This window comes from Xenia sp. Carnegie-2017, unplaced genomic scaffold (assembly GCF_021976095.1).
Source record: "Xenia sp. Carnegie-2017 unplaced genomic scaffold, XeniaSp_v1 HiC_scaffold_24, whole genome shotgun sequence".
NCBI lineage: Eukaryota > Metazoa > Cnidaria > Anthozoa > Malacalcyonacea > Xeniidae > Xenia > Xenia sp. Carnegie-2017.
Genome location: NW_025813487.1, coordinates 10,413,029 through 10,557,207, shown reverse-complemented (window position 1 = coordinate 10,557,207; position 144,179 = coordinate 10,413,029). Strand labels below are relative to the sequence as shown.

Here is a 144,179-nt window from a genome sequence, read left to right as displayed (position 1 = left end):
CTAAAAGCATGATGTGGAATGAAGTAATCAGAGAGAACTAGGTGAAAGATGTCATCCAAATAGCAAAAGAAATGAAAGGCAGATGGGCAGGACATGTGGCAAGAATGGAAACAACAGATGTACAAATTGACAACAGAATGGACCCAAGAAACTGCACCAGAGGAAGAGGAAACCAAAAGAGAAGATGGAGAGACGAGATCGAAGAGGAAACTGAAAGACCTGGATGAGGAGAGCTAAAAGACCGATATGAAAGAAGTTGAGGCCATCAAGCGCAGTGGCGTGAACGGCTGATGATGATGATGATGATGATGACGTGTTAAGAAAGCGGAAACGGGCAAGAGCGTAGTAATTAAAATCTGCCAAAAGTCACGTTCTAGATCTTTATTCATCGTTGAAGAAAAGTAACTTCAATATGCCAAATGCAAGAGGAAACATTTTCAGAAAATTGAATCGTTAATCGATATTCTGATCACAACAACGCGATAGAAAGAAAACATACTGTGGTAAATAATAGCTGTTTTCTAATTATAAGATAATTTTCTATCATTTGTTTTTGTGCCACCTCCAGATTTTGGATATATGTTATAGACAATAAGAATATCTACAATATGGCAAAATTAAAAATTCTACCGTGTAGTTTTTATTTATAAGGCTTTGTTTGTTAAAGAACAGAATTTAACTTAAATATGCAATGTCATGCACGTTGCATTGATAAAATCGTTATTTTTTACAACGAAGTCGTCAAAATTTATTAAACAACAACAACATCTTGAATTCTTTTTATTTTCAACAACACTCCCTTCTGTGATAATCCCAAAATGTCAATCACATGAAATGCACGCGCTACGTCACAACAAAACAAAATAAAACAACTGTTCATCACATGCAAGATTATATTACGCGCATTCGTGTCATCCGACTTTGTCGATGATTTTCTACAATTTATTTTGTGCCACCTCCAGATTTTTGATATATTTTAGACAATATAATTATCTATATTCTGCCAAGTTTAAAAAATCTACCGTGTAGTTTTATTTATAAGGCTTGTTTGTTAAAGAACTGGAATTTTAACTTAAATATATAAGATTATATTACGCGTATTCGTGTCATCCGACTTTGTCGATGATTTTCTATCATTTATTTTTTTGTGCCACCTCCAGATTTTGATATATAGACAAATAATATCTATATTCTGGCCAAGTTTAAAAAATTCTACCGTGTAGTTTTTAGCTATAGAGCTGTTTGTCGAATGTGGTGCCAACTTCACATTATTAATACCAGAGTACATTCTCAAGGAATATTATTTCTTTTTATTTTTGTGCCACCTCCAGATTTTGGATATATTATAGACAATATAATATCTACAATATGGCCAAGTTTAAAAATTCTACCGTGTAGTTTTTTATTTATAGGCTTTGTTTGTTAAAGAACCGGAATTCTTATTAAAATATAAGATTATATTACGCGCATTCGTGTCATCCGACTTTGTCGATGATTTTCTATCAATTATTTTTTGTGCCACCTCCAGATTTTGGATATGTTATAGACAATAAGAATATCTACATTCTGGCCAAGTTTAAAAATTCTACCGTGTAGTTTTTATTTATAGGCCTTTGTTTGAAAAATTATGGATATAGGAAGTTAATTTTATAAGATTATATTACGCAAGTATTCGTGTCATCCGACTTTGTCGATGATTTTCTATCATTTATTTTTTGTGCCACCTCCAGATTTTGGATATATTTTAGACAATATAATTATCTATATTCTGGCCAAGTTTAAAAAAATTTCTACCGTGTAGTTTTTTATTTATAAGGCTTTGTTTGTTAAAGAACCGGAATTCTTAACTTAAATATTATATTACATTCGTGTCATCCGACTTTGTCGATGATTTTCTATCATTTATTTTTGTGCCACCTCCAGATTTTGGATATGTTATAGACAATAAGAATATCTATATTATGGCCAAGTTTAAAAAATTCTACCGTGTAGTTTTTATTTATAGGCTGTTTGTCGAATGTGGTGTTAACTTCACAGTTAATACTCAGTGTACACATCTCAATGAATATTATTTCTTTTATTTTTGTGCCACCTCCAGATTTTGATATGTTATAGACAATATAATTATCTACAATATGGCCAAGTTTAAAAAAATTCTACCGTGTAGTTTTTTATTTATAAGGCTTTGTTTGTTAAAGAACCGGAATTTTTAATTAAATATATAAGATTATATTACGCGCATTCGTGTCATCCGACTTTGTCGATGATTTTCTATACATTTATTTTTGTGCCACCTCCAGATTTTGGATATTTTGACAACAAGAATATCTACATTCTGCCAAGTTTAAAAAAATTCTACCGTGTAGTTTTTTATTTATAGGCCTTTGTTTGAAAATTACATGGATATAGGAAGTTAATTATATAAGATTATATTACGCGCATCCGTTCATCCGACTTTGTCGATGATTTTCTACAACTTATTTTTTGTGCCACCTCCAGATTTTTGATATATTTTAGACAATAAGAATATCTACATTATGGCCAAGTTTAAAAAATTCTACCGTGTAGTTTTTTAGCTATAGAGCTGTTTGTCGAATGTGGTGCCAACTTCACAGTTAATACCAGAGTATATTCCTCAAGGAATATTATTTCTTTTTATTTTTGTGCCACTCCAGATTTTGATATATTAGTAGACAATATAATTATCTACTATAATATACAAGTTTAAAAAATTCTACCGTGTAGTTTTTATTTATAAGGCCTTTGTTTGTTAAAGAACCTGAATTCTAATATAAATATATTATATTACGTTTATCCGTGTGTCATCCGACTTTGTCGATGATTTTCTATATTTATTTTTGTGCCACCTCCAGATTTTGATATGTTTTAGACAATAAGAATATCTACATTCTGGCCAAGTTTAAAAAATTCTACCGTGTAGTTTTATTTATAGGCCTTTGTTTGAAAATTACATGGATGCATAAGTTAATTATATAAGATTATATTACGCGCATTCGTGTCATCCGACTTTGTCGATGATTTTCATAACGTATTTTTTTGTGCCACCTCCAGATTTTGGATATATTTTAGACAATATAATTATCTATATATTCTGGCCAAGTTTAAAAATTTCTACCGTGTAGTTTTTTATTTATAAGGCTTTGTTTGTTAAAGAACTGAATTTTAACTAAATATGCAAGATTATATTACGCGCATTCGTGTCATCCGACTTTGTCGATGATTTCTATCATTTATTTTTGTGCCACCTCCAGATTTTGGATATATTTTAGACAATAAGAATATCTACATTATGGCCAAGTTTAAAAATTCTACCGTGTAGTTTTTGAATATAGAGCTGTTTGTCGAATGTGGTGCCAACTATACAGTTACCAGAGTACATTCTCAAGGAATATTATTTCTTTTATTTTTTGTGCCACCTCCAGATTTTGGATATATTATAGACAATATAATATCTACAATATGGCTAAGTTTAAAAAAATTCTACCGTGTAGTTTTTTATTTATAAGGCTTTTGTTTGTTAAAGAACCGGAATTTTAATTAAATATATAAGATTATATTACGCGATTGTGTCATCCGACTTTGTCGATGATTTTCTACATTTATTTTTTGTGCCACCTCCAGATTTTGATATGTTATAGACAATAAGAATATATCTACATTCTGGCCAAGTTTAAAAAAAATTCTACCGTGTTGTTTTTATTTATAGGCCTTGTTTGAAAAATTACATGGATATAGGAAGTTAATTTTATAAGATTATATTACGCGCATTCGTGTCATCCGACTTTGTCGATGATTTTCTACACTTATTTTGTGCCACCTCCAGATTTTGGATATATTTTAGACAATATAATTATCTATATTCTGGCCAAGTTTAAAAATTCTACCGTGTAGTTTTTATTTATAAGGCTTTGTTTGTTAAAGAACCGGAATTCTAAACTTAAATATATAAGATTATATTACGCGCATTCGTGTCATCCGACTTTGTCGATGATTTTCTATCAATTTTTGTGCCACCTCCAGATTTTGGATATACTAGACAATAAGAATATCTATATTCTGGCCAAGTTTAAAAATTCTACCGTGTAGTTTTTATTTTTAGGCCTTTGTTTGAAAATACACTATATAGGAAGTTAATTATATAAGATTATATTACGCGCATTCGTGTCATCCGACTTTGTCGATGATTTTCTTACAATTTATTTTTTGTGCCACCTCAGATTTTGATATATTTTAGACAATATAATTATCTATATTCTGGCCAAGTTTAAAAAAATTTCTACCGTGTAGTTTTTTATTTATAAGGCTTTGTTTGTTAAAGAACCGGAATTCTTAACTTAATTATATAAGATTATATTACGCGCATTCGTGTCATCCGACTTTGTCGATGATTTTCTATCCTATTTTTGTGCCACCTCCAGATTTTGGATATATTTTAGACAATAAGAATATCTACATCTGGCCAAGTTTAAAAAATTCTAATGTGTGTTTTTATTTATAGGCTTTGTTTGAAAAATTACATGGATATAGGAAGTTAATTATATAAGATTATATTACGCGCATTCGTGTCATCCGACTTCCGATGATTTTCATAACTTATTTTTTTGTGCCACCCAGATTTTGGATATATTTTAGACAATATAATTATCTATATTCTGGCCAAGTTTAAAAATTCTACCGTGTAGTTTTTTATTTATAGGCTTTGTTTGTTAAAGAACCGGAATTTTAACTTAAATATAAGATTATATTACGCATTCGTGTCATCCGACTTTGTCGATGATTTTCATCATTTATTTTTTGTGCCACCTCCAGATTTTGATATATTTTAGACAATATAATTATCTATATTTCTGGCCAAGTTTGAAAAAATTCTACCGTGTAGTTTTTAGCTTATAGAGCTGTTTGTCGAATGTGGTGCCAACTTCACAAGTTAATACCAGAGTACATTCTCAAGGAATATTATTTCTTTGCTTTTGTGCCACCTCCAGATTTTGATATATTATAGACAATATAATTATCTACAATATGGCCAAGTTTAAAAAAATTCTACCGTGTAGTTTTTTTTATAAGGCTTTATTGTTAAAATGAACCAATTCTTAATATAAATATATAAGAGATTATATGCATCCGTGTCATCCGACTTTGTCGATGATTTTCTACAATTTATTTTTTTTGTGCCACCTCCAGATTTTGATATGTTATAGAAAATAAGAATATCTACATTTATGGCTAAGTTTAAAAAAAATTCTACCGTGTAGTTTTTATTTATAGGCCTTTGTTTAAAAATTACATGGATATAGGAAGTTAATTATATAAGATTATATTACGCGCATCCGTGTCATCCGACTCTTGTCGATGATTTTCACAATTTATTTTTTGTGCCACCCTAGATTTTGGATATATTTTAGACAATATAATTATCTATATTTGCCAAGTTTAAAAAAATTCTACCGTGTAGTTTTTAAATTATAGGCTAATTAAGAGAAATGGAAAGTACACTGTAATATAAATCTTAGTGTTTTCCAATTTCTTCACTTTTAAACATTTATTGTGATAGTTAAGGACAGTAAAATAGTAATAAACAGTTTAGAATTATTTTTACTGTTGCATTTGATGGTAAACGTGTTTTAAAGACGATTTTTCGATTTATCATCTTTGAATGATAAATTTTAGTTGAATGTGGTGTTGAATGTTGTGATGAATGTTGTGTTGAATGTCAGCCCAATGTAGCCAATTCTACTTGGTAGTGCTAAAAGTTAGATCCATTAACTAAATACATGTATGGTCTTATGAGCCTGCCGAATACTCAAGAATATTTAGCAATCAGAGAGTAAAATTTTTACCCTTACTCTTGAAGCAGTTTTATTTTATGAGTCTTTTTATCACAGGGATACGTCGGTATAAAATTTTCACCACTAAAATGTTTCAAATTCCAAATTGCGAAGTGTTGACTGTGTAAGCTGGTCGATACAACTCATACGTAACGCATCAATTTCATGTTGTTTAAAATCATCATAGAACTCATGCAGATAGATTGGATTCACATAGCCAGAATAACAACCGTCAACTTTTAGCTTCCAGAACAATTCAGTGAATTCACCACAAATGTCAGTCTGCTACGTGAAGATAGTTGCCTTGTTATGCCTCAAGTCTTTTTAAGCCTTGCACTGCATCCTTGAACGCCTTGATTTTATACAGTTCAGCCAACATTTATCTATTCTGCCATAAATCGTTAAGTGTGCTCCAAATTGACTGAAAATAAAATTGTTCAGCATACGCCATTTTGAAAGCATGTCTATAATCACTATCCAACTATCATCCATTGTAACCACTATCAACATCCTAATTTCATTGGTCAAAATATTCACATTTTGATTTACTTTGCCTTTCATTTATGTCATTTCCAGATATGAATGTTTTATTCGTCCAAAAGTTCATAAATCAATAATAAAAAATATTTACTGTAAATTTTATTATAGCAAATGAACGTAACGCCAAGAGTTTGTAAATTACATGCAATTTTTCGTCGTGGTATATTGAATTATCTATTCTCGACCTTATTTAAAACCCAAACATTTTACGAAGATGGTTCGGAAAGTTTTCTGTAATCTCCCACCTGTTTAAAGAAGCAAAGACAAATATCTTTTAACTCAAGATCCAGTGAATGAATTGAAGTTGAACATTTACGCTCTTTTAAGCAGGTGTTTTACCGATTCATAAAGATATTGTATCCGGTTTTTACATAAAGCTTGAACATTAGTTGTTGTATCTCCTACCTACAAAGTTCTTCTTCAATTAAATGGCGACTTTACATTTTTGATACACAATGTGCATCATTGCAGTTGAATCACATTTTTTGCAAAGGCACAGTCAATTTTTTCATTTATAACTGTTCACAGTCCCACCATACAATACAATCAAAGTTAAAATAAGAGGAACCCAAATAATATATCATTTTGAGGGTTCTTACAAATGTAATAATGAAAGCCTGAGATTTTGGACTTTGTTGATTTATCACAGGTGAGTATTTAGTTTATGAAAGGCTGCACTTATCTTATAAATGAACATTCAATATGTATCTAGTTTCAAACATCACCAAAGGACTGTATCTTTCAACAATTTATTGAACACTTTCACAAGTCTTACTAAAATCTATCGTCATCAAATTATTACACAAAAAGTTGTTTTGTGCAAAGTTGACAGCACACTGTTAAACAAGAACTGAGCGGATCTTCTCAGGAAATTTGAGTACATATAGACCTTACCGAACATACAGCTTAAATATCTACATGTAAATCTGTGCTTTCAATAGTTTTAATATACATAGTAAGTCTCCAAGCTTCATGCAATTGAATGGCTTCCACCATTTGTATTTGCAAAGAATTCCTTAACATTTAGGAGAGTAAATTTTGTACTTGACATTCTTAGTATTGGTGATGCAGGAAAAAATGCAAATGTGACCTCATTCTATCAAATACCTATGTACTTTGAAAAACTTCTATTGTATGTAATGAATAATTTTAAATTGAACTTTCATTTAGGTAGATGCACAAAAACAGTATATAGCAATTTGTGGGATCTTTTACTAGGTGATTTTGAACTTTGCTGGGTGTATTATAAACACAAAGCTTTTCTGCAAATATTCTGTATGAACATCATTCCCTGTTGTAAAAGATGTGCTTCTCAACATTGAACTAGTTAAATGATTTTTGTCCAACAATGTTTCTAACATTACATTAAGTTTGTTATATGTTTACAGCTACTAAAGCAATTTTGTTAAAAGGCTTGACTGCATGTGAAACACCTTAGTCATCTATTAAGGAGATGAAACATCTTTTGAACTCAATTTACACTTTTGAGCTGTTTAGTCCAAAACAGTTATTGCAAATATATTCAATATTGCTTAAAATGTAACTTCAGGAATACATACAAGATCTGTAAGTACTAATAACTTGCGGTTTCTCTTGCATAAAAGGAATAAGAACAACTACAATTTTACAATTATAGTTTTTCATAGACGGTTTTTTTTGTTGTGAAATATTCTGTCTAATGCAAAAGTTGTCCATTCATTAACAAAATCTGTGGTAAAGAGATTAACCCACATATCAATGCGTTATAAAAAGTCAATTTAGAAGATTAGAGAAAGCTGTTAAGGCGTGGCAGGATCTGAAAATTTAAAATTTTTTATGAATTTAAACTAGTGTAATGAATATGAATGAATTTGATTGGTTTTGCAATAAATTTAAATTGACGTTAAAGGTTTTGCAGCAATCCCATGGTTGCTGTTTCTTTGTCTACATTACATGTGTGTTTACAATAAAGTGATAAGTGTCTTCGTCTCTACAGTTTGCATCATATCTAGGTAAATTAAACCCAAATTTGACTAGAGATAATGTCTTCCAACATGTTTCATTTTGCTTCCCTTTGAACACCTGCGATAAAACATTCATAAGAAAAACTGTTTTGTTCAGAGTAAAATATTTTATTCCCTGATTGCCTAAAACTGGCCTATATAAGACCATACATGTATGTAGTTAATGGATCTAAATTTTAGCTAACGTTTGCAATATTATTGCCAGTGTTCATTTACTCTGTGAGAGGTCATGTAATTAAATGTACTTGAAAGCCAAGGAGATTTTTGTAGGTAAAAGTCACAAAGACGAAAGCACTGAGGGACTTTAGCTAACCTGCCAGGGCTTTTAAGTGCATTTGATTGCCAAAATGTTTGAAGTCACTGCTTCACAACACTGTTTTATAAATTTGAATCTGCAGCTATTATTACTCTATGAAGATCTATTGATTGTCAAGTGATTTATTTTATCTCCATGTTTTTTTTATATTTTCACCATCAGAGTTGAACATTTGAGTTACCTTGCATGAGTCGTTTTACTTAAAATATGTTCTTTAACAATTTTGCTCATCATTGTTATTGTTTTCCTTTGTTATTGATTTTATTTAGTATTTGGTAATATTGCAACTTAATATTAACTCGTTTCAATCTCCGCTTGCTGAAATCAAGATGGCTTTTAACCTTGAACATTTCAAACATTACAACTCAATAGTTGAAACCAATGAACTATTTAATCAAGGGAACCACATAATCCTTGTTTGTTTGCCATGAAGCATATGAATGGTTTGCTCGTGATACATGAGAAACAGTAAATGGGAGAGTTAAATTGGAAAGATATAAACTGATAAAAATGGTATAAAACATGTTTAAGGTTGTCTTTAGTTAAAAGTGTTAGAAAAAGACAAGGTCATAAGAAGTTAATTGAAACATTGCTTGGTTTGTTTTATGAGAAGAAAACAAAAAGACAAAATTGAAAGCAAAAACCCCGTTTTCGGGCCATGCTTCCCATACCTTCTTATATGCAAGGCAATAGAACGGCGCATGTTAACGTTTCGGTAGGAGATTTCGGCCCCTTCATGCTATCCTACTTGGGAGATGTCGATAGCAAGCTTCCGCCCATCAGACCCGGAGATCAGGGTACGCAGGGAGAGCGCAATCGCCACCCAAGTGTGAGCTCCTAAGCCACTGCATACTATATCGCCTATCTCCTAAACTACTGGTGCTACGGCGATGATCTTTAGCTCATATGAAAGCTCTCGACAAGCTTTTTGAATGAGCTATTTAAAATCGCCGTAACTCCAATATTTTGCAAGATAGGTTCTGCGAATGCGCGAGCGTATTTCTGCGCAGTGCCATCGCCTTAATTAGGGAGCTTTAGCAAAGCCTTACGAGTACGACTAGAGTACGATTTACGTCATTTTAGTGCGAAAACATTGTTGTGACAAGAACAACATGTAGCCGTCATCAATCTGAGTACGATGTTTTAAAAATTCGTAGTCGCGACTACGATGTCTTTTAAGCAAAGAAAGTATATTTCTTCATTCTGTAAGAAATTAGTTTACAGTACTATTTTCGAGCATCCAGGCTTTAATTTAGAATCTTCTCTGAGCGCAGATATACATTAAAAAGGAAAATATGACCTGCAAAACTTTCATGTATTTCTAACGCAAAGTGAAAGGTAAACAAACAATAAAAAAGTGCAAATATATCGTACATAAGTCTTAAAATAGTGAAAATTTTTCAGTCTAAAGAGTCTACATTCTCGCAAAACCAGTATTACCGATTTATTGATATCACTATTGACAAATAGAGCCGTAGCTGCTTCGGCGATTTCCACAATGAAAAGGCTCGTTCTGTTGTTTACAACTAAAGCAAAATTTTGACGAAGTGAAAACGACAACAAACTTCCTCGTGCCATTCTCTTACACGGTCGAACTTCGTACTCGTTGTCGTAGTCGTACTTTGCTAAAGCTCCGTACTACTGGTAACGGCGATGATCTTTAGCTCATCTAAAAGCTCTCGATGAGCTCTTTCGAATAAGCTATTAAAATCGCCGTAAGTGCAATATTTTTGCGAGACAGGTTCTGCACGTGCAGTGCTAACTCCTACATTACGGTGCTGAACTTTAGCTCATCTGATAGCTCTCAACGAGCTTTTTCGAATGAGCTATTCAAAATCACCGTAACTGCAATATTTTGCAAAATATGTTCTGCGCATGCTTGAGCTAGTTTCTGTGCATGCGAAGTGCTATCTCATAAACTAATGGTTATGGCGATGATCTTTAGCTCAACTAAATTCTCTCGACGAGCTCTTTCGAGTGAGCTATTCAAAATCACCGTATCTCCAATATTTTGCGAAATAGATTCTGCGAATGCGCGAGCCTGTTTCTGCGCATGCGCAGTGCTATCTCCTAAATTACTGGTGCTGTGGCGATAATCTTTAGCTTATCTGAAAGCTCTCGACGAGCTCTTTGGAACGAGCTATCAAAAATGCCGTAACTTCAATATTTTGCAAGAAAGGTTCTGCGCATGAGCGTATTTCTGCGCATTCGCAGTGCAATCTCTTAAACTACTGCTTAGGTCAAAATACGCTGGAGCATGCGCAGAATCTATCTCACAAAATATTGGAGTTATGGCGATTTTGAATAACTCATTCGAAACAGCTGGTCGACAGCTTCAGTTGAGCTAAAGATTATCAACATAGAGCCAGTAATTTATGAAATAGCACTGCGCATGCACAGAAATAAGCTCAAGCATGCGCACAATCTATCTTGAAAAAAATATTGGAAGTACGGCAATATTAAATAGCTCATTCTAAAGAGCTCGTTGAGAGCTTTCAGATGAGCGAAAGATCATCGTTGTAGCATCAGTAATTTAAGAGAGTGCACTGCGCATGCGCAGAAATACGCTCGAGCATGTTCAGAATCTATTTCGTATAATATTGGAGTTACGGCGATTTTGAATAGATCCTTCGAAACAGCTCGTCAAGAGCATTTAGATGACCTAAAGATCCTAGCTGTAGCACCAGTAGTTTAAAAGATAGCACTGTGCATGCGCAGAAATAGGCTCGCGCATGAGCAGAATATATCTCGCAAAATATTGGCGTTACCGCGATTTTAAATAGCTCATTCAAAACAGCTCGTCAAGAGGTTTGAGATGAGCTAAAGATCATCGCTGTAGCACCAGCAAATTAAGATTGCACTGCGCATGCGCAGAGATAGAATTGCTCATGCGCTGAATCTATTTAGCAAAATATTGGAGTTAGGGCGATTTTGAATAACTCATTCGAAACAGCTCGTTGAGAGAGTTCAATTTAACTAAAGATCATCGTCGTAGCACAAGTAGTTTAGGTGATAGCACTGCGCATGTGCAGAGATTCGCTCGCGTATGCGCAGAAATTTGCTCGCACAAGCGCAGAATTTATCTACTAAAAGATTGGAATTATGGTGATTTTGATTAGCTCATTTGAAACAGCTCGTCGAGGGCCTTAATTTGAGCTAAAGATCATCGCCGTGGCACCAGTAATTTAGGAGATAAGACTGCGCATGCGCAAATATTCTCTCGAGCATGCACAGAATTTATTCTGCAACATATTGAGTTATGGTGATTTTGAATAACTTGTTCGAAACAGCATGTCTAGAACTTTTAGTTGAGCTAAAGATCATCGCCGTAGCACCAGTAGTTTAGGAGATAACACTGCGCATGCACAGAAAGAGGCTCGCGCATGAGCAGAATCTATCTCCTAAAATATTGGAGTTACAGTGATTTTGAATAGCTCCTTCGAAACAAATTTTCGAGAGCTTTCAGATGAGCTAAAGATTATCGCAATTGAGCCAGTAGTTTATGAGATAGCACTGAAATATGCTCGTGCATGCGCTGAACCTATCTCGCATAATATTGGAGTTACAGTGATTTTGAATAGCTCATTCGAACAAGCTCGTTGAGATCTTTCAGATGAGCTATAGCTCATCGCCGTAGCACCAGTAGTTTAGGAGATAGCACTGCGCATGCGCAGAAATACGCTAGCGAATGAGCAGAATCTATCTCGCAAAATATTGGAATTACGGTGATTTCAAATAGCTACTTCGAAACAGCTCGTCGAGAGTATTAAATGAGGTAAAGATCATCGCCGTAGCACCAGTATTTTGTTTGATATCACTACGCTTGCGCATGCGTAGAACCTATCTTGCAAAATATAGGAATTAGTGCGATTTTGAAGAACTCTTTCAAAATAGCTTGTCGAGAGCTTTTAGGTGAGCTAAAGATCATTGCCGTAGCACCAGTGGTATAGGAGATACGACTGCGCATGCGCAGAATCTATCTCGCGAAATATTGGAATATGGCGATGAGCTTAAGCTCATCTTAAAGATCTTGACAAGCTCTTTCGAATGAGCTAGTCAAAATCGCCATAACTGCAATATTTTGCGAGATAGATTAAGCGAATGCGCGAGCCTGTTTCTGCGCATGCGCAGTTTTATCTCTTAAACTACTGCTTAGGTCGAAATACGCTCGATCATGCGCAGAATCTATCTTGCAAAATATTGGGGTTATGGCGATTTTGAATAACTCATTCAAAACAGCTCGTCGAGAGCTTTCAGTTGAGCTAAAGAGTATCGCCATAGAAGCAATAACTTATAAAATAGCATTGCGCATGTGCAGAAATAGGCTGAAGTATGCGCAGAATCTATCTCGCAATTATTAGAGTTACAGAGATATGAAATAAGTCATTCCAAAGAGGTCGTCGAGAGCTTTCATATGAGTGAAAGATCATCGTTGTAGCACCAGTAATTTAAGAGATTGCTTTGCGCATATGCAGAAATACACTCGAGCATGCCCAGAATCTATCTCGCAAAATATTGGAGTTACGGCGATTTTGAATAACTCATTGGAAACAGCTCGTCGAGAGCTTTCAGATGTGCTAAAGATCATCGCCGTAGCACCAGTAGTTTAGGAGACATTACTGCGCATGCGCAGAAATACCCTCAGGAATGCGCATAACCTATCTCGAAAAATATTGGATTTAAGGTGATTTTGATTAGCTCATTCGAAACAGCTCGTCGAGAGCTTTCAGATGAGCTAAAGATCATCGCCGTAGCACCAGTAGCTGATGAGAAAGAATTGCGCATATGCAGAAATACGCTCGCGCATGCGCAGATCTATCTCGCAAAATATTGGAGTTACGGTGATTTTGAATATCTCATTCAAAAGAGCTTGTTGAGAGCTTTCAGATGAGCTATAGATCATCGCCGTAGCACCAGTAGTTTACGACATAGCCCTGCACATGCGCAGGAATACGCTCGCGCATGCGCAGAGTCAATCTCGCAAAATATTTGAGTTAGGGCGATTTTGAATATCTCATTCCAAAAAGCTCTTCGAGAGCTTTCAGATGTGCTAAAGATCATTTTTTGAAATTAGTTTTGCGCATACGTGAGCTGGTTTCTGCGCATGCGCAATGCTATCTCATAGAATACTGGTGCTATGGCGATGATCTTTAGCTCAACTAAAAGCTCTCGACGAGCTCTTCCGAATGAGCTATTCAAAATCACCGTAACTCCAATATTTTGCGAGATAGATTCAGCGAATGCGCGAGCCTGTTTCTTCGCATGCGCAGTGCTATCTCCTAAGCTACTGGTGCTGTGGCGATAATCTTTAGCTTATCTGAATGCCCTTTGATGAGCTCTTTGAATGAGCTTTAAAAATCGCCATAATTTCAATATTTTGCGAGAAAGTTCTGCCCATGCATGAGCGTATTTCTGCGCATTCGCAGTGCTATCTCTTCAACTACTGCTTAGGTGGAAATACGCTCAAGCATGCGCAGAATCTATCTCACAAAATATTGGAGTTATGGCGATTTTTAATAACTCATTTGAACATATGACGCGCCAAGCATTTCTTTATTGCGTTAAAAGGAATATTCGCTTGTATAAATTACGTCGTGCAAACTTTGATTACATATATTGGCAAATATTTAAAAAAGCTTGCTCTATTTACATTTATTCTCATCCTCGATTTACATTTATTCCATATAGCTGCATTTACATTTATTCCAATGCTGGAGACCATTATTCTGTTGTTGAATTTAAAATATTCTAATCTGATTTTAAAATGTCCTAATTAAATGATAAGGACTTGTAGTACGTATTCCATATATGGATATATATTGCACAATCCATAAGAGCAAATACACGACGCTAAAGCGCAAATACATGACGATAAAGAGCAAATACACGACGTTAGCAACAACAAAAAGTCAAAATGGCTGCTCGAAGGAGTCATTCGATTTCTGAGCGACATCCATCTGTGTACTGTGATAATGAAACTTGTAGTCCTCTTATTGTACGTTGTGGTCGAAATGACTGTGGCGCTGAAAAATGCAATGGAGAGATGTATCATTGTCCTTTGTGTCCTCCTGAAAAATTTTCAAAAGAAATTCCATCAAGAGTAAAAGAACACTTTAAAAGCGTCCACTGGGAAAACAGGATTCATGAATTTGAAGGTAAAATGTGCTTATTTCTGCGTAGGTTTAATACATAACCCACGTCAATGAGCGAAACGCACAAAGAACTTTGGATTAAATCACAAGTATTGATTAAATCATGAAGAATTTAGGTAATTTTAATAAATAATTTGAGAAATTGGGTTTAAACTTATAAAATATTTAGTTTTCTAAACTGCATCATCACAGCTGAAGATAGGTACTCTCAATTATAAATGAAAACCACATGCTTTTAACAGAAACTAACTTTGTGCTGTGCTATTTCCCTAAAATAGAAAAGCATTATTAACCTATCTTATATTTATTGAATATCATTTGATTGTATGCTCATCTAGTTAATATTGTATTTGTCTCACTATATATCCATAATATCCTATCATTTCCATATTCTTTCTTTACTATTTCTTGTTTTTTTTTATGTAAGGTTTTGACATTCTGAGGTGTAAGCTGTCATGTACTTTTGCATCCAAACGACATGGCTCAGATGTCAAGCATTTCAAAGATGTTTCGCACTATCACTGTTTTGGATGTAATTCTGGATTCAAGCGTCGCAATGAAGCAATTCGACATATAAGAAGTGCACATGATTTACAGCTTTCTGTTGTAGAGTTTGGTTCGGGGAAACAACAACAATGTTCTCAAAGTCAACTTTCTCCACATAAAGTAGCCCAACAGCAAGTACCTCAAAACCTACCATTTGAGCAGCAAATGCATCAAACTCAGTTCCCTCAAGTTCAGCAGCATCAGCTGGAGCACCAAGTGACCACTCAGCATCTCACACAGCTGCAAACACAGCAACAACAAGAGCAATTTCTACATATGCGGCTATCTGAGGAAACACACCAACAAAGCAGCACAAACATAGAAATGTCTGAGGTTCAACAATATCAGGAGTTTTCTTACATGCCTGCTCAGTCTCGTTCAATGCGACAACAACCACCCAGAGTTAAATGTCCTTTCCGGACTGTAAACGAGAATTTCATCCAAATTCCCTTTCAAGCCACATAAAGACCAAACATGCTGCTGATAAAAGAAAGAAAATATCTTCAATGAGGTACTTGAATGGAATATGTGTTGACTCGACAAATGGGGTTTATCTTGTGAGGAAACAACTTAGTGGAACAGATCATCCCATTCATTGTCAATTTAAAACCACAAACTCTCCTTCTATTGCATGTAGTGTTGATACATGTCGTCAACTTAGCGAAACTGCTTCAAGAAGTGGTCAAGCAAATTTTCTTTGTGATCATGTGCAGTCTACATATTTTATTGGGACGTCAACTGTTGTTGATCATTTAAGAGAAGATTCTCTTGATTATATAGTGAACACTTTGAAATGGTTGAAATTTGAACGGAGGTCTGAATGTCTGCAGTGGCAGAAACAAGCTAATGACAAGAATACCCCACTTGTTGTTCAGATGCCTGTCACACCTGATTCCTCCAATCGTTTCTTTCATTTTTCTGTGTTTGCAAATGTTAAACGGGATCATTACTGGTCATTTTGCAAACGAGTAATTGTATCATATGACAATGAAACTTCATCATTTCATTGCAAATGCTGCCCATCTCGTCGTTCCTGCATGCATAAATGCATTGTTAAGTGGGCAATTGGACAGTGGCATCCCTCTGTTGTTGGCACCACCCACCAATTGATGATGAAATTGGTGAAGATTTAAGTTTACCAGAACCAGAAGATAATGCTGTTGAAGACGTTCTACTTGAAAATCAAAATCAAATTTCCCTATCTGGCAGCTTTTTTTATCCTCCTTCTGGAGATGTGGCTGCAAAGTTTGTTGAATACCTGTTTGCTGAAAAGAAAATCCCTTCACACCTTCCTTTGACATTAACTGTGGAAAAGGAACAATTTGCTAAAAGGTAACTGTTTATTTAAATCGAACAAAGCAACCTTTTATTATTGCATTGTCTTCACTCCAACGAAAATATTCTCCAACGGTTTAGTTCCTTATTGAAAATGACATTCTTTCCATTAACTAAAACAGCAAAAAGATTTATTGTTTGTATTGACATTGTCTTGTCTCCTAGTTACCTTCCTGTAGAAACCATCTGTTTTTATTGTAAATCACCACTAACTGAGCCACACTGTGTAACAAGAAATGCAAAGTTGGTAACTATGAAAGGGATTATTGAAGGTTTGTCATTAATATGAAACAGCGTGTATATATCATCGATTTAAATCTCGAACTTTAGATAAGACATTGAGTTGAAGATAAACCCAAAATGTACAGTTACACATTTTATGGATTGTTTTGTATAGTTACCAGAGTGCTCAAACCTATAACGGTGAGCTTTGCATAGGGCGAAAGCGTTGAACGTGTCATATGGACTCTCTACGTAGTCTGTGGAAAATGCTCAAACTATGCATGAGCAGAAAGCGTATTATACAATGTATACATATATGTGTGTGTATCTTTTTCTTTGTTCTTCCAGGAATTTCGCTGTTTGCAAAGTTTTGTGTCGAGTGCAAGATACCGTACAGATACCAGGAGTATTCAGCTGGTGTTCACAATTTTAATGACAACTGGCTTTTAAGTTTGGGAATATGTGATATGATCAGAAAACATCTTCAGGTATGTTATTTTTAAAGCATTTAAGAACCACTTGTCACTATTCCTTCCTCTCTTTTCTCTTGATGTAAATTTTTTAACTGGGTGATGGCCTTAACCAAACTGTGCATCATCCATATTGTACCACCCACTCCCCAATTTTTGCATGTTGATAGTTAAGAAAAACAAGGAAGGGATATTAATAACCAGGTATGCATGCTATAAATGAGCATGTATTGTATGAAAATATAGGTTCACAACGCTGTCAGTCGCACTGTTGAGGCAATTGAAAACTGGCTGCAGTTGCGACCATTTCAGTTACCACGTGGTCAAATGATGAACGCGTATCTTCACTTTGAAGCTCTCTCAGATCATGACTATGGGTTTTCTTGTGTTTTGTGTGGACACTTTCCTCCCTGTTAACTCTAGATGTAGACAAGAAAGGAATCTTTGAACTAGCGGGTAAATTTGACTGATAATTTGGCAAACTTTTTATGAGTGGTTTTGTTACATACTTTTACATTGTCATTTTTTAGGTTTGTTGACTTGAATTTTGATTTTGTTAACTTGTATTCATTTGCATTGTAGTTAGTGAACTTCAGTTGCCAGACCCCGAATCCGATGCTCCTGCAGATGAAGTGGACGCTGAAAAGTACTGGCAACAAGTGAACTGTGGGATCTTATACAGAGGAGTATTGAGAGGTACGTACGTGCTACAATGTTTATGTACTCACTGCACGTGAAAGTTTAACGTTTTTTCTTACATAATTTATTTTTGGTTTATTTTGTTTACAAATCCGGTTTATTTTGTTTACAAATCCTTATGATTGATTTGTTTGATGTGCACGTAGCGTATACACCATCTGGTGTGTTTGAATTATGATAATGCTTGTAGTTTTTCAATTGTTTGTAGGTACTGAAAAAACCCTTTAGAAATCAAGCCTTCATATAAGTTTTGGGCCCCATATATTGGCCCAAAATGCAGAAGAGGAAGGAAACTTTTTAATACCGAATACATGAAAGCGTATCATAAACAAAACCTAACATCAGCTGGGGCTACATCTGATGAATGTTCAATTGAAAAGCTCATGGATTTGTTCTGTGAAGGAAAAGTGCGTATTGCTATTAATTATTAGGCTGTGTAGAAACTTTTGGGATGAGTTGGTTTACATAAAAGTCATTCTCTGTGTACTTTTTAGGTACCTGTTATAAGAGAAATGGCCAGAAGTTTAAATGTGAGCGACAAGGGGTCGAAACTTGATATAATTAACCGTATAAAATCTGTTTTGAATATCGAAGAAACGTTTCTTAAACTTTTCTCAAAGATGTGGGGTGGTTCAGGTAAGGTTAACTTGAAATTGTTTCACAAAGACGACGATTTTCGTAAAGCATTATGTATTGTGCTTCTTACCTTTATTCCTACCTACATACGTTTTATACATTAATCTTTTGTGGATATTGGTGTGTTAGCTTACAAAAAATTCATCAAATGGTTTCCTTTTTCGGGCAAAAGGTTCAGGTTCAATTCCTGTCTGATGACGTATGTGAGTTAGATATAACAAAAACATAGTTTTGTACTTTTATGTGTTAAATTTGTTGATATATTGAGTGCACATTGTGTGAGAAGACAGCAAACTTAGCAAATTCATTATTATAATTTCAAATGGATAAATAATTTTATTTTTGGCACAGGCGGTTGGTTGGGAATGACGTGTCCACATGGAGTATGCTATGGTCTGAAATGGCTATTGCGACAAGAAGGACCACGAGATCATGTGGACATGCTTATGAATCTCGCTGCTGTTCCGAATGTTACCATATTGGATATGGCAAACATGATTGTAGCTCATGCAAGGAACAGAGGATACGACGTTTTCATCCATTCCAAGGTCGTGTTGCTGAATATAGCCTGGAAAATATCAGACGAGCTAATAGTGGTGAGCTAGAGATAGACTGGCCTTGGTTTCCAAACGGAGAAAGATGCGACTTGTCAACTGTCGTACAAAGGTCGGATGGTGAGCAGCTTCTGTGTAATCCCTCAACTAGATCTTCTGATCATTACTGCCTGTTTGATCAATTTCACGAGAAAAATTCCACGAACCCAGCCGATTGCTTGCGAAGAGTGTCTTGCGTTAACCAACTTGCCGGGAAGATCAATTCAGAAACTGCTGAACAACTCAACAACAGACGAAACCGTGATAATTACTTCACAACATCTTTGACAGCTCACAATTCCGTCTTCATGGAGCGATTGGCAACTCATTTTAGTAATGAGAAATTAAACCAACGTATCATAAATACTCATCGCAAGCAGGTAAGTGAGTGTTTTATTCTTTATTTTTAATGGAGTCTAAGTGATGTTGCCTTTTCCAGTTGCCGGAATAATCTTTTAAAATGTATGAAATCTTCTGTCTCTTCACAGTTTGGAATGGCTATGAGTTTTAACTCCTTCGGTCAACTTATAAGTAGAAATGAAGATGATGGGACCGAGCAGGCATCACAACCAAAACGCGTCCGTTTGTCGACTGAAAGTCTTTCAACAGCTAACAGACCTGCCACAAGTAGCACTGGAACACTAAATGATGCTTGTGATGAGTTGACACACGTTGCTGAGAAAATGAATCCCTCAGCTACAAGCAGCTACGACCTTGTTATAGACTAGTTGTGACCTCGTCAGTCGTCATCAAAGCTTAAGTGATATTTGACATAAAGGAAGCTCAATTTCTGTTTGGTTGTTCACAGCTTGGCAAAGAACATTGTAACAAGTCGAATTCCAAAGTCGAATTCCATTACAATCTGTAGATCTAATTCCAATATATATACTTATTCATATAGAACTGATGTCCAATGCCTGAACACTAAATTCAAATTTCTTTCAAGCATTTCATCAAATTTTCTCAAATTCTTATATAATTCATAAAACATCTAATTATACCTAATGTGAAAATTTTATGTAAAATAAAGACGTCCTTCGATGTGAACTGATATATCATTATCATTAATATGCCTATTACCATTTTCAAATATACTATATATAGTATACATACGTATAGATAGCCAATGCCTAAATAGAATCTTAAGTTCTTTGAAGCATTTCATCAAATTTTCTCAAATTCTTATATAATTCATAAAACTTCTAATCATACCTAATGTGAAAATTTCATGTAAAATAAAGACGTCCTTCGATGTGAACTGATATCCTTATACTATATTATATACTATATATAGTATATATACATACGTATAGATAGCCAATGCCTAAATAGAATCTTAAGTTCTTTGAAGCATTTCATCAAATATTCTCAAATTCTTATATAATTCATAAAACTTCTAATCATACCTAATGTGAAAATTTTATATAAAATAAAGACGTCCTTCGATGTGAACTGATATCCTTATACTATATTATATACTATATATAGTATACATACGTATAGATAGCCAATGCCTAAATAGAATCTTAAGTTCTTTGAAGCATTTCATCAAATATTCTCAAATTCTTATATAATTCATAAAACTTCTAATCATACCTAGTGTGAAAATTTTATGTAAAATAAAGACGTCCTTCGATGTGAACTGATATCCTTATACTATATTATATACTATATATAGTATACATACGTATAGATAGCCAATGCCTATAGAATCTTAAGTTCTTTGAAGCATTTCATCAAATATTCTCAAATTCTTATATAATTCATAAAACTTCTAATCATACCTAGTGTGAAAATTTTATGTAAAATAAAGACGTCCTTCGATGTGAACTGATATCCTTATACTATATTATATACTATATATAGTATACATACGTATAGATAGCCAATGCCTAAATAGAATCTTAAGTTCTTTGAAGCATTTCATCAAATTTTCTCAAATTCTTATATAATTCATAAAACTTCTAATTATGCCTAATGTGAAAATTTTATGTAAAATAAAGACGTCCTTCGATGTGAACTGATATCCTTATACTATATTATATACTATATATAGTATACATATGTATAGATAGCCAATGCCTAAATAGAATCTTAAGTTCTTTGAAGCATTTCATCAAATTTTCTCAAATTCTTATATAATTCATAAAACTTCTAATCATACCTAATGTGAAAATTTTATGTAAAATAAAGACGTCCTTCGATGTGAACTGATATCCTTATACTATATTATATACTATATATAGTATATATACATACGTATAGATAGCCAATGCCTAAATAGAATCTTAAGTTCTTTGAAGCATTTCATCAAATTTTCTCAAATTCTTATATAATTCATAAAACTTCTAATCATACCTAATGTGAAAATTTTATGTAAAATAAAGACGTCCTTCGATGTGAACTGATATCCTTATACTATATTATATACTATATATAGTATACATACCTATAGATAGCCAATGCCTAAATAGAATCTTAAGTTCTTTGAAGCATTTCATCAAATTTTCTCAAATTCTTATATAATTCATAAAACTTCTAATTATGCCTAATGTGAAAATTTTATGTAAAATAAAGACGTCCTTCGATGTGAACTGATATCCTTATACTATATTATATACTATATATAGTATACATATGTATAGATAGCCAATGCCTATATAGAATCTTAAGTTCTTTGAAGCATTTCATCAAATTTTCTCAAATTCTTATATAATTCATAAAACTTCTAATCATACCTAGTGTGAAAATTTTATGTAAAATAAAGACGTCCTTCGATGCGAAATGATATCTTTATACTATACGTTATACTATATATATAGTGTGTACATAAACAATTTTTTGCGCATTGCTGTAACCTTTTAAAATGAGCACTACAGGAATCGAACCCATATACTAGAAACAGCTAGCAAACCATTATGCTCGTTTAAAGGACAACAACAAACTTTTTCTGTTTTTCCATCAAATTTTATCACGTTATTGATTGTTCTTAGTCTCCTTGATTGATCACAAACGCAAACTACTGCTAAATACAAATGGCTGATATTAATGTTCGAGGCATATAAGAATATTATCACAATTTTAACGCAACCTGGGCACATTCACTTCTTCATTCAGGCCATGCAGTAAAACTTATTTTAAATGACAACTTTTCCCAGAACTGTTTCACCCCGAATGATAGGTCCCAAAGAAATTATGGATTTATCCACACTTGTTTTGAAAGGGATACGTTGCTCTAGTTTGGGTGAGATGTCAGTGAGCACTTGTTGCTGTAGAATCTCAAGTTTTTCTGTTGAATTCTGTTACCTTTTCATGGTGATTGGGAGAATACTGGAAGAGTGCTCCATCAAACACTCAACGATATTAGTAGAACATCTAAAACATTCAGATGCATTAGACGATAAACGTTCAACACAAAGAATAGCACAATTCGTTGCACGTTTGGCTCTGGTTCGTCCAGACCATTTGTTGTTTGTTACAAATCGTTGTAAAATAAGCAAATCAAACATATGATAATTAAATGGATTCAATAGACTCTTGAATGCTTTGCCGAACTACTTAAGAGGCAATATTATTATCCAATAATATAATTAGAAAATAGTTTATGACGTTAATGATAGAAGAACATGGAAATCTACATGTATGTCTTATGTCTAATAGGAAATCTCTATAGAACTGTCCATTGAAAATCTTGTTGTTTTTAATGTTTTCATATTACGTTTAAAGGACTGCTGTAATTGGAGAAAGTTCCTAGCCAATTGGTAGTAATCTATGTTACTTTCTGGTGAATATGTTGGGAGATTGGTGTCATACTTTATGGACATAGTAACGTTTTTACAAAACATTGAAATTTCTGGTGCAATCTTATATCATGTTTGGATCAATTGTTTCCTTTGGACAATTAATGAGTCGTGACATTCTACAATTTTAAAACTGCTGAAAAGTGCTAATTCAACTTACTTTTCAGTTTTCTGCGTTTTTTTGCGATGCTCATTTTCTAACGGCTTATTACGATTCCTGGACTAATCGCAATAAAACGTTAATGAACAAAAAATACAAAATTGAGTCAACTAAATGCAGTAAATTCTTTCTGAACCGTATTGAACATACTTGTAACTTATTTACGGCACTCTAAGGAAACAGTGTGTTTTGTGGTTGAGAAACGCTGATGCATATTGCTCAGGAAAAAGCTAAGGCAACAACAGCCAATGGTTTTGAGGCGAAAACGTAAGAGCACACAGGATTTTACCGTTAAAAGAATCATTAAATTAGTTAGTGCTGCATTCAATGTAGTAATCAGAAATTTTATCTACCACAAATGTCACTAAATCAACGTCAGTTTTGCAAGCAAATCTTCACACTTGGCTTGGACAAATAACTGGAAACAGTGGCGGATCCAGTGTACCTCAAAATAAATTATAGCTCCTCAATTTGATATTCAAATTACATTCAGAAAAACTATTGGTTTTGAATTTCTAAAGAATATAATTTTGCCAATGAATTTGCCTCTAAGATATATTGGATAAATGAACTTAACGTTGCGGTTTAACGATAAAATGGATCTATTAGCTGCTTTCGTTGAAAAGAACAGTTTCTCTCACTTCTTTCCACATATCACGTTGACACGTCATGGAAGTGCCAAATATTTTGTATTACTTTATCTCAAAATTTCTTTTAAATAAGATTCAATATGTACTAGTACGAAACCCTATGTAATGTACTTTTAAAGTTATGGAACAATTATCTTTATAATATTGCCTTATGTTTTCTAACTTGCAGTACATCACATTGTATTTTATCTCAATTTCAAAAGTTGCCCGACTAGACGAACGACGGATGTCACTCCCTGCCATACCCTCCCCTTCCCAAGAAGTTTAAACCGTGTAGGACGATTAGATTACAAAATTGTATCTTTGAGTTGCTATATCATTGAAATTATAAGATAATATCTTCTGAAACAGGCATGCACATGCAGCCAACAACTTCAACAGTTTTTAGAGGACACTAAAAGGTTATGCACCAGAGTTTATGAGTTTTAGAGGTTATGCACCCTCTCCGACAACACAGACATGAGACAATAATGCCTGTCTTATACTTCACATTTTACATGAGTCAAATGCATTCAAAACAAAAGATAATGAGGAATTTCATCTCATTTTCTTTTATCTTTAATGCATTTAACGCATGTAAAATACAACAAAGTCATTAAACAATACATTCAACAATAAAGTCATTAAACAATACATTCATTGAACAATATAGTCATTAAACAATACAGTCATTAAACAATACAGTAATTAAACAATACAGTCATTGAACAATACAGTCATGAAACAATAAAGTCATTAAACAATACAGTCATTAAACAATACAGTCATGAAACAATACAGTCATTAAACAATACAGTCATTAAACAATACAGTCATTAAACAATACAGTCATTAAACAACACAAACATTAAACAATACAGTCATTAAACAATACAGTCATTGAACAATATAGTCATGAAACAATACAGTCATTAAACAATACAGTCATCAAACAATACATTCATTGAACAATATAGTCATGAAACAATACAGTCATTAAACAATACAGTTATTGAACAATACAGTAATTAAACAATACAGTCATGAAACATTACAGTCATTAAACAATACAGTCATTGAACAATACAGTCATTAAACAATACAGTCATGAAACAATACAGTCATTAAACAATACAGTCATTGAACAATACAGTCATTAAACAATACAGTCATTAAACAATACAGTCATTAAACAATAAAGTCATTAAACAATACAGTCATTAAACAATACAGTTATTGAACAATACAGTCATTAAACAATACATTCAACAATAAAGTCATTAAACAATACATTCATTGAACAATATAGTCATTAAACAATACAGTCATTAAACAATACAGTAATTAAACAATACAGTCATTGAACAATACAGTCATGAAACAAGAAAGTCATTAAAACAATACAGTCACAATACAGTCATGAAACAATACAGTCATTAAACAATACAGTCATTAAACAATACAGTCATTAAACAATACAGTCATTAAACAACACAAACATTAAACAATACAGTCATTAAACAATACAGTCATTGAACAATATAGTCATGAAACAATACAGTCATTAAACAATACAGTCATCAAACAATACATTCATTGAACAATATAGTCATGAAACAATACAGTCATTAAACAATACAGTTATTGAACAATACAGTCATTAAAACAATACAGTCATGAAACAATACAGTCATTAAACAATACAGTCATTGAACAATACAGTCATTAAACAATACAGTCATGAAAATTACAGTCATTAAACAATACAGTCATTGAACAATACAGTCATTAAACAATACAGTCATTGAACAAAAGTTATTAAACAATAAAGTCATTGAACAATACAGTCATTAAACAATACAGTCATTAAACAATACAGTTATTGAACAATACAGTCATTAAACAATACAGTCATGAAACAATACAGTCATTAAACAATACAGTCATTGAACAACAATACAGTCATTAAACAATACAGTCATTGAACAATAAAGTCATTAAACAATAAAGTCATTGAACAATACAGTCATTAAACAATACAGTCATTAAACAATACAGTCATTGAACAATAAAGTCATTAAACAATAAAGTCATTGAACAATACAGTCATTAAACAATACAGTCATTAAACAATACAGTCATTAAACAATACAGTCATTAAACAATACAGTCATTAAACAATACAGTCATTAAACAATACAGTCATTAAACAATACAGTCATTAAACAACACAGTCATTAAACAATACAGTCATTAAACAATACAGTCATTGAACAATATAGTCATGAAACAATACAGTCATTAAACAATACAGTCATCAAACAATACATTCATTGAACAATATAGTCATGAAACAATACAGTCATTAAACAATACAGTCATTGAACAATATAGTCATTAAACAATACAATCATGAAACAATACAGTCATTAAACAATACAGTTATTGAACAATACAGTAATTAAACAATACAGTCATGAAACATTACAGTCATTAAACAATACAGTCATTGAACAATACAGTCATTAAACAATACAGTCATTGAACAATAAAGTTATTAAACAATAAAGTCATTGAACAATACAGTCATGAAACATTACATTAAAACAATACAGTCATTGAACAATACAGTCATTAAACAATACAGTCATTGAACAATAAAGTTATTAAACAATAAAGTCGTTGAACAATACAGTCATTAAACAATACAATCATTAAACAATACAGTCATTGAACAAAGTTATTAAACAATAAAGTCATTGAACAATACAGTCATTAAACAATACAGTCATTAAACAATACAGTCATTAAACAATACAGTCATGAAACAATACAGTCATTGAACAATACAGTCATTAAAACAATACAGTCATTAAACAATACAGCCATTAAACAATACAGTCATTAAACAATACAGTCATTAAACAATACAGTCTTTGAAACACAGTCATTGAACAATACAGTCATTAAACAATACAGTCATTAAACAATACAGTCATTAAACAATACAGTCATGAAACAATACAGTCATTAGATAATAATGTCATCAAACAATATAATCATCAAATAATAGGGTCATTAAATAATACAGTCATTAGACAATACAGTCATTTAAAAATGCAGTCATTAGACTATGTAATCATTAGACAATACGATCAAAACAATAAAGTCATAAAAAATCATCAGAAAATGTCATCAGACAATAAAATCATAAAACGATACAATCATCAGAAAATATAGTAATCATACAATAATGTAATGAAACATAATAATCATAAGACAATGAGGTCATCGAACATCACAGTTAACAAACAACATAATCAAGAGACAACCCATACTTCAGAGAACACAGACAGTTATTAGACCACAAATCTAATAGAGACACAAACATACAAACTAGAAAGTTATCTGATTAGAAATACCATAAAACAACAAGGACTAGAAATGTAATTTAAGAAACAAAAGATTTAATCACTTTGGAGCCAAAACATAAACAAAGTTTGTCCATCTACTGCTGCAGCAACTAGTTTGAGTAAATTTCGTGAGTTGATAAGATAAAATACAAAGGATTAATAGTTATAGTACCTTCTTCATTACATCGAGATGGGACTGCTTTTATCAATAGAGTACAATCTTTTTTCCATTAAAGACCAAAGCCTGTCTCACTTGCCGCCTTTAGTGAGGCTGTATTCATAGAAAGTAAAACCCACTGTTGACAACCAACCACGTCGTGTATTTGCTCTTTATCGTCATGTATTTGCGCTTTAGCGTCGTGTATTTGCTCTTATGGATTGTGCAATATATATCCATATATGGAATACGTACTGTATGTACATATGAATTAAATTCATAATACTGCGCGCGCGCGTCGAACCAAAACATCATGGCCGACAAACGACAAAGTCTTGCAGCTGCTTGTGAACAGGCTGCTATTGCTCTCCGTTCAATTCAAAGTATAACCAGCGAAGATGTTCAACGGATTGCTGCAACTACGTCTAATACTTCAGATGCAGAAGCAGAGAATCTAACGTCTATCCGAGCTGAATTGGCGCAAAGGTTTCCAAGCTATCGCCCATCGCCATCGGCATCCGGATCTGGAATTTCTGTTCAAGGCAAACATAGCGATTCAAATAGACAAAACAAGAAAAGAACGTGGACTACTAGAACAACAACCAAAAGAGGAAGACCTAGTACATCTAATATTGTCTATAGAGATTTAGTGATCATTCCCAATCCTGAAACGACAAAGGTCCCCACACATAAGGCTCGTGTAGCACTTGAAAAAAATAGACTTATCGTGTCAGGTTTTCCCTTTGACCGATCTTGGGATGCTGCCACCTTAAAATGCAACATTGAGCTACAACTACCAAAACGTCATGTGCTTTTTGAGTATATGAAGGTAAGGTTGTTTGGAATCCAGCATATCTTGACTCAATAGCCAGGGAGTTGTCCTGTATCCACTTAGTAACTAACTTATTTAAACTTGTTCAAATTTTAAACATCCCTCTTCTTGTTTGTACACAATGGTAGTTTTTTTCTTCAAGTTTGCTAATTTAATAGTCTTAAACCTCGGGTGAAAGTCAGCATTTATTTTAAAACCAATGTTCATTTGATACTAAGCTCTCTGATTTCTGTAATCTTAGCTAGTATGTATAAATTATTGACCTGCATAACTTTTAAAATATGTGAAAATTGTGTTTTATTTAGGAAACCAAAATTAGATTGCTCTTGTACATAATAGCAGATTAACACCCCTTCCTATTATATATGCAAATGTAAGCATTTATCATGCACCCCCACATGCTTTTATTACATACGTATGAAATGGGCAAAACCCTGCATGACCAGTCTGTATCTCCAATGTTGTGAAAGTTTTACACACCAAAATCTTAAAATTTTATTTATGGGATCATGGCTCATTTTGTCAACACCTTGTATGATCCTGCCAAGATCATGATTCATCTTGACAAGACTTAGGAAAGATGTTTCAAGGTCTTGGGTGCTTAAGCTGTGAATGCTAATTGGTGATTGATTCTTATGTTACACAATAATTGTTATCAAAACGTTTATTTCACCCATACTTTTTACAGGCATGTTATGGAGAACTTGTCAAACCCAAGTTTGCTAATGGATGTTCAATAAATGCAGATGCTTTGCTGAAAGTCTCTGGACAAGGTGCTGTGTATGTTCGTTTATTGGAAAAGCATGCTGTGTTTGAGTTAGATTGTAGTTCTTCTGACTCTGATGGTGAAAGCCTTATTCAAACTACAATGAATGTCTGTAAGTTAAAACTCACGCTATTATTTATTTCATTACTATGGTGCTAAAATTTGGGTGCACATATAAAAAATATATTTTCTTTAAAAATTAGATACAAGTCGTGCTAATGACAACAATTATCAGGAGGAATTGTCAACACCAGTCACAACACCAACTATTAAGAGCTCTTCCTCTGAGAATTATCAAACACCATTTGAAGGTAGCATACATATTTAGGTATGCCTAGGTACTACTATATTCTATTTTTGACTATGTTTTTCCCAATTTCAGAATTTTGGTGAGTGATGGTGAGTTTGTTGCATCTGTTGATATTCAGTCTTATACATCACCACAAGTACTTGCTACTCCTGAAGTCATTTCTACATCCAACCTTCCTGTGTCATATGCAGCACAAGAATCGACAGATGCTATACAAGAATCGACAACCATCACACTTCACAGATCCAATCTTAGAAAGGAGTTTATGTTGATATTTCTTGATGAGGGCATCTTGAATAAGTTTGTAGTTGTAAAGATGGTCAATGATCATGGTAATGAAGAGAAAGGTGATGGTGATGGAGTTTTTCGTGATGCTCTTTCCTTTTCTGGCAGGACGCACACATTAGCTTGATGTTAGGAGAAGATGAAAGAGTTCCGTGCATACGACATGATATGAATAGAAGCCTTTGGGAAGCTGTTGCTCGCATTTTTCTCAAAGGATATCTTCAAGCGAATTATTTTCCTGTCTAAATATCTCAAGTATTTATTGTGTCTCTTTTTTTTGGCGAAAATGCTATTTGTAGAGAGATGTATTTGGAATCCTTTAAAAGGTACATCTCAAGGGAAGAGGCTGAAGTTATTGAGAAAGCACTTTCAAGGATTATCCTTGGATGATGATGATTTTAAAGATTTCCTTACAGCCTTTGACTGCTGAAAGGTTGTCAAAGAAGAGAATCTATCTGATATTTTGATTGATTTCATAAAAGCTTGTTCAGAAGCCAAAATATGTTGCAGATTGTTGGGAAACTATCCTTTCAAAGATTAAGATGTTTTTCCAACAGTTGATACTTTGGAAATGCATTTCAAAGTTGAAACCTACATCAGCAAAGATTTTTAGAATGTTTATTGCAAATCCAGAAAGCTCAGCAGAATCAGAAAGTATGTCGCATTTGAAGAGATATGTTAAAGGATTAGATGATTCTTTGTTACGAATTTCTCAGACTTTGTACTGGTTCTGATGTTGTCATTGTTGAAGGTATTAAAGTCACATTTACATCACTCGCTGGAGCAGGGAGAAGGCCTTTTTTCATGCATGTGGCTGTGTAATTGAACTACCTTCAACGTATGAAGACTTCTGATTTTAGGCAGGAATTTACTAACATCTTGAACCAGGTGGATATAGAAATGGACCTGGTATAGACGAGAATGTTTATTAATTCTTTAGACATATTATTTAATGTTAAGGACTAACTCGTATGTATACATACAATGATACAACTACATGCACATATGGAGTTATTGTTCAATTGTTTATTTTGAGCGTAATTTTGTTTTACAACTTAGTTTGCTATATTCATATATCAACCAATATTTGTTTGAAAATTGTTGCCAATGTACTGCCTGTTACCTAGTATTTCTTCAATAAGATTTACCGTTTGTAAATATGCCATAACACCGTCTCCTGATTCAGCATTAATGTTTTCTTTTACAAAGGAAGTGCCATCATTGTTCAAACCAGTATCAATCACAGGAACTGTCACTTGGTAATCTGCATAATCAACATCAAGTTGACCTTCATTGTCAACACCATAAGCTTGCATCTCTGCTTCATTTGAAAAGCTATCAACACCAGTGTAACCTGAATTTAAACTTTTCAGTACACCTTGAGTAAATAACTGAATTGGCGAACGATTGTTCTGATGAGAGTGGGTGGTGTTGCCATTGCTCAACAAACTCTTCAAGTGATTTGTTTATTCTTCTTTAAATATGAAATGAAGTGCAAACATGTGCACTTCGTTTAATGGATCTAAGAGTCCTGAATTCTCCAAATCATTGAAAACAGATGCATAAAAGCACAACACTCCAGCATACACATCTCGTATTCTTTCAACTCTGCAGTTATGAACAGAGCTACCAGTAATGATACTACCCGATTTAAACCTCTTTGTTCCAGCATATAAGTAGCAACTCGAAATTCTCCATGCCATGGTCACTACGAACTCTTGACGGCAGTCCATAAGTTCTCACTCCTTCCTTAATTTTTTTAGGACTGTGTTGCTTCTATTGTTATCTGCACAGTGCACATAAACAAGTAATCGCGAGTAACCATCAATGCAGCAGTGCACAACAAACCGATATCTTATTAACTTATGATTGCCGTCTATGTGCCATAAGGCGTTTGGGCAAGGAACTGAGTATGTTTGTCGATAGATAACTGGTCTCCATCTTAATGTAATACCAATTGGATCTACTCGCCTTAAACTGTCTCGTACTTTTCTTCGTTGGACACGTATGTGTCTACCTCGCAAGGCTCCCATCAGCCTACGCTCACCAATATTTGGAGTTAGTTTTTGTATATCTTTAACGACACTATCTAAATCTTCACTGGATATTTGAGACCATTGTAAGTCATAGTCTACATTTAGACCAAACTCTTCTCGCTTTCTTGTTATAGTTATACTAACACCTAAAATCTTGGCAATGGTTCTCCAATTAAAGTGTAAAGATCTTAAAAATTCCAGTTGTTCTTTACTGACTTCAATTTTAGGACGACCAGGACCATTACCTAACTTTTTTTTTCGGCATGAAAAACCCAAATACGTTGTACTTGGCCGTTGGCGACATAGAATTCCGCATATTTCATCAACATTTTGCATAAGTAAGATTAGACGAGTCTTTAGTGAGTTAAATTCCCCCTCGTGTGTTCTCGTTATTTCTGAGATGTGATCAGTCAACATGCGTAACGTTGCTGATGCCTCTACCAGTCGCCTAGTTAAAGCCTCCAAGATCTCCTCGTCTGCACTTTCTAAACTTTCGTCAAGATGGTAGACTTGACTAAATATAGATTTAAGTTCGTGAAAGAAAATATGCAATCCTCGCTCATTGCGCTCTCTCGGATGATTTACACTACCACTTGTCGCCATTTTGTTTTATCTTAATGAGCGCGCGCAGCATTATGAATTTAATTAGGACATTTTAAAATCATATAGAATATTTTAAATCCATATTAGGCCGTATTCTATGGTGGATTATTGTTCAGGTTGAGATGCAGAAATTCATGACTAAGTAAAAACAACATAGATGTACTGATATGTACTCACTTAATATAAATCTGCCTGTTTACATCCCGAAAACTTGCAATCAAGAGAGCTAGAGCCATCAAAAATTCGACATTTATGTTCTATATCCGCCATATTGTTTTGTGTGAAATTCGCTAAATTTGCTGGCTCATATTCAAAAGAACGGTGCTAAATAATGATTAAGGATCAATCTTTCTAAGTTAATTTGAAATGATATGTTTAGCTATTAATCTTCCATAGCTGTTTGATGGACAAAAAGACTAAAAAATGAAAAAACAATTCTTGAAATTTAATTGCAAAGGAGTCCTTCATCTTTTTGTGTAAATAATATAACGATAATAAATTGGCACATGACATTGCGTACTCAGAATCCTTTGGTCGCCATCTAGCTCCTGCTGTTCACACTGCTGAGCAGTGCATTCTTAATAGAACATTTCATTGAAATCGTTTATGAAGTTTTCATGTATCGTCGGTATCATCGTAATCGCTATCATCGCACTCATCCGGCTCTTTTATTGGGCCGTCATCTTCAGAGGCGTAGTTATTGCAGTCAGTACAACCGCAATTGTCAGTACATTGCAAACCAGACTTCACGCACGAGCATCGAAGATTCTTGCAACCAGCTTTACACTTGCATGTCACGCACTCAATAAGTGTATCTGGAGCAGATGGTCCAGTCATCCAAAGAATCTCTGACCATTTTTCATGTGCCATCCATGGCTCACAGGAGGTTGAACATTAATGTGCGATTGCAAACTATTCTTCCAGATGGCTGCTTGGTAGTTGGCTCTCTTAATGTGCAAAAGCATGCTATCTGCATTGGGAAGGCATTCGTCCGAACACTTGCCAGATGCAAAGAGAGTGTATCTAGGACCGAAAGAAATACAAAGCAAATGCAAAAGACAATAGTAGCAAAAATATATTTTATATTTACCTTGAAGCATTAACACGCGCTAAACTCTTATCGCCACAAAGAAGACATACAAATTTATTTAAAGAAAGCACAACTTCCTCAGGAAGATCAGATGTCGAACCAAGTAATTTAAATGTTTCTGACAAACTCAGGGTTATCATGAAGTACCTTCCACGGTTTCCTTCCCTACCCGTAAAGACACTCGTATAATCGCAGCCTATGCCGAAAAAAGAAATTATACCAATTGTAGATTATTTGAGGCTTTTACTTTTCATTTTATGATGAAGCCTTGTTTTTTTCAATTATGCAAAGAAAAAATTACAAGGTTTTATGGATGTTTGCTGGACATATAAATTGTACTCACCTGTGAATGCATGAAATGACGGTAAGCATTGGCACAAATCCTCTCCGAGTCCATCTGATATTGATGTGATATTTATGGCTCGAAATTTTTTACCAGTTCCCGTCAATAAATAAAGATCTTTACCAAATTGTAGAAAAATTGTAATTGGACATTTTTCACCATCAGTAAGATAACAAAAGTAAAATTATATTGTAGGTAGATTAAGTACAGAACATTACTATGTTACAAAACAGGAATACCTGTAAAATATTGGTTTATTTGTTACATTATTTACCGATTGAGTGACGAAGGACTTTTCTTGCTTGGATATTATGCATATTGATGGCAAAACTGCTTTAGTTCTTATCGGAGGTATAGAACTGTCATGACAAAACGAGGATGATCGTAGCAGTTTCGTGTGAGGCTCATTTACATCTGTCGACTTATTTTTTTGTATATAGTTTTCATTGACAGTGGCTGCTGAAGCTTCAAACTTTTTGATCATTCTTTTTTCAGGCTGTCTAATCAAGCCGACATTGGTGAACTTTGCATAGCAATTTCTATGGTACTTTAACTCTCCACGGTACTCAGCCAAAGACTTTTCATGGACTGAATTTTTTTCATCAAATTTTCTTTCTTTTCAGCGATGTCTTTCTGCTCACCATTGTATAGTAACCAAAGCTCGTGACAATGTAAAACTTTTTTCAAAGATGTCTCGGTAATATCAGTCAATGGCCCATTTTCACCTTTAAAATGGATTACACATCCCGGCAAGCTCGCCTTTTTGTTGTTTTGATCAATGTGCATGTTACGTGCGTGGTCCCGAAAGAATAACTATTAATTTTGGTTCTATTTCCACACGCAACAAAGATAGTGTGAACCAGTTATGTTTCTCAAACAATTTGTTAACCAACGCGTAAATATTAAAGTGGATAAGTGTCTTAATTATAATATCAATAAGTATGAATCAAACTTATCTCCTCTGTCTTAGTACAACCGATATCTTTATTCTTGAGCGTTCATGAGTCCAACAATGACTCACAATAGTTTTCCAAATAGATTAAAGGCACAAAAGCCAAAAGATAGTTATGGCATAAATGCCAAGATAGTTGTCTGGTAGATTGTAGTTTGTCAAACTACTTCGGTAGTCTATGCCTCCTAAGTTTATCTCCTCGTAGCTTGTGCTCGTAGGTTGTTCTCGTAGGTTGTACTCAGTGGTGTAAACTACTCATATATATAAAATACCTAATGGGAAGTATTGTGGTTTTGTGACCTACATCCCATACGCAATACAGTATGTTACAGCACTAAATAGTTAACCACAATAACAACAAATGCGGTTGTGGTTTCAAAATATGTTTACGCATGTAAGGCTTCTAGCGCATGCAAGCAAACTTCTAGATTATGTCCTAATTAGTAATGACATTTCAAAATAGATTTTTAAAGTTAAAATATAAAAATATGGAATGCTTAGTTATATAATATAATATAATAGTAGTTTATAAATGATATTACATGATAGTAGTTGTTAACATGTAACCGTGCACGCGCAATTTTTGCTACATTGTCATCAGTTTCACAAATAAAACAAGATGGCGACAGGTAAAACTTTAAACGAATATTATGAAACTTTGGAGTACTATGGAATATTTTAAATCATATGGAATATTTTAAATCATATGGAATATTTTCAATCCATATGGAATATTTTAAATCCATATGGAATATTTTAAATCCAATATAGAATATTTTAATTGAAGATTCAGATATATTAAATAAATCGAATAAAGATATGTTCGGCGCTCCATATGAACAGCTCGTCGAGAGCTTTAATTTGAGCTAAAGATCATCGCCGTAGCACCAGTAGTTTAGGACTTAAGACTGCGCATGAACAGAAATACGCTTGCGCATGCAAAACCCATCTCGCAAAATAAAGAAGTAACGGCGATTTTGAATAGCTCAATCGAAACAGCTCTTCAAGAGCCTTGATATGAGCAAGAGATCATCGCCGTAGCACCAGTAGCTTATGAGAAAGCACTGCGCATGTGCAGAACCCATCTTGCAAAATATAGAAGTAACGGTGATTTTGAATAGCTCAATCAAAACAGCTCTTCAAGAGCTTTGATATGAGCTAGAGATCATCGCAAAAGCACCAGTAGTTTGGGAGATAGCACTGCCTCTTCGTAGAAGTACGCTCGGGCACGTGCAGCACTTATTTCGCAAAATATTGTAATTATTGCGATTCGAATAGCCCAAAGAGCTTGTCAAGAGCTTTCAGATGAGCCAAACATCATCGCTGTGGCAACAGTACTTCAGGAAATAGCACTGCGTATGAGGAGAAAAAACGCTCGCGCATGTGCAGAATCTATCCTACAAATTATCGGAGTTACGGCGATTTTAAATAGCTCATTCCAAACAGCTTGTCGAGAGCTTTCAGATGAGATAAAGATCATCGCCATATTATATGTAGTTTTAGCACTGTGCATGCGCAGAAATACGCTCGCGCATGCGTAGAACCCATCTCGAAAAATATTGAGTTACGGCCATTTTGAATAGTTCATTCGAAACAGCCTGCCGAGAGCTTTGAGATGAGCTAAAGATCATTGCCGTAGCACCAGTAATTTATGAGATAGCACTGCGCATGCGCAGAAATACGCTCAGAATGCGCATAATCTATCTCAAAAAATATTGGATTTAAGGTGATTTTGATTAGCTCATTCGAAACAGCTCGTCGAGAGCTTTCAGATGAGCTAAAGATCATCGCCGTAGCACCAGTAGTTGATGAGAAAGAATTGTGCATATGCAGAAATACGCTCGCGCATTCGCAGAACCTATCTCGCAAAATATTGGAGTTACAGTGATTTTGAATAGCTCATTCGGAAGAGCTCGTCGAGAGCTTTTAGTTGAGCTAAAGATCATCGCCATAGCACCAGTATTCTATGATAGCACTGCGCATGCGCAGAAACCAGCTCACGTATGCGCAGATTAAAAAGAGCTCTTCGAGAGCTTTCAAATGAGCTAAAGATCATTGTCGTAGGACCAATAGTTTACGAGATAGCACTGTACATGCGCAGAAATTCGCTCGCACATATGCAGAAATTAGCTCGCGCATGCGCAGATGCTCCTAGCGCATGCACAGAACTTATCTCAGAAGATTTTGGAGTTACGGCGATTTTGAATAGCTCATTCCAAAGAGCTCGTCCTGAGGTTTCAGATGAGCTAAAGATCATCGCAGTGGCATCAGTAGTTTAAGAGATAGAATTGGGCATGCGCGAAAATTTGCTCACGCATGTGCAAGACTTATCTCGCAAAATATTGAGTTACGGAGATTTTGAATAGGTCATTCGAAAGAGCTCATCGAGAGCTTTCAGATGAGATAAAGATCATCGTCGTAGTACCAGCAGTGTAGGAGTTAGCACTGCGCATGAGCAGAACCTATCTCGCAAAATATTTGAGTTACCGTGATTTTGAATAGCTTGTTCGAAAGAGCTCCTCGAGACCATTCAGATGAGCTAGAGATCATCGCCATAGCATTAGTTATTTAGGAGATAGCACTGCACATCCGCAGAAATACACTCACGCATGCACAGAGCCTATATCGAAAAATATTGTAGTTACAACGATTTAGAATAACTCATTCAAAAGAGCTCGTCGAAAGCTTTCAGATAAGCTGAAGATCATTGCTGTAGCACCAGTAGATTAGGAGATAGCACTGCTCATGCGCAGAAGTTCGCTCGCACATGCGCAGAAGTTTGCTCGCACATGCGCAGAACCTATCTCGCGAAATATTGGAGTTACGGTTTTTGAATAGCTCATTCGAAAGAGCTCGTCGAGAGCTTTTAGATGAAAAATCATGGGATAGCTTCGCATGCGTAGAAATTCACTAGTGTATTCGCAGAACCCATCTCGCAATATATTGGTGTTTTGGCGATTTTGGTATGGAAAGCCGATACTGCCAAAAGTCTATCGAATTACGTAGATGGGTCTCACAATAATATAGTTCAATCGACTTTTAATACTGTTGAGATAAAAATACTATAATTGAAAATTAAATTTACATCGAGATTCTCGCAGGCGAGCAACCTCGCAGGCGAGTTTTTTAATTCTCGCAGGCGAGTTTTTCAATTCTCGCAGGCGAGTTTTTCAATTCTCGCAGGCGAGTTTTTTAATTCTCGCAGGCGAGTTTTTCCATTCTCGCAGGCGAGTTTTTCAATTCTCGCAGGCGAGTTTTGTTTGTCACGCGCGTGATCTCGCGTGAGTGGGTTCCACGTTAGCAAACAGTTTCACTTCACATAACATTACATGTATAAAATAGCAAATGTGTTGGTATGATTGTATGTTATAGCTTAGAAAACGCCTCGTAGAGTTTTTTTCTCTTAATTTAGTTTATTTCGTATATGTTATATTAGACAAGATAGGCAACTCTCAACACAAAATGACTGACCGTCAACCTAAACAGTTTTAGGATTTTCACCATTTTTCTTCACTCGAGGAACATTCCCAAGTGTTTGGATCGGGCCAACTAAGCACTTGAAATCATTTAGTATTTATTTTATGCAATTAGCACCAGAGGATAGTGCTGCAAGTTTTTTTAAATAACCGGAAATACGAAAGTTAAATTCTCCCACGCGAACGAAGACGTAAAATTTAGTAAACAACGAAGCAACAACAACGAAAACGTGGAATTACTGTGATGATATCACCTTTAAAAGTTTGGGAAAATCACCGATTTTAGTTAGGATTTACACCGCCAGAATGTAACTTTCTGCAAAATCCTATTTGTTTTTAACGACATGGCCTGATCTATGCATGGCATCGACCAATCAGAACACGCGTTATTATTATGTTGTATTCAATAATTACACCGTCACAAGGTTGCACGTGCACCATAGTGATAACAGAAAAGACATGAATGCAATAATAGAACAGATTTTGGCAAATATAAACCGACTGGGCCGTGAACTACAAAACAATGGACAAAGCTCTGTTCCGTTTAATACTACCACTCAAAATCAGGTACGCTCTGTGTTTCAATTTTTCTACATACATATATTTAGGTATCAGTTTTGGCTGCTTGTACTCATTATATGACTTCATATCTCTACCTAGTGCATTTAAAAAACAATCTGTTTGCCTTGAATAACTATCGAGGGAGGGTGTATCTTAATATTAAGATATCAGAGCTATATCAGTGTATTGACATATCAGAGCTATATCAATTATCGTTCTAATGGAGCTGCCGTACATATCACATAAATTAGTCTTGATAATTGCCAAAAATAAATGACTGATGAAGTTCATGATATCAATGTCATTGACTGAAACCTACCTCCACATCATCTGTGCTGTGTGATATTCTCAGTGTTTATCTTTTATTTTGTTTTCAGGCTAGTACGAGCACCAGTACTAACAGTGAAGTTTCAAGAATATTCAGGGGATCAAGCCCTTCCATTACCAGTCCCTTATCTGCTGCTAGCCAAACGCAACAATCTATTGCAACTGCTACTATGAGCACTCCACGCTTTAGACTCAGGCACAATTTTCCTCAGACAACATCTAGAGGCAGGAAAAAAGATAAAGGAGTTGCAGGTCCATTCACAAAGATGTCATCTTGCTGAGTGGTCCAGAAGATGACACAGTATCTCGTCAAGGTTCTAGGGTGTGGTTAATGGAGAATCAACTTAAGACACACCATCAAAACACAAAACATGCCTTAAGTCCATGACAAACGTAGGATGTAGTACACAGATCTTGCAAAATTAGAAGAAAAAACAATCTGCATCTTTAAGCAAAACAAAGTATAGATTTTCCAGTACAATACTTCATATGAAATAAACTTGGAGTAAAATGGAAAACGCTTATGCTGGTTGAAGCATCTGATGTAGTAGTTTCTTTTCAAGCAAGATGTAAATTGTTAGAAGTGAGAACTGTCGATATAAGTTAATGTTTTATGTAATGGAATGAAATGGAGGAAATAAAAAGTTTCTCTCCTTCAGCTAAAAGCCAATCAATCTTCCCCTTATCTTTTGCAAAAAAAATGAATAACTTTTTGAATATCCAACTCTATGTCATTGTGAATGTAAAGCAACGCCAAACCATTTAAACGAGTCTCAATCATCGTACTTCGACTCAGGGGCGGATCTAGGTATGACAAATCAGTCACGCGACTGATGTTTATAGTTCAAAAGTTATTCATCAAATTTAATGATTACAATTTTTTGTGATCGTTGAATTCCCGATGTATGATCGTATGAACTTTATTGTCGAAATTCAGTTTTATATCTTAAATTTTACGTAAATATCACGTTAGCAAACAAATCAGTACATTTTAGCATATCTGCAATTATATTAAATAACTGTATTATATAAATGAATTATATTATATAATTATATAACTGACTGACTGATAAGCGGGGTGGCTCAACTGGTTCGACCGAGAACGGAGTTCAAGAACACTAATTTAAGCCATTCCATTGGTCAATAGCCAGACCAGTGGACGATCTGGAATAATTTCGACTAAGCGGGTGGCCGATAAGGAGTCGACCGATAACGGAGTCAAATTGCTCTCGTGTAATTGGTTCGCTTAAATTTTGTTTTACTGTGATTGGTTTGACTGATTTCGACTGATAGCAACTGAGCTAACACAGTCATGCTTACTGTCTGAATTGAATGTTTGATCGTTTTACAGTCAGAGCCACCAGAGAAATTGAGGAAAATCTTTACAAATTCATATATTGACATGAATGCTGCTGTCCAGACTGTGAATTTTTTCAACAGGGTGAAAAATTTATGGATGAATTGTGTTCGTGAAGACGATCTCGCTCGCGACGCGAGAGATAAGCGGGGTGGCCGGACCTATAAGGGAGTCCAATTGCTATCGTGTAATTGGTTTGTTTAAATTTTTGTCTTACTGTGATTGGTTTGACCGACAATAGCCCTATGGAATTTATTGCAAACAATCTGGTATGAGCTGTAGATCAACACACCTTGGCATCTCTACATGAGGTGTTCAGTTAGAAAAGGGGACAATATGTGACATGGGAAAACATTTCATGTATGTGAATTGTGAAATACTCAGGTTTAATACCATTCCATCAAATTGTCAAAATAAAGAGATTCATGGATCAAAATACTCAAAATCACAAGTTATAGTAAACAGTGTCTCATGTAATCAATGTTAGTTTTCTCAAATCCTAAACAATGTGTAATATAACAGTCCAATGATTGAATGATCAATGATCATAAACTGAGAAGCCCAAACATTTGTGTACGATAAAATAATTAATAGTATGGCGCCTTATGGTTACAGATTTTTTGTCTGTTGAAATATATTTGCAGGAATGTAGGATTTCGCTGCCATATAACGGCCACGATTCTCCAAGCACTAAACAAATCATAGCTAAAAGTCCTTCGGCAAGAAAATTTTAGAAGCATCAATCTGCTCACCATACGCCATATTGACATAAATCGCATCACATACTCGCATAAATTGACTTCGATATTTTACATTCATGCATACACTTCAGTTGTCCTTTACTTACGATTTTGGATGTAAATTTCTGCTGATAAAACTCAAAACAATGTTGGCTTTCTTTTGAACATCAATGACTGAAATGTTGCTCGCGAGATCGTCTTTGCCAAGCATTTACAATTTATCCATAAATTTTTCACCCTCTTGAAAAATTCACAGTTTGACAGCAGCATTCATGTCAATATATGAATTTGTAAAGATTTCCATAAATTGCATCTGATTGTAGTTTAGTTTCTATCATGCTTTAGAAAATTACTATGAAACGATCAAACATTCAACTCAGACAGTGATCTCGACTATGTTAGTTCAGTTGGCTTTCAGTCGAAATCGGTCAAACCAATCACAGTAAGACAAAAATTTAAACAAACCAATTACACGATAGCAATTGAACTCCCTTATAGGTCCGGCCACCCCGCTTATCGGTCGAGATTATTCTAGATCGTCCACTGATCTGGTTATTGACCAATGGAATGGCTTAAATAAGCGTTCTTGAAATCCGTTATCGGTCGAGCCATCCCGCTTATCAGTCAGCCAGTTATATAATTCTAGATATGTTTTTATCTACTGATCTGTTTACTAAATCTGGTATTTGTACAAGTTTTCATACATAAAACTGAATTTTGATGATGAAATCCAAACGATTACAGAACAAAAATTTAATGATCAAAAAAAATTGTAATCATTAAATTTGATAAATAATTTGAGATAGCCTAGATCCGCCACTGGGATATAGTAACATGGCACTTTATGGCTACAGATTTTTTGTCTAATGAAATACATTTGAAAGAATGTAGGATTTCGCTGCCATATTACGGCCAAGATTCCCCAAGCACCAAAGAAACCATAGCTAAAAGTCCTTCGGCAACAACGATTATAGAAGGACAATCTGCATGCCATACGCCACATTTACATAAATCACATCACATACTCGCATAAATTGACTTTGATATTTTACAGTCATGCATACCCTTCAGTTATCCTTTACTTACGATTTTGGGTGAAAATTTCTGCTGAGCAATCTCTAAACAATGATGGCTTGCTTTTCAAAATCAGTGACTGGAATATCTCTCGCGTCGCGAGGCGAGATCGTCTTCACGAACATTTACAATTCATCCATAAATTTTTCACCCTGTTGAAAAAATTCACAGTCTGGACAGCAGCATTCATGTCAATATATGAATTTGTAAAAGATTTTCCTCAATTTCTCTGGTGGCTCTGACTGTAAAACGATCAAACATTCAATTCAGACAGTAAGCATGACTGTGTTAGCTCAGTTGCTATCAGTCGAAATCAGTCAAACCAATCACAGTAAGACAAAATTTAAGCGAACCATTACACGAGAGCAATTTGACTCCGTTATCGGTCGACTCCTTATCGGCCACCCCGCTTATTAGTCGAAATTATTCCAGATCGTCCACTGGTCTGGCTATTGACCAATGGAATGGTTTTAGTGTTCTTGAACTCCGTTCTCGGTCGAACCAGTTGAGCCACCCCGCTTATCAGTCAGTCAGTTATATAATTATATAATATAATTCATTTATATAATACAGTTATTTAATATAATTGCAGATATGCTAAAATGTACTGATTTGTTTGCTAACGTAATATTTACGTAAGATTTTAGATATAAAACTGAATTTTGACAATAACATTCATACGATCATACATCGGGAATTCAATGATCACAAAAAATTGTAATCATTAAATTTGATGAATAACTTTTGAACTATAAACATCAGTCGCGTGACTGATTTGACATACCCTAGATCCGCCCCTGAGTCGAAGTACGATGGTTGAGACTCGTTTAAATGGTTTGGCGTTGCTTTACATTCACAATGACATAGAGTTGGATATTCATAAAGTTATTCATTTTTTTTGCAAAAGATAAGGGGAAGATTGAATTGGCTTTTAGCTGAAAGAGAGAAACTTTTTTATTTCACTCCATTTCATTCCATTACATAAAACATTAACTTATATCGACAGTTCTCACTTCTAACAATTTACATCTTGCTTGAAAAGAAATTACCACATCAGATGCTTCAACCAGCATAAGCGTTTTTTATTTTACTCCAAGTTTATTTGATATGATGTATTGTACTGGAAAACCTGTACTTTGTTTTGCTTAAAGATGCAGATTGTTTTTTCTTCTAATTTTGCAGGATCTGTGTACTACATTCCACGTTTGTCATGGACTTAAGGCATGTTTTGTGTTTTGATGGTGTGATTTCAGTAATAATCAGCATGCTCACAACTGCTTATTATCGTGGCTCATCGTAAAGAATTTTTTAAGGTTGGGTTTGCAAAGACCTGGCCGTCCATGTCGGATGCTACAGTAAATAGAAAGTGCATTTATCAACTCCATCGTATGCATGCTGATGAGCTCTGATATTGAGCGAAACGGCTTAAATTCCAAAGCCTTAAGCTATTTTTTGAAAAGCTCCATTTCAGGGGGTTCATGCCTCCGGATGCCCCATAGGCAGCGAACGCCTCCGGCCATTTTGACTAACAAGAAAAAAATCCTGGATCCGCCCCTGTGCCCGACTGGCATTCTAATTATGTCAAAGTCTGTCGAAGTTGGAAAAAGGAATGGAATGCAGAGTTACTCATGAAAACTCTATCGTATTTATTGGTACGTATTTAATTTGAAAGATTTATGAATTTGATTTGCAAAAGAAACTTACCAACCATATTTAAATAAATTGACAGCCTCCCCCCTGGAAGTTAACTATCATATGTTCCTACTTACATGACGCTCAAAAAAATGGCAGAAAATTGTACAAAGGTGAGATGTTTAATGACAGAGAGTGTGAATTACTCCTAAATATTTATGTTTTATACATACGAGATATTTGCTCTTTCCTATGAAGATAGTGATTATCATTTTCAAAGTTTGACGCTTTTACCAAGGTATTTTAATAAACTCTTGTACTAAATGTTTCGAAATATGTAAACTTTTAATTTTAGAATGACACCTTTCAAGTTGACAAAATTTGTAATGTTTGTTACGCTTGAAATACAATGGAGGATTCTTGTAGTAAAAAAAGGTTTTCATGTTTCTACTGTGTGAAGAACTCAAGACTGTTTTAAAATTGTTCATATTCAACCACATTTTTATTTTGTTGATACAAGTTATTTTGTTATTCCTATGAACCTCATTTAAATAAATGTAACTTAAAAAGACCCTACATGACCATGTCCTGCACACTAATTTGGCACACTAGCAGATCTTTGGTTATATTTCATGAAACTTTGCTTTTATATAATAGTTTAAATTGTGTGGACAGAAAACTGTTTTGTTGTAAAGACTATGGTTTAGAATTCATGATGCAGGCCAAAATTTTCAACTTTTATGTTGCTGCATTTTCAACACGATTACCATGTTTTGGAATAAATGATATAATAAGGAAAATGTCTGCAATATTTCATAACTTTCTCTCATTACCAGGACATCATTGATGGATTTTACACCATTCCTGGAGCAGGTCATGGTGGTCCATCCCTGCAACAACTTCATTTGTTTTATTGTGTCTGGTTTTATGTGCTCAAATTGAATCTCTGCATTTTTAAATAAAACATTGAAAGTACTATTATAAAAATAGAAGTTAAAGAGTCAAATAAACTTTCCACAAACTCACCAAAACAAAATTCTTTGAGTAACTTAAATAGACTTTCATAGGTTGATTTCGCTTTTTACCAAGCAATGTCTTATGTTTGAGACATAATTTATGCCAATCCAATACTTTATTATATTTCTGCAAATTCAAGCAGCTTGTAACAAAATCATCTCATCTCAAAGAAATATTGAAGTTTTATGGCACCAACAACCTTCCCAAAGCCCAGGGCGGACCAATGGTCACTTTCTGGTTGATATGTCAACAGGGGCTTTGTTGTCCAAGCTAAAGTGGCCTTGGGCTATTTGTAGATTTTATGCTTACAGATGGTGAATCTTGCATAAAGAATGTGTTATTAGCTTTTAGAAAAATTTACTATTTGTTAATGAATGCATAGATATTTATTTCAATTTTGATATTTCAATAAAAACACATGATGATGTAGTGACTCAACTGCAAATAGGGATGGTATAGAATATGTAATTTCCTTTGAGATGATAAGTTCGACTTTTCACTCTGTTAATGTCCAATTTCCTAAACTCCGATACTATTGTAATAATGATCTGCACTATTATACCATTTTAGAATTTTTCTTTGGGTGAGGCTAGAGAATTTGGGTGTGTGCACCCCAGGAAAATCTGTCCCTGCCAAAGCCATCACCATAATGCTCTAACTATCAAACTTTGCATGGCACTTTTTCATTGTTAGGGGAATAAAAGCATCTAAAATCACTATACCATGATACTCATTTGTATAATTTCACTATCATAAAATTATAGTTTATCATATAGCAATAAAACATAATGCATTATAACAGTATAGATATTAAATTTGTTATTATTAGTATTACTATTATTTTCATTACCGTGTTATAGTTTGATAATGAACTATTATCAAGATGGGATCATGCCATGTTGTTGGGATGTTTCAAGTACAACCTGGAGTCAGTTGAAAGGCGAATTATTGCTTGAAAATATAACTTTGTTGCTCAGGTAATGATAATCTTAACATATAGTTTGTTCTCAACAGTGGCACTGCAAGGATTATATATTTTTGGGCAACAAAAGTTTTTCATAATGTCACATACATATGTTATACATTGTTTAATTTTTCTGGCGTTTTTCAAGTTATTCATATAAATACCTTGCTATGGGAAATATTGTGTAGTGGTGACTATGTACCTTTGTGTCCTTTTCAGGTGCACAGCTTTCCATTGACCACTATTATAAGTAATGTTGCTTGATGTTTGCTAAAGCTGATGAAATTTTGGTATTCATGAAGGCAAATTGAATTGTATAGTGAAATTTTGAATAAATTAACTCAAAGATTCAGAGAAAACAGAGAACCTTTTCGCTATTTTTCAAACCCACGTATTATGCAAATTGGTTTTACTTTCCACTAGGAAATCTACAGGCCCGTATTAAAATATTTTAACTGCTGGGCGTGAGTTCCAAGTGTGAAAAATTGAGGTCACTGAGTAGGGTCTGGGGCAAGCGACCTTTGGAATTTTTTCCATGTGGTAAACCTGCAAATCAAACGGCAAACTACAAACTGCTGTTTAGCCAAGGAATGTATATTTAGAGGACTCTGGAATTTCTTTTTAGTGCAGCTCAAAGGTGCCGTCGTTGAGTAAGGGGCTGTTTACACGAGCCCTATAAGGAGGGATAATCCTAAAAAGCAAGATCTTTAGAGGAGGGCTAGCCCCACCAGCTGAGATCTCGCTGTTGTTTACCCGAGACCTCGCCAAGTAGTGCTGGAAATTCTCCATGTAAACGAAAGAGGCAGGGCTAGCCCTCCCTGTAGGGCTCAAAATTTAACGAATTTGCTTATGACAAGGCATTGCTTTTTAGCAATAGCGGCAAGAAATGGCATCAACGAGAGCTTACACACAAAGAAAGCGTAAATAAGTAAAAAGCAATAACTAGTTTGGTTTGTTTTCATCCATTTTGTATTTTAGCGCCCAAACTCGCTGCTCAAGTTGAGCTCTTGATGTAGGGCTAGAATTTGCACCGAAAACAAAGGTAAAATATGGAGGGCTAGCCCTTCCTGAAAAGGTCATAAACAGCCCCTTGCTCAGCATCTTTAACCTCTTCTAGCGAAAGAACTTCACATCGGACCACATGAAACCCAACTTGCCTGACCGGCCACCTTAATAGTAAATGAAATGCAAATCAACAACAACACTGATGAAAGGACTCCTTTATTTTTTATTTTTAGCCAGAAAGATACTCACGTCCTCCTCAAAATATATCCAGTCCAACCCAATGCTGACCAGTTTAACTTTACCAAAGTACCAAAAAAAGAGGTTTGTGATCATTTTATTTATGTGAGAAATTTCTATTGGGTAGGGGATCTATTTGCTTGTCATTTTTATTTCAACGGAGAAACACGACTCCCTTTCATTAGATTAGTTTGCTGATTGCATAGCATCTGTAAATGGAAATATGATTGGAGATTAAACCAGACTTACCTGTAAGTTGAAGTTTGATGAAATTCTACCAAGTCATTTGCCGCAAGGAGATCACGTGAGAAGCACGCCTTTGGCTTCGAGTTCAGTGTTTAAAGCCGAGTAAAATCTTTTACTCTGTAGTGTGGGACAGGAACAGCAGATGAGCGGGAGGGATGTGATCTCGTCCTTGCGTCAAATGCTGTGGTAGAATTTTCATCAAACTTCAACTTACAGGGTAGTGCATCTACCATTTGGCGTGTGAGTAGAATTCCAACGACAGCACCCCAGCCTTTAAGTGAACTGTCACACTTTAAGGTAATTACACTTGGGAAAACTATGGTCCTTGTCAACATGAAAAGCCACCAGTGAATGTCAACTTATGCCTTGAGAGGCGATAACCATTATTTTATCAAAGTTTTCCCCCATCACTTTTAAGCATGTCAGTTTTTTTATTTTCAAGTGTTCTGTAATACAAAGGCCCATATCTAACTCCTGAAAAACTGTAAAGCATTAGGCCAACCACTAATACATCTCAAACTTTTGGCTGGTCCTGATGAACTAAAATTAGAATGGCTGATTTTACTTTGTTGGCATTTGCATCCTTCATATTTACAATCATGGCCACAATATCGAGCATAAATCCGAGGAAGACAGCCCTTTGATTGGGTATTAGCATAGACTTATCAGTATGTATTGTAAAACCCAAAGACTTCAATAATCCAGTAGACTTATGGATGTGATCTAGGAGGGTTGTACGGCTGTCAGCTATTAAGATGATATCATCTATATAGCCAAATAGCAGAATGCCTTCACCTCTTATTTTTTAAAAAACAGGTTTTAAAATTTAGTAAATACTATTGGAGCACTTGATTGGCCATTTGGAAGGGTTAAAACTCATATAACTTGCCATTGTGTTGGAATCGCAAGTATTTCCTGTGCTTTTTACAAACGGACACAGAATAATAGGCATGCTTAAGATCATTTACAGCTAGCCAAGAGTTAGGCTTGTTTAAATAAAGGACATTCTATAAGGTTTCCATTTTAAAGTGGTGATAAGCAATGTGTTTATTTAGGTTTTTAAATTTAGGGCCAGCATGTGTGCACCATCTCTTTCGGACGAGCAAAAATGTTAGATATAAATGCCCTGGGCAACAAGTTGTTTCAACAACAACTCTCTTATTCAAAAGTTTCATTATTTCATTATAAATATTTTTTAGCTCTTCACAAACGAAATTTGTTAGTTTGGGTTTCAAGGTTTCTAGATGGTTAGATATATTGCCTGCTATAAATTGCACACTATCTGTAGAGGACAGGGGTATACTTAACACTTCATTTTCTATTGATGAAGACATTATGTTTCAAATTGGTTCGGTTTTTCTCTTCCCTGTTCGTTTTTCCAATGTTTGTTGGCACTAATGCCTTAAAATTTATTTACTGTCTGCTCCAGATCTGCCGAAAACGCGAGCTGTATTTACTGTAATGAGCTTGCTGCTCTTCCATCAGACAGATTGAGGGAGATAGTTGCATCAATCTTGAAATTCAAGAAAAACAAAACAGCAAGTATTGCTTTTAAGGTGAATGTTTTAAAAGTTAGGCCGGTAAGAAGGCTTTTCTGGAACGAGAGTAACGAAGCAAGAAAAAGTTAAATGGTACATTAAAGAAATATTTTTAAATGGTCTGTCCTTTCTGACCCATAGTGAGACATAGTAGCATGGGAGTTCATGTAAGTTCTTTTGTATCTTGGGAACATGGTCAAATGTTTTCAAATAATCCAAAACTACCTTGACGTCCCAAATTTTGGAATACCTGGACAAAGACGGTTTCAGCTCAAAACACCTTTCATGCATCGTCACACCAATGAATGTTTACCGACTTTAAACTGTCTATACAGGCCAGTACTGTAGTTCCGAGGGCAGTTTTACGTTACTATAGTCATTTCCTGCAGCATACATTGAGCCAAAAATTCAATAGAGTGTTTGAGTCCCCGTTGAAAAACGTGGCGTAGGAATACACCCAAGATATATGGTCTTGTTTCGTAATAAACTTTGTTATTATTTCTTTCCTTAGTTGTTTTTCACTTCCTCTTCTAAAATGGGGAACTCGTGTGTATGAAATTTTGAAGAAGCAACTTTGCTGGGCTGGTGGCTCTATGCATTCGATGTCTATACCTCGAACATTTTAAAGAATTTCCTTGTCGCGGTTACTGATGCTAGTATTTGTGCTTATATTGATACTGGTATTTGTTCTAAGGCAATAATGGCGATGAATCATAGTAGTTGTTGATGGAACTGTTTACTTTGCAGAGCGCTATTGGTATGATAACATGACAGAATATGCTTGTGAAAAATTCAAAACTGTTGCATTAGAATCAAGGCATTACGACCAATTAAGAAAAGACATAATTTTATTACTTTCACCATAAATTTTTTGCTCAGATGGTTGTTGATGATAGAGGTATCTGTGGCTGGAAAGTTCAGTCATTCACAATCTTTTCAATACATAACATCTCTGTTCTTGTTAGTGAGCTCAATACACTGACATCAGGGGAAATAAATTCCATGAGTTATGTTAAATACGACATGCTTTGACGAAATTTCACGAGTTTTTTGGTTTTGTTTGGATCAACTTCGGGTATGAAAATCTGACTCTAGAGAGAAACAATGTCACTCTCTCTGTTGCTCCGCTAGTCGTTGCCTTGCAGATAACATACACTATACATGCTATTCTAAGAACTTCCTCTTTCTAGGGTTGGAGGACTACTTAGTGAATATTAAGGTTGAAATTGGTGTACAATAGTTTAATGCCAAATTTATTTATACTGTTGTAATAAAGTAGACACTTTGTCTGGGTCAACATCAAATTCCTCATATAACAACGTCGCTATATGAAAATTTGAAACTTTTAAAACAGTTCTTTTAGAACTACTGGTTTTAGAGTTCTGGTTTTAAATGGTTCTTTTATGGGCTATTTGGTTATTGTTTTTGTTATTTAACCTACTATTTGCGATTTTTTTTAACTTTTTCATTAATACTTCACGTACTGTGTGTACGTGTGTTTTCGACAAAGATTTCAAAACGTAGTAGTTATCATTCTGCATTCTTCATTTAATCATTGATACTAAATTGCTCTATTCTTACATTTAATTATAAAGTATGTCACTATGTATGTGTTTCACTATAATAAATAGCTGTATAATTACCATTGACGGATTTACTATGAGGAAGGTGCAGGGGGCTCCACCCCCAAACAGCAGATTGACTTATAATATATACCAACAAACTTTCCCCCCCCCCCATTTTTTGCCAAACAAGTCACTAGTACGGTTGAACTTCTTGTTTTTGTACTGAAAATTTCAAGTTTCTACACAACCTTTGATAATTGCACCACCTGACCGCCATCGATTCTACACTCTTACAACGTCTTTCGTCAATTATTTACCAGGTCACCCCTCCCCCCGCCCCAAATCAAAACTTTTATGTTTTCCCCTGTAAAAAATATACAAATCCGTCCGTGATAACTACAATACATATGCACTTCATGGCAAAGTTCTTTACAAAGACTTGACAGTTATAGTACAAATCGTTCTACATTTTAATTGAATTATATGAAAATATTTATATTATATTTCAAAAAATATAGGATAAAACACACGTCTTTGAATAAAGATATCTTTTAAACCATCTCTAAATATCGTTGTCAAGACCAGACTTTCGTTTTGACTATGATTATGAAAAAGGGTCGAAAACCCAACATGTCACCAATGGAAAAGTTAAATCTTGTTATTGTTTTTTCCATTTAACTCATATATATTAAGTGCAAGATGTCTTTTATTCATCGGAGTATGTTTAATTTACATTATTTTATTCTCAACTATGTTATCGCAAAGCAAAAGAGAACTAATATTTTTCCAATTGCGGTCGCTTCAACCTTTCCTCGTGTCAATCTTTCCTTGGCATGCCCTTACCAGGGCGTAAAGCACGATGATGATGGTGGCGATTCTTTAGGACCTTATTTATTACGTGATGATTTTCTCAATCCATCGTTGAACCTTTCTTACATTGGTGTACAAGCCGTATTTGTGTGGCTGTGCGCATGACTGACGCCAACTGACTATGCCAGCCAATCCCCAAGCGCCGCCCTTCATTGGACATGTCAGCGGTCCTCCCGTGTCGAAATGACAAGCATCAATTCCACCCTCCTTAAATCCAGCACATAAAGCGATCGTTGATGGTACCATTATATGATCTAGGTCAAAATTACTTTTTGTGAGTTAAAAGATCGTGGTTCCTCTCAGATTTTATTCTAGAAGCGGTTTCTATTTATTTCTGCAAACGATGTATTTATTTTTGCTTTTTCCCTTGTTTAGTTTTCAGCAAACATATTTACAATGAACAACATGAAAATATAAAAACGAAGCTAATTACTACGTAGTGGAACGGCCTGCAGATTTTGCCCGAAACAAGGTATCGTACTCCGTCACTCAGTCTGAACGCGCTATTATAGAAACACAAGAGAAAGTTTGAAGATACGAAAACTGCTTTGCAAGCACGATTTCGTAGTGCTAGTGTTTCCAAGAATTTTCGAGTTTCTCCTCAACTTTACAAGTTGCTATAACTCTAAAAAAAGTAAATATGTTTTCTATCATTTGTAAAATAGACTTCAAAAAACAATATTTAAAAGATAAATTTATTGATTTTAATGGCATGTTGTTTATATTTTCGCCATTAAAATTTCCTGCAAAAACCACGCAACCAGCGAGATTCCTGCGCGACTAAAGTTCTCGTTTATCGTAGAGTAATACAACACTGTTTTTTTGACGCCTGTGTTTTTAAAGGTCATCTTGTCAATTAATATGGTAGGCACTCTTTCTGTGTCTACTTCACCAATGTGTCTACTTAAAGTACTTATGACACGATTTCTACATTATTTTTATATCAAATAAAAACTCCCTTGAAACGAAAATGATCTTTCTTTTCAACATTAATGCCCATTTTATGAGCACATGAATTACGATGAAACTTGCTTACTTTTCTCCATTACACTTATCCAGAGGTACAAGATCGACGTAGGCTTCACGTAAGACTTTTGATAAGGAACCACTATTGGAAGTACGTCCCCAACCAGTGATGGAGCATCTTTTGTATAAAACCTTTTTTCCCGGTAGACAGAGTGGCATAATATCTCTGGGTATTCTAGCCGAACTTGACATTTGCAGTATAGCTGAAAGAAAGAAAATCTCCAATTTCTAAGTTTAATCGTATACTATACTGTCTATTATCTTTATGAGAGATATTCTCTTGAAACGTAAATCCTCCACTCTACTGTCTTCATCAAGAATGGCCTGATGTTAAACTTGAGTTCTTATATACTCCAGTCTAGTGTCTTTCTCAAGAGGGATTTGATGTTGAAACTTGAGTGCTTATATACCCAGTCTAGTGTCTTCATCAGGAGTGATGTGATGTTGAAACTTGAGTTCTTATATACTCCAGTCTAGTTTTCATCAGGAGTGATCTGATGTTAAGACTTGAGTCTTTATATACTCCAGTCTAGTGTCTTCATCAGGAGTGATCTGATGTGAAGGTTTGAGTCCTTTTATACTTGAGTCTAGTGTCTTTATCAGGAGTGATGTGATGTTGAAAATTGAGTTCTTATATACTCCAGTCTAGTGTCTTCATCAGAAGTGATCTAATGTTAAGACTTGAGTCTTTGTATACTCCAGTCTAGTGTCTTCATCAGGAGTGAACTGATGTTGAAACTTGAGTTCTTATATACTCCAGTGTAGTTTCTTCATCAGGAGTGATCTAATGTTGAGACTTGAGTCTTTATATACTCCAGTCTAGTGTCTTCATCAGAATGATTTGATGTGAAGGTTTGAGTCCTTATATACTCCAGTCTAGTGTCTTCATCAGGAGTGATCTGATGTTGAAACTTGAGTTATTATGTACTCCAGTTTAGTGTCTTCATCAGAAATGCTATTTTCTAGTTTTAAAGTCATTTCATAAAACCATGCATCTATTTTCATCATTTACCGATATCGTAATCTCCAGGATGTGTTTCTTTTCCTGGTTGATACTTCGGATGAATGTGTATTGCTTCAATTCCTATCTTGGTGTTGCTGCTGGAGTTTAGTTCATGTGCTCCCAGTATTACCGTCCATTCCTTGATGCACTTTGTGTAGTTGTCTGCATAAACAGAGAATTGCATTTTTGAAGCATATCTATTTGTAGCTAATTTATTAAACATGCTTCAGATTGATTCGAAATCAAAATCAATATGCAGTGGTCGTTAAACGTTTAGCAATATTCTGGCCTGCTCTTTGCTAGTCTAACATTGCATGCCCAACAAATAGTTTTGATACGATAAGAGCAATGTGGAAGACGACTTCATTCATACATCGTTATAAAGAGGGCATGTCACATTGCATTAGGCAAATAAAAATGTATCTATACTCGCTCACTGCAAAAAATGGATTTCTACAAAGAAATGAGTATCGATAATGCTCGAAAAGCAAGACTAAACCCAGAAAGCCTTCTGCGTTGTTGCTTTATACTTTTCCTGATTAGATTTTGTGGTTTTTTTAAACTCGACCATTAAAATATACAGTTAATTTGAGTAATTTACTGTAATAACTTTATCCTTAGCTCTTCATGAGAGTTTTATTTTAAGTCTTGTTCCTTACCAAAGCAGCTAGCTGCCGTGACGAGCCAGTTTTTTTGCACTAACGTTGCACCGCATATGTGACCTCGGTGTTTGGAGCGAATCATTGCCTGCCATGGCCATGTACCTGGGCTCGACTCTCGTCCGCCGACGATGCGACGCATACGTGACGGTCCCTTCCTGAATCTTTTCCCACAAGTGTCTACAAAGCAAACGTGGATTAATATAATTAAAAATTAACGTAAATAATTAACTTAATTTTTTTCCTGGGATTTTTCTGATTTTTTCGAAGTGATAAGTATTAAAGAACAAGATGTTTATGTTTATCGCTATTGTCTGAATGACGCAGTCGGAAACCATACATGTGAGGTACTTTGTGCATTTTGATTGGTTGTGAACGTGTTGTAGTTTTCAACGCAGGTTGATATTAAAATTGTTTTTTGTTGTGTCGGAGACTCAGAGGTGGACTTAATTTGGCTATATTATGTTAAGAAAATTCCGTATTAAACCCTGCGATGTATGTAACAATTACACGCGTCAAGTAATCATCACATTCGTTTTGCTCTACGTTTCTTATTTTACTTTGGTATTAAATAAGAATCGCACTGCCTCTATACCACTGATCTCGAAATAAGACCGGATCAAGCATCTAGCACAAAATTGAAAACAAAAATTAAGGAACGCTGCCATTACTAAGGGACCAACTCGCGAAAATAAGGAGCAAATGTATTGTGGATTTGTACGTGAATAATCCTGAAAGTTCAACATGTAACTACATGAAGATAACTAAGAGATAAATCAGTTTATAGAAAAGCTAAAAATATGATGAAATATGATGAATTATATTTAAAATGCCGCGATTTTTGTCGTCGGTAACTCTACTGTGGTATGGAAAAACTATGGAAAATAGCTCACAACTGCATGGAAATACCTGGAATTGTTGGAATCATATTTCAGAAGTACAAACTGATTAAATAATCTCATTTACGATCATAATCTGATCAATCCTTTAAAATTACAAGCCTTTTACGAGTGATTCAGAATGAAACCTACATGCATTTTTCCTTTATACGGCTTATTATTCCTTCTGAATCGCTTTACTATCGCCACAAAGGTTGTTTTTCACTTTCTGCATTATTTCAAAGCATAATTTGGCCATATGTTGCTATGTTGTCCATAGTTTTGTCAAAAAGCTTTGGATGTGTTGGTCTATTAGTAAAGGGGGCGGTGGCTTTAAAATATATTTACTACAAAAATACAGTTGCTTTGTCCAGTTTTTTTGAGATCAGTGCTTTATACCAATCAGAATTGAGAAATTATTCATGTATTTATTATTTGACTGTCAATTAAAAAATTGGTGGAGAGCCCAGATCCGAAGTCATGTTAGAACATGCTAAACACTATATTTTTCTTGTAATATCTCAAAAGCGTGTGTACCACAGCTTCTTCGAAGGAATTTGCATCTGTCTCATGCATATCAAATTTCTCCGTACGAAAAATTGAGTGAACAGTCAATCTACTCCGTACAAACTGAGCATTTCTCCAAGGAAAACGACTTGCTCCACATAAATGTCAAGCTTCTGCATGTTCAAATGTAATATCTTCTAAGCTACGAGCACACAGCAAACCTCTTCTACATGCTAAAATTATATTCCCCTGTAAAACGAAGTTGCGGGACGCTCTTGCCCCACAAAACTAATACACGTACACACAATCATTGTCAGGGCCTAACTGCTTTTAATTTGTCTACTGTAGTTTGCCGATCACGGTAACCGGCTTAAAAGGACTATATCACCATCAGGAGAATAATCTATTTAGATAGTTTATTATTTTAAATATATTTGCAATATATTTTATGAGACGAAAATTTGATCCTCCTTGACTTTAATAACGTCAAAGTTCGTTTTTCGTGTTTGACAGTGTGGTGCTGTGACTGGGTCTAGTTCATCAAACGTGAGGTACATTGGGAGCACGCTGCTTTTACGCAGTAAAATCACAGAGTGATTCATTAACAAAGTGCGCAATATAACTTAAGTTCAGGAAAAATATATTTCTTGACTTTTCTACAAATTTCAATATGAATATCAGCGTTAAAAAAGCGGGTTGTCCAATGTTCGTCATGTCCGGTAAACTAGACCCAGTCACAACACCTTAGGGTAAAGACGAAAAAAGCCAATTTTGACGCCCGAAAAGTCAAGGACGATCAAAAATATATTGTAAATGTTCTGAAAATGGTCAACTCTATCAAAATAGATTTTTCTCTGAGGGTAATATAGGCACTTTAAGTAAACTGCTAAAATGATCAATTGCGAAAATCATACTGTCTATATACAATTGATCATTACTATCTCCTTGATCACGGAAAGAAACATAAAATTTTGACATTAAATACTTTTTTTTCAAAGTTCGGACAAAAGTTGCTAATCATGGTGTTGTAGTTGTTTTGCGTTCAGTTACCCCCTTCTTAGAGTCCTGTATTAGGAGAGTTGAGACAACGTCTAAGTAAAATTGCTTAGCGTCCGCCATTTTTGTTCTAAACGCCAGCAAATATAAAGCATTTAATGGTGGAAAGACAAATTTTCTGTTGTGTTTTCCTATTCATGAATAGACAGTGACCTCTACCTTTAAAACTCGGTTGTTTATAGATGTCATAATGATAGAAAAGCATTTATTTAATGCAGTGGATGTAATTGTACGCCTTTAACACTGTTTTTTGCCACAAGGGAGGGCGTGTGTTTCTCTTCATCATCGCTATGATTGGAACTATTATAACACAACATAAAATCATTGAAAACATTTTTTTATAATTTATCTCCTATGTAAAAAAGTTAGCATGGCGGCTAAACAAAAATGGCGGCTAGATGCCCAATTGACCATATCTACCCAATCACCTTGATCATAATGCAAAATGCATAGAATAATACGTGTTCCAACTCTTACAAATACAGGGCTTTGTCCCTTCCCCGTGACCACGACTCTGCACTGGTGTTAGTTTTGTCGAGTGGAGGTGTGTTTATATAGAGAAAGATAATTTTAGCATAGAGAAGACACTGGCATTTCAACACGCCGAAGGTTAACATTTTTGTGGAGCATGTCGTTTTCCATTGAGCAACGTAATGTTTGTACAATGGTTTGTACAGAGAACAGTCAGATTTGTTTGGAGAAACTTGATCTGCATGAAGTACATGCAAATTTCTACCGAGAAGCTGTGGCATATACGGGCCAACTTAATTACAAAAGCACAATGTTTCGTCGCATTACACATGTAAATAGTCTATGTATAAAAAATCTATTTATTAAAAAATTATACAACTTCTATGATGTGAATTTACAAACAACATTAGTTTCCAGCTTTTTATGCCGGGCAGCAAATAATACTGTCAATCTGTGTTAAGCGACACATAATTAAGCAGTCACTTTAATTTATTTCATTGTGTAAGCAATGCGTAAGCTAAAGTTAAAGACAAAAGAAAATGTGATGAAATTCCATGTTATATTTTGTTTTAAATGCAGATTATTCAGATTTTCCTATGAATTCCATGTTATATTTTGTTTTAAATGCCTGAAATTCAGATTTTCCTATGTTGTCACGAGATACATAAAGCACACGTAACTAACACAAAGTCCTTTAACCAATCAAAATGTTTCTTAAAGCGTTGCACGCGTGACATGATTTACTTACATAATACATTGCTGAATGTGAAATTGCATTATGCGAATTTCATTGTGCTTTTTGCCAACTATTTTATACTGCACAAATACAGCCAAGCAGTATTCACGAGTAGACTGAGTGAAGGCCTGATGGGCGTTTGATTTTATAACAAATTTGAGTAGCATAAACTCACCTAAATAGCACTCGGAAGTTTGTTGCGAACTTTAGTCCCAGGAATTTTCTTTCCATTCATTCCAACGCACCAACATTTCGTTTTGTATACATTACATTGTTCGAGTTGAAAATCCCCATCTCTGGTGCAGTTCGGAATCATCATTGAGGACGGACCTGACGAAGTCTTCTTTCTCGTAATTTCTCGCATTTTGTCAAATACTTTACGGCTGTTCGAAAAATGCTATTAGGCTAAGTTTGCATTTTACAGTTACGCCAAGCAGGGTGCATTTTCCTCTTCCTGACTCAAAGAAAAACATGGAAAGAGGGGCTGTTGCAGCCAGTGGCTATTTGTAGTCAGTTGCTTTTAAAAGTGGTGGTTTGCCGCTATCTTAAGTATTAATTATTAAAGGTTACCAAGTTACAGAGAAAACTCAAAATAGATGACTAACAAAACAATAAATAATTATTATTCTGTCCAAACCGTTTATTGAGAACTGCACCATATTCCAAACAATTTTTCCCGTGACTTTATAGGCCTGTCTGCCTCTGTGGCTAAAGTCATATGACAGCTGAATTTGGGTATTTTGCATTTAAGACTCTTTGGGTAACCATCGATTGAACCTGCTGTTTCTTGCGAAGAGAAAGTCAACAAGACATCGGTGTTTATTGCAAAAAATCGAAAAAGTCGACATTTGATCATATTGACCGGTAAAACCAATTGCTTCCTTCTTTGCACTTCACTTGACTCCAATTCGACAATCTTACTTTTGATGATCATATTCAGTCAGGTTTACTTATAAATGTCGTCTTTATGACGTTATTACAGTTCAAAGAAGGAAGCAAATTGTTTTACCGATCAATGTTGATGAAATTTCAACACAAATATGCAACGTCAAGCGAAAGAAAATATCTTTTCGATTTTTCAATAAACACCGAGTTCAATCAATTGTCAACCCGTCAGAGAAAATTGAAAACTACACTCACGTGTCTACGATAAAATCTCGACTTCTATTAGGCTTTTCTAATGCAATTAGCTTTTTTTTTACTTTAGTTTTAGCCGCCTTTCAAGATGGCAGCTTGCCTGAGTCGTTGTTACTAGCATTTTGACGGAGTTATGCTTCTACTAGATTGGGTTGTAAAGTCAGTTTTCTGGTCCGCTCTTTCCCGAATTTTTCGAATTCAAAAATGCGCTGATACTCAACGACGTCACCTAGCATGGCGAGGAAATTTGAAAGCTGTTCAGCAAGACGAAAATTTGAGTTCGAATGATTTCCACTTTTTCGCTGCAAAAATTTGCTAGCTAATCAGATTTAAGTAAGTCTGATTTGTTGACGTTTTTTTTATCCTATTTAGTTTTCGAGGTATTTGCTTGTAAAAAGAATTTTCATACCATCTGACCACTCTATATACACCACTGCGAACCGACCATTTTGACTAAGAAGTTTCTAGACCAATTAGAAAACAAACCATGCATATGAAAACATTTCCCCGGTCATAAAAATTAAGCTCTCTCAAGAGAAGACGGAAATTCTTCTTTCAGAGCCCGTTCCACATATAAACAACGTATGGTGAACCGTTCCTTGTACTAGCTTCTTTGTTCTGGTCGTCGTTACAGTAACAATAGTTATAACATGCCATTTTGAAGCAGTAGCAGTTGTCTAGCTAGTGTTTGATACAGACATTTTGTATTAGTTTGTTCGTGATTTTCATGTTTATTATTACATGTGGAAGACAAATACTCATTTTCACGAATATTTTCATATCAAAATTTATCGCTTTGCGAGAAAAGTTCTCTAATTGAAGTCAGGCTTAAGTCATTTGTTGACCTTGTTGTTTTAATTAGGTTATTCTCTTCCAAAAGCAACAATTGCTATGCAGGATGTTTACTTGAGAAAAATATACAGTGAGAAAGAGCCCTTACTGATATTGGCATTTCCTGTCTTTACCATCAACGGGTTTGTTTCGACGATTTCTTTATTTGACGCCCTTATTTTATATCGAATTGTTCTCTTTGTATTGTTTGTCATTTGCTGTTGTGTTAGCGTCATTGACTTTTTTCTCGTGCTGCTATACGTGCTGATTACGTGGGTGTATCTGTTTTTACCAATAGGCTTGCCGTTCTTGTCTACGTACCAACAAGTTACTGTGGTGGGCTGGTAGCGACACTGTTTTCTAGCAAACGTTCCGTCTAGGTCACATGTTGGAATGTAAATAGTTTTATCCGAGTTGGGTCGTCTTACGATCTCATCCCGAATGATTTCACATTTCCCACGAGCTTGGCCTGTTTTAATGGAAATAAGTTGAATCGTACTAGTATTCTTATTCTTATTAATTAGACAGCGAACGGCAAAAAAAACATGGCTTCCGTTTGTGTTGTAATCAGGTTTCAGAACTTTATTGTTTATTTCAGAAAACAATTCTAGAGAAGACAAAAGATACCATTAAATACAACTTTAATATATTTAAAGGTGAATAAACCAAAATTATATTAAAATAACCAAATCTTGTGGGAGAGTCATTCACTTTTATTGTCAACAACAGTAATTGCATAAAATACGAATTAAGGAAAATATATATCGACTCCATTTTAGATGAAATGATTACAAACATTTTGCTTCATGCATCAAATTCAAGCATAATAATATACATGATAAAATTATTAATTCTGAATGGTTTTGAACGGTGTAAATTTTAGTAAAATGCTCCTGACTGGTTAGTCAAAGAAGGAAGTAATCATAAGTGCCAATCAAATTTCAAAGTGGAATTCTTGTGAAGAAAAACAGCTACAATGGTTGGCAGAAATTAGCATATGCAAAACATTTCCAGCCAAGAAAACAATTAACGCTAACACTCCTTGCCGTCTTCAAAACTGTGGCTGGTGTTTTATCCATAATTGCTCTCAAAAGCTATAGCTACTATACCTTATCTAATTTTGAGCTTAATGAGTCTGATTAAGTGATTGATTTTTTAATTTATTTTATGTAGCGCAATGATTTGCAATAACGGCTTAAGACTGTTTGCAAGTTTTTTAAAATCATACCAGAAATTGGTCGAAAACTGAGGTTTGTGAAGCCATGGGTGTCTGTGAGTCTGGACGCTGACAATTTTGAATGTGGTGTCCTTTTAAGAAAGTGCAACCTCAAATTTGTGTTCTTGCATAAACTTTTATGATATGCATGCTTTGTTTGGTCTCATATTTCCTCAGTAGCAACAAGTTGAAACAACATGAAATAAAACGAAAATTTTATTGAGAGTGACCCTGTTTTATGAAAATTATTGTATCAAAAGTTTTGCGTCATATTACTTAACCCTTTCTACTTTATATTATAAAACAAAAACAATTAAACGCCTGCGCTGATTGATCACTGAGCTTTCATCACAAACCGATCTGAACTCGATCAACTAAATCAAATCTAAAGAATTTGCAAATATATTACAAATACATATTGAAGAAAATTAAAACAAGTGTTTCGAATTGCTGTTATTTTTATAAAACAAATAAAAGATCTTATTCGTGTTTACACTTGCTTATGCAAACATCGTAGACGTTTGTGAGAGCTCTTGAGCAGATCAATGGTCTCCCCTGTTTGCGTAAGACCCAGTGCAAACAGTGTAAGCATCTCTTATTTCTTAACTGAAGATGGCATTTTCTCATAATCACAACATTTAGCTCTCAAAGATGAAGTATATTTAAACGAATATTAAGATAAATAATTTTACCATATTTCACAGAAGCAAATATGCATAAAACGAAAAGAGGATGAAAAATTTTTCCAGCTAAAATTTTGTTTTTTTATGAAAAATAAACACCTAAAAGTCGGTACGAAAATCCAAGACAAAGAACACAGTCACAATTTTTGGTACATGTCCTATACCCGGATCATTTATACATAATTGCATTTCATTCTTCTTTATCCTCTGCCGTTAGCTCGGACACGTCTGGCATCATTTGGTTGGAGGGTTAAGGTATAATATAAGGTTATGCAATTGTGCTCGATGAACAAAGACGGCAGTTAACAGCTGTTAAGTGGTTGCGAGCAACGGTCGATTGTTTTTTGTATTGTACTATTTTTAACTATTATGGGGCAGTTGCTGGAAACACTTCAGCAGGGTAACCAGGACTATAGATTTATAGTACATCAACCGCCTGGGAGTCGTCGTGCGCGACGAGGCTTACGACATTCTTGTACAATAGGGGTATCAGCACACGTAGGGTTTTCATATTGATCAACAACCAAGCCGTCAAGTGGTGGTTTGGCCACTATTTCTTCTTTTTGTACTAGGTCATGTGTAAGTGGAGAGTTAGGAGCATTTTCATGGACAGATCAGTTCCCAGTACTGGTGTTGTATCCTGAGAAGAGGTGTTGTCTCTATTTGAATAGTTGAGGACTTGCTCACTATCTTGGCACATTCTTCCTTCATTCGTTCTGTTTTAGATGTGATCTGTAGTGGTGGCTGTCGTAAATTTTGCGTTACTTCCGGTCATTAAGGAATTTTGTGGTGTTCATCTGCAGGTAAATAGTTGCAAGGATGAAGTACATAAATTGTGGGTTAAGACTCGCATGTTTCTTCCGTTAAACACACGAAGAGGAAGCTGTACGACTAGTTCGACTTTCGGATAAAACTACAATTGAGAAGATCTTCTATGTAAGCCTTCACTTCGATAAAGGGACGAAGCACAGGAACGTACTTTGGATGGGTGTCTTGTCATTCAATTTAATCTTCATTTTAAGGCTAGGGATGACCCAAATATCATCGTTGTTCCGCGAGAATTTATCTGCTTCTTCTAATAACAGTTGTGACGCAAGTTTTCTTTGTTCAGGTTTCAAATCGCCTAAATCTACAGCTTTCAAATGATCTGACAACTCTATGGGCAGTGGTTTTCTGTAACCGAGTTGATTTTTAAATGGGGTGACTTTGTTTGAGGGGGATGGATGATTTAACTTATCTTTTAGATCCAACTCTTCTGGACAAAGAGATTGAACTATCTTAAGAAGACCAGGGATAGTATGCCCTTTTAGTCTGATATCATGACCTGTCGTATTTCTCACTTCTATGACTATCTTTCTGATGTTCCACCTTTAGCCATCACTAAGATATTTACTACTTCTAAACGATGGGGTAATTCATCCTCCTCAGATCCAAACGAAACAGGAGCAGCTTTCGTAAGGGACGCAACATTCGCCCTACAACTAGTTTTAATGGACTGTCAATGCGGACAAAATTTTCTATTGTTTTCCCCTTTTTTCTGTTCGTTTACACCCACACTGTTCACATCACACGCACTGATTTTAGCAGAACTCATTTTGCTTAAAACTTTATTCTGGCGTTCATATTAGTGGGAATCCAATCCATTCACGTGATGTATTAGCTCTTCGTCTGATAGTGCAGACAAACGCTAAATGGTCTTAAATTAGCGGCTAAATTATCACCATGCCAGCCAGCCTCAAAAGATTTCATGAAGGTTTATTTAATTAAATAAGTGGCTCAACGAACTATGCTTCACAATGGGAATCTACACGCAAAAATGACCTTATTACGCAAATCTAGAGAGCGTAAGGAGAATTGTTGCGGCGTTTCTTTGCTTCTGGAAAATAGTGGAAGATTTTCACGGTAATGTACGCGTAATATTTTTAGTCTTTGCAAAGACAAATCTTACAGCGTTTCGACATAGCTTCGTAAACTTCTATGTAAAGAAATGGCTCAAATTAGGGTATCGACTATCTCTCTTCATAATTGCGTTTTATACCTGAGTGGATTTGGCGGGACAACGAAACGAATGTTGATTTGTCTTGGCACGGCTCGCCAATTTGACCAGAGATTTTGAACTAGCGCCGCAACATGTTGATTTATGACATCAACGCATATCTCGTTGCAATATCATTCACACGTCATTGTCTTTTTGAATTGACTTGAGAATAGCAATCTTACTCATGTTAGATGCATCCTTAATCCTTTACTATTTTAATTAACTCAGTGAAATCCTTAAGTTCCGCTTTGCTTTTTGTGTAAACCAATACGCTTTCAGTTGAAATTGGAGAGTCTCGATCTCTTCCATATTTTTAACAATTTATAGCTAGTAGTCACAATGATAATAATATCTTTTATGTTAAGTCTTTTTTTTACTAGAGCGCCTTTTTTTTACCTCAAACCTAACAGAATTGTTCATAACTTCCGAAAATTCTTCAAATACAATGAAACAAGTTGAACGATCAAAGCTAGAGATGGTGGTCTGTTGATTCGTTTACCTTTACAGCTTATTAACTGCATATACCTCGGGACAAACTCGATCAGGGACAAAATAATCATGATGCTGGCATCCTGCTGTGGTTGCTAAAATGCTACCTACGTTTCTTCGTCGTGCCAACTGGTGTTCATTATAAGGAACTGTTATAGCCACGTTTCACTCAAACATCCTTTGTTGTGGTTAAAAAACTTCTAGTTTTACTGAGGTGGTATGTACATTACATGTTTGTAAATGTAGATCGTCCAGGTTGGTATAGTCCTGAGAAGTACTGTTTTGTTGTTGTTGACTAACGTTTCGACGGCCTTAGCGGTAGTCATCTTCATCGTATGTACATATTGATCTAACTTAGTTAACATTTTCTTTTCTTAGTAATATAACACTCAATCGTATCTCCTTTACTGCTGTATAAAAACATGTGTATTGTAATTAAATACGTCACATTTTACACTATGACGTATGCACAATGTAACATTTTCACGTGAGTACGCATGAAAATAAGTTGGACGATAAATCTTATATTTGATTACTTTTGTATCGAGTTCTCTACATTCTACTATGCGTTCAAATAAACCACAGTTTCATAAAAGTCCTAGCTACCTGAGCACAAAGAGCAGTCAAAAAGAAAAAAATACAAGTAACGATAGCCGTTTGCATTCTTTTTCCAAGACTATGGCCTACTCCTAATGCAGTTCTTTACATATTGAAAAGCTTGTGAAAATTATGAAAACCATCTACTTGCTCACAAGTTGCACAATTGAGAAAGATAGCATGATAGCAGTTTTGAATATGTTCAATCCAATCAAACTGCAAGCTCGAGTTAAAAGTTCATCGAAATTGATAGCTTATAATTTTGCGAAAACGGCTTTGACTTTGGAAACATTTGAAATTAAATGCAAATGTCACAAGTTGATGATAATTTGAATAATTCGGACAATTGTTTGTCGTCTATGTGGAAAGGGATTAATTAGCTAGAAACAATCATCGAACACTGTCGAATATTTCGAAAGAAAACCATGACCAGCCGACAATTTAAAAGAGAGTAAATAAACAAAGAAAGAAGACATCTTGGGAAATATGAATCAAAACAAGACGAGGACTGTAAATTTTCGACTTTATTTAAAAGTCCTCCTCAGACAGAATCAGTCTGAGGATGACTTTGAAATAAAGTCGAAAATTTACAGTTTACTTCTCGTCTTGTTTTGATTCATATTTTGCAATCTCAAGATGTCTTGTTTCTTCGGAATTTGTTTTATATTATATTTCGAAAGAAATTTTGTGAACTTTCCAGCTGTTGCATTGGCATTACTGCTAGTGAGCTCTGCGTGTAAAATGAGTGTGATATTGACTTTGTGTTTGCTTTTGGCGCTGCGATATCATTTCCAATATTGAGAACTTAATTTTTAAGGACCCTTGCTAATTTGAATGTAATGAAAGACAACATACATTAGCTCCTTGTTTTGTAAGAAAGTGTCGGATTAGTGAAATTTCCCTAGATTTATACATTTCTATTCACATTTCATATAAATATATATATCACAAAGTGTTTTCTGCGCGCTATCTTTACTTATATAGGTAACTATTAAAATTTGGATCTGTAGATATTGTACAAAAGACTTTGCCAAATGACGAACGAGTTACAAATGCTTTTCATTTTGGCATTTTGTTGTTGAAAGTGTGAGAAACTTATCAATCAAGAAATTAGTAGGTTTCAGTGTTAAAGACATGTGTATAGTTTTGCAACATTTCGCAACTCTTTGTTCACCTCCAAGTTTGTGTTTAATATACCGTAAAATTGTTCTCATGATGTACGAAAAACATTTGCCATCTATTTTCGTTCTAAACGGTGAGAGGCAATGGGTATTCCCTGCCATTTATGAATGCTGCTGTTTCCTTTGTATCTACCATGTTATTGGCAGTGATAAGAAACAAATAAATAAATAAACAAACGCAATAACGCCGGTAAAAACACCTGCCCGTATATTTCGCGCTTCTGTGATGCGACGTCTTGAAGATGAAAGCGATTATTTCACTATTTAAGCTAATATAAAAGCTTAATGGAAAAACCCGTCTTACCTCTTCTTGCGCTTGAAAAGGTGCACGACTGAAATAGAAATAGAAGCAAGTATTAGAGGATTTGTGCCAACGAAAATTAGACTTAGTGAAATTCTGTCAATACTCACTGTCACGAAGATTAGCACTGACACATAAAAGACTGTCTTCCACATTGTCTGTTTTCAGTTTTCGTCTTTTTCATGTATTATGTATTTGTGTCCGTGTAAGATTGCAGACAACCGGTTCGTTTTGCGTCGTTGAACCCTGAGAGCCTTTTTATATACTGAGCCCTTACCACTGTGAGGCTAGCTATGAATAAATTTGAAGCTTTTAAAATATTTAATGACGACACGAGCACGATTGGCCAATCCGAAAGTTCTATTACGACATACTTAGAACAGCTGTGCTTCGAAAGCCTTTGCTATCAACTTTTTTCGGTGCTTTTTGACATTTTCTGATTTTATTTCCTGAGGAGTCTCAAAAATTGTTGGCAACGTTAAATAAAGCTAGTAATCCTTCTCGCTGAAAATATAAGAGCTCTATTGAGCAAAAATCGTGTTTCCCGTTAATTGTTTCAACTTCTTTACCTTGCAATGGAAAACCTACCACTGCGTTATCAATTACGCTTAGCTAAATATTTTTCTTAGATATGTAGCCCATGCAGCAATTTTGGAATCTAGTAAATAACAAATAACAGTGTTTCGAGTCAAGCAAAAGCGGGAGGGGATCATTTCCTAAAAACCGTGTTATAATTGCGGATGGAATTTTAAGTGTTTTGATTCAGTATGCCCTTGACTGTATTGGCATTTTTACTAATGGCCGACAGCGAGAAAAGAGATGGGTTCTTTGACAGACAAAGTGACGCATTGATTTACAGCCAGTTAGAATTTTGATGTTTTTGATAAAATCTAAATTAGCACCATGTTAAAAAATTAAAAATGTGATGTATTCGGTTACCAATTTTAAGTTTTGTTAATGTCATGATATTGCTCGTCTGTGTTATTTGAATGCATCGATATTCGAGAGAAAGCTCTCTTTAAATCATCATGTAAATTTACACAATACCATTGACTTCAAGAGAATTTGATCATTGCGAGATTTCTATAGTCAAAAAGACGATTTTAGGAAATTTTGTATTTCAATCTTTATTCTATCATTTTACATCCAATATATGACCTAAAAGGAGGGCGCTAGTTTAAAATAAAATTCTTTTTATAAGTTTTTGTAGCATTGCCGAATTGCTTTGTGGTCTAATTGAACAGCATTAGAACTGTGCAGTGCCCAATTGCAATGTGCAGTTTAAGCTACTTGAATTACGTTTGCGTTTGCGTTGCTAATTTAATGAAAAATACAGTAAGCTTGTTTTCTCGTTTTACATGGTCTTTTCCTTTGCACTCTTTCTCATCTTCACTTGCTTTTCGCTTTTGAGCCCTTTTTAGCTCAGTTGAGTTGAATTTGTTTCTGCATAACTAATGGCAGGAAGCTATATTTTGGATTAAAGAACTTTTAAACCCTAAATCATCATCCAGTTTTTTAGGATGAAATTTATAAGTAATCTCATCTAGATTTTGGAATGACTTAATGCCTTTAGCTTAAAATTTGTATCCTGCTCCGACATAACTTATTTTGTAATTTACAGGACATTAGAGACGCTCGTTTCTCTTAAACTTCTTAATACAGAGAGTTTCCAATTTACAGATTGTAGTGACTGAGGATTAGCCATACAACAACCTCTAAAGTATATAAAAAAGTTAAGAAAATACGAGTCTCTGCTGTGACAGTTAGTATGCCATAAAATATCATAGCTTATTGAAAGGTAGTTAGAGAAAATAAGGGATAAAATATGTTTAACGAGTATCAAGATCGATTCCGGTGAATTAAGAATTGACCAATTTTGATAAAAAATGTTTATTTTACCGACATTTCATAAAGATAATAGATGAAAGGAAAGAAAAGAAATGACCACATGCAGAAATGTACCATTGAAAATAAGTACATGTAACGAGAGCCCTGTAGAGAGAAATGAAACATGTATTGTTCTCTGTATTCTGCAAGATGTTTGAGTGAATATGGTTAAATAGGTCGCTCGCCGGCATGTTTGTTCCTTGAGCGCAATACAAAACTATAGTTTAACTGAATTAAATTAAAAAGTTCGGTTTTATGCTGTGCTCATTATACCTACTGAAGGAACAAAGGGTGTAAAACGTACTTGGTCCCGAGTGGCAAAAACAGTATCGACAAGAGTCAAAATGGCTCTGTGCAATTAAGAAGAAAGATTTCAATTCACTCACTCAGCCAGACTGCATTTTACAGTCGTGTATGTCGAAGTATTTATGGGACTTTTGATTTTGTACTATATTTTAAATAAAAATATCGACGTAACGTCTACTATAATACATATAGGACACTCAGCTTTTCAGGCATGCTATATAAATGCTGTTCTATTTTCACATTTTGAAAATAAAATTTAATTTTACTCAATAGAATTATTGATTGATTACTTTTTTCAATTTATTTGTATCAAATAACTTATTTAATACATGTAAAGTGTATAGGGTGATCTGAAACAGACACAACATAAAATGTAAATTATCTATGTTAACTCTTATTTGCAGTTTGCATTCATATAATTTCATACAGGTAGTAGCTTACTTCTTCCATGAAAACTCTTGTGATGATAATAATTAAGATTAAGAAAATCAACATGATAAAACTGGCACATGAACAGTCTTAAGGATGAAAATGTCACAATGGATATATAAAGTGGTACTCAAGCAGTTTTATGAGTTTGTTGTATCTTGCAAATTTTCAAAAATGTACAAATGCTGTTATCCAATTAAAATGCAAAAAAAATGCAAAAAAATGTTATCCAAAAAAATGTACAAATGCTGTTATCCAATTGAAATCTAAATCATGCTAGATGTTGCACATTTGCCCAAGAATTGTTGAACCACTTGACCCAGAAAAAATTTATTTGCCTCACGAATAATGGGTTTTGTGATAACAAGCTAACCAGGGATGCTGTCGAAAAGAGCTGGTGGACCATGATACTATTTATGTCCTGACAGTAGGGCAACACCAGCATTTCAAAGCAATAAAATCTAATATGCCTTTCAACAAATAATGTAACCATTGCTATTTATAATAATAAAATCAATACCTGTTTTGGCGTGTCTGCTCCATTAAATTCTACTCTTTCACACGCATTTGCTCAATGTTAAACATCATGGGAAAATTCCATTCTGAAATTCCGATTACACAGTGGCGATTAAGTGTTTCACTAATAAACACTTGAAATTGAGCAAAATATGTAATGAACAGGCTTAATAAACAAGCAGATATTTGACTCTACGTTATTTTGACAGGTGAGGAGAAATAAATTATTTGAGTGTTCTTCAAAATGTAAAGAATAACAGCATGAAATGTATTTGAAAGCAAAACGCTTCACTCTCTTCTTTAATTGACGATACGGATTTTCATTTTAAAATTGGATCATTTCACGCCAGGAAAGTTTTTGCAAAGATTGCCAAGCGCCTGATAGAGAGACTAGAAATTTATATTGCACTTTAGCAGGGATTACTTTTAATTGGACAATTTAAGACAAATTGACAGCTTAATTATGTACAAATAATATCGAATTTGTTTTAAATAGCTCTCCCCTTAGTGCATAAATATTACTGTATTGTTTTGTTTGCCTTATTAAATCCACCAGGATTTGCAAAAAAATCGCACTACTAATGCACTCTCAACAGATGTGGAACTGCTGTTTTATGGTGTGGTGTAGTTTTGACAACAAACTGAACAAGTCCAACGATAGCAGTTTAACTACCCGGTAAGAAAAATAATAAGTTTTGCTGTCGTCCTGTTAGAAAATGAACGTAGGGCAATTTATAGTGAAGTGTATCTCGTTCATTCGGGGTAATTATATGATAAACTTGCAAGTAAATTAAAATTAAAGTGAAGAAGCAAACTTTGTCCATTGTAGCTGATTGAGTTCATGATACCCAAATTATCTAAAGTATGTGTGAACGTATGTGTTCAGCATTTCTGTACAAAAATCAGCTAAAGAAGAAACGATATAATGCTTAATATAAGAACCGAAGAAGCAAGTCTAAGTCAGGATCGGAGTTAACACGCTAATGTGGGTGGCGGTGGTGTGTGATTTATAATTAGTTGTGCTCGACTGACGTCTACAGAAAGCCAGTTCACTTTCAGAAGAAATCAGTCGAGCACAACTTAATATGTGAATATACACAACACCACCCTTTATAATCAGCGTGCTAGTGTAGGCCCTAATCTTAGTTCAAGTGCATTTTAACTCTAGGTAGAACTAACAAAGCACTTCAAAGTAGAAAGGACTTATATTAAGCGCAAGGTAGCACCCCCAACAAGCTCCTGATAAAGTCTAGTTACTTCTTTAAAAACTTACTTTGATTTTCAGCTCCCGTAGTACTGATCATATAGATGAATTATGAATTGTTTGTTAAAGCCATCCTACACTGCCGTTTATGACTCATTATGACTCCAATCTCTTCATGAGTGGTGATCTGATGTTGAGTCTTAAGGCCTCGTATGCTTCAGTCAAGTGCCTACATCAAAAGTGATTTGATGTTGAAACCTGAGTCCTATATATACTCTAGTTCAGTGTCTTCATCAGAAATTATCTAAAGTTAAAACTCCTGTCCTTATATAGTTCTATCTAGTTCATTCATTACAATTGTCTATATGTCATATGTCATAATTCTATCGTTGTAAAAAGAAAATACCGAGTCGTCCCTATGTCAGCAATCAGGTCGTCATTTAATGGTTCTCATATTATTGGAACTGCTGCTTCACGAAGCAGCAGCAAATGGTGACGATAGACGAATTGAAGAGCTTCAATCTTTCATAAAACGTGGAACGATTTTGATCAACGTAACTGACGAAGGATGGGGAAATAGAACTCCATTGCATTGTGCTGCTGAAAGAGGTGAGTACCTTAGTTAAATTTAAATTCTCCTCCTGAATTAACCCTTTAACTTCTCTTTTCCTCCCTTCTCTTCTATTAGTGCATATTTTTTTTCATAAGGAAACTCGAGGTGTGTAAAGCTACTGTTGGAATCGGGAGCAAATCCTTACTCACGAATGACTGGAGGCTGGACACCAGCCCATTGTGCGGCTGAAGCTGGAAAATTTGACATATTAAAAACTCTAATACACCATGGCACTGAGATCGGCATTGAGGATGATTTCGGGGATAGCCCTCGAAACATTGCAGAAATTTATGGCCATGAAGAATGTGCTCAACTATTACAAAGGTGTGCAATGTTTACAAAAAGAGCAAGGAAATGACTAAAAACATAAGTGTTGTCTTTGTTTTCAACTTTCACTTCTAAAAGAATGCTTAAATCTAGTAGTATTTTTTGTAGAGCACAAGTGAGCAAAGGACTACACTGGCTCTCATTCTTACAATTCAGTATTTTTCATATGCATTTAGTACAGTGGATAGCAGCCAACCTGCTTTATTTATCCTGCTAAACAGTTTTTTCGTTCACTAACCGAGAAAACGTAAAAAACAAGTAGTGAATTGTATATAGAAACATGTAATAATAATGTCCTGAAATTTTCATCAAAAGAAAACATTCGCAGATAGCTACCACACTGGTTGAGTATTGAAATTGGGAAAAGCGATCAGGATGTAACATAATTCTTATTGTATAGTTTTAAGAAATTTGTGTCGTTATGAAAAGCGCTAAATTTGATTAAAATCAGTTATACTTTTTCAATCAAGTGTTGTTTGGTGTTTTCATCTTGAAATTGTTACGAATGTTAATTATTTTAACAGAAGCCGATATGTTTAAAAGCAAACAACTATCAAACACTTTACAAGTCGACTTTGTCGAAGATAAACACCAAGGAATTTCGTCAACAAAGACCTGAGTGTTATTGTTTCACTGAAAATTTTAAAACAAGAGGCAATGAAGAGCTAAAATGTTTCAACACAAAATTTGGATGACCAAGGGCCTTCCAACCCGTTTATTTAGTCTTGCTTTGCAAACTATGCGATGTACACATCATAACAGTAGTTTTAAAATGAAGTGCACGAAACTCTATTTTGGCGGTGTTTGCTCAGGTATTGAGAGTAACTTTTGTCAATAATAGAAATTTTAATATCATTTAAAATATTTACAATATTTTCCACCTCATGTTACAAACTCATCTTCATACTTGTCAATATTAGTTCTTCCTGTACAGGGTGTACAAAAAAAAGGAACCTGAATAAATATGTTGATCGCTCGTTTTTTCTTATTTTAAACGTTTAGTAAATGAAATTAAGCGAGGGTGTTGTTTAGGTTTCTATTCTTGACGACGTGGGGATGGCCGTACAAACGAGATGAGATTTCAAGCGTGACGTCACTAAAACTATATCTGAAGATATAGAAAGAATTATCGACGAAACTTTGGGACATTAACAATAATTTAAATGAAACGTGACAAGAAAAATAAACGCAAAATTGGAAGAAAAATGAAAATTCGAAACCTAAGGCGAAGTTGAAAAAACTTTTGTTGAAGTAGTTACGCCAATGATTCAAAAAACCGAAGGAATATCGATGCATCTGTTTCCCAATGAAGAAAGAAAGCCGCAAAGACGAAGAAAATTGGTATATTTTGTACGAAAACATCGACCAGCTTTGAGGCTTCCTCTATTTCGTGTCTCTGTTCTGCACATTTTGAGGATTCTTGTTTTGACCTTAAGTTGAGCGTGCAAGTAAAACCCAAAAGAAGATTGAAGAAAGATGCTATCTTAACCGTTGATGTGGCCGGGATTCCTGAACCATCTAAGAAAGAGACGACGGATCGAAAACGAAGACATATTTTATCGGTATGGACGACAAATATATCTGTTTTTTGAAGTTTTTTAGCAGTTAGAGTTAAAGAAGAAAAAGGTCTTTTCAAGCAATGATTTATCCTCATTCTGTCTGAGGATGACTTTGAAATAAAGTCGAAAATTTACAGTTCACTTCTCGTCTTGTTTTGATGGATATTTTGCAATCTCAAGATGTCTTGCTTTTTCGGAATTTGCTTTATACTATATGTAGCCATAACACATTAAGCAAATTTCAAACGTGTATTACCTTTAGGGAAATTTATCGATCACTCTTTCTATGTCAGGATTAATCGCATTTAAAACTTTCCTCTACCATAGTGCTCCTTTGGTAGGATCATAGATTTCTCAATGCTGAAATTGATCTCTCACATTCACATGAGGTAATTGGTAGTGTACCAAAGTGCGAAGAACACATAAATATTTTCAAATCCTGGAAATGCATTAGTGTTTTGACGATTTTGTCTAGCAAAGGCCCATTGATCGTTTCCCAGTATGAACGCCATTGCTTTAATTAAGCATTTTAACCAAGGGGATTGGGTAAGTCAACATGATAGAATTTTGCAACACTCTCAAACTGTTCTTTCCAATCAATGCCTTTGTCAGACAGAGTCATCATTTTGACGGGAAAAACGATAGATAATCCTCGGTACACATTAACACTATCCAAGTTAAACCTAGTGCTCAAAGATGTTTGAAGTTGGTCTAATAAAGGAGTAGTGATGGTTAGTTTATAATGTTCTTTGAATGATTGACTGGGGGGATTAGATGGCATAGTTTGTCTTCTAACAACTCGCTTTTTTGTTTCTTGAACATTGACCTCTTCATACCAACTGTTATAATAAAAATCAATGGTTTTCCTCATGTTGGCTATATCAATCTTCAAAGTGGTTATCAAATGAAAACCATCCATAAAATCAATAGATTTTCCTGCAACAATTGCGTGACTTGAAGAGTAGCATCAAGAACGTTTCTCGTTATAACTAGGACAACAATAAAATGAAATTGAGTGACTAATGAAAGTAACTGAGAAGCATCAACAGGATAGAAAGGCTTCACCTCTTCGCTTAAACTGTTTATTATGTCCTGAAGAGTGTCGATTAAATGAATCAACAACTGTTCGAGCGCATCAAGACAGTCAACTCGCTCAGCCCATCTGGTTTACAAAGACTTGCCAGTTTTGCCTTCTTGGTCTGAACATCCGACTTTTTTTAACGTGCTCAGCAAAGGGCATGTTGCGTGTCTGTAATATGTTGATATAATTAGTTGCTTGAGAAACAACAGATAACATGTCATTAATTTCAACGTTAGAAAGAGTGTCACAGACAGACAAATTTAGTTGATAACTGTAACAGTGAGTGTAAAGAGCTTTAGGATGATTGTTCCTAAAATGTTGGCTGCTAAACCATTTATATGACTTGAAACAGCCCCTGCATATCATAACCCTGTAACCCATAGTTGGTAAAGCAAATTTCTGTAGAGTTTCTAAAATAAGCTTTGAAAGTTGTTGACCACTCAACCCCCATTTGCAATGTAGGAAACGCATGAACTCTACTCTAACATTCATTAAAGAGTCAAAAATCAGTAGAACAAGGGGCAATTGCTCTTAGTGAGTAGAATCAGTAGCTTCATTTGCAATGATAGAATAATATCTATTTTTTATCTCGTTTATCACATCTTCTGATATTACCTTACCAAGGCAATTGATGATTTTGTTTTGGCTAGTCTTGGAAATATAACTTTTAGTCCCGCCACATTTTAGCAAATGATCTTCAAAAAATTTTGATCACCAGCTCTAACACTAAAAGTTAAAGATTCAACAAAATTACCAACATTGCCATTGACTGAATAACAACCAGCCTTTGGTGAAATTTAGCACCATCACCATGACCTCGTAATCCAATGGCAAGCATTCCACAAAAAGAACTGTATCGACAATTTGTTTAAGCTCAATTTCAAGTTTCATGTTGGTATCTAAGATATTTTCAATGAGTTGAGCTAAACCTGACATTTGAGATCATTTCCCCCCATTACAAGTTCCAGCATGTCGCTTTAAATGTACCATAAAATATACACCCAGAAGATGAAGGCCAATGCTATATTAGATACAAGCTGACCGGACACTGGTGCAAAAGTTATTGTTCTACCAAAATCCCAATACAATAGTATTAGTTGACACAAAAGCCAAGATTAAAGCTCAAGAAAGTAAATTCAATCGCATATATTGCAACTGATATTCTCGTTGTTGGAAGATGTATTTCGCAACTGACCTACAAGAAAACGTGCGATGTACACGTCCTGTTTATTGTCGCGGAGACAACGACACTTCCACTATTAGGACTTCTTACTTGTGACAACTTGAATCTAATCAAGCATGTGATGGTAGTATTCGCTAATGGCAAATTAAATTAGATGAGAAGAGCTCAAAGCTTTTGTGCTTTAATAGTCCGTTTGGACGTTATTTAAGTAGAATACATTTTGGTGTCTCACATGAATCTGAAATTTTTGAAAAGGATATTTCTTAGCTAAGTCCTTGAAGAAGTCAATGGAGACATGAACGCTCAAGATTGTATTATAATTTAGGCTGCCTTAAAGTTCACTGGGATAAAGGAACGCCAGAACCAGGAGCTAGGTGCTAAAGTCCCCACCTCCTTTTTTCCACACCAAAACAATAAAGATATTTAAACTGAGCTGAGGTTATTGTTTAGAAGTGTTTTTAAGAACAGTGGTACAAGAAAGAAATCAAAAATCAACGTTTCTATGTCTAAAATAAAATAGGAAATAAGTGCCAATTTCGCGCCACTCAAATAACATTTCTTGGACATGTTGATCTTATGCACCTCAAAGAAATATTTTGGTGACGTGCCTGTTCCTCAGAATAAAACTGAATTGCAGAGGTTTCTTGAAATGTGCAACTATTTGAGATAAAAAAATGTAAGGGTAGAGCAAGATCATCACTTTATTGGCCAGATCATCTTAAAAACATTATGTCTTAGACAGCAGATGTATCTTTGTTACAATCTAATGAGTGGTAAACCGTAGGCCGAGAGAGATGTGGAAGTCGGTCCTGTATCGTGTGAGTTAGTAGCTTCTTTGGAAAGGTCAGATTTCTTAAGTAGGAAATTGCAGATTAATTTATTTGAGGATATTTATGTGGCAAGATGGTGCATTGTTCATGGAATCAAATACTGCAAGAAACGTCTGGTAATCACGGGAAAGTCAGAAGACTCGATGCCCATTTTCAGCAGATTATGTACGTCATCGTTACTGAGGAAACTAGCGTAAAACTGGTCACAGAAGAATGGCAAACCGTTACATTTGACCGACACACTCATTCTTATGCCATTCCGCAACACTCTGCCCCGTCATGGTCTGTTGTTGCGGTAGAGGACTTGCACGATTACTATCCATACCATGCAGCAAAATCATACAAAGATGGTGACCCGCTGAGGAACGTAGTGCTGCACCATAAAGTTCTCATTAGCATCAATTGTTTTCTGTGAATAAAATAAAAGTGTCTCCAAAACTGGTAATCTTTGCAACACACCTGCCAACAATTAAAATTAGCATGTTCAGCAGTAATTAATCCCCAAGGAGCCGTATTGAAATTGCTTCCAATGACGTATACGACTCCTTAGAGATAAATTACAGCTAAATCATGCAAATTGTAAATGTTACAAGGTTTGTTTCAAAGATGACCAGTTTTTTGAGACATGCTGTTGGTGTTCATTCTGTCAATGGTTCTGGGAATGTTTTGCCACAACAAGATCCTTCAGGCATGACAAAATCCAAGCAGCAAATAGTTTCATTTATCACGATAATCTTTTTTAGTTACTAGATTCTTATGACAAATATGATAAATTTCCTGTAATCTAGACATTCTGATAAAGAAGTGAAAGTCCATTCCATGAACTTGAGAAAATTGGTATAGATAAGCTATTACTCATCCTGCTTCAGGCCGTTATATAGAAAACTTACAAAATTACCCTTGGAAAAACACAATTTAAAATGCCTCAAGTGTTGCTTTACTGCTTATTCCAGGAATCTGTATTTCTGAAACTCAGACGAGTGCTGGCTTCTCAAACTCTAGCACCACGTCAACATCCTATTTAGAGCAAACTGCAAATTCTCCTACTACAAGAACCTTAGAAATCTGCGAAAGTTGAAAGAAAACCAAATGTACCTCATCATATGTGAGTCACAAAAAGTAAACTTTGGATAAAAATTATGAAATTATAAGAATATCGTATATGTAATAATAGGTTATTTATAGTAGATGCTAATGAAGAATGTTATAAAAATAGAATTCCGCTTATATTTCGTTTATATTTAGAGTGTCAGGTCAATTATGGAGAAAAATTCTAACAGGAAAAGAAATTCTAAACGAGCTAGATCGTGGTATCCTTCACCGTAAAAAGCGAATAAGAATAGTGCAAATTCTTGTGACATACATTATAGAGCATTTTGGAAATAGGTTTGTGCCATTAAATTGGTTTTACCCTTAATATCAAAGTTCGTTAAAACCACTAAATGCACTAATAAATCAAACACTTGTTTGAAACTTCAGACCATCTACAGATGTAAAATTGAAGATGGCCTGTTGCGTTATTGAAGAGTTTCCTTTCTTGAAGGATCATGAAGGACTTGGATATGTACGTCTATTACTAACCTATTGATATAAACGATTGTTTTTTTTTATGTTCTAATTGTATAGCTATGAGCAATCTAGTCATTGGAATGAATGATGAGTGGCGAAGCTAGCCCGATCTTTTATCACAGTATAGGCACAGTATAGGAATATACAGTAGGTTCACTTCGTGTGCAACTGACTGCTGTATATTTAATTTGATTGCTGGCTGCCGTTAGGCATTTTATCATTCCTATTGATCAAAAAAAGGAATTGACTGGCTGCCACTATGGTAATCACATCCGTAATAAGATATGGCACGAAAAAATTCAATGGGGTGGCTCTGCAATATATTCACTATACTGTGGTTTTACTCCTAAATCGCAAAATTTTTAGCAAAATTATTCATTTCTTTAGAAAATTATTTCGATTGATTGTATTTCCAGTGATTGAACACATAACTACTGGCATGGTTGGAGTAAAAAAACGGGCTGGCTTTGCTATACTGTGTGATGTGATGTAATGTAATGTGTGATACCCTAGCCATAGTGATAATATTTTGAAGTCTGTCCACAAACTAACAGGAACGAAAACGGCTGGTTTGGCTAAAATTTAAGCTATCAAAAGTTATACACCAAAATATTCAGTTTCAAAATGTAAAGCATTTTACTTAGCATTGGAAGACAGTATTTGTGAAATACTGCATACACAAAATGTTTGCATATTTAGGAAGCTTGGTTTACCCCAGGAAAAGGGCCCATTGTGCTACTGGTTGGCTGGAGGAAAGACTAAGAAACTTCCGAAAGAGGAACGAAGTTCGTAATCCATTTGCAGGAATAAAGGACACTGCCACAGTTACAACATCTAAAGTGGCGAAGTACTATAGTATTATTTGAATGCCATACTCAAAAATTTGGTGAGTCCAAAATTGTTTATTGAGCTAATGGTTAGAATGTGAAACAGAAGAGTTTGATCATCATGGCATGAAGGAATAGCTAAAGCACCACAATGAGCTTGCCACTACAGTTAAGAATTTTATGGAGAAGACTAACATAAATAGAGCAAAATGGATAAGAGACAACAAAGACTTCCTATAAGAGTAATGATGGATGAATACCTAGATTGTTTGATAAACCTGCAATGGTGAGTAAAACCCTTATGGTGTTTTTTCAGCATTTTTAACAACTTCTACATTAAGCTACAGATATTAGTCCAAATTAAGAAGTATAGCATTTAACCACTTTTTTTTTATTTTGACAAGGTTGAAGTCAGGGGCTGATCTAGGATTTTTCAAACATCAGTCATAAAACGTCGGAGGCGCTCCGCACCTGGGGGGGTCTGAGGCATTCTCCCCTGAGAAATTTTGAATTTCAGAGTCTTGAAAATGCCATTTTCAGCGTTTTAGAGCAATATAAAATGTATTTTGTGGGCATCGGTTTTGCGTAAATACAACACATTTTGCTTATACGTTTTTTTTCAAAAAAAAAATAAAGTGAACAATACTTGAATGTTTTGCCAAATATTTAGGCTCATTATCATGCCAAATATATGGCTCATTAGCATGTCTAGGAACGTAAATTTATTTTACAATAATGCTATTCAAAAACAGATATATTCTTTAAAATTTCCTCAAGTTGTCAGGCATAGACCCCCCTAGAGACCCCCATTCAAACCTCTATGTAATAAGTTAAGTTAGAAATTTGGTACTACAAGTGACAGTTCATAGATATAGAAAAGCTCAGACTTCAAACCATGCAAGTTTATTGTAACTCTTTACTCATCTCCACATCAGTGACAGCAAATTCACCCTTTGAGAAAAACTCAAAATTTTTCTGCCAAAGATTAAGCAAAATTATCAGAGTGAAAATTTGCAGTTAAGCTTAATGCCATAAATGTTTATTAGGCATTTCACTAGACTATTATCTTCTGCAAGGTGTGCTATATAGCAATCACTAGTAGCATTGTATTATCAAATACAAACAGAATGTAACCAACATGTCTTTAATTATATAATTACATGAATGTTAAAAATGGTTTATGTCATGCTTACTGGTTATGATAAATATCTTTTCATATGATCAAAGCTTGTTTAAATGTAAAACTAAAATAATTTAGTTTAGAAATTATAATGATCATCAGAAAAATTACCTAGTGATCATTAAAAATACTTTGCTGTTTTGCCAAATTTCAAGGTTTATCTGCATACATAGGAAGACATTTTTACTTTATAGAAAATGCTTTTCATACATCAATAGCCCTTTGGAATTTATGGCAACAATCTGGTATGAGCCGTAGATTAACACACCTTTACATCTCTACGTGAGGTGTTCAGTTAGAAAAGGGGACAATATGTGACATGGGACAACATTTCATGTATGTGTAATACCATTTCAGTCAAATTGTCAAAATAAAAAGCTTCATGGATCAGAAGACTAAAAATCACAGATTATAGTAAACAGCTTCTCATGTAATCAATGTTAGTCTTCTCAAATCTTAAACAATATGTAGTATAACTGTCCAATGATTGAATGATCAATGATCATAAACTGAAAAGCCCCAAACATTTGTTTATGATAAAGTAAATAATAGTATGGCACCTTATGGCTACAGATTTTTTGTCCATTGAAATATATTTGCAGAAATGTAGGATTTCGCTGCCATATAACGGCCACGATTCACCATGCATTAAAGAAATCATAGCTAAAAGTCCTTCGGCAACAACAATTTTAGAAGCATCAATCTGCTTACCATACGCCATATTAACATAAATCGCATCACACACTCGCATAAATTGACTTTGATATATTGCATTCATTCATACACTTCACTTGTCCTTTACTTACGATTTTCGATGTAAATTTCTGCTGATAAAACTCAAAACAATGTTGGCTTTCTTTTGAACATCAATGACTGAAATGTCGCTCGCGAGATCGTCTTTGCCAAGCATTTACAATTCATCCATAAATTTTTCACCCTCTTGAAAAAATTCCCAGTTTGGAAAGCAGCATTCATGTCAACATATGAATTTGTAAAAGATTTCCATAAATTCCATCTGATTGTAGTTTAGTTTCTATCATGCTTCAGAAAATTACTATGAACGATCAAACATTCAATTCAGACATTGAGCTTGACTATGTTAGTTCAGTTGGCTATCAGTCGAAATCGGTCAAACCAATCACAGTAAGACAAAAATTCAAATGAACCAATTGTAAGATAGCAATTGGACTCCCTTATAGGTCCGGCCACCCCTATTATCGGTCGAGATTATTCCAGACTGTCCACTGATCTGGCCATTGACCAATAAAATAGCGTTTCTGGCGTTCATAGACTCCTTTATAAGTCGAACCAGTCAAGCCACCCCGCTTATCAGTCGGTTATTCCAGGTCAATTAAAATTCAAGATCTGGTTACCAAGGAGATATTCATTGCATTAGTCATTAGTTTTCAATAATAAATAAAGCTGGATTTTTATCACGAAGTAAATGCGATAATAAAGTAAGAATAATTAATGATTTTTAATTAATATGAATAGGTAATTTTTGAATTTCAAACATCAGTCGCGCGACGGATTTGACATACTCTAGATCCGCCCCTGGTTGAAGTGGACTTCAGATTGTTGTATCCTGATGTTGCTGAATATCTTTTCATTCGAGTAACACCAATAATTGTCGAAAAGCTACTCAATTTTGCTAACTTGCAAGAAATCAATTGGACTTTATACCTCTAAGCCAAGCCTGAATATTTAGTATTTGGTATTTTTCAAAGATCAACCTTGCTTTACAAAGACAAAACTAATTCAACCAAATTTTGTTGAACCATATAGTAATAAGAAATCATAGCATCCCAAATACCACATGCTATGCTTCCAGCTATATGGTTTGAGTTATTTCAGATGAGCAAAAACCCTGATGCCCTTAGCCCGCTACCTCACAACTTTCCAGTAAGACGAAATACTAAAAAAGATGTAACATGGAAGAGGCAGTCAAGTCTTCGTTAATGTTACATCAGTAAGTTTGTCTGTCATTTTCAAAATTTACGAGAGATGTAGAGGGAAGGGACTAGATTTTAGCTTGCCTAACCAATCATAAGAAATTTCGAGATAGACATGCTATAGTTGTCATTATTCTATTTTACAGATTGGAACAAACATACCGAAATCTTTGGATGAAGTTTGCAGTTCTCCTCATACTTTGGCAGTTGGTAGCAGGGAAAAACTGAAACAATGTTTTGTCGTTGTAGAAGGGAAGGCAATGGAGCAACCAAACCTTCTGCTAGCCATTGACGTATGCTTCAAATTATTCTACCTGTTAGACATTCATTATCCTTGGCAGTATGCAACCACCCAATTCATTCAAAAATATTTTATCTCTTGGATGACAATGGAAAAGAGCATCACCATCAGTAATTAGCTTAGAGCAGCTCTAAAGTAAATGTTGTGGGTTTTAGAAATGGTAAGTTATGGAAAGCAAAATGAAAAGTGTTAGAAAGAACTGAGCAACCAAGATCTTACACCATTAAGACAGAGAAAAAAGCGATTATTTGATGAAACCACAGAGACATGTTAAGAACATTGGAAAGAGTCGATCCCTGTAATGCAGCCAATGATGAATTAGATATCACACCTGCTTGTCCATGTTAAGAAAGAACTCAAGCAGACACTTTCATCAAACTTTGATCAATCACTTTCGCAATCAAATCATCTCATTCCTAATAACACTGAACAATGCACTCGAACACGGTATGGTAGAGTTGTGAAAGCATCAAAGCGTTATTCAGCTTACGAGAGTGAAAACGAGTGTTAATTTTTACAATTTATGTTTAGAAGAGACTTTCTTATTGTTTGAACATTTATTAAGTGAGATGGTTGTTATAATTATTCATAAGTGATAATTATTCCCAACAAAGCCACACCCAGAAAAGGAATACCATAAATAAACTCGTAATCACTAATAATGGGCAGTTAGTCTTTTATAATTTTAGGTCTAATATTTACTTTAATAAAATTTAGTATCAACATCTCTATTTGACACCTCCCCATATTATCATAATAATAGTACATTATCATAGTGAATGGTCAATTGGGCCTAGATACTGTACAATTAGTTTTAGTTTTTTTTCATTTTGTTCACACGAAAGTTGATAGACTTACATATAAACTTTTCACCATTAAATTAAACGTCTCTTATGCCCACGGCCCACCCTAAAACCCGTTTTGATTATTAACAACACTCCCAAGGACAGCAATTTCTATTTGTGTAGTAATGAAGCAAAATTAACTACTTGAAAGATAACAATACGAAAATCATGTGAAAGAAATAAACTCACCTGCATACTGTTGGCATATATGGGTAACTGATCTGATAATAGACTGGATATAGCTTCTACAGGAAGCAAAAGTGAAGCCTCATTATATATGCAAAATTCACTTCCGGGTACCACGGCGAGACACAAATTACTATAGAAATGTATGGCGGATAACGTTTACAAACATGGATTTTCGAATATTTAAGACCTTTTGCGACTCCTTACTAACCTCAAGTATTAGTCATGGATAAAACAGGTTATGCGAATCGATTTGACATCAAAATGATTCCGATAGCTCTAAAATATCGATGTTAGTGGTGATTTAAAAGTTGTACATGAGAATGTATTTTGTCCCATCGTTGCCAATGCAAGATAGTTCACTGCTCGCTTTCCAATTTCTGAGGCAGTTATGATCTAGTATACGTTTCAGTTCTTTAGAAATGAGGTGAGTTACTTTTTATCATTCTTTCTTTATGTTGAGAGATTGTTGACATTTTATTTTTGCTGTAACTTCATTTTTCATGAGCAAAGTACTACTGATGCTTAAACAAGACAAGTCTATTTAGTTTCTTTCGCACTTTATCTTTAGTTTCCATTTCTGTAGTTGTTTTCTCAAATGGTATAGTCGCACTTTGCGCTTGATTATTCAAAGAAGTATGATTTTCATTGACATTAAAATCTAACAAATGCGTTCTACACACATTAGGACACTTTAGTATACTGCTTTTGAAACATCAAGGTAATGTAGCCAGCCAGGTATGAATTTGCAGGCCCTCATTATAATCATCTTGGTTTTGGTTTGTCCCTTAAGTTAATTTAAATTATCAACAGCAACATATGACTGTGTCCACAGTTTATAATTATAAGTGTGTCCAATTGTATCCAGTATATCAGTTTCACATTGTCTTGTGCTAATTCCTTTACAGCCATGAATACTGCCTCTCAGCAACAGTTTATTGTCTACAGCTGTAAATTGGTCAACTGTTGGTTTGTTGAAGTCACACTTTACAAGTGGAATAAAGCTCTTGTCTTTCTTATTACTACAAGACTCAAGACTGATGATCAAACTGTTGCTGAAAAGGATTGTAATGTCAACTGCAATTCATACTCATACCATCCCTAACTACATTCATATCTTAAGAATAATTTTAATGTTTTTGGAAAAATATTTAAGGCATTAATATTACATTCATACTAACTTCTGGAATTTGCTTAGCACTTAGAAGAGGAAAATAAAATTTAGAGCAAAATTTGGAGTAGACATCATTTCTTTTATTTGTGATGGACCATCATGTCACTTTTCAATGCTGCATGAACTTGGGGCTCAATTAAAACTTCCTGACATCAGGCCATACTTCTCACATCCATTGAATCAAGAGAAGAAGATATACATTTTTCTTCATGTATGTCATATGCTCAAGCTTGTAAGAAATACTTTAGGGGATGGTGGGATGTTATTTGATAAAGACGAAAACAAAGTTTGTTGGGAATATTTAGCTGAGTTACAAAAACTACAAACAAAAGCAGGGTTGAGGCTTGGAAATAAGTTGAAGTTTTTGCATATCCAGTGGTGGCAACAAAAGATGAAAGTTAATCTTGCTGCTCAGACTTTCAGTGCCAGTGTTGCAGATGCAATTGATTACTGTAGGGAAACTCTAAAGCTTCCACAGTTCCAAGGTTCAGAAGCTACAGTGAAGTTCAATAGAACTTCAAGAATGATAAAAAAAGTAACTCACCTCATTTCTAAAGAACTGAAACGTATACTAGATCATAACTGCCTCAGAAATTGGAAAGCGAGCAGTGAACTATCTGGCATTGGCAACGATGGGATAAAATACCATTCTCGCATGTACAACTTTTAAATCACAACTAACGTCGATATTTTGAATCATTTTGATGTCAAATCGATTCGCATAACCTGTTTTATTCATGACTAATATTCGAGGTTAGTAAGGAGTCGCGAAAGGTCTTAAATATTCGAAAATCCATGTTTGTAAACGTTATCCGCAATACATTTCTATAATAATTTGTATCTCGCCGTGGTAACCGGAAGTGAATTTTGCATATATAATTAGGCTTCACTTTTGCTACCTGTAGAAGCTATATCCAGTCTATTATCAGATCAGTGATATAACCACTATAACTTCCTTGTATAGAATATTTATTTGTCTCCAGTTTTCTCCGTGACTGTAACCGCGCCGTGAATGTTAATGTGAATGTTATTTTTGTCGATTTTTGACATTTGGAGACAGTTTTCGATGGATGGCGTCGGTTGCCGTGTAGTAAGAGGTCCCGACTGGAAATGGGGAAAGCAGGATGGTGGTGAAGGTCATTTGGGCACCGTAAGAAGTTTTGAGAGTGCCGATGAAGTTGTTTGTGTGTGGGATAATGGCACTGCTGCCAACTATCGTTGCTCTGGTTTTTACGATTTGAGAATCTTGGATTCAAGTCCGACAGGTATTTGAAGCAACTGTTTGTTTCTGTGGACGAGCATTTTTTTTATTTTAAAGAATTGATAAAGTTGACGAATCTTGTTTCAATGCATCAATGCCAAAATATTCAAAATGACGCTTTTATGTCGTGAATTAGTTATGAATGATTTGGCTGAGTAAGAGAGATCTAATGTTAAAACTTGATTTCTTGTATACTCCTGTCTAGTGTCCTCATTAGGAGTTTTCTGATGTTAAAACTTGACTCCTTACGTACATATTCCAGTCTAGTATCTTTATCAAGAGTGATCTCATGTTAAAACTTGAGTTTTTTTATACTCTAGTCCAGGGGTCTCCAAACTACGGCCCGTGGGCCAGATGCGGCCCGTTAGGCCTCTCAATCTGGCCCGCAGAGACACTTGACAAAAAATAATGATATCATTAAACAAAATAAACTTTGTGCATAAAAGAAAAAGAAAAGTAGATGATGAATTCCGGCGATTTCTAGAAGAGTGAAGTGTAAAATACTTTTTCATCCCTCTTTGACCAGCGGTATACGGCTCGTTGGCCCTCAACACGCTGGACGAAAGTTCATGTGGCCCTCTGGATGTAAAGTTTGGAGACCCCTGCTCTAGTCAAGTATCGTCATCAGGAGCGATCTGATGTTGAAACTTGAGCCCTTATACACATACTCCAGTCAAGTGTCTTCATGAGGAGTGATCTGATGTTAAAACTTGTGTTCTGATATACTCCAATCAAGTTTTATGTTTTACATACTCAAGTCTAGTTGTATGTTGAAACTTAAGTCATTGCTTATATATGTACTCCAGTTTAGTTTCTTTATCGAAAGCAATTTTTTTCCATTGCTAATTCTTTATTATTCTTCATTTATTTAGGTGTGAAACATGATGCAATCATGTGTGATGGATGCCGTCAACACTCAATATTTGGGATTCGTTGGAAATGTGCTGAATGTACTAATTACGACTTGTGTTCACTTTGTTACCATGGTGACAAACATTCACCAAGACACAGATTTTATAGAATTGCAAATCCATCAAGTGAGAGGTACGTATACATTTTGTACTATTTCATTTAATCCCTATTTACTTCACTGAGAAAATCGAAAATGTTTTGACTTGATTCATTGTGTTTGGCATCCATAATTTTTAGTAAATTTGTTGGCAATCTTTGTGTTTGAACATCAAAAATTATCAGTTTTTAAATACATTCTGAGTTGAAACAACTTTATTTTCAAGACACAATTGATTTTGTCAATTTGACCATCCCAATTTTTTGGCTAATTTTCATAACATTAAATTAAGACACCATTTTCTTTAAGTGTATCACAAGGGAAACTAATATAGCCGAAGGAAGTTCTGTTTGAATCAATTACCCATGGTTGCAGATAATTGATCATCAATTAGATCAAACAACTATATTGTGATGAATCAAATTTAAATATTTCAAATTATACATTTTAGGAAAGTTATAACCTGTGCCATATGAAAATCGGTGCTTGGGGAACACTCTTTATATATTTGTGGAATGCCACATTAAGATCCTTTGAAATCAATTGTTTTCTCTTGATTATAAAAATATTACAATACATGTATGTACTTGTAATATCCTGGTTGAAAATTTTCGATCGTCCAATACCACTAGTGTTGACCCTTTAGTGATTAAACATTTTTATGAACTAAGTTTCATTGGCACTTTCTTGTCAAGTGGTGATTTAATCACTAACCCAAATTATTTCAAGCTTAAAAACATAACTTTGAGGTATTTCTCATTTATGATTTGTTGATTGCAGGACAGTTTATTAGTAATTGCATTGAAAGAAAGTGTAAATGCAATATTGACAAACAACAAACAAACAACATTTGTATACCGGCCACTATTAATCCCCGCCAGGGTTGACCGTCCATGAATTTTCTACGCCAAACGTCTCTATCTCTCGCCATATCTCTCGTTATACCCATCGCCTTCATATCACGTAAATGCAATATTGAGCTATACAAAAACTGTAATTACACTGTGAAAATGCATAGTTGCATTGTTAAGATTGTAATTTGATTGACTAAAATCTAGTAAAAGCCAAGCAAGCTTCATTTTAATTTAAAAAACATGACTGTAGTTGTAAGCTGCTGTTGTATGTTAAAAGTAACGATTTCCAAGTTGTGTGATATTCAAAAAAAACAATAATTTACAAAGAATGTAAACACAACAGCAAGTACTGTTCTTGTGGTTAATATTTATAAAAGCTGGGCTGCAAAACCAGGCTTTTCCCAAGCGATAGAGTGCTATAAAACAATAGTTACAACTCTTGAGCAGATGCATCCTTTGACCTTGGTATCAGGCAACCACTGATCTGCTCTCAAGTTCTCCCAAAGTTCTCCTTGGTTTGCACAAGCTTGCGGAAACACAGTAAACATCTTTTATGTATTACATCTTTTAGAGTTTTAATTGAATCAAGGAGGAAAAGCAAAAAAATTTCAGCTCGTGGATTATTTCCAGGTGCTAGGGTTGTCAGAGGACTTGATTGGCAATGGGAGGAACAAGACGGTATGTTTATTTATGATGAATTTTAATAGTGTTAACTATTACATAGTATTGTAATGGAAATTCTCTGGAATAGAACCTGAATGACAAGCGTTTAAAATTACTTGTAGTAATACAGTACTGTGTAATCCGTTTATTTCAGTTTAAATTAGTATTATTGGAAGTAGTACTTTTTCATTACATTGTCGTATCAAAGAATGTTACACTAGTCAAGAAGACTTTATAAACTTTCATTTTTGTGTGTCGTGAGACGTAATACATTTTCCTTTATATCTCTGAGAATGTAGTCAAAACTTTATTAGATAAAGTCAGTCTACAGCACAATCAATATCCTACGTTTACTTAAAGTACCTATCTCAACTTCCGAGAAATAAGCGATTTAAATGGATTGGAGGATATTAAAAAAATTGTTATGAAGATATTTGATTGGTCGAAAATTTATTCTAATGGTTTTTATTGCCCAGAAGTAGGTAATTCAGCGCCTAAAGTGACGTACATAAAGAGAGAGAGAGAGAACACATGCATTTAAGGTGTGGCTTTGATGATAAAGATTTATAGTTAATTATAAACATTTAAAATAGAACTGTTCTGAAGTTTACAGTGACCGGTACGGGTCGCCAGAAAAGTAAATGAAAAGTTCGGTAATTTCGACTAAAATCAATAAATTTAGAACTTCAATACCAGTCACGTCAATAAGTGCATTAGTTAAACTAATGACTGTCGAATATCACCAATACAAATACAATTACATGCAATCTGTAGATTGACCACTCATGTTGTGTTGTCTAATCAAGACCAAGAAATCCCTGGAAGAAATATTACTAATAGTTCATGTACGCGTATCGCATATTTTGATGCTATTGTGGCGATATGTTTGTCTATGTGCCGAATTCCACATAGACTACATATCGCCACAATAGCATCAAAATATCCTTACGCGTACTGAAGTATTTGTAATATCGGAAGCGTATATTTATATTAGCTTTCTGACATCACATCAATTTCGTATATGGAAACTAAAGGACGACCGTGAGCAGGTCAGACCAGGGTAAGACTGGGACGAATGTGTAGTGAGTATTTTGAAATGTGTAGTGAGTCTTGAAATGTGTAGTGAGTATTTTGAAATGTGTAGTGAGTATTTTGAAATGTGTAGTGAGTATTTTGAAATGTGTAGTGAGTAAAATGTAGTGAGTATTTTGAAATGTAGTGAGTATGAAATGTGAGTGAAATGTGTAGTGATGAAATGTGTAGTGAGTATTTTGAAATGAGTGATATTTTGAAATGTGTAGTGAGTATGAAGTGAGTAGTGGAAATGTGAATGAGTAGTATTTTTTGAAATGTGTAGTGAGTCTTTTGAGATGTGTAGTGAGTATTTTAAAATGTGTAGTGAGTATTTTGAAATGTGTAGTGAGTATTTTGAAATGTGTAGTGAGTATTTTAAAATGTGTAGTGAGTATTTTGAAATGTGTAGTGAGTATTTTGAAATGTGTAGTGAGTATTTTAAAATGTGTAGTGAGTATTTTGAAATGTGTAGTGAGTATTTTGAAATGTGTAGTATGATTTTGAAATGTGTAGTGAGTATTTTGAGTAATGTTTTCTTATTGTTTGTTATGTTTTTTAAATTATTTTTCTGGTGACCCGTACCGGCCACCGTAGAAGTTATTCATATTATACGGCATTTACACGAAAGAACCTGTTTTCCTAAGTACGCTTAGTGACCTGCTTTTATTCCCAAGACCTACACTAAAAAAAATTTTTCTTTCCATCAAATATATTGTAAATAATGTTCTTATAATTGATTTAGTTATCTAAAGAAGCTATTTCCCTGTCTATGATAACTATAGGCACTTTAATTATTGTCTACGCTTTAAGCTAGGAGTAACAACAGTGTGAATGCCACAATCGTTGTAGTGAATTCACGACAATCCTTGTGAAAATTGTGTGTTGCTAATTGAACACAAACTATATGGTTGGATTTTCAAGGGCTGTTCCAGGCTACGTACGGTTCAGGTAGGATTCAGTAAATTTATGAAATGATACTGTGGCTTTGAAAGTGGTCAAACTTTCAAGCGTAAATTTTATGACGTATTATTAAGCTACCTGAGTATTTTTCTTATGTGTGAAACTCAAATTGTGACAAATTAGCGGAACGGTTTCATTTTCTATGTTTTTTTTTGTAATTCTAAAGTACGAATATTTTGAAAATGCTCAAGAATTTTTTTAGGTAATAAACAATGGGTCGTTTCAATTTCCAAGAGTATTTCAGCTTTACTGAATCTCTGTTAACCTTGTTCATGTAAACTCAGCTCCTAAATCCTGATTGGCTATGGATAGATCTCCCGTCACGTGTGCGACATTCACACTGTTTTTTGCATGTAGTTCTAATCGCAGGCAACACTTAAGACCTTACAAGGTATATGATATATTGATTGTCTTTTTGGGTGACTTTATATAAAAACATGTGTATGCTGTTATAGTTTTTTAAGATCCTTCTCAGAGATACAAAGGCAAAGGTTTACGTTACCATATTACTCACAAAAATGAACGTTTTTATACTCATTTTAAGTATGAAAATGTGTAAACTTTGATTTGGCAAAACAATTAAAGTAACTCAAACATACATGAAGTTCACATTATGCTTCCACGCTGGCTCTGCTTCATATATCTACACTAAACATCTTTTAATGAAAGCAGGAAAACCTTTCCTTTGGTGATGTTTGCTCAAGTATAGAGTTTTCTTTCGTATTAGTAAACATTTAAAAAAGTAGTTAACTTTAGATTACCATAACACAATTTACACATATATCGACAATTGTCAATATTGGTCCTCGCAGAAATGGTCTTTACAGACCAGTAGCGTAGCCAGCCCGCGAGTTTTGTTCAAGCTATGGAAATGTTTCCGTCTTAAATCACCGTGAAAAAAATAGATTTCTGTACAATTGAGCAATATTTATGCTCCGGAGCTCAAAGTAAGTGCTGGTCAGCGGACACTGACTGGCCAAAATGTTTCTCTTTTTAATCTAATGAGACAAAAGTAGATTTCTATACAAATAAACAATGTTTATGCTCTAGGGCTTAAAGTAACAGCTTGTCAGCGAGCAATGACACGCCAAAGTGTTTTTGACAGGCTAATTTTTACCTTTCCGGTCATTTTGACCGACAATATTTTTACGTCTTTCCCAAAAGTACTATAGTCATGCGATGCATGGTATTACATAAAATGAATAGACTTCAAATATACAATTATCGTTTTCACAATCTTAACTCGTGTTGCCGCTACTGCAGTATGAATGGGTTTAATTTTTTTTGAAAATTTTCATTTGTACAATGGCGTAGCAAATGTGATAATTGTTGATGGCCGTCCTTGGAAAACAATTGATTCCAAATGAGCATAATGCACTTATATGTATGTATTAAACTGGATAACGCACCACGTATAGAATACACAGGATGTCTCATAAAAACTGCTCATCTTTGGAATCAGCCGACATTTAGAATTAGCATTATTTGATCTTCAAGGAGGCGTAATCGCAAATGAAATGAATTACATGCTTGAAATTTGCAATGAACAAAACCCCAATTCGTATGTAAATTGTTTTCGATTACGTATACAATTCTTTGTGCATCAATTATACTGAATCATGCATGTTTTGAATATTGGCTGATTTCAAAGATGAATTTTATTTTAAGATACCCTTAGTACATATGAAAGTAAAGCCAGAAGTTGGTTTATTTGCTTACGTTTTATCCGTCTCACTTTACTGCAATTAAGAATTTGTAAGTTTAAATTTTTTACGTTTTCATTCCTTCAAACATTTCTGTTACAGAAAAAACTATATCAATGGAAAGAAAGACCTGTAAAGCATTTAAGTAAAGAACTATTAAACGTTTAAAAAGGCCAACTTCCGGCTTCAACTTTCATAGCAGATTCAGTCTGATATACTTATCAGTGCATGAACATATATGCATGAACATTAGCTCCCCTAATTGTTGAGTATACTAAAAGAAAATGAAAAGGCTTCACAATTATTAAAACAATATAAAATATTTATTTTGCGCTAGTGAAAAGAATTATTCGTTTTCTCTGCTTTTGGTTTTTAACTTCCATCTATCATTCTACCTAAAGGTACTAGATATAAGTTTGTTACTCAAAAGACCACGCTCTTGAATTATCGTTCTCACCTTTGTAAGTATAGTATTTGTGTCTTTCTTGTTGTTTATAATGTTTTATATTTAGGTGGTACAAGTCGACGTGGTAAAGTGACGGAGATTCAAGATTGGAGTTCCCTTTATCCAAGAAGTGCGGCTTATGTTCTGTGGGATAATGGATTAAAGAACTTGTATCGTGTGGCCTTTGAAGGCATGGTAAGATGTTGTTTCTTGCATCAGTAAAAATCGTTTTGTGCTTCTAAAATCCTGCAAACTATTGTTTTGCATTCCGAAATCGAATCGAAAAGCGACAGAGCTAGACTTCTACAATCGAAAATTTCCAAAGAATATTTTGAAACCAAAACTTTACTAATAGAATTCTACCGTGATCCGATGTTATTCAGAATCTACTGAATTTAGGATTATGAAACCCGTGAACTAAATTACTAATATTCATAGTTAATTGCATTTCAGTGTGATCTGAAGGTTTTAAGTGATGCAAAAGGAGGCTCGTATTATCGCGATCATCTACCATGCTTAGGTGAGGGGATTTTTTAACTTCTTGACTCTCGCTCGTTTTTTTGTCTTAATATTGAACGTTTTTATAGTTTAGAAGAATTTATTAGCTTATTGCTAGTTACGTACCAACTCCCGCTTCTACTCTAAAGATTTCATTTTCTGAAATGAACAATGTCATTTCTACTTTATATTTCATATTCTTTTTTACTTCATGCAATCTTCCTTTGAGTTTGAACTGTTGTTCTTTCATTTTAAACGTTCGCTTCACTTTCAGTTTAATGTTGCTTATTTATTTTAAGGTGAGAGTGGGAGCGGTTCTGATAACTTAGACACTTCAAGCGAATTTCAAGTTGGCGATTCGGTCACTGTTGATCTGGAGTTGGAGATTATCCAATCCTTACAAAATGGCCATGGTGGCTGGACGGATGGGATGTTAGAGGTGAAAAATAGAAACTATTCACTTATTGTCCGTCGGTTGTAATCGTTTTACTACTAAATTTAGAGAGCATTTTGTTTTCTTGGTAAAGTTGCTTTACGTCATATTGTTTCTGAAGTGCTCAGGGCGTAGGAAGATCGATACTTTGGGGGGGAGACAATATTCATATATTCATGTTATATAGGGTTTTTTTTAAATAAATTGATTTTAAAGGATTAAAACGCGCATGTACATTGCCACCCCACTACCACCAATTATCAATCTTCCTGCCCCCCCCCCCCTGAGTGCTATTGTTCTTTTCTGTTCAACCGAGACTTCATAAAACTGTTTGATGTAAGAGAGGTTATGATCATTAATTATACATTATGATCATTAATTACACGTTGTGATCATTGATTACGCATCAATGATTATGCATTATTATTATTAATCGCACATCAGTAATTACTTATTATTAACATTAACTACGCATTATGATCGTTAATTCACAATATCATTAATTACAAATTATTATCATAAATTACACAGACATTGAATACAACTGGAACTATCGTTGGGATTGATGAAGATCATGATATTGTTGTGTCATACTCTAGCGGTAACAGGTACATTCTTTGATATTTTTTGCGGGGGCTTACAAACCTGCAAAACATTCTATATACGTTTTTCATCATTAGTGTCATTTATTTCTTTAAAAATTCATTGTTTTTACAGTGATTGAACACCAAAATGTTCCAAGGTCTGATGATCTTTAACTCTCCCACCTCCTTTATATAGTTGCAATGTTAAGAACAAGGGAGTGTTTAAGCTCACCCAACCACATTTGGTTAAAATATTTGTATATATGGTTACTCTGCCCAGATTGCATTAATCTCTACATTCTAATGGGTTTCGTAAGTTTTTACCCCCCTCCCTCCCCTTGTACCCATTTATTTTGTAGGTGGACCTTTAATCCAGCCGTCTTGACGAAAGTGAATGCTTCACAAAGAGAAGAGACTGCGACTGGAATATCCTCTACAACTATCACCTCACCATCTATCACCACTTCACCTGAATCACAATTTAGTATGGGTGATCTGGTGCAGATATATAATGATGCAGACCGAGTTAGGGAGCTACAGCAGGGTCATGGAGAGTGGACTGAGGTGATGGAAGCGGTATGTGATGTGTTTGGTGTATGACTCAGTAAAGTTTTGTGTATGACTCAGTAAAGTTTTGTGTATGACTCAGTAATGTTATTGAACAGAATTGAAGTCAAGACGAAGTTAGTTCGTATCTCCCTTATGTATGTTCAACTAAGACTTGATGAAACAGTCCTGTATAAGAAATTTTCATGTAGTCACAAAAATATTGAACACAAAGACAAATGAAGGACAAATAATAAGATGATAGCGATATTTACTTGTTCATCTTTCCTTGATATGCGTTAAACCAGAACTTGATGAAACCTACGTACCTGTATATGATAGCCTGATACAATGTCGTTATTCTTACAGACTTTGGGTAAAATTGGTCGTATACAGCAAGTCTATCCAGACGGCGATTTAAAGGTAAGACATTTTCTCGAGCGTTGTAGGATTGAGACTAGTTGAAGCGCTGGCTTAAAATTTTGGCGGGAAGTAGCCATTCAGTTATATTGAGTTCAATTTAAACTTTTAGATTGACATCAGTGGGACGTCATGGTCATACAATCCTTCAGCTGTCATCAAGGTGGTTTCGTCAGATAATTCTCAATTGTTGGGCTCTTCTGGAGGTAAACATAAAATCATTGATATGAATGTTTTATGCAGTGCGGTGTTTGAAATTGAATGAAGAAATGATCTTCGTGTGTGACTTCATAGCTCAGTTGGTCAGAGCACTGCACCGGCACCGCAGAGGTCATGGGTTCGAATCCCGTTGAGTCACCTGATTTTTTCAGGTTCCTGAGACGATTGCTTAAATTGTCCAGCAAAGTGCGAAGATCATTTCTTCATTTAATAAAATCATTAATATTGGCTTTGTTTCACAATAGACAAGCCGTTTGGCCTATATGAATCTCTTAGATTTTGTGGCTGTTTGATTTTACAATTGAAATCCATTTTATATTGCTAGAGGCCAATTATCTACGTATTGTGTTTAACGTAATACATTTATGAATATAGGTCCGTTTGCACTGTAAGCAACGCCGTAACAATTGGCTGTAGCGTTGGCCGTTGCTTACATACAGCTTACAGAACATACTTTGACTTGCTCAGTGGGGATTTTACCATTATGTTAGTGCATTTTAAAGAGCTGAAAATGCTGCAAATATAAAACATTCAGGGATCGTGAAAGATGGACATTTGGTTGGGGGTGTTAGGTGGTGAGATTCATGTATATATGTTCTACTTTAGTAGTTTTTATTGAGATCAATTGTGATTACTTATTTTACGATATGAATATTCGACATCTCACCCTTCAATCTTCCGCGGTCCATAACTTAGAAATTTTACTCAATGTTAAATGTTTTTTAAGTTTGACTGGGGTTTCTCTACTTAAAGTTAACCCAAAGAAATTGTCTTTTCACTCCTTCCCATTTATCGATTGAAAAGGTTCAAGTTCATTTTTGTGTCTATAGAGCGTCTTGGTGCTTTGTTAAAGAAGTTGTTTGAAAGTCACGTGTCCGGAGATCCTATTGAAGAATTGGTTAAAGCATCCGCCAGTGGTGATATTGCTAAAGTTGAAGATGTCTTGACGCGAGATACAGATGTGAGTTGATTATCTTGCTACCTTTTATTAGTTATTACTAGCGCGTGCGCTGATTGGTCGAAATTGGTCGATACAAATCTCCAAACGCCAGGAATTTTTTCGCACCAATAGAATTTTAGTCTTAAAAATTCGGACAGCTTGAAAGACTAACATTTATGAAAATGGCAATATCCGCAGCATAAGCATTTACGAAAAAGCTTTGCGGGATATTTCACCATGATGTTTTTCTTTCAAGTTTGTTTATTTTATAAAAGAAGGACTTGGTGATTTTTCTTGCTTTTTGTGCCGCTTGACACGTAACCTATGTCTAATCGTAAGTAATTGCATAATTGGTTATCAGCTGAAGCATCTCAACGAAAAATAGATCACATTGCTCTTATGTTTCTTGCCGGTTTTCACTGTCTAATATTTCACTGTCTTTGTCATATTTTTTGTTTCCTTTTAAAACAATTACGTTAGTGATAAAAAACTAGACTTCAAGTAATACAAAGTCATTTTAGTCTCAATTGTGACAAATTAAAACAAATAAATGAGTTAAGTCACGGCAAATTACGTCATTTGAAAACCACCGCATAACATGAAACAAAGATAACAATTTGAACCTTGGTCTGCACTGCAACTCATAGTTTTATCTTATTGAATGGTCAGCGGTTTCAACATTGTTTTTGTATATATTTACATTCTGTCATTTCTAAAGGTGAACGGTTTGTTTTCTTGTCATACGGCTCTAAAGGTGAACGGTTTGTTTTCTGGTCATACGGCTCTACAAGCTGCCAGTCAGTATGGACATCTAGATATTGTTAAACTCTTGATCAGCAGGAATGCAAATCTTGAAGTTGAGGTGAGTATCTTCAGAAAATATTTGTTGATTTAGACTAACCTCCAGACTGTGGTTTGTCTGAAATTACACTCCATAAAAATTGTTGTCTGATTAATTGATACATGATCGGTGGTGCGTAGCCCAAAACGATCTAGTTAACGAATTATTAAGCCCTTAATGACCAAGCGCAAGGTCTTTACAGAGAAACACCGAGAAAGCTAGGTTATTAAAAGGATTATTATATGGCATTATTTGACCTGAAACAAAGCTTGCTTTTCTTTTCGTCCTTGCTGTTTTTTACCGATTGACGTTCACGTTTCTAGTTTTCGTCCATAAAAATAAATCGTTTCAAATTGTATCATCTGAATAGTTAAACTGTTTTCCAAATATTGTTCCTTCGAATCACATTCGTAAATGGTTTTTTGTTTCGTTTATTTTGCGTTTTGCTGTTTGCATTACGAAGTTTGTTTACACTTGACTGTAAAATTACGCTTTTTTGGACCGTGGTCGATTACGGGAACATAATAGACCGGCAAAAATGTTTCTGAGCCAATCAAAGCGCGCCATTTTTCCGGAAGTGACGCTTGCCATATAATAAGGATACGTTAATGTTGGACGATTCTCTCTAATAAACTTTACCCAGATTGCTACACGCGAAGCATTTTGGGAGGTGCATCAAAAATTCCATTTTTTTTAGCTTTTAATGGATCAGAAAGTCATTTTTAAGTAGAAGGACATTTGAAATTCATGTATTTTTAACAGGGCTCGAAATACCACGCCTCTCCCCCTAAGTTTTAATTAGACTTTGGATTTTCATAATTTCGTAAAAGCACTATTGCCAATACACATTTAATATAAACGACAACTTTTTTGAAAATAGACATGTTTCGACATCTCATGATGCCATCTTCAGTATGAATGAAATAATAGGTGATACAGGGTATATATAAACAAAGCTCTAGAAAACAAATATTATAAACAAAGCTCTAGAAAAAAACATTACCAAATACCTACAAAAGGCAATTGCCACACACCGGAAAAAACTAAGTAATCTCACGAGGAACAGAACCCTACCATTCACACACAACGAGACGATAACCAATCTATCATCACACCAATTAAAAGACGAAGAACTAGAACTCCTGAAAAATGGCCTTGGCTTCAGCATTAAGCCACTGCGACTCAACTCAACCGACATTCTGGCAACATTCGAAAAAATTCACCAAACTATAAAACACAACATTCGCAATCAAGAAGACTACACGCATCTGAAAACAGAGCTGGCACACATCGCTCACTCGTACATCTCATCTTATCACCCGACACCAGCTGACTTCAAAAAACATCACATCCTTAAAAACATTCGCAACAATCCAAACATTATCATTCTCAAACCGGACAAAGGCAACGGCGTTGTAATCATGGATCGTCAAATGTACCGAAACTCCTGCCTTAAAATCATTAACAATACAGCAAAGTTTACCCCACTCAAAGAAGACGTCACACTACCACGTGAAGCCAAACTACAACGACTATTAAGGAAGCTTCTAAAGAAAGACTCTATTAGCAACAAAGTTTATAATGATATCTTCCCCAGAGGTTCTCAACCCTCACGCTTCTATGGCTTACCGAAACTTCACAAGAAACGAGAACCAGAACAATCGCCTCCACTACGACCAATAGTTTCATCAATCAACGCATACAATTATAATTTAGCTAAGTATCTTAGTTCTCTACTAACACCACTCATACCAGACGGCCACTCCACTAAAGATTCTTTCACTTTCCTCGACGACTTCTCATCTTTCAACTCATCAACTTCTTGTCACAAATTCTTCATCTCCTACGACGTTGAAAGCCTATTTACTAACATACCACTTACTGAAACCATCAACCTAGCAATCGACTTAATATTCACTCACAACCCCACGTTCAGTATAAACAGGACCGACCTCACACAACTGTTTTTAATAGCAACAGCACAGACGACGCATTTTTTATTTAATGGAAAATTTTATGACCAGACGGACGGTGTTGTGATGGGCTCTCCCTTAGCACCCATACTTGCTAACATTTTCATGGGCTCACATGAACGAAACTGGCTAAACAACTACAACGACATTAAACCACTATTTTACCGCAGATACGTTGACGATATTTTTTGTGTTTTTACTAACGAAACTGAGGCCATGAAGTTTTATAATTACATTAACACACAGCACGCAAACATTAGATTTTCTTTTGAAACTGAACAACAAGATCAACTGCCATTTCTTGACATTTTACTAACAAAATCTCACGACAGCTGTACAACATCTACATACCACAAACCAACGTACACAGGACTTCTGACGAACTATTTTAGTTTCACACCACTTTCATACAAGACCGGACTTATACGCACACTAATCGACAGAGCATACAAACTTAACAATACGAAAAATGGCTTTCAACGAGACATAAAACATCACATCCACTCTTTACGAAACTCTTTCCCACTTCACTTTATTAACAGAACCGTAAAACGATATCTCGACAACAAACATAGCAACAACCTCAACCTAGACACCGAAACTCCTGTCACGACGATCACAACCAACACAAATGAAAATTCCAAAATAACAACTCTATACTTCAAACTACCATACATCGGACATTACTCACGACACACTCAACGCAGACTTACAAACATTATGAAACGCTTCTGTACAGATATTGACATTCGACTAATTTTCACATCATTCAAAATCAAAAACCTTTTCTCATTTAAAGACCCAATCCCTGATTCAATTAAATCTATGGTGGTATATGAATTCAATTGCGCGGGATGTAATTCCCGATACATTGGCGAAACTTCGCGCCATTTATCCACCAGAATCAGGGAACATACCATAACAGACAAAAACTCTCACATCTACCGACACCTTCTTAAATCTCACTCATGCAAAACCAACTATTCACCCTCTTGTTTCAAAATCATCGACACTGCCGACACCTCATTCACCCTTAAAATCAAAGAAGCACTCCACATTAACAAAACTAACCCTGACCTCAATGTTCAAGTTTTTAAATTCAATACAATATTTAGTTTATAAAACGCTCGAACGCTCCTCATTATATTATCTTATTTACTTTGGATTTTGTTCTTACGCTCCCCTCTCATTTGAAAGAAGTAAAAGTTTCTCTTACAACGGTCAAACCGTTGTATGGACCTGCCTGTGGTTTTACCAACCAAATTTTCATACCTTTCCCCAAAACATTCTAGTCAGCCGATGCATGGTAACATAAGGAAACGTATGTATTTGCCTTTGAAAACCGACTTTGACTGAGCTAAAATGAAATGGATTCGGCCTTTTTGAGCGCTGTATTTAAGCGTTATTTTCTCTCGAAATCTTTGTCACTTTTCTATTTTAATTTGTTACAATATGAAATAATAAAAAAGATTAGCACTTTTAAGGAAATGAATTACTACAACAATGGAATAAAATGATGTAATTAAGAATATTGAACTAAAAATTAAGATTATTTCATGTCAGGTAATTGCTAACACACAATTTAAAACTCTTGTGGAATTTTTATAGAAGTTTTGCCAGTGCCTATATGTGTTTCGTGTAGCTACATATACCCAAACATATTTTATCAATTTATGACACGATTGACGATATAACTCTGAGACAGGGCTCTATAGTTATATGCGTAGCTTCTGTTGTGTTTGTTTTTTTTCTATCCTGTTCCTCACTTAGATTCTTTGACGTTGATCTTGAAATGGATTTCTCATGGTTTGAAATAACTCTTGAAAAACAGACATTATTTTATAGGCTTTTTCGATACATGTCATATTAGTGCCGGCTATTTAATTTTGTCGGTGGTTTCTGCGATTGAGGAGACGTAAACTCTTCAAGAACGAAGACGTTTATGCATAACAAAAAGTACAGAAGTAGCATAAGATGCCAAGATAAACGAATTCACAAAAAGATGTCTTCACAACAATAACAAAGTTAACCTATAAAAATTTTGCTGTGCAATTTAATTTTGTGAACATTCATTATTTTAAGCGTTATTGCACGTATACTTCATTACTAATTGAAAGAAAGGTTAGCTTCTTAAAAATATCGGCGAATTAAAACGAATTTGGTTGTAGTGCCGAAACCTGGCCCTGATTAAACCCTTAAGGATTTAAGGATTCATTAAATTAAGGCTTATAATCTAGGATTTTGGGCATGGAATTAAAAAAAACCATGTCCCTTCCCGTCGAAAAGTCGGCAGCTAGCGCCGTAAAAATGCCGGAATCTGGCATCTATTTTACATCCTGAATCTCTTAATTTTGCGATTGTCATCGGGCTAGCTTCTTTCTCTTCTTTCCTTTCCCAAAATTTGCATGATAAACATCATCGCATCTAAAGCTTGTCGTTTGTAGGACAAAGATGGCGACCGTGCGATGCATCATGCTGCATTTGGTGACGAAGCCGATGTTGTAAGAGAATTAGGAAGATCGGGCGCCGACCTAAACGCGCGAAACAAAAGACGTCAAACTCCGCTTCATGTAGCCGTCAATAAAAGTCACGTGCTGGTTGTCAAGACGATGTTAGATCTTAAATGTCACTCCAGTTTACAGGTCAGTCGTAGGGGAAATATTTACCTCTTTGAATTGGAAAGAACCAAGCCCAGGCAATATAATAAATATGATATAAGTATACTTGGTCTCTGAGCTCAGCCACACATAGTATTGTATTTTTAATCTAACAAAGTATTTTCCAATTTTACTGTTTCAAAACCTTGATCATACTATATAGACAATAGACATGGCTGTACTCAGTGACTAAGTAATCACGGAGCCTTTTAAACTCAGATTGGCATTCTGCATTGGAAATGCCTATTTAAAACCGATATTTGTAAATTTGATTCATTACAACGTTGTCAGACCTGCTTTGGAAACTTTTCAGACCTGCTTTGGAAACTATTGATAAAAACCTTTTTCACTTGTCTTTCTTGCGTTTTGTCGTATTTACTTACATTGATCGTAGCATGTATAATTGAATTATTTCGCGTGTTTGTAGCCACCTATCTAATGAAATTTTCCTTCAACGTGAAATATGTTGCGTGTTGTTTCGATAAATTTCTATCGATCAAGGCCGAAAATTGTTGTTTTAGGGGAAAATTTGTAGCTTTCAAGGACAAATATCAAGGTCGTATATCTAATATCAGTTATTTGTGAGTGAAGATTTTCCCAAATGAAGAGGTCATTTTCGCTTCTGATGAGAATTTACAACGTCAGTTGCATTTACTTTTCGTCTAAATTTAACTCTGGGTTAGCGTTAATCGCCTTTTAAAAAACCGTCCCCCCCGGTATCATTAATGGTACGTTTTAAGTTTATTTAAAACAAGACCTATTCGTTGCCTCACTCAAGGCGAGCTCGATTTCAAATAGAGGAATTAAGTTTTGCAGAGCTATGAAGTTAAGATTACTGAAAATGTTTTTCCAAAATATTGACTACATCTTTTTATCATATATATAAGTAAATTGGCTCGATAGGAAACGCACAAAATGTCTAAAACCGCTAAACTTGTGATCATGAAACAGCAATCTCTTCAAAGTGTGAAGCTCTAACAAACACAAACAGCAAATTTGGCAAATGACCATGTTTAATACTTAGCATTGCTAAACATGGCAGACTAAGTGACCGAGTAAATTTAACAGTTCTTGAAATTCAGGTCAGCATTTGGTATTGCCAACCTTAAAACGATATTCGCAATTTTATTTGCAAATTATTCTTGACAACCTTCTATGGTCGTGATGAGGATATTGCGCATATAATAAATGCAGAGATATCAATCTCTTCATGTTTTGATGAGCAAGGTTGACTTGTGCAGACTTGCGCTACTCCGCTTTGTTTACATCGCTGTTTCTTTCCCTATATCATGATAACTCTGCTACGCAACGTCGTATGTTTCCTGGAGAAGCATGCATATTTGCCATGAATAACAACTACAGCCTTGGCAGCTCTGATAAGAACTGCTAAAACACAAACATTCAAAATACTTTAAACTATAATGCTGTTTGTTAGAAATTTCTAAAGAATATTTAAGGATCAGAATATCACCAATAAGTTTATTTGTAAAATATTTTGTATTTGAAATATATTTATAATGATGTATTCTCAACTGAATCCGCTACTGTCCTTCGCCTTGTATTTTTCTTCATTTAATATCGTAGTACGGTCGATGCATGTATGCCGTTTCTAGTAGTCGTTCATTTCAGTATTTTTTTTCAGGATGTGGATGGCGACACCCCCCTGCACGATGCTATCGCTAAGAAACGTGATGATATTGTTACTCTCCTACTGGAAGGGGGTGCGGACATGACTTTGTCCAATAACAATGGTTTCAACTCTCTTCAACACGCTGCATTACGTGGAAACCCAAGGTATGATGACTGTGATTTTTTCTTGTCATTTACGTCATGTTCACGATATTGTTGTAAGGCTTTCCTCACTGACGTCATGTTCACGATATAGTAATGAGACTTTCCTCACTGACGTCGTGTTCACGATATTGTTCTGACGCTTCCCTCACTGACGTCATGTTCACGATATTGTTCTGAGACTTTCCTCACTGACGTCATGTTCACGGTATTGTTCTGAGACTTACCTCACTGACGTCATGTTCACGGTATTGTTCTGAGGCTTTCCTCACTGACGTCATGTTCGCGATATTGTTCTGTGACTTTCCTCACTGACGTCATTCTGACGATATTATTCTAAGGCTTTCCTCACTTACATCATGTTCACGATATTCTTCTGAGGCTTTCCTCACTGACTCGCTTTTACGATGTTGCTCCGAGGCTCTTCTCACTGACGTCGCTTTTACGATGTTGCTCTGAGGCTCTTCTCACTGACGTGATGGAAAGAAAATTTTGAGAGTGTCTGCCTAAGACTTTGCTTTAAGGGTGCCTTTCAAAAACAAATCTGTTTGTGACTACATAGGTTTTTGCTGTTCAGAAAGTTGGGTAAACCTGTATTTTGAGAACGTATAAATACTTGATGGCAAGATAATAGGAATTAAATTAAGTCTTTTCCTTCCATAGTAGTAAATCTACTCCTTCCAAAGAGTTTAGTGATTAAGGTATTTATGTTGTCTGAGATCATATAGCTACTTGATTTCAAGATAATGGAAATTAAAGTAAAACTGTTCCTTCCATGGTGTTCAGTGTGTAAGGTATTCTTGTTGTCTGAGATCCTTTAAACACTTCATAATGTAATTAAAATTTAGAATGATTGCTCGAAATGTTGTGTCAAACAGCAATTGTTCCACATTATATTATAGTTTATGTTTCATACGTAGATACTACGTATGTATTAAACAATATAGTAGACACGTGAATCCAATTATTTTTTTTATGTAAATTTATGTATACATTTTATAAGATATATGTACATATTATCAATCAAAACTTCTTTTCCTCCTTCATTTTAGTGCAATGAAAATATTATTAAGTAAACTGCCCGGAGCGTGGATCATTGATGAAAAAAAGGATGACGGATACTCTGCTCTACATTTGGCTGCATTAAATAATCATGTTGAAGTAGCGGAACTTCTTATCAAACAGGTATGAATAAATGAAAGCTATCTCAATTAGACTGCCCAGGTATCAAACAGGTATTAATAAATGAAAGCTTTCTCAATTAGACTGCCCCGGTGAGCACACCAAATTGACTGTATAGCACCGTAATCTGTCGGTTAGAAAGCACAGGTTAGCCGTATAGTACCGTAATTTGTCGGTTAACATCCCCAGGCTAACATTAAAGTACGGTAATCTGTCGGTAAGCATGCCCAGGTTGACCGTAAAGTACCGTAACCTGTCGGTGAGCATGCCCAGGTTGACCATATACGTAGTAGCTATCGTATTCTGTCGGTTAACAAATGCAGGTTAGAAATAGATCTCTATATTTAGCGTACTTCACGGTGATTTGCTTACGGGAAGATAACCTTATATCAAGTGAATATTTTGGATATAGATATAAAATATACTAGATCATATTTAAATTTAATATATGAAAGCGATTTTTGAAAGCGAGTTTAGGCACGTCGCCTTTAAGTGCAAAACTTCAGTTAAAGTGCCTTTATCAGCAAAAACTTTTATTTGCAATGTTGAAACCAGGTGTAGTGTCAAACATATCGGTGAAAAATTTTTTGAATTTGATCAAATCGTTTTCTTGTGATGGCGGCAAACCAAAGTCTGATGTCATTCGTGGTAGTTTGTATATACATCTTCTATTGAATAGTCCCTTGCATGACGCCTTAAAAGTAAGTCATTTCAGACTTTTTTGACGACAGACAAGGTCCATGAAAAGGCGAATTTTTGACAAGTTTAAACAGCCATAACAATAGACAGATTTCACTAACCTAAAAAGCATCCTTCATTGATACGTTGGAAATCGCACCTAACTATGATATCGCGAATAAAAACTTTTGCTGACAGGGGCACTATCCTTCAAAGTATGTGTTTTTTGTGGAAAATAGTATCGTTTTAGGTGATTCTAAAAATTATCGTCGCTATATCTCTCACAAATTATCATTATTGATCTGTTAGATAAAAAAAATTTCTATTCGGGCATTTCTTCTCGAACGCCGATTGGTTAAAATATTAACGGAACGATAGGTTAAACTTATGTAATCGTGCTTTAAAAAATTTTCCCAGTTCACTCATTGAAAAAAATTTCCAAAGAGATGAATTATGAAAAGTTTTCAGAATTTATTTATAGCAGCAGGACTAAAACATACGGACTGGCTGCAGGATAGTGTCTCGAAATCAAGGCTGCAATTGGACTTTTTTGATTTCTACTTTTCTATTGTTTTTAACTCTGATTGGTTGATATCTCAGCATAAGATCACCTGGCCGTCAGTTGGGATTTGTTCATCTTGAACTTTGTGCATTGTTGTTTTATAAAACAGGGCAAAGCCGATATAAATATTCAAAATATCAACCTTCAAACTCCGCTTCATCTTGCTGTGGAAAGACAACACACTCAAATAGTGAGAGTAAGTGATGATAATTATATAGTTACAAGTACTTGGTGGCGTGTAGTAACGAGTGAAGTATGCCCCGGTTTCAAAATCTCGAAGCTTCCAATTAATTATCAAAACGACAGACTTGAGTTTGTTGGAAAATTCCAATTTTTCTTTGGAGAGTGCTAGACTGAAAGATTCATGTTTTTTAACTGATCCGTCTTGTTGTGATCTTCATAATGTTGCAAATTTAAACATTAGATCACTCCTGATGAAGACACTAGACTGGAGTGTATAGGGACTTATGTTTCAACAACAGATTGCTTGTGATGAAGACACTAGACTGGACTATATAAGGACTCAAGTTTCAACATCAGATCACTCCTAACAAAGTCACTAGACTGGAGTATAAAAGAACTAAAGTTTCAACATTAGATCACTCCTGATGAAGACACTAGACTGGAGTATATAAGGGCTCAAGTTTCTACATCCCATCACTCCTGGTGAAGACACTAGACTGGAGTATTTAAGGACTCAAGTTTCAACATCAGAGCACTCCTGATAAAGACGTTATGTCAAAGACTCAACAGACTAGTCAATAGAGTGATTTAGAAAACACGACGTTTTGTCTAAGACGTCGTCAAATTTTCGCGAGGGATCTGGGGCTAGGACGCCACCACGTCGTAAAGTATTTACGATTTAGCAAACCTTTTGTAGGACTTCGTCAAATGATAAAAAAGTTTCGTCCATTTCGGCAATTTTTCTGCTGAATTGTGTTTTCCTATAGTTTTAAACTAATTTTTTGATATCGAAAATATACTGCAGTATATTGATTTCAATAAAATTATAAATAAAAGCAAAATCATCGACATACAGCTTTGTGACTAAAATTGTTTTGACTGCTAGAAACCCCGAAATTAGAGCAGACCCTGGGTTGTTTTTGTTTTGTTTTTCGCTTCAGGAAACAAAACATTCGCAATTTTTCTCAAATGATTATATGTAGGTCTTTATAATCTTTTACAAGCAAATATCAAGGATATTTCCTTATTTTTGTCTAAAAATTATGTTTTTTCAGCCGTCGATACGACGTCAAGTTATGTGTTTTCACGTCGTCGTCGTTAACACGACTGCCGTCGTCGATTGAACCGGAAGTAAAAGGCGCGTGCCACGCCTTTTTCACAGCGTCTTAGACGAAACGTCGTGTTTGCTAAATCACTCTAATATACAATCACGTGCGCTCACCTAGAAAGTGAAAATACAATTTTATATTTTGCTATTTTGCTCATTTATGATGAAGCCTTTATGTGAACTAGTTTCTTTTAACTCAGTCGTGTCTTTCATTTTTCCAGCTTCTCGTTCGTGAGAAAGCGAGGCTAGATGTTCCAGACAGAGATGGTGACACAGCCTTACATGAAGCATTAAGATATCATACTCTCTCGCAACTAAGATTGCTTCAAGATCAGCCAGATGTCGGGAAGGTATTGTCGATAATAACTAATGTGTCCATGTTGCTGTGTTTTGCTTTATAATTCGTTTAATGAATCATTAGCGAGCTTTAGCAAGAGTACGACTACGAGTCAGTGAACTCCATAAATAACTGGAATGATAACTTCGCCGCCATCTTTGAAGCCAAGCATGATGCTTTTTTGGTAGGTTAGCACTATTTTCCACCCAGCAAACCGCCCTTTACTTTGAAATAATATATTTTACACAATCGGAAATAAATTAAAGATGGCGGCTAATGGGAAAGAACTAAAAGCTAAAAGGAAACCATGCAAGTACTGGTGCTAGGTCGTTTTGAGATGGCGAGTAATTTTATATTTTTATAATACAGTTTTTAATATCAACATATGAAAATATTTACAGATAAATGTTGCAGTATAAATTTTCATGCAACCACCTTAAGTTATAAACTTATAATCCTGGCTGGAAAATATGTCGTTTTTCGACGATTGTGTAAAATATTATATAAAAGATTATATTGTGTAAAATATTAGATTGTGCAAAATATTATATTGTGTATAATATTATATTTCAAAGTAAAGGGCGGTTTGCTGGGTGGAAAATAGTGCTAACCTTTTTGGTAGGTATGATCCAGGCCCTTGCGCGGTTTTGTAGGTATGATCCAGGCTCCTGGATACCATACAAACGCGCGGTCTTGTTCATTTTCCGAATGAAAAACGATTAACAATTTTAATAGAGGTTATGTTCTTTCGTTTGTTGAGCTAAATCAAGCCGCATTTCACCAAAAGTCAAACATAGCTGATAGCTTTTTAAGAACATGCAAATTTTGGACACTCTTTTATGAATGGGGAAATTTTGGATGAAAGAAGGCAAGTTCGGCGAAAAAGCAAAGCCGTAGTGTTTTTAAAACATTGTTTTTCTCATTCTCCACTATGAATTTGATAAAAAAATAAACAATGAAATGTGCTTTTTACGTATGTCTTACATGTACAATATTTTTGATCTATTTAGTATATGTCAGATAAATCAGTACGGACAGAAAACTAAATCTCTCGAGTCATGTAAACATTCTGCCGACTGAAAACAGTAATCGTCAACATCTTCAACTGACTGCTCATTGCTGTATTCCGTTTGTCACTGCTTATTTTTCAGAAAAATGAATGTATTGTCAAAAAATTTTTATATAACAGTCCTAGTTGTACTCATTAGGGAGCTTTAGCCACGAGAGTACGACATTTTGGCGCGAAAACATTGTTGCGACAACAACAAAATGTAGCCGTCATCAATCTGAGTACGAAGTTTTGTAAAAAATTCGTAGTCGCGACTACGATGTCTTGTTAAGCAAAGAAAGTAGGTATATTTTTTCGCTGTGTAAGAAATTAGTTTACAGTACTATTTTTGAGCATCCAGGCTTTACTTTAGAACCTTTTTTGAGCGCATATGTACATTTAAAAACAAAATATTACCTTGAAAACTTTCATATATTTCGTACGCAAAGTGAACGGTAAACAAACAATAAAATAGTATAAATATATCGTACGTAAAATTTAAAACAGTGAAGATTTTTTACTCTAAAGAGTCCTATGTTCTCGCAAAATCATTATTACCGATTAATTGATATCATTATTGACAAATGGAGCCGTAGCTGCTTCGCAAACGTCAGTATTTTTCAAAATAAAAAGGCTCGTTCTGTTGTTTATAGCTAAAACCAAATTTTGACGAAGCGACAACGACAACAGACTTCCTCGTGGTATTCCCTTACACGGTCAAACTTCGTACTCGTTCTCGTAGTCGGACATTTGCTAAAGCTCACTAATATTACATGGAGGGAAAAGGGGCCTGGAAACTGTTGTCAAAACATGGATGCCAAAAGGAAATTTTGGATGAAAACTTTCGCTTGAAAATTTATTTTATCAGTCTCTCTCTCCTGATAGCTAATGCAGCTCAATTCATAATTACACATTGGGTTTAAACCACCATCGAAGCCCCTAAATCCAGTGGCGGATCTAGGATTTTTCAAACATCAGTCATAAAACATCGGAGGCGCTTTGCATCTGGGGAGGTCTGAGGCATTCTCCTGAGAAATTGGCAAATATTTAGGCTCATTATCATGCCAAATATATGGCTCATTAGCATGTCTAGGAACAATACTTGAATGTTTTGCCAAATATTTAGGCTCATTATCATGCCAAATATATGGCTCATTAGCATGTCTAGGAACGTAAAATTTATTTTACAATAATGCTATTCAAAACAGATATAGTCTTTATAAATTTCTACCAAGTTGTCAGGCATAGACCCCCTAGAGACCCCCATTCAAACCTCTATGTAATGAGTTAAGTTAGAAATTTGGTACTACAAGTGACAGTTCATAGATATAGAAAAGCTCAGACTTCAAACAATGCAAGTTTATTGTAACCCTTTACCCATTTCCACATCAGTGCCAGCAAATTCACTTTTTGAGAAAAAACTCAAAATTTTTTTCTGCCAAAGATTGAGCAAAATTATCAGAGTAAAATTTGTAGTTAAGGACAGCTTAATGCCATAAATGTTTATTAGGCATTTCACTAGACTATTATCTTCTGTAGGTATATGCAAGGTGTGCTATATAGCCATCACTAGTAGCATTGTATTTGCAAATACAAACAGAGTGTAACCAACATGTCTGTAATTATATAATTACATGAATGTTAAAATTGGTTCATGTGTCATGCTTACTGGTGATGATAAATATCTTTTCATATGATCAAAGCTCGTTTAAATGTAAATCTGAAATAATTTAGTTTAGAAATTATAATGATCATCAGAAAAATTACCTAGTGATCATGAAAAATACTTTGCTGTTTTGCCAAATTTCATGTTTATCTGCATACATAGAAAGACATTTTTACTTTATAGAAAATGCTTTTCATACATCAATAGCCCTTTGAAATTTATGGCAAACAATCTGGTATGAGCCGTAGATTAACACACCTTTACATCTCTACATGAGGTGTTCAGTTAGAAAAGGGGACAATATGTGACATGGGACAACATTTCATGTATGTGAAATACTCAGGTTTAATACCATTCCAGTCAAATTGTCAAAATAAAAAGCTTCATGGATCAGAAGACTCAAAATCACAGGTTATAGTAAATAGCTTCTCATGTAATCAATGTTAGTTTTCTCAAATCTTAAACAATATTTAGTATAACTGTCCAATGATTGAATGATCAATGATCATAAACTGAAAAGCCCCAAATATTTGTTTATGATAAAGTAAATAATAGTATGATGCCTTATGGCTACATTCATGCATACACTTCACTTGTCCTTAACTTACGATTTTGGATGTAAATTTCTGCTGATAAAACTCAAAACAATGTTGGCTTTCTTTTGAACATCAATGACTGAAATGTCGCTCGCGAGATCGTCTTTGCCAAGCATTTACAATTTATCCATAAATTTTTCACCCTCTTGAAAAAATTCACAGTTTGGACAGCAGCATTCATGTCAATATATGAATTTGTAAAAGATTTCCATAAATTCCATATGATTGTAGTTTAGTTTCTATAATGCTTATAAAAATTACTATGAAACGATCAAAAATTCAATTCAAACACCGCATAAAACAATCTTTCATATGACATTCCTTTCACGAGGAAACATCAGCCTAACAAAATTGACCTGCTCACCACTGTGTGACTTCATAGCTCATTTGGTCAGAGCACTGCACCGGCACCGCAGAGGTTATGGGTTCGAATCCCGTTGAGTCACGTGAATTTTTCAGGTTCATGAGACAGTTGCTTAAATTGTCTAGAAAAGTGCGAACATCATATCTACATTTAATTTCAAACACCGCACTGCATAAAACAATCTTTCAAGTGAGCTTGACTATGTTAGTTCAGTTGGCTATCAGTCGAAATCCGTCAAACCAATCACAATAAAACAAAAATTCAAATGAACCAATTGTAAGATAGCAATCGGACTCCCTTATACGTCGGGCCACCCCCTCTTATCAGGCGAGACCATTCCAGACTGTCCACTGATCTGGCCATTGACCAATAAAATAAGCGTTTTGGCGTTCATAGACTCCTTTATCCGTCGAACCAGTCAAGCCCATTGATTTCTATAATAACTGGAGGGGCTAACTTTACTGGGGCGAGGATGCCAAAAAAATGGCGGCCAAAGGACGTATTTCCGCTGAAATGATCGCTTTGCCGAAAAATAATATTCTCGACCTCCCCCTGGTGTCTATAGTAAATTATAAAGAATTTTTCAAAAACAAACACGATATCACAGAATATGGATATCGTTAGTTCCACATTCTGTGACGATTCTTTTTTGGCATTTCTTTTATAATGCCAACACTTCAATCGTTCAATTGTTGGATGTCGTAGTTTCCACAAAAAGGAACATATCGCTTCTCACAGGTGAGGTAGTTGTTTGTTTTGTTAGTCCGTCAACGATTGAAAAGCAATTATGTATACACTTGAAAAGCCATAAAATACATATTAAAGATCGTATTTTTTAAGACTGACTTGAACGCCAAATATACTGATGTTTTCCTGTTTTTGTTTATAAAATTCTGCATACTTTTCTGTCATTTGTTAATGCATGAAATCGTACCCATTTATTTGCAAAATAGTTTCCCTAAAGCAAAAAAGACCCTGCACACATTTTACTCTGTGAGTAAGTATCAAAAAAGAAATGATCAGCCCCAACGGTACCCATGATTTGGAGCAGAGCTTGTTATGTTCTATTTGCTGACAACATGCAGGGAAGATCAAGGAGTAAAGATGACTGGAAGATGTTATTGACCAGGCAGAGTCTTAAAAAATGATAATGCTGTAAAGATAATTGATTTATTGTCTGCCCTATCCAGAGTTATTTAATTTGATTGTGGTCAAATTCTATGGATGGAGACAATGGATTCACTAAGGATGCCTTGAATGCTTTGAAGTTAAAGTTCATGATCCAAAGAAAGATGGCAAGAAGGTTGTGTGTGTTTTGATGCTTAATGAAATGTCAATTCACAAACATGTAAAATGGAAGGCCATAAAGTTTGTGTCTATGTAAACATTTGTACTGAGATTGATGATGACTCGATGCAGATGTGAAGCTTCAAACTGTATAAGCCATTGGGTTTTATGTAACTTAATGTTTAAATCATGTCATATCTTTATCAAAATATTTTAGTTGAGTGTTGTTTGAATGTTACTAATATCTAATGCACTATACTGAAGCATTAAAGATTCAGTGATGAAACCTTTAAAGTTACTGTACTGTATATTTCTTATATATTTCTTATATTTCTTCAAGAAAAATTTGAGCTTATTTACCTATCAGAGTACAGAATGGAGATTTATCATGCATTATTGCTGCTTTTTTAAAGAAAAGTTTTTCACTTTTCAAAGCTTTTCTACAAATTTTTTGCTTCTTATTTCTTATCATGAGATTGATGATATAGAGGTAATATAATCCAATAACTTTCTAATTTCTAAAAAGCTTTTAAGCTTCTAGCATAAAAGTACACTATAGGAATGTAATTCATTTGGTTTTATTGCCTTGCTATGACATATCTACTTGCACTTCATCATTCTTGTATGAACAAAACACCAGATGTGGATACTCAGAGAACAAAATGCACTACCAACTGCTTATGAAATTTATTATTGAGGTGAAGACTGTGTTAATCATTCAAATTAAAGTGCACTTATATTGCAAATATAGGAAAAACAAAACAAAGTGAAAAAGAAAGGTAGAAGTATTAAAACTACAAATGAATTATAAACATCATTGGAAGCATAAGTGTTTTGATCATTATTTGCACTTTGCCCAATTCATATATCAATACAACAAAATCAAAATGTGCTACAACTGTACAAGTATTTGATGCAGTTGCACTTCAGAACATCACAAAAAGGTTACTTAAAGTAATTTCTATACAATATTGTTTGTTTTCATTTACCAAACCTATGCAGACTTGAGTCTTTTTGAAATTTCACATGAAACTCAATTACAGAAAATCCGTAAATATCCAGAGATTTAATATGTACTTTTTTAAAGAAACAAGTAAAAATCTTACAATTGTGGCGAAAAAAGCCATCGCCCATTGCATGAAAAGAAGCAAAATAGCAATGATAACAAATAAGCTAACTTCTCTCTCGTGAACCGTGGAGATGAACTATGATATACTTTTTTGTATAGACTAAAGAGTTTAATCGATCAAACAAGTTTGACGCTGTTAAGAAAACGACGCACATCTGCATTCATACATGTGTAGCCGACATATAGCTCTTTCGTCGATAGTTATAAATGCATCCTCGTAGGAGCAGATAACTGACAACCACAGTTGACTCGCTGTTATGAATTAAGGTTTTTACCTTGATTTTCATCAAAAAATTGCTTGCCGAATCCAAAATACACACATACATTTTCCTCACTCTTTCCTCAGGAGGGAGTGGGAAATTGTGAAATTTTCGGAAAAGCGGTCAATTTCGGTAAATCTCAGCGGCAAAGGACGAAATCCGCCTTTTTTTTGGCGTCATCAGATATCTAAGGCCGCGCTTGAGATAGCCGCTCCAGTTATTATAGAACTCAATGGTCAAGCCACCCCGCTTATCAGTTGGTTATTCCAGGTCAATTAAAATTCAACTGATCTGGTTACCAACGAGATATTCATTGGATTAGTCATTAGTTTTCAATAATAAATAAAGCTGGAGTTTTTATCATGAAGCAAATGCTATAATAAAGTAAGAATAATTAATGAATTTTTAATTAATATGAATAGGTCATTTTTGAATTTCAAACATCGGTCGCGCGACGGATTTGACATACTCTAGATCCGCCCCTGCCTAAATTATGAAGATATGCTGTAGCGTTTTATGTACTGCACACATTAATACGATGAAAATGTACGGCAGAGAATTTTTGTTATGGTTAAATGACAATTTAATTCAAAAACCACTCTTGACGGCATTTTTCTGTGTTGCTAGTGCTTCCTAAAAGCACTCGGCCGAATCTTCCCCAGCCTGCAAAACGTAAACAAACTATGCAAGTCATCTATATCTTCCACGGACGACTAAACTGTTCTCAAACAGTTTAATTCAACTACCTTGACTGATCTAACCCTACAGCTGCTGCATGTCAACTGCTATATACATACTGGCTAAGTTTGTTGTCATTAAGTTTTGAATTGACCTTGCTACAAGCAAATTGCTAGGATACTGAATTGTGTTGATTACAACAGGATGAAGAAAACTTTACCACAACTCAGGACCAACTGTTGAATGGTACTGAATTTTTTTATTAGAAATTATCACTTTTGAAATTGTAGCATATTGGTTTCTTTGACATAACATTGTTTGTTGCTGCATGAAAGCAAAATTGTTTGGTTAGTAGTAGCAAATGTTAGCTCAATAATATCCAAAAAATTCTTTTTTGTTTTATGAGCATGTTTACCCTTACAATGCATACTTTATTTACAAAAACGCAAAGCGTTATTCACAAACTAGAAGCATTGAGCAAATCTTCGCCCGTATTCAATATCTTTATTTTTGGTAATCTGTTAATTTGTTCAAAACAAGCTAGGGGTTGAATTAAATTAATTTTTGTGGTACTATATGTACCACAGTGTTCCTTAATTTTGTTGGCATTCAATTTCAGCACAATTTCAGCACAACTATTCTTAACTTCCTATCATGTTTTCGGAAAAATAATTGGAACCGATCCTAATCTATTTCCTGGAACTAATAAGCCTAAACTCAATTCACAATAAATGGAAGATTTTGTTGATTTGTTTGATGCAAGATATGCACATCTCGAAAAGAATTGGCAACTTCAAAGCTTATGACATGCATTTACATAAATAAATGATTGGACCAAAACCAACATCAATTAAATCATAAGTTAGTGGTAAAAAAGTTAACAAAATAAATGCCATCACACTACTAGTTTAGTAAAACAAAATAATAAATATTGAAGACTCAACACTTTGAGCGATGAAAACATTATTATCTTGCTTACCGGCGGTCTCATAAAACCATTGAAATGTTTCCTTTTCTGGAAGTTCTTCGGCAACTGTATATCACACACGTTTTCAGAATGTATTATTGATGAGATTTTAAAAAGATTTTGCGTTTGGAGTTATACTTTTGATTTTTTTTATAATCGCATGGATACCAAATTGTTGGTAGAAATCAGGAGGGAGAAAAGTTTCCTTAATCTGAGCCTGTGCAACTCCGCTGACAATTTCATCAAAAATTTGCCATGTAAGGTATGGCGGCATCCATGTTTTTGACAACATCTGCTCTTAAAGTGCTTCTATGACGAAAACTTAACGATAAAAAATCATCGATTTTAGCATTCAATAGTTTAAACACATATCAATTATTGCTTTCGTAAAATGTAAGCAAAAATAATATAACAAGGAAGTTGTGAACATTTGAAATGTCTTATTTTCCTGTCCGCCATTAAAATCGGTCGTTTTGAATATATGAAATCAGCAACATCTGTGACGTCAAAGTGTTAGCATGGCAAGAAGTGCCCATGGGAAAGTATACAAAATAATACATCAATAGAGCAAACAAATGTCAAATTAATCGAGATCTAGCTCGCTCTCAGAGTCTTCGATCGAGACCAACGCATTGGTTTCTTCATCGGAATTTATAACGGCAAATTCGGACGAATCTAATTCGGAAATTTTGTCATTTGCCGATAATATTAAAGCGCTTGCTTCGCCCGATGAAATTACTAAGTACGAAGCTGCAGTCGCAGAAGAACGGCGGGTTGGGAACTTGCTGCAAGATCGTTTTGATGCCCGTGTTGATGTTACTTCATGGTAAGAGGTCATTCTTAGTGTGTTACTTTGATCTGAATCGTCTGCCGTTAGCTATGATAACTTTATGGAAACATACCATTTGGCCAATATTAAAGGTGTGAATGTGGCCATTGTTCGTTGGATCTTGTTGTCAACCCTCAAGAGTGCCGATGCTGCATGGAAATAGAAAGGAAATGAATTTTGGATCACCCTGTCTTTAACGAAGTTTGCCTAAACGAATTTGTTCTTCAAATAGCAGCTTCTTTAGGTTTAAAGCCAGTTATGTTTAAATCTTCTTTGTTCATGCTGGATACAGACACTTCATTTTTTATTGCCTTTAAAACCTTAGTATAAATGTATATTATATATTGGAAGTTTGCTTGGATGTATTATTGCTTCTCTCAAATTGTGTAAATTTATCATCTGCAATATATGTAGGTATATATTAGTTGTAACTTGTGCTAACCTGTCGCCGCTCTCTTGACGTTGTTGGTGTTGGTAATTTCTTCCAAAAAGTAGGTGCGGCACTAGGTTTGAGCCGTCTAGTCATACCACCCAAATGAAATCAACGCTCAAAACAATCATCCGAGAAGGGATTCGAACATATCATAAATCGAATTTCGCGCGAACTCGGATTAAAATTTGTGCGCTTCGTCTGAACAATTTAACCCAAATTCGTTTCAAAGACTCGTCATTTGGGATTTTATTCAAAGAAATGCCCGTAGTTCTATCAGACCTATTACTGTAATCTTGCACGACACAGTGTGTTGAAGGCATGTTAAACAAAATGAGTTATACAACGTTTTAAATCTCTATTTGTCTATAGTGTTATATTGTAAACTGCCGCGAGTTAAGACTAGACGTCACAAGCACCTTCCTACTTGACAGTTCAAATATGGCGGCTCTTAAACTTCAAGTTTTATCGCTACGTAACTCGAGCAGCAATAAATATATTGCGATAAAAATTCGCCAGAAGGCATTTTTTACATACACTATTAATCTATGAAAAAAAAGAGAGGCAAAATTTTCGTCATAGTTGCACTTTAATAATCTATAATACTTTTGATGAGGCTTCCCGTCCAGGTAATTACTATACAGGTCAGTGGCGGTACGCAGAGCCCTCTATTAGTAAGAGTTGGGACATCTATTGTTATCCGTTTAGCTTACGTTGATTGGGCAATATTGATCACCTGATCAATTTCCGCCATTTTGGTTCCTAGTTTTGAAATTTGAGCTAGTGTTTATATAGCAATTGCTGCTAGTAATACAGTATTTTGAGATAATATTGCGTTTTTTATGGATAAGTTTGTAATAACTGATTGTTGACGGCTACTAAATGTCATTATATATCGCAAGAATCGAGGATTGCGAAAAAAGTGAAAGAAATGCCTTTACGTCGAACTTGCGAAATTTGATTGCGTATGGTGATTGTTGTACTGAACTGCTTTTGATATAAGGTTCAATTAACTGACTCAAGTAGAGAAACATTTTGGGCTAAATAACATTGCAAAGTTCGTGCTGATGCAGTTTCAATAGTTTTCTTACTCCAAAGCTTGTTTTTTAATCGAAGATGATTTCTCATTATGTTCAGAAAATGGTCAATCTACCAACCTCTCAATTCTCAGCCACTTCCACACTAAAACAAACAACTACACCAAATCACAGAAACTCTTATGATTTTCCATGTTGTATTTTGTATTTTAGTTTATCATTTAAAAATGAAGTAATTATAATTAGGATATTTACGGAAACGGCTGAGTACAGTATATTTTTGGTAATGAGTTGTACAAATGTACCCTACTTCTGTAGCTTAAAGTAGAACATTACTTCTTCCAGACTTGTTGATGATATTTTAACTGTAGGTTTTGGTTTATAAGATCACAGAGGCATAACTCCATAATTTCAGCTATTTGGGCTTTTTTATGTATATTACAACTGTTGCTGCCTTTCTCATATATATTAAAATATTGCTGGCTTTCTGATATATGTTTAGGTGCTGCTAGCTTTTTGATATATATATTTCACTGGCAATACAAGGCATGGAATTTGAACAAACGGGCTGAGCCCCCTGTTTGATCATTAAACACATACAGAAGTTTTGTCATTCCTCAACCAAAAAATTTAACTCTTTGCTAAATTAAAGATTGGATCAGACTCATATTCTGTATAAAAGACTACAAACAGTAGCATTTATAGCAAACAGACTGTTCTTCAACCACAGAAATGTTTCATGTTATAGAAATAATATATTCATTTTAAAGAAATGCTTCACCAAAATTTTCAGCAGAATCCTTAACAAACTTTATTAGAAATAGACTTTAATACTTTATAAAGTGTTAAAGGCGAAATAACTTCATATAAAGGAATAAAACATTTAAGGCCAAATGCATCTTGGTCAAATCATTGCATATTTCAATAACTAAAGAGTAAAAAAGTCTGTCATTTCTGCTGAGCAAGAAAATTTTGTGATCTTTCAGAATAAAAAATGTCATGCTTGGATTAAATTGGGGGGCATAAACCACTCACTACCATTAAATTGTTACAAATCATGAACACAAATCTTTCCGGACCAAAACTGCATGATTACTATGATTCGAAGTTTCGAACAAAGTCTTGTCCTACTATTTGATGACACTGATGCCAGGATAACATTGCCGCTTGCCACCAAGCTTAAAGATCTTGAAAACTTGTTACAAAGTCGGAACATAAGCCGAGAAAACACGTTCACGTACGAAAAATACTTCTTAGAATGGGCCACGATCAATTTGAAGCACGAACTAGTAAACCGCAAACGAAGCTCAAACCAATGAAATTAAATCAGGTCTGCCGCAAATCGTTAAAAAAACGCAAAGAGCTTGCTATTATTCCTAATATATTTGACACTACCATGGAATAAGCTTAAATTGCCTTCTTTTGCATATAAACCCAATTTCCAATAGTATTGTTATAGTTTCACTTTGCAAGTGGGAACCAAAATGGCGGCTCCGCGCTCGCCTCAGACCGTTTGTCCCAACTCTTACTGATTAAAGGCTCTGGTGGTACGTGGTCAAAAACATGGCGGATTTTGGTTGTCAAAGTCAGCGGAAAGACGAGGCTCAAAAATTAAAATCTTTTCGCCCACCCGGATTTGGCAACGATTGCGATTATATAAAATACCAATGCAAATATTGAAAGGCATATTCAAACCACAAACACTTTTATCTATAAAACATCCTGCAAACTTGTGTGGTATACGGATGCTGAAGTACTGCCAGAAAAGGAAACATTTCATGAGGCCGGTAAACAACGTAAGATTGTTTCATGTTTGTAAATGTAGATCGTCCATGTTGGAAAAGTCCTGAGAAGGACTGTTTTTCTTGTCTACTGACGTTTCGACAACCTTCTTCTTCTTCTTCTTCTTCTTCTTCATCTTCATCGTCATCTTCATCGTCATCTTCATCGTCAGGTTAGCCGTATTTGTTATCTGGCTCTTACGTCATTATGATGATGGTTCTTACGTCAAATGCACTTCATCTTGTATAAAATACACCAGATTTTGCATACTTAGAGGGAAAAATCCCATAGCAACTGGTATTAAATATGGGTGTAAAATTTATTATTGAGGTGAAAGCTTTATTAGTCAATCAAATTTTGAACTGACATGTCTAATAAGAAACACATAAAAAAGAGAAAAAGAAGGGAAGTATTAAATTCACAATTGTGTATTCATGTATTCAAATATTATAAACACTATTGTAATTTAAGTATTTTAATTATTTGCATTTTTGCCATTTCACAATCATTACTACGAAATGAAATATACTAAAACTTGACGAGTATTTGATGCAGTTCTTGTTTAGAAGACCACAAAATCTCAAAGGTTCTCATGATTTGTATACAATAGTTTTTTTCATTATTCATTTACGAAACGCGACAAAACGTACAAAAACAAATCCCACAATTGTTGCGAAAAAGGCCATCACATGAAAGAAAGCAAAAAACTAATGAGAATAAATGAGCTAACATTTCTCTCGTGATTAGTTGAGATAAAATATGATGTAGTTTGTTTTGTGCAGATTACAAACTTTGATCGAGCAATATAATCGCAATTTTGGTTGTCATATCCGGGTGGGCGAAAAAAAATTTATTTTACGAGCCCGGGTCTTTCCGCTGACTTGGACAACCAAAATCCGCCCTGTTTTTGACCACGGGCTGCGCGCTAATAATTTATAGTAATTTGGTTGACATGTTCCCTCCAGGTCTTATAGAACTCAATAGAGTGCTTTAGCAAAGACTACGAGTACGCTACGAGTACGAATTACGTCATTTTGACGCGAAAATATCGTTTTGACAACAACATGTCGCCGTCATCAATCTGAGGACGATGTTTTGTAAAAAGTCGTAGTTGCGACTGCGATGTCTTTTTAAGCATAGAAAGTTGGTATATTTTTCATTGTGTAAGAAATTAGTTTACAGTACTATTTTCGAGCATCCAGGCTTTACTTTAGAACCTTTTTTGAGCGCATATGTACATTTAAATGGAAATATGACCTTGATAACTTTCATGTTTTTCGTACGCAAAATGTAAATAAACAATAAAATAGAATAAATATATCGTACATCAAATTTAAAATAGTGAAGATTTTTACTCTAAAGAGTCCTATGTTCTCGCAAAATCAGTATTACCGATTAGTTGATATCATTATTGACAAATGGAGCCGTAGCTGCTTAGCAAACGTCGGTGGTTTTCACAATAAAAAGGCTCGTTCTGTTGTTTATAGCTAAAACTAAATTTTGACGAAGCGACAACGACAACAAACTTCCTCGCGCCATTCCCTTACACGGTCAAACTTTGTACTCGTTCTCGTAGTCGGACTCTTGCTAAAGCTCCCTAGTATTACATGGAGGGGAAAAGGGGCCTGGGAACTGTTGTCAAAAACATGGATTTCAAAAGGAAAATTTGGATGAAAAACTTTCGCTTGAAAATTTATTTTTATCATTCTCTCCCTCCTGATAGCTAATGCAGCTCAATTCATACTTACACATTGGGTTGAAACCACCATGAAGCCCCTAAATCATGAAGATATGCTGTAGCGTTTTATGTAATGCACACATGTCTGATTCCAAACACCAAGTATTTATTTGAATACCAACAGGTACGTTTATGAAAAAAATCCATAAAAAGCTTTATACTTTTTTGGATGTGAAAATACTTTTTTCATCAAAAAACGACAAAAATTTTTATATATTCCCAAAAGATGCATAGAATATCTACGAATTACAGAATGTTACATCGTTTGTCTATTTATTCAAACAAGAAAATAACCGCAAAGATCATTTAAGTGCGCGTTACATTGTGGTTGACTATGATCCTTTAATGATTTCAAGAAGTAGTGGATCCTTGTTTGGGTCAAAATAAATTACAGCAGCTACTAAATTTTAAATTTGAAATATCTTTAAAATCATGAGATATGTCTTTCTAACGAATATAATTTTGCCAGTAAAGATGCCCTTAAGATGTATATGGAAGTGCAAACATGTTTGTAAACATGCTGAAAAATGAGAGCTTCGGTAATTTATTTCGTTGTGTTGTTTGGAAACTATAATTCGCAAATAAAACCAAACAGTGTTCTTGTGTAGCCAGAGTAAACGCCTGACTGGCGTCTTGTTTCATGTGTTTCTAAGTAACGATTGAATATTTAGCTGTTGATGGGTCTTGGAAGCCACGGTGGTGGTAAGAGAAGTAGCGCCTCGATATCTATGTTTCTTGCCGCAAATGGCGCCGATTTAAACTTCAAGAATAAGAAAGGACAAAGTCCGCTTGATCTTTGCCCGGATCCGAACCTCTGTCGAGCGTTGACGAACTGTAATCGACAAAAAAATGAGTAAGTTTTCAATAACTTGTGCTGGTTGATTTTTTCATAAATAAGTTTGGGATAAATGAAGTAGTTTAGCCACAAGAAAGTTAAACAAAAAAAAACAAAACAAGTGAAGGACAAAGAATGAAATAATAAAGATATTTTTTAGTCTATCTGTCCTTCATTTGTGTTCAACCAGGACTAGATGAAACCTTCCTATACAGCAGAGTTTGATGTAATCATAAAAATTGAACGCAAAGATAAATGAAGGACAAATAATAATGCCTTTCATGTGCGTTAAACCAGTTTATCTTATACATTCTCTTATAAGTCTTTAATAAGAAGTTAAACATGTTTTTTCGCAATCCAAGCAGTCTGATTTTTTGAAATCTCTGTTTCTGTTAAAATTCCTCAATCTCCCTATACCCGTTTCTTTTCCAGGGTTCAAGTACCAAATAACCAACTATCTGCCGGTAATGCGCCTGCGCAGAAAGAAGTCATGGATGATGAGAAATACGACGAGTGCATGGTCTGTTCTGATGCACCTCGGGATACGTTATATGGACCATGTGGTCACGTGACTACATGCTTTACTTGCTCTGCACGTGTAAAGAAGTGCCTGTTGTGTAAAGAACCGGTGCAGTCAAAAACAAAGGTAATTTTCTTATCTTAAATACTTCTTTAAAGTTTCCACATTAGGGTAAGCCCGTTGAAAGCCGGGGTATGCTTTGTTGGCTGGAGCGTGCATTTTTTTATTCTGCAAATTAGCATTCACCCACCTATCTCTTAAAATTTGTATGAATTCTGTGTGGTGGGGGCTCATTCAAGGCAATAAACATATTAATAAAGGGCCAGCTGCGCATAGTCTTGATTAAGCTATCCATCGAAAAGTGAATAGCTTGGCTCAAGGAGAAATTAAATAGCAAAAAATGATCAATCAACATCAATAATCAAAATTGCATTTGCCCATAGTTGCAAAATTGATGACATGTTGATTGTTGACATAATCAATGCCGTTTATGTTCATTGGGCTTATTGAACACTTTTTTCTAAAGTCCTTCTTGGTGGAAGCACCAAGGCTGAAAACATGTGTTACTCTGTGTTATTGCTCATATTTTCTTCCATAGATCGAAGAGTGTATGGTTTGTTCAGATCAAAAAGCAGACGTTCTTTTTTCTCCCTGTCAACATATGGTTGCTTGCAGCAGTAAGTTAAGTTTTCTTTCAATATTTTCACCCCATTCGAACGTTGTAACCAATTAGTTTTTTTTGTTTTCAATAAATTATTGCAATGATTAAAGTTAGGGGGGCTTGGGTCGAGTTTATTATGTATTCAAAAAGCAATATTGTTTATAACTATTTGGAATTGTCAATCATCGTTTACAATAACTTTATGGGCTACTATGCTCAGGTTGTATGCGACTACCTCCCACCTCTCCACCTCCCATCTTCCCCCTCTTCCAATACTTCATAAAGTGTCTGCCTCAGCTCAACTCGATCATCTACATCTAAAAACATGCATTATATAGTTCTATGTTACTATCGATCATTTATTTAAAGTGCTCCTGTCATCAAAAATTTATTCAGTGAAAAAGTTTTTAATTTATTCCACATCGCCTCATTTTTATAGTTATTTTACGTTTGCAAAAATGATTATTTGATGGACCTTCTCCGTCGTCAAAAAAGTCAGGAACGAACTACACTTGTGACGTCATGCAAGGGATCGTCAATGCAAAGTATATATACCTTGAGTGACGTCAGTGTTTGGTTAGACTCAGACTCCATTCTACGACGGACAAGGCAACTATAAACCCCGATAAAATGGATTGATTAGACAAAATTAAGAGTTTTTTATTTATGTGTTAGAAATTCCACATAAATTTAATATCGAAAATAAAATTTTGCTGACAGGTGCACTTTAAATTACCACGTGGTTAACTTGTGTGAGTAAAAGCCACATTCGTTTTAAGGTTGTGCAGCGTTAATGAAGAAATGTATTCAATGTCGTGAGGTCATTCAGAAAAAGATTCCATTCATTGTGTGTTGCGGTGGTAGAGGTATGTACCAACGAATACATTATCCATATTTATCCTTTTCTTTCCCAATAGTCACATTTTTCAATTTCATCAAAAATATTTGTTTCATGCATCAAGCGCAAAATGTTTTCTAGAAATCCTAAAACCTCGGTCCGATTTAAATAGCCGAGAACTTTTTCTTCATTTCGCTGGGAAAATGAGTAAAGTTCTGTTAAAAATTTACTCTTTATTGGTTTTTTACATATATATATATTTATAAGTTTGAAAATTTGTAATCCAGGCATTTAATACATAAAAGATAAAAGTTTCTCCGGATTTTAAGTGATTTTTATTGAGCTTTCGACTCGTTGCTTCGAGCCTTCATCAGAATGAGGATATTTATTTACACGTGCTTTTAGCTTGGAGACGTTTAGAGCGTCTAATTGGATTAGTGGGTGGATTAATGTGATTGGATGGGGTGAAATGCGTTGCCATGGGTTTTGGTGTATTGTGAATATGATTGGTGTTAATAATATTAGAGTGTAGTGTTTTAGTTTTGGTGTTGTTTGTAGTTTTTTTGTCCTTTTTTTTTATATCATATACTCACAACTAAAGAAAGGCTCGAAGCAACGAGTCGAAAGCTCATAAAAATTCACTTAAAATCCGGAGAAACTTTTATCTTTTATGTATATATATTTATATATACAAATAAATATACACGTTTTTGAACAATATCAATAAAAACATTATTCGTTCGAATTGTTAGGTTTGGTTTTAAATTTGACACATTTGCTCAGATAAGACGTCTAAAATTTTTCGTAATTTGACAGTTTACTCAATAATTTACATAAATTCCTGAAGTCGATTGGTTTTTTTGACCTTTTTTGACCATATCAGTAAAAGATTTGAAAAGATGTAGTAGAAACAGAAAGATTAATGCATGCATATTACATTAGCTTGCTGCATAAATGTAACATTAGTTTGATGAAACGCAAACTAGTTCCATGTAGGCCACCCGCCGCCGTCTGCCATGGAAATGGAATAAGGCGTATCAATGCATTGCACCAATGTTCACATCCATAAATCTATGTGTTCCGTTTTTTGGAGACACCGTGCCTATTTCTATGTACAGTTTGGATTACGATAAGCACTTGAGTAATGCCTGATTTGTTTGAAGCAATTATTGTGTCATACCATCTACTTTACACGCAATAGATCCAAGTACGACCTGTTCTCCCAAGAGAGAATTGACTCAACATGATATTGGATCATTGAAGCAACAACTACAAGAAATCAAAGAACAGGTACGTTTGATATTCAACAAATATACCTTAAAGCCCTTTCTTTCGTACAAATAGAGAGACACCCTGTATGTAGACATTGCTCGATAAGTTAGTTGAAAAATATTGCTAGCACAAAACTAGCTGAAAATCAACGTGCTGGAAAATGATAAAAAGATTCAGAGCAACATTTTTTCCTTGTCTTCCCCTAGACACGATGTCCCGTTTGTCTGGACAAACGGAAAAACCTAGTGTTCCTTTGTGGTCATGGCACGTGTCAGCTGTGTGGTGACCGTATGCAAGAGTGCCCTATTTGTAGAAAACCTGTCGAAAAGAGAATCCTACTATTCTAAGGTAGGTTCAGTTATTGGGTCGTCCAATATGACCATGTCTTTATGTCCGCTGACCAGTAGGCCCGTTAACGAATATCGTGCGATTGAGGATTGAGTTTGGGAGAACTTCGTTTACCTAAATTTGATCGAAGGTACCGCGGAATACAATAACCGACAATAACCGAAGATGTTCCGGTTACAACGTGGGTTCACTATTGAACCGTATTTGAACTGGAACTTAACCTTTGCGCCATCTTTGAAGTCAACTCTAAAATTAGTTTTTCTTCGTTTTCAGAAGCTCCTTGATATTATTTGATAGAATTACCAACGATTTACATAAAATACAGAAGCACAAGTTACTAAGATGTATTTTGTAGCACGCATTCTGCTAATTAAGCGAAAATTCAGATGTAATGCATTTTAGCGGGCTTAAAAAAAGTTTATAATATAGTACTATTGTAATAAAGTAAATTGTTTATAACAAATCATTTACTTTATTCCAATAGTATTGCGGTTAATTCCAGTTTAAATTACAGTTCACAAGTTCAATTTCCAATTCTTTTGCTATTCGTGGTTTACAACTTTTTGCGCCTTTCCTTATTCTTTTAAATCTATTTATTATGCCAGTCAAATATAAGCGTTGATTGCTTAATGAAGTAGAATCAGTTGTGCTTATTTTAAGGTACTCAAGTCGTTGTATTAACGACATAATCACAAGCGATAAAACCAATCAAAATGTATTCTCTAGAGGTTGGAGGAAGCAGAAACAAAAGAGATTATCAATGTCTTTTAAATTTGCTTTTCTTTCAACTTACGCTTGTGTCAAGTTGTTGTGCTTGTCCTGATGCTGATGTCGATGATTGTGTCAAGCGCTCTTTTGCATTATTTTGTATATTCTTATGTCTTTGCTTGCTCTTACGGTTATTTTACACGTGAAAACCTGGCTTAAGAGATCAACTGAGTTGTGTAAACCCTGTTACTTTTACACACAACTTGGCTATCTTACTGAACATCTCGATGGTCTGCCAACTTTTTCATTTTAGCTTTGCTATATCAATTTTCTTGTAGATATTACTGCGAATGATTAGTTTGAAAATGAATCCTCCAACACTTATCAAGTAAGAGAAAATCTCTCTAATGTGCACGATTCAAGGATAAAGGTGAAGACTGGGTTGTAAATTTTGAGATTGAAAATGTCTATGCTTGAAGTACTTTGCGAAAGACGTGTTTGTGAATGCGTTTTAAAGAAACGCTTTGAAATTTAGCGATCGCCTACCCATGTCGAAACAAGTCAGAGTCGAGAGAAACTTCTGGCTCTAGCTTTATGGATTAGGATATCTTAGCACCATGAGCTATAAGTGTTTCTAAATTGTTTTGAAAGCAATTATAATTTCGAAAGAGATCAGCAGGTTGAGCTGAATATATAAAATTACCTCTCCTTCCGGCGTTCGAATTAGCGTTCTAGTTTCACCCCTGCTAATCACAAACTATAACTTAATGGCTTTATAAAAGGCATTAAAACGATAATGTCAAATGTATTAGCTATGTCAATAAACAAAACAAGAAAACAGACAATGCAAAGTTTTCATTGTGAACACATGGCTATTTTGATAAAAAAGAGCCAAACTTTTGAGTGAATTTAATCTAATACATAAAGAAATGCTTTAGCGAGGCGAAGCAGCATGAGCGAATCGTTGTAGTTACCGTTGTGAGAGATAGTCAAACTATAGGATTTTTGAATGACCAACCTGCTTTGCACTCACTGTATGCCTACCTAATGCACTTTTAAGGCCTCCATGCATGTAAACTGCATGTATGTTTGACTTGGCGAAAACACATCTCGTTTTATCTTTTTTTTTAACTTTCGTATACATTTGAGTTCTTGAGTTCTTTAAGTTGCATTTATAAAAAACCCTACTAAGAACGATGTCTCCTAGAAGCTATACATTTTTTTCATCCTAATGCCAAAAAAAGTAGTATTTCTTATTAAGTGTTTTTAGTAAATTCGCACTTTGTCCATTTTAAAAACTTTTAATTTGCTCCGAATTTCTTTTATCTCAACTTTGTTTTTCTTCATTTAAAATAATAGCAGCTGATAAAGTTCTTAAGAATAATTCAAAATCGAGGGAAATTGGCTACGTGATGTAGCTATGTTTTGTAGCTATGTTTTGGTAAACAGCATATAATTTTGTTTTTTTCCCAATTTATGCACAACATTTTAAAAACCATAAAATTTCTCTTTCTTGCCAATGTATGTGTTTCAAACCTTTGAAGCTTTAGCTATCTGCTTAATTTATAATGATTAATAATAGAATTATATGGGAAAATGTTTTGATAGTGCTTAATTAGGCATTTTGGAACACGGGAACTTAATTTTCAGCGGTATTTCGGTGTAAACAAAGTTTTGAAGTTTGATCATTTTGACATTTTATGCGATTATGCAATGCTTAATTATTCATAACTATGGACGCACGCAGTCTCAAGTTTAAATCGCGTGATGTATGTTTTTGTGGAATATCGCTTATTTGACGAATTTTTATAGGCTAGGTTTTTCAAAGACTATAGAAATTGCTTGAATCCGAAGGACAAGTGCAATTTGAAGTCTTTGAAAAACTCTCGAGGCCGAAGGCCGAGCGAGCGACAGTTTTAAGACAAATAGATAATATTTTTTCTGTACGTACAGGCCTTCAACCGTGAATAGCGATTTCATTTTTATTTTTATAACGGAGAAATTTGCGGCTGTATAATGGCCGATTTGTCTAGTTGAAATTGGATTGATTTCTTCAAAGTTCACTTGTACATGATAACTGCAATCTAAGTACATTTTGCTTTCTCCATTTTAATGTCTCATAAATAAATTTTAAAAATTTTAATTTCACTTCGTAAGCATGACTTATACTGCAAAAAATAACACTTTTGGACCACTATCAAGATATTTTAGCTAGTTGCCCGCTGCTCGCTGCTCGCTGCCGCAGCCAATCAGATTACAAGAAATCAAATAACTTTCACTTTGCATGCATAAATTAAATAAGCTATTAAAGGCACAGTGCATGTACAATGCCGCTGTTGACTAACGACTTTTAGCAGCGGCTCAGATGCGATCGTTTTGTCTATGGTTTTTGTATGTTACATAAGCGATAATTCAAATAGCTGGTGATAAACTTTAAATTGTATTAATCTTTTATTACAAGTTAAAAGTGATCGAAATTGACAAATTGCTAAAGTACACAAAATCTTTCACGTACGCCGTCGTGTCGTTTTTCAAACTTGATTTACAATGTGTGCAACATTGTTTTTCAAGTTTTTGATTGAAGTGCGCATGCTCGAGTATTAAGTGCACTCTGCGAGCAGCTGTTAAAATCTTATCGAAGAGATATTAATAATCTTATGAGATTTTTGTGTATGGATTCAGACCATGACAAGCTCATAATAATGCTGAACATATATTTCATTCATAAATATGTTGACCTGTAGATCTTTCTCATTCATAAACCCATGCAATGCGGTTTTCTGACATCCATTTCAAAAAACATTGAGGTTTATTTGCAGTTTCTCATAGATCGTTTTGCGTTATCGTAACAATTTTAAAAAAATTCATAAATATTTTAGTTGTTTTTTTGTTTAGTTAAGTCAAAGCTCTCTGAATCTTAATGCTGCATGTAAAATGTTAACTTTCCCTTTCTTTTTCGATAAAGTAAAATTTACCAAAATCAGTTTTACTCTTCCGGGAGGAAGGTTTTGTATTTTGATTTATTACCCCACCACATGCAACCACACTCAAAAAAATTCCTGATCTTCTATTTTGCGACATCAAGTCATCTCAGACAAGAAGTATATATCACTCTTTGAACTTCAAAAAGGTGAAAATTTTTCGTACTTATCTATAAACTCGCGATTTACGTTAAACTCTGAACTACTTTGGAAGGAGCTTGTTTACACGACTTTCTATTGTCTTGACATCAAATTCATATGTAGTCCCATGCAGACAACACAAGGATACGTTACTTTCTTCAAATTTTAACATATATCTTCATACAAAGTGCTTATATAGTACTTTAAATTCGAATTCCTTTAATTTCTAGTTTTACAACATTATGTTTTTCATATCATATCAGAAAACTATACGTTATCTCACTCTCTGAATTATGTAGGAACGTGCAAGTTTTCTATAATATGTCTATTACGTCGACTTTTACTCACTCTTTGAAAAAATTTGGAAGAAACAAATTTACTATAATTTCTATTATCAATCATGATATCAAGTTTTTATATGATTTCAGACAAGGTTACCCTGCTCTTTAAACGACTTTGAAATGGACAGATTTCTTTGAGTTTTTCTATTTTGATATGAAGAATTTATATGATCTCAGACAACAAGTTTACCTTACTCTCTGCACTAATTTGGAAGGAACAAACTGACTTCAAATTGTATTATCTTGATATCAAGTCCTTATATGATCTCAGACAAAAAGATTACCCTGCTCTCTAAAGTACTTGGCATGGGACAGATTTCTTTGAATTTTAACTATCTTGGCATCAAGAATTTCTATGATGTCAGATAACGACGTTAACGTACCCTTCACACTGCTTTAGAAAGAACAGACTAACTTTAAATTCTTTCATCTTTTATTAAGTATTTTTATTATCTCAGACAACTAGGTTAGCTTACTCTCTGAAGTACTTTGGAAGGAACAAATTGACTTTATTTTATATTATCTTGACAGCCCGAGGAGATGTTTACGATCTTGCCACATTAAATTTTTGTGTATGGATTCACTGCATGATAAGTTTATCGTAATGCTTGAAATACATTTATTCATAAATAAATCGATATTTGTGCAAATGCGACTTTCTGTCATTCATTTCAAAAAATAATTGATTTTTCTTTGCAGTTTTTGATAAATCGTTTTGTAGCTATTATCTTAAGAATTTTAAGTAACGTCATGAAGTTTTTAATTTTGTTTGTTTTGTTAACTCCAATTTCCTTCAATGCTTTGAAGCTAAGCTACATCTATAAAATGCTCACCTTTGTTTTCTTTGACGATATTTAGTGTGGACAAAATCATTTTTACGTCAACGGAAAACATAGATTTAAAATTTAATTAATCGCCCTATCATCTTAAATTAATTTCGAAGAAGCACATTTCCTTCATTATCAATTTTTGCGACATCACGTGTTTACTATAATATATTAATCCTAACACAGTTTTTGATATGCACATGAAAAACATGTGTCTTGGACAAGATTTGAACTCGCACCTTCGGGATAGTAGTCCGCCGCTCTACCTGCTGAGCTCTACCTAGGGACGAGTCAAATCTCTTTTAAACTGCGTATGGACGAAATATTCTCGCCACTATAGCAGTTTATTGGATGGCACCGTGTTTCGTGCACCTGTATTAAAAACCGTGTTAGGATTAATATATTATATATATTCTCTGATGATGGCTTTGGAATAAAACGTGTTTACTATGGTTGCCCATCGCTATCATCACTATTTTCCGTGTGTCAATATTATTTTCAGTTGTATTTTCATCTCAAAAACAAATTTCACATGAAACTTTACTTTACAATGTAAATATAAAATTAATTTTATTATTTAAATACGTATTTTATTTATTTTCATTCTAAAAGCGTAAAGAAATTTAAAAAGCACTTTCCTACGCGTGGCCCGGCGCTATCACCACTGATCTGATAATAGTCTGGATATAGTTTCTATAGTTAGCAAATAAGTGAAGCCTAATTATATATGCAAAATTCATTTGGGGTACCACAGGAGATAGAAACAAATGACAAACTTGGTTTTCGAGTATTTAAGGCATTTCACGACCTTTTACTAATCTCAAATATCCGTAATGGATAAAACAAGTTTTGCAAAACAATTTGACATCAAAATGATCTCAATAGCTGTATAATATCGGCGTTCGTGCTAATTTGAAAATTTTCTGTGCAAGAATACGAAGAATAGGCCCGATTGTTGCCAAGGCAAGATAATTCACAGCTCGCTTTCCAAGTTCAGAGGCAGTTATGATCTAGAATAAGTTTCAATGCTAGCAAAATGTGGTAAGTACCTTTATTTTATCATTCTTTACGCTTTAGAGATTGAGGTATGTTTTTTTTGCTGTGACTTTATGAGCCCGTGAGCTAGGTACTATTGATGTAAGAATAAGACAAATTCACAAAGCTTTTTTCCTTACTTTTTTGTTAGTTTATTTTATAAAGATAATTTAATCACCACGCTTTGCTATGGCTATTGGATATGGCCTTCATCAATGAGTAAGAATGCCGTATAATTGTTATTGACAAAAGTATCCAGCATATGTATGAATTGTAGTCTATGCAAAGCTGTAGCATCAGGAATTGTAATCCTTTGTAGCCAACTGTCATTAGAAGTTATAAACACCTTTCTGTTTTATTGCATACTGATTAAACAATAGATGTTGGTTTGAAAGGAAATACTCCTGTCTTTTAAAAACAGGAAAGCAAATCCACTTTTGTAATTTTTTGAACAAACAACTTCTTAACAAGTAATGTTTTGTTTTGTAGCATTCGGCAGTATAATGAGCCATTTATGGAGTTGCAATCATATTGCAGTACTGCAGTATTAATACTGCAGTATTAGTACTGCAGTATTAGTTGCATAGACTGCAATTGATACATATGTTAGATACTTTTGTCAATAACAACCGTACTTACTCATTGATGAAGGCCATATCCAAATGCCATAGCAAAGCGTGGTGATTAAATTATCTTTATGAATTAAAACTAACAAAAAAGTAAGGAAAAAAACTTTGTGAATTTGTCTTATTCCTACATCAATAGTACCTAGCTCACTGGCTCATAAAGTCACAGCAAAAAAAACATACAGCAATCTCTAGAGCATAAAGAATGATAAAATAAAGGTACTTACCACATTTTGCTAGCATTGAAACTTATTCTAGATCATAACTGCCGCTGAACTTGGAAAGCGAGCTTTGAATTATCTTGCCTTGGCAACAATGAGATCTTTTCGATGTCAAATTGCTTTACAAAACTTGTTTTATCCATTTGAGTTTAGTAAAAGGTCGTGAAATGCCTTAAAGACTCGAAAACTAAGTTTGCCATTTGTTTCTATCTCCTGTGGTACCCCGAAATAAATTTTGCATATATAATTAGCTTTACTTATTTGCTAACTATAGAAACTATATCCAGACTATTATCAGATCAGTGGTGATAGCGCTGGGCTACGCGTAGGAAAGTGCTTTTTAAATTTCATTTACGCTTTAAGAATGAAAATAAATGAAATACGTATTTAAGTAATAAAATTAATTTTAAATTTACATTGTAAAGTAAAGTTTCGTGTGAAACTTGTTTTTGAAATGAAAATACAACTGAAAATAATATTGACACACGGAAAATAGAGATGATAGCGATGGGCCACCATAGACTCGATTCAAACTAAGTTTTATGCTTTGCATCTAATCTTTTACATTTATACTCAAAAGAAGAGTACCCATAAGAACACTGTTTTCAAATCCATCAGGTGGAACGCTGTGCAACGAACTCAGTTGTTGGAAATAGCTACTTATCCACAGAAACCATGCTCTTCCGACAATTTAAAAAACATCGAGTAAAAGGCAACTGTTGTAAAACAAGATATCTCAAGAAATTCTTGTCGCCATTTTACTTATATTAGCGCTACAAAAATAAAGGAAACTGCATCTCTTGTCATAAATTTGCTACTATTATTTAATTTTTGCCGTGGGTAGTAATAAGGGTAATAAGCCGTCACTGGAGAAAATCTTTGATTAACTATTCACATTTCGTGTTATTGTAACTGTACTTCTTCTCTTTCAACTGAATTAGTCGTTTACAGTGCAAATTTGGCTGTTTAGTAAGTTTCACTCATGAAACCCCGTCTACTCAAAAATTACTTCATTATTTGAGCAAAATGTGACATTTTACTTCGCTGCTTAGAAAATAACTTTTTCACTGGGTAAGCAATTATTAGACGAGAGTTGACGATCACTCACAATTTTGATTAACTTGATTGTAACTGTCAATAAAACATTCGGCGAAATTACCAATGCATGATTATCAGTTGATATTGTTGAATTTTTGTTGTCGCTACATAGTGTGAAATTGGTTTTAATCACTGATCTCGAAAACAGACTGGATCAAGCATCTCAATATTTGTAGGAAACAAAATTTGAAGCCACCGCCGCCATTACTAAAGAACCAACACATCGAAAGATTTTTAAACAAAACTATGCAAAATATAGCAACCAAATATAAATAAACCAAATTATGCTTTAAGATAACGCAGAAGATGAAAAACAACCTTTGTGGCGATAGTAAAGCGAGTCAGAAAGAATAATCGGCCGTATAAAACAAAACTAAAACAGGTTTCACTCCGAATCACTCGTAAAAAAGGCTTGATCAGAATTTTAAAGGATTGATCAGTTTATGATCGAAAATGAGATTATTTAATCAGTTTGTACTTCTGAACTACGATTCCAACGACTCTAGGTATTTCCATGCAGTTGTTGGCTATTTTCTATAGTTTTTCCATACCACAGTAGAGTCACCGATGACAAAAATCGCGACATTTTGATCATATATCTATAAACTGATTTATGTCTTAGTTATGTTCATGTAGTTACATGTTGAAAATTCTTGATTATTCTCGTATAAATCCACAATATATTTGCTCCTTATTTTCGAAAGTTGGTCCCTTAGTAATGGCGGCGCTCCTTATTTTTTGTCTTCAACTTTTGTGCTAGATGCTTGATGCAGTCTCATTTCGAGATCAGTGGTTTTAATCAGTTCCTCTATGCATTGTGTCAAGTGTTCACGGTGTTTGAGAGTCTGCTTCGTCATATACATGTATTTGTATATTGACCTCCCCCTTTCAGCGCATGTTATGCATGTCTTGCTTTGGGAAGATGTACAACATTATTTTTATAACTACGGAAATGTGTTTAAGTCTGCTAAAATCAAAACTTTCCCGTCGCCGTCGATTATTAATATGTTTGCCTTTCCTGGGCTCCTAGTACATTCCATAATTTTTGTAAGCACATTGAAAGGCTTTAAATATGTTATATATAGCATGGGATTTGAGCCCACAATTTATTGTCGTCATAGCTATTTAAGTTCGAAGGCTAGCTATTCGGCGTTCGAAATTGGTTTAGTCATATATCTAAAAAAATATTGCAAATGAATTGTTAACTCTAAGTCAGTATAGTGTGATTTTCAACTGTATAGTTCTTTAGAATGTATTTGTGAAATCGAAATTACCTATGCATGACTTTCAATTCTTATTTCGACGAATTTCCCATAAGATTCAAAAAAGAGAATGAAGCGAATTTCATATTTACTGAGCATTGTCAATTTTCGCAGAATAACATTACACTTAATTAATGGTTAATTTGAAAATATAAGACTATCGATTATAGAAAATTTCAACATGGCAGTGTTTACTTTATTTCAGTGTTTCGTTTTATTGTGATTGTTTTTCACGTTTTATTTGGTGATTTTTCTCTTCAAAAATATACCGTTCTTTATTGTTGTTAAGATTCTTATCCTCTTCTTGGGCCAAGATTTACTACATCCCGTCCAAGTTTAGGACGCAGAACTTCATTTCTACCTCGTCTAGGCCCAGTGATCTCGTCTCTTCCTCTTCTAGGTCCTTTGATTTCGTCACGTCCCCTTGGACCAGTTATCTCGTCTTTTCCTCGTCTGGGACCTCTGATTTCGTCTCTTCCTCGTCTAGGGCCAACGGTTTCGTCACGCCCCTTTCTTTGACCTGTGATTTCGTCTCTTCCTCTTCTGGGACCACTGATTTCATTGCGTCCCCTTCTTGGGCCACTGATCTTGTCCCTTCCTCGTCTAGGTCCACTGTTTTCGTCGCGTCCCCTCCTTGGACCAGTGACTTCATCACGTCCCCTTCTTGGGCCAGTGATCTCGTCCTTTCCCAGTCTGGGTGCACTGATTTCGTCTCTTCCTCGTCTAGATCCTATGTCGAAGTAATCTTGGTTTATTTCATCTCTTCCTCGTCTTGGTCCAAGTAGGTATTCCCTTCCACGTCGAGGGACAATTTCTTTGAGTTCAATTATTTCATCGCCCAAACGCGGTGTTCGCCATTCGTCATCGTTATCTTCGAAAGCTTTGAGTAATTCTTCTCGGTCCTCTAGCGCCGTCAAACTTTGAAACTCTATTGTCGTGCAGCAAACTAAGGCTAAAATTAATCGTACGGAAATAGCCATTGCTTTGTCTTTGTTTTTGCGTCAACTGTTAATGAATCGTCGGTTTAAGTGGGGCTTCTTTTAAGCTTCTTTGCGCCCACGAAAAGATGTTTAAAAATTGATGACGTTTAATCGATAACTGATGAAAATGCGTTCAAACAATCACCGTTTTCAACGCCAAAATACACCTGTTCCTAATAAAGTGATCAAATGATTGCTCCATTCCCGAAAGATATATGTTTGTGCATCGCCTATAACATTTGTGCAATTAAAGTCATTGTTCGTTGAATAAATTTGAATCCTTGTGTCCGCAATAGGATTGTTCAGCAGCGAAAAATTGTGTCCATTGGAAGGTTTTAAAACTCATTTTTTGTACGTGTGAAGCAATTTATTTTGAAGATCGTCCATCTTGATAAGTGGCTTGCCCAAACGATATTCATATTTCCCAAAGATAAACCAATCTATTAAATATAAATTGCGAAGGCAACGATACAGTTAATTTTCTTTTTATGGTTTACTTCATACAACTCATTATTTTCCAATTTTCTTTTAATGTTGCGCATACCTTATTGACTTAATTGAACGAACTCGCCATTTGACGGCAGGATCCGGAAAATTGCGACACGTTGAAACTTTAACGATGTTTCGGATTTTCAATTTTAAACTTGGATTAGAAATAACAAGAGTTTTTCGACTTTTTTATCAAATTGTTTTTTTTTTCATTCGTGCATTGTTGTTTTCTGGGAGTTGAGATGATTTTGTCGATGTAGTTAATTGAATTTTTTCTGCCGCGACAAATATTTGGCCCCTGTTAACTCTAGAATTGTATAGGATTTTATGGAGTCGTAGTATAGTCAAAACAACAACTTAGATGTGGTTTAAATAGCTCGTGAACAAGAATTATTTCAACTCAAAAATTTTAGCTACGTCTATTGGAGTTTAATTACCGAAAATAATTATTGTTTTGCGCCTTTTTTAAAAAAATCCCTAAAGATAACAGCTTACGGTTTGTTTTCAATGTGGGATACCTTTCCCTTTCATTATTGTCTTTCGAACAGCAGATTTATGCGGTCAAAATGATAAATTATCACAAACCTTATTCCAGTACGAAGTAGCTAATCAATTTTTCATAAGAAATATTCATTGTGCAATAAAACCGATACTTTATGACAAAGGCAGGTTTACTTTTACTAGCGGGAAATATCTTGGAACAAAATTACAAATTTCCTTCGTAGCTAAAAACTTTTTTAAAAGACTCCTAGGGATATTTAAGATATTCCCAAGCATTCTTTCCAAATAAGGAAATTACGTAATTGATTACGTGAAAGCTCTCTATACTATAGCTACAACAAGCCAAACGTTTTTTGCTACTCTGCATGCATTCATGCGCGTGGGTGCTGTTGTTTCAAGCGGTAAAGGAAAGTGGCTTTTTAAGGTTTTAATTCTGCATTTTGAATAAAAGATTAACATCATACTATCGTCAATTTTACATGATAGTAAGCATTTGATTCAAGCTTATGAGTTTGAGCACAGTCTTCAAACCAAGATATTACAATCTATGTATTCAACCTGAACATTAAAATCAATGAGTGAAGACTTCGACTTTTACAGGTGCAGTTCTTAATAAACAAATAAAACACTTCAACATAAAACACAAGACTTCAACATAAAACACAAGATATCAACATAAAACACAAGACTTCAACATAAAGCACAAGATATCAACATAAAACACAAGACTTCAACATAAAACACAAGATATCAATATAAAACACAAGACTTCAACATAAAAGACAAGATATCAACATTAAACACAAGACTTCAACATAAAACACAAGATATCAACATAAAACACAAGACTTCAACATAAAGCACAAGATATCAACATAAAACACAAGACTTCAACATAAAACACAAGATATCAACATAAAACACAAGACTTCAACATAAAACACAAGACTTCAACATAAAACACAAGATATCAACATAAAACACAAGACTTCAACATAAAACACAAGATATCAACATAAAACACAAGACTTCAACATAAAACACAAGACTTCAACATAAAACACAAGATATCAACATAAAACACAAGACTTCAACATAAAACACAAGATATCAACATAAAACACAAGACTTCAACATAAAACACAAGATATCAACATAAAACACAAGACTTCAACATAAAACACAAGATATCAACATAAAACACAAGACTTCAACATAAAGCACAATATATCAACATAAAACACAAGACTTCAACATAAAACACAAGATATCAACATAAAACACAAGACTTCAACATAAAACACAAGATATCAACATAAAACACAAGACTTCAACATAAAGCACAATATATCAACATAAAACACAAGACTTCAACATAAAACACAAGATATCAACATAAAACACAAGACTTCAACATAAAAGACAAGATCTCAACATAAAACACGAGAGACTTCAACAAAAAATACGACACTTTAACATAGCTAAAACGCAAGACTTCCACATAAATTCAAGATTTAAGCATTAACACCAGATTTTGATAAAATACATGAATAGAAGTTTCAACTTAGACAAAGGGACATCAGCATATACCCTAGACTTTGCAAGCTAAAGCACTAAATTTTGATGCCCTTACAACTCATTAATAGTACGTCACATTTTAGATGTTGAGATTTGATTAGAAAATGCAGTACAATAGAAGAAATGTACTCTCAGATCATGGCTATCGACAGTGGCGTAGCTAGCGAAAAACATTTGGTCGGGCTCACGAGGCGCCACTATGGTTGTAAGCCTGGCTGAAAACCGTAGGTCTTCCACGTCTTGTAATCACCCATGTGCGATTTTGCCTTCTCATGCTTCTTACAATCGGATAGGAAATTCTTCATGTTTTTGAATCCCGTCTGCGTCCATGAAGATGACGATCCAGGGCAAAACAAAAGACAAGGCCAACAGAACAATGCATTCTTTTCTGAGCTACCACAAAGCCAATCTTTCTTCGAGTACCAACTTTCCTGAAAGCTTCTATTGCCTGTAGTCGCTTGTAAATTTGGAATTGGCCGCTGCTTTACGAGTATATTTTGCTCGCCTGATTTTTGAACAGAAAATGGTTTCTTTTGTAGTTCACTTATTATATCGATTTCATTAGACGAAGCCATTGTAATGTAAGTTATCACGATTTCCGAACGTGTATTTCGAAAGCTCAAAATTCAAGTCACGCTTTTGAAAATGAGCCCGACTAGATGTTGTTAAACGTTTGAGTGTGTTCACAGCTACTCTCAACCAATCAGATTACAGATATTCCCACTATAGATTTTACTACTTGGTCGGGCTGAATTTTCAGAGTCCGACTAGATGTTGCGAAACAGCGCATTTGAGTTTGCTCGGTTGCTGTCAACCAATCAGATTGCAGATAATCCCACTATAGATTTTACTACTTGGTCGGGCTGAATTTTCAGAGCCCGACTAAACTGCGTAATGCCTGGCACTAGAAATGCACTAGTCATTGTTGCTAAGTAACGTTTAAAAATATGATAATTTTGCTATTAACGACGCAATTTGACAAATATTACACTAATAGACTGTGGATTATTCCCCAAAGAGTCGCAGAATTTAAAATTTTCGCAAATCCAATTTTAAAGAAAACAAATTTTTCATTTTTGGGAAAATATTTGGTCGGGCTGGGCCCGACCAGCCAGACCGCTAGCTACGCCACTGGCTATCGACTTTCATGTTGTGTCAATTGATGGATAAGCAAAGGACCATATTTCTCTAGATAGACATCACATTTGGTTTGCATTAAAGGAGGAACTTTTCCCAGTTTGTTTCAGAAATCGTTTGACGCTAGTGGTTAATGAATCGTGTCTATTGACACTGGTATTTCGAATTTATCACGATTTACCTACTGCCGGAAATTATTTGCTAAGCAGAATTAACTATGCTTTAAAAAAGCATTAAAAATTTTAATGTCAAAGATGTTTTTCAGCATTTCAAAACTTTATGTGGAGGACATGGTTGCAGATTTATTCACTTAGAGCCCATGCATGCTTGAGGGGGTTGAAATTTCATAAAGCTATCTGCCGAAATGAGCTCGAGAAGTTAAAGAAAAGAGGAGAAAAGGCTTTATACTTTTTCAAATTTTTCCTTAAGTCGTAGTTTCAATACAACCTTCGCCCAAGATATCTAACGGGACACATTGATATTACAATTTCAATTGTTGCTAATATGTCATAAAGATCATGACTGGACTTTCATCGATTTCATCGTTATATGTATTACTATCTAATACATTACTTTGTCAATTTTTAATTTCTGAAAACTATTAATGCACTCACAGAAACACACAGGGACTTCGATATCGGAGGGTGTGAGGGTGTAACACTCCCCCAATTGCAAATTAAAACAAAAAAAAAACCCAGGTAAAAAACAGGTAAAAGTCTGGTAAAAATCAGGTGAAAATCAGGTGCTAAACTATTGCATTATTCACATAAGCATAATATTTATAACTAAGACCATCAACTTAGATAATTCGATATTAGAAAAATGTGCGGTACGATAACGAGTACGAATTTTCCTTGCTTTCCTTCAAATCAGTTTATCTTACAATGTAAGTTTATAGAGTGATAGGTAATCCCAAAGTTCTGTCAAAAAAAGTAATACTTACTATTATACGTAATTCTAAGCTGCTGCGCCTGCGTTTCTTGCTACTTACTGGCATGTAACAGGTATGACAAAGCACATTTTTGATGGTAGTTAAAAATTATCTTGCAAAATTGACCTTTGCGTATTTTATTATTAAAGAAACAATAGTTAGAGTTTAACACTGACAGTGATATGTTATACTTTGCTGTATGCTTACTCAGTATAAAATACATAAACAATTAAAACTTTGTAGAAAGTAGATACAAAGTAAACAAAACATTCAATCATTTCTACGTTTCGACTTTCGACGACTACGCCTAAGTCATCTTCAGTAATAAAAGTAAATATTTCTTTCCACAATGTTTTTTTTATGGGAGTATCTATAACTGTTACTACAATGTATTTTATATCGGTTTGAAATTTGAGCAAGTATACCACTACCCCCTCACTATAGCTGTCCAGGCCGTAATCATTATTACCATTTTTAGGACAGAAATGTTACTTGTTGAGTGGCATATAGTGCTACATATTCCTTGATTATGTAAACTAAAAATTATGATGGAGTAAAATATTTAAAAACTGAACATACATTTCTTTTAAATTGAAAATTTTGAAGTCATTGTTTCCCAAATTCGGCGAAATGCATATCAGGAAAACGGCAAAATTTGAGGTTAATTCGGTCCTTGCAACGTCTATGGTAACACGATACATTCTATATTTAACGTTTGTAATCAAAACCCTTTGTCACGTCAACTCATATTTTCAAATATTTCACGTGTTAATGAATCATTCAAACCGTATGATTTTATTGTTTGACGCTTTCACTTTTCCCAATCATCATCATCATCATTTATCTTGATTTTAAATGTAAAAGCAACAGTTATTATAGCACATAGATTTCTCTCATTTCCTTGGCCACATGTTTCCTGTTGCTTTCTTTTACTTTTGATCGATTTTTTGATCAACAGTAAACTGCCACGCGTTGAAGGGAGGAGTAAGCCTCTTAACTCCACTCCTTTGGTTGCCATGTTACGAATATCATAATTTGTTTCGGAAAGCGCGGAAATTTTTCATACTTTCTACTTCTGATCTAGTGTCCTACAGCCAATATCTTATAACAGTGCCAGCTCGCTTTCTCATATTAGTAAATATTGACGATTAATTAGTAATAAAGCAAAAGCATTATTAGGGGAAACGTCTCGCTATCCCGGCTGATGTGAACAGGCTCCAATAAATTTCAATGCCTTTTGTCATCAAAAGAGGCAGCAACCTGAAAGTCAATAACTTATAAAAAATAGCACAAGACTTTGACGTACTTAGGAGTAGACTTGTGACCCTATGCGGCGCTTTGTGACCATCACATGAAAACAAAGTTCAAACATACACATATCACTTATATGTATCATTTATGGTTCGAGGCCTTAACTTAGCTCATTCATTCAACATTAATCTTAACTCATATCTAAAATAACAGCATTTGCTTTGAATGACATGAAAAGTACTACTCAAGAAGCGAAGAGCGGATTATGGAAATTGCTCGTTGGCTTTCCCCCTGGATTTCTGTCGCTTCTTTTTACTTTCTGCTCTCTTCAAAGAGTATTCTTGCTGCAAATATCGTGGGCTTTGCTACTGACGATTATTACAGTCATCATAATGTATTGAGAATCGTTGGTAAAGAAATGTTGAAACGGGGACATCGCTACATGCAAATTGTTCCACATCTCATCGAAAGTCAATTTAAAGACATAGACTTAATCGTCTTTAATACTTCGGTTACCCGAAGTGATTTACGTAAAGTGCTCACAGCCTTTGTCCAAATTGGTGACGATGTTCAAAGTTTGAAGGGTTCCGGTGATATTTATGAAGCTATGAAGAACCACGAGTTTATTATAGAACGACATTGCGCAAGTCTTTTGGAGAACAACGTTATTATGAAAAAACTTAAAGATGACACAGACATTCTGCTATGCGATCTTCATAACCGATGTTGTTCCATACTTGCTTATATATTGAATGTCAGTCGTGTTGATATCAGTTAATGCCAATCGCCATGTACCGCAGTCAAAGTCAGGCACCGGTTTATTTGTCACAGGACACGCTTTTGAATGACGAAGATCCGAACAAATATTCATTTTTCAATCGTCTTGTGACTTTAAAGCGTTACGCGGACCAACGAATGGCGTTCAATTTGAAGAGATATTCTGAATCTTTGATGAAGAATTCGGTAAATCATCGTCGTCCAATGCAATGGATGCCTTCAAGCCACAAGGACTTTTACTCATCTTTCATGATTTTGCATTGGAATATCCATGACCCTTGGGTCCACACATTAAGGTGATTGGGGTGCTTACTCCAGAAAAGCTCTCTGCAGAATTTGAAGCTTTCATGAAAAAAAGTGATACGGTCATATTAGTGTCGTTTTGGACAAGTCTATTTAATTTGAGTAAATCTTTCTTGCAGACAGTTACTGAAGGACTTGGTAATTTATTACTACCTATTTTGTGGAAGAAATCGGAAAACTTGCATCCTCCAAGCGTGCCTAAAAATGTTAAGCTTGTGGACTGGATTGCACAGAACGACATCTTAGGTCACGTATCCACCAAAGTACACGTCATGCAACTGGGTTTAAATAGTTTTCTTCAATCTGTTTATCACGGTGTACCTACAGTTGGCATTCCCTTTTTTTTTGATCAACCAAGACAAGCCCCGATTGTCCAACTCAAAGGACTTGGAAAAATTTTAGATCGTCAGACGATAAGATCACAAGACCTTACAGCTTCTATAAATGAAGTATTGTCAAATAAGAAATACGAAGAAAACGTGAAAAGTATTTCAAAATTGATTAAGGACCAGAAAAAGTGGCCAGTAGAGGATGGCGCCGATTGGATAGAGTATGCATTACGGCATGACGGAGCAAAACATTTAGTTAGCGCTGCTTTGTATTTACCCGAGTATAAGTTGTATTCCGTTGATATTTTTCTATTTATATTTTCTGTATTTGTTCTTATCTTATGGCAGAGCATACTTCGATTAAAACGTTAGTAACAGTACATTGATGTATACCAAATGTATTGGCAGTCATCCACAACGATCCCTTGTCTTTAAGATAATAAAGAGCCACTGCGATTTTTTTTGCTGTTGTCACTGACCGATAATTTGGAGTGTTTTAACTGGCGAATATCATTTTAAAGTTATTTGTGACACACATTTGACGGTGATATATTGTTTAGTTGAATTATAGATTTGGCAGTTTTAAGCTAAAATTTGTTATAGAAATAACATTTATCTTCTCTGATAATTTTGTCGTATTCTATGACACAAATAGCGAAAGAAAAGCCGATAAAATTTAACGAAATTTTGGCTTGAATACGTAATTAGTAAGTAATTTAATAGTATTGCCAGCACACGTCACGGTAGATGGAAGATGCATCGCTATCTAGTTCTATAATAACTGGAGCGGCTATCTCAAGCGCGGCTTTAATTAGCGGCTGACGCCAAAAAATGGAGGATTTGTTCCATTATCGCTGAGATGTACCGAATTGACTGCTTTTCTGAAAATCTCACAATTTCTCTCTTCCCCTTAAGAAAGAGTGAGGAAAAAGTATGTGTTTCGCATATTTGGCAAGCAATTTTATGATGAAAATCACTGTAAAAACATAATTTTCCTAAAAGCGAGTCTACTGTGGTTGCCAGTTGTCGGCTTCTACGACGGATGCCTTTATTAACGAACGAGCTATTTGTTGGCCACATATGAATGCAGATGTGTACGTCGTAACTGTCCTTTAAGGATTTGCTCGATCAAAGTTTGTATTCTGCACGAAAAAAAACATATTTTATCTCAACGTATCACTAGTGAAATGTTACTTTATTTATTCTCATTAGATTTTTGCTTTCTTTCATGTGATGACCTTTTCGCAACAATTGTAGGATTTGTTTTTGTACATGCATCTCGCGTTTCGTAAATTAATAATGAAAAAAATATTGTATACAAATCACGAGAACC

General features: G+C 34.8%; 9 protein-coding genes, 1 long non-coding RNA gene and 1 pseudogene across 13 annotated transcripts; 8 read left to right on the top strand and 3 right to left on the bottom strand.

Annotated features, from left to right (window-relative positions):
* Positions 1-14,509: 14,509 nt before the first annotated feature.
* On the top strand, positions 14,510-15,871 carry LOC124452121. The gene is made up of 2 exons (XM_047002711.1): positions 14,510-14,863; positions 15,288-15,871. Exons 1-2 carry the CDS (start codon positions 14,623-14,625, stop codon positions 15,869-15,871), a joined length of 825 nt encoding a protein of 274 aa, XP_046858667.1. The 5' UTR covers positions 14,510-14,622.
* A 41-nt stretch (positions 15,872-15,912) lies between these two features.
* LOC124452120 lies at positions 15,913-18,980 on the top strand. The gene is made up of 9 exons (XM_047002710.1): positions 15,913-16,309; positions 16,465-16,738; positions 16,907-17,013; positions 17,312-17,451; positions 17,680-17,845; positions 18,016-18,129; positions 18,361-18,539; positions 18,627-18,768; positions 18,898-18,980. Exons 1-9 carry the CDS (start codon positions 15,913-15,915, stop codon positions 18,978-18,980), a joined length of 1,602 nt encoding a protein of 533 aa, XP_046858666.1.
* LOC124451271 lies at positions 17,842-20,412 on the top strand. Of its 2 annotated transcripts, XM_047001894.1 has the most exons (5): positions 17,842-17,889; positions 18,016-18,129; positions 18,627-18,768; positions 19,120-19,741; positions 19,850-20,412. In XM_047001894.1, the coding sequence occupies exons 4-5, from the start codon at positions 19,154-19,156 to the stop codon at positions 20,087-20,089; spliced, it is 828 nt and encodes a 275-aa protein (XP_046857850.1). In that variant the 5' UTR covers positions 17,842-17,889; positions 18,016-18,129; positions 18,627-18,768; positions 19,120-19,153; the 3' UTR covers positions 20,090-20,412. The 2 variants fall into 2 exon arrangements, with proteins under 2 accessions (XP_046857850.1, XP_046857849.1); XM_047001893.1 differs by lacking the exons at positions 17,842-17,889; positions 18,016-18,129 and adding an exon at positions 18,243-18,539.
* A 7,421-nt stretch (positions 20,413-27,833) lies between these two features.
* LOC124452119 lies at positions 27,834-29,446 on the top strand. The gene is made up of 3 exons (XM_047002709.1): positions 27,834-28,349; positions 29,041-29,230; positions 29,322-29,446. Exons 1-3 carry the CDS (start codon positions 27,834-27,836, stop codon positions 29,444-29,446), a joined length of 831 nt encoding a protein of 276 aa, XP_046858665.1.
* A 21,881-nt stretch (positions 29,447-51,327) lies between these two features.
* LOC124452118 (serine protease hepsin-like) lies at positions 51,328-57,998 on the bottom strand. Its single transcript, XM_047002708.1, is given in 6 exon segments — positions 51,328-51,569; positions 51,571-51,600; positions 52,383-52,575; positions 53,385-53,537; positions 54,035-54,223; positions 57,869-57,998. Coding segments are annotated over 6 exon segments (894 nt in total). The 3' UTR covers positions 51,328-51,370.
* On the bottom strand, positions 57,998-66,434 carry LOC124452117. Its single transcript, XM_047002707.1, has 4 exons — positions 66,266-66,434; positions 66,159-66,186; positions 59,760-60,119; positions 57,998-58,065 (listed from the first exon to the last, which is right to left on the bottom strand). The coding sequence occupies exons 1-4, from the start codon at positions 66,308-66,310 to the stop codon at positions 57,998-58,000; spliced, it is 501 nt and encodes a 166-aa protein (XP_046858663.1). The 5' UTR covers positions 66,311-66,434.
* Positions 66,435-70,940: 4,506 nt separating this feature from the next.
* LOC124452116 (ankyrin repeat domain-containing protein 66-like) lies at positions 70,941-71,468 on the top strand. Its single transcript, XM_047002705.1, has 2 exons — positions 70,941-71,106; positions 71,206-71,468. Exons 1-2 carry the CDS (start codon positions 70,941-70,943, stop codon positions 71,466-71,468), a joined length of 429 nt encoding a protein of 142 aa, XP_046858661.1.
* Positions 71,469-83,338: 11,870 nt separating this feature from the next.
* LOC124450792 lies at positions 83,339-84,182 on the top strand. Its single transcript, XR_006950203.1, has 2 exons — positions 83,339-83,377; positions 83,859-84,182. It is a non-coding gene; the product is annotated as an uncharacterized LOC124450792 (long non-coding RNA).
* A 953-nt stretch (positions 84,183-85,135) lies between these two features.
* Positions 85,136-126,878, top strand: LOC124450791 (E3 ubiquitin-protein ligase MIB1-like). 3 transcript variants are annotated; one of them, XM_047001440.1, is made up of 24 exons: positions 85,136-85,389; positions 86,258-86,429; positions 87,820-87,926; positions 92,161-92,288; positions 92,547-92,613; positions 92,891-93,030; positions 93,556-93,632; positions 93,968-94,184; positions 94,524-94,577; positions 94,687-94,780; positions 95,624-95,754; positions 96,452-96,595; positions 100,992-101,189; positions 102,847-102,998; positions 104,048-104,180; positions 105,527-105,613; positions 106,930-107,058; positions 121,528-121,709; positions 122,124-122,337; positions 122,810-122,888; positions 123,652-123,738; positions 124,912-125,000; positions 125,189-125,330; positions 126,377-126,878. In XM_047001440.1, exons 1-23 carry the CDS (start codon positions 85,149-85,151, stop codon positions 125,327-125,329), a joined length of 3,063 nt encoding a protein of 1,020 aa, XP_046857396.1. In that variant the 5' UTR covers positions 85,136-85,148; the 3' UTR covers position 125,330; positions 126,377-126,878. The 3 variants fall into 3 exon arrangements, with proteins under 3 accessions (XP_046857396.1, XP_046857398.1, XP_046857397.1); XM_047001442.1 differs by lacking the exons at positions 85,136-85,389; positions 86,258-86,429; positions 87,820-87,926 and adding exons at positions 89,680-89,933; positions 90,230-90,336; XM_047001441.1 differs by lacking the exons at positions 85,136-85,389; positions 86,258-86,429; positions 87,820-87,926 and adding an exon at positions 90,148-90,336.
* A 7,763-nt stretch (positions 126,879-134,641) lies between these two features.
* On the bottom strand, positions 134,642-135,593 carry LOC124451340 (eukaryotic translation initiation factor 3 subunit A-like). Its single transcript, XM_047001952.1, has one exon. The coding sequence runs from the start codon at positions 135,548-135,550 to the stop codon at positions 134,864-134,866; it is 687 nt and encodes a 228-aa protein (XP_046857908.1). The 5' UTR covers positions 135,551-135,593; the 3' UTR covers positions 134,642-134,863.
* A 5,993-nt stretch (positions 135,594-141,586) lies between these two features.
* Positions 141,587-143,302, top strand: LOC124452115 (annotated as a pseudogene).
* The last annotated feature ends 877 nt before the right edge of the window (positions 143,303-144,179 follow it).

Bases quoted from the DNA above. Each gene is read 5' to 3' on its own strand.
- LOC124452117 (XM_047002707.1), bottom strand. From the start codon at position 66,310: ATGTGGAAGACAGTCTTTTATGTGTCAGTGCTAATCTTCGTGACA. The intron at 60,120-66,158 runs GTAAGACGGGTT...CCATTAAAACAG, and splicing joins CTTTTCAAGCGCAAGAAGAG to GCCAAGCTCGTGGGAAATGT. The intron at 58,066-59,759 runs GTAAGGGCTCTT...TTTTTCGAACAG, and splicing joins GACAGGAAATGCCAATATCA to CCGTAAAGTATTTGACAAAA.
- LOC124451340 (XM_047001952.1), bottom strand. From the start codon at position 135,550: ATGGCTATTTCCGTACGATTAATTTTAGCCTTAGTTTGCTGCACGACA.
- LOC124451271 (XM_047001894.1), top strand. From the start codon at position 19,154: ATGCTATGGTCTGAAATGGCTATTGCGACAAGAAGGACCACGAGATCA. The intron at 19,742-19,849 runs GTAAGTGAGTGT...GTCTCTTCACAG, and splicing joins TAAATACTCATCGCAAGCAG to TTTGGAATGGCTATGAGTTT.
- LOC124450791 (XM_047001440.1), top strand. From the start codon at position 85,149: ATGTTATTTTTGTCGATTTTTGACATTTGGAGACAGTTTTCGATGGAT. The intron at 96,596-100,991 runs GTGAGTATCTTC...TGTCGTTTGTAG, and splicing joins ATGCAAATCTTGAAGTTGAG to GACAAAGATGGCGACCGTGC. The intron at 104,181-105,526 runs GTATGAATAAAT...TTTATAAAACAG, and splicing joins CGGAACTTCTTATCAAACAG to GGCAAAGCCGATATAAATAT.
- LOC124452119 (XM_047002709.1), top strand. From the start codon at position 27,834: ATGGCCGACAAACGACAAAGTCTTGCAGCTGCTTGTGAACAGGCTGCT. The intron at 28,350-29,040 runs GTAAGGTTGTTT...TACTTTTTACAG, and splicing joins TGCTTTTTGAGTATATGAAG to GCATGTTATGGAGAACTTGT. The intron at 29,231-29,321 runs GTAAGTTAAAAC...TTTAAAAATTAG, and splicing joins TCAAACTACAATGAATGTCT to ATACAAGTCGTGCTAATGAC.
- LOC124452120 (XM_047002710.1), top strand. From the start codon at position 15,913: ATGAGGTACTTGAATGGAATATGTGTTGACTCGACAAATGGGGTTTAT. The intron at 16,739-16,906 runs GTAACTGTTTAT...CTTGTCTCCTAG, and splicing joins AAGGAACAATTTGCTAAAAG to TTACCTTCCTGTAGAAACCA. The intron at 17,452-17,679 runs GTATGTTATTTT...ATGAAAATATAG, and splicing joins TGATCAGAAAACATCTTCAG to GTTCACAACGCTGTCAGTCG.
- LOC124452116 (XM_047002705.1), top strand. From the start codon at position 70,941: ATGGTTCTCATATTATTGGAACTGCTGCTTCACGAAGCAGCAGCAAAT. The intron at 71,107-71,205 runs GTGAGTACCTTA...TTTTTTCATAAG, and splicing joins GCATTGTGCTGCTGAAAGAG to GAAACTCGAGGTGTGTAAAG.
- LOC124452121 (XM_047002711.1), top strand. From the start codon at position 14,623: ATGGCTGCTCGAAGGAGTCATTCGATTTCTGAGCGACATCCATCTGTG. The intron at 14,864-15,287 runs GTAAAATGTGCT...TTTTTATGTAAG, and splicing joins CAGGATTCATGAATTTGAAG to GTTTTGACATTCTGAGGTGT.